The sequence below is a fragment of the Trichomycterus rosablanca genome, chromosome 21, assembly GCF_030014385.1.
Source record: "Trichomycterus rosablanca isolate fTriRos1 chromosome 21, fTriRos1.hap1, whole genome shotgun sequence".
Taxonomy (NCBI): domain Eukaryota; kingdom Metazoa; phylum Chordata; class Actinopteri; order Siluriformes; family Trichomycteridae; genus Trichomycterus; species Trichomycterus rosablanca.
The window spans coordinates 14547203-14691381 of record NC_086008.1 but is presented as its reverse complement, the minus strand read 5'-3'; the positions used below and the strand labels follow the sequence as shown (position 1 = coordinate 14691381).

Genomic DNA, 144179 nt, shown 5'->3' with positions numbered 1-144179 from the left:
ACAGCCCCATATCATGACAGACCCTGTCTTTTGGACTTTTTGGCATCCATTTTTTCCAAACAAGACCTGGAATGCTGATTCATCTGATCACAATACATGTTTCCACTGTGTGATGGTCCATCCTTGATTCCTCCGAGCCCAGAGAAGTCGACGCTGCTTCTGGACATGGTTAACATGCGGCTTCTTTTTGCACAGTGAAGTTTTAAGTGGTATTTGTGCATGTAACTCTGTATTGTAGTGCTTGACAAAGGTAATCCCTCACCCATGTAGTTATATCAACTATTGTTGAGTGTCGGTTTTTGATGCAGTGCCGTCTGAGGGATGGAAGATCACGGGCGTTCAGCTTAAGCTTGTGCCCTTGGCCTTTACGCACTGAAATTCCTCCCGATTCCTTGAATCGTTGAATGATATTATGCACTGTAGAGGGAGAAATATGCAAATCCCTTCCAATCTTTCTTTGAGGTGCATTGTTTTTAACATTTTCAATAATTTTCTCACACATTTGTTGACAAACCGGAGATCCTCTGATTATCTTTGCTTATCAAAAACTCAGCCCTTTTGTACCAAACCATGATTACAATCACCTGTTGGTATCACATAATTATTTAGTTTTTTCACCTCATTACTAGCCCTAAATTGCCCCCAAACAAAGTCACTAAATCTAATAGTCTGGAAAGGATTACAAAGCCCTAAAGGCTTTGGGACTTCAGTGAACCACAGTGAGAGCCATTATCCACAATGAAGAAAACCTGGAACAGTGGTGAACCTTTCGAGGAGTGGCCGGCTTACCAAAATTTGACCAAGCAAGGATGACCATTGGCGACTTATCCAGGGGTCACCAAAGAACCCAGACGAACATCTGAATAACTGCAGGCATCAACTGCCTCAATTAAGGCCAATGTACAGAATTCTACAAGAAGAAAGACACTGGGCAAATGTGGCATCCTTTAGAGAGTTGTAAGGTGCCCATACACCACTCCCCCCAATGCTCACCCTGATGTCGTTACGGTCTAGTCACACAATCATATCAATAAAGCTGGAGGGCATCTGGAACAGCTGGATCACAAATGTCTCAAAGCTTCATCTAGCCCTGTACTTGAGTTACACTTGGCAAACTCTTGTTTGATGGATTCCATTTAGAGATTTTAGGAGGATTTTGGAGCATGGCACCAGCCTTTCAAACACAATTACTATCCCATACCAGACATTTGTGGTTGTTACTCAACTTGACTTGCTGAATTGTGATCATTTTGAAGGAACTTAGTTATCTCTGTTTTGCATGGGACCACACCTGACACAGAGGTTCCCCCCCCCATAGTTGATAAAGACCAGACATCCTCCTCTCCGGGATAAAAGGGCTCATTCCTCAACCTCGACGTTCAGCTCCGTGCGAGAAAAACTTGAGGCGATCACTTTAAGGTGCTGAAATGACACAATGACGAATGCTTTGTTTAGACTAATAGTTAAGGCCGGGTCTGTAAGAGGAGCCGAGTATGAAAATCGAAGCTGGATTTGCTAATGGATTTCTCACCCGTGGTTTTAAGGTTTTAAGATTAAGGAGGCATTTATAAATGAGTTTGTTCCCGTAGAGACCACCGTAAACACGGCGAAAATGATAAAGGAGTTTGGCCATTTTCCTTCCTCCTTTTTAAAGATAGTGATTTTTAATGACGGCCAAGCACAGGAAGTGACTTCTTGAGAAGCGTCTGACATTTTCCTCCTCAATCATTTACTATGAAGATGCCCTGAACGGAGTAACGTCCTCAGTTATGTTTAACCTCTTAAAGTTCACAGACCTGTCACTGGGTCAAAAATCAATAAATAGTTAAATTGAATTTATATATATTTACATTTACATTTTCAGCATTTAGCAGACGCTTTTATCCAAAGCGACTTACACAATGAGCTGAACACAATGAGCAATTGAGGGTTAAGGGCCTTGCTCAGGGACCCAACAGTGGCAACTTGGTGGTGGCGGGGCTTGAACCGGCAACCTTCTGTTTACTAGTCCAGTACCTTAACCACTGAGCTATCACTGCCTATATACCGTATATATGTATATAGATATATATATGTATATACAGTATATGTGTATATACATACAGTATATATATATATACAGTGTATCACAAAAGTGAGTACACCCCTCACATTTCTGCAGATATTTAAGTATATCTTTTCATGGGACAACACTGACAAAATGACACTTTGACACAATGAAAAGTAGTCTGTGTGCAGCTTATATAACAGTGTAAATTTATTCTTCCCTCAAAAAAACTCAATATACAGCCATTAATGTCTAAACCACCGGCAACAAAAGTGAGTACACCCCTAAGAGACTACACCCCTAAATGTCCAAATTGAGGACTGCTTGTCATTTTCCCTCCAAAATGTCATGTGATTTGTTAGTGTTACTAGGTCTCAGGTGTGCATAGGGAGCAGGTGTGTTCAATTTAGTAGTACAGCTCTCACACTCTCTCATACTGGTCACTGAAAGTTCCAACATGGCACCTCATGGCAAAGAACTCTCTGAGGATCTTAAAAGACGAATTGTTGCGCTACATGAAGATGGCCAAGGCTACAAGAAGATTGCCAACACCCTGAAACTGAGCTGCAGCACAGTGGCCAAGATCATCCAGCGTTTTAAAAGAGCAGGGTCCACTCAGAACAGACCTCGCGTTGGTTGTCCAAAGAAGCTGAGTGCACGTGCTCAGCGTCACATCCAACTGCTGTCTTTGAAAGATAGGCGCAGGAGTGCCGTCAGCATTGCTGCAGAGATTGAAAAGGTGGGGGGTCAGCCTGTCAGTGCTCAGACCATACGCCACACACTGCATCAAATTGGTCTGCATGGCTGTCACCCCAGAAGGAAGCCTCTTCTGAAGTCTCTACACAAGAAAGCCTGCAAACAGTTTGCTGAAGACATGTCAACAAAGGACATGGATTACTGGAACCATGTCCTATGGTCTGATGAGACCAAGATGAATTTGTTTGGTTCAGATGGTCTCAAGCATGTGTGGCGGCAATCAGGTGAGGAGTACAAAGATAAGTGTGTCATGCCTACAGTCAAGCATGGTGGTGGGAATGCCATGGTCTGGGGCTGCATGAGTGCAGCAGGTGTTGGGGAGTTACATTTCATTGAGGGACACATGAACTCCAATATGTACTGTGAAATACTGAAGCAGAGCATGATCCCCTCCCTCCGGAAACTAGGTCGCAGGGCAGTGTTCCAGCATGATAATGACCCCAAACACACCTCTAAGATGACCACTGCTTTATTGAAGAGGCTGAGGGTAAAGGTGATGGACTGGCCAAGCATGTCTCCAGACCTAAACCCAATAGAACATCTTTGGGGCATCCTCAAGCGGAAGGTGGAGGAGTGCAAAGTCTCGAATATCCGCCAGCTCCGTGATGTCGTCATGGAGGAGTGGAAAAGCATTCCAGTGGCAACCTGTGAAGCTCTGGTAAACTCCATGCCCAGGAGAGTTAAGGCAGTTCTGGGAAATAATGGTGGCCACACAAAATATTGACACTTCAGGAACTTTCACTAAGGGGTGTACTCACTTTTGTTGCCGGTGGTTTAGACATTAATGGCTGTATATTGAGTTATTTTGAGGGGAGAATAAATTTACACTGTTATATAAGCTGCACACAGACTACTTTTCATTGTGTCAAAGTGTCATTTTGTCAGTGTTGTCCCATGAAAAGATATACTTAAATATCTGCAGAAATGTGAGGGGTGTACTCACTTTTGTGATACACTGTATATATGTATATATATATATGTATATATACAGTATGTGTATATATATATATATATATACAGTATATACGTATATATACAGTATATATATATATATATGTGTATGTGTGTGTGTATATATATATATATATATATATATACAGTGTATCACAAAAGTGAGTACACCCCTCACATTTCTGCAAATATTTCATTATATCTTTTCATGGGACAACACTATAGACATGAAACTTGGATATAACTTAGAGTAGTCAGTGTACAGCTTGTATAGCGGTGTAGATTTACTGTCTTCTGAAAAATAACTCAACACACAGCCATTAATGTCTAAATAGCTGGCAACATAAGTGAGTACACCCCACAGTGAACATGTCCAAATTGTGCCCAAATGTGTCGTTGTCCCTCCCTGGTGTCATGTGTCAAGGTCCCAGGTGTAAATGGGGAGCAGGGCTGTTAAATTTGGTGTTTTGGGTACAATTCTCTCATACTGGCCACTGGATATTCAACATGGCACCTCATGGCAAAGAACTCTCTGAGGATGTGAGAAATAAAATTGTTGCTCTCCACAAAGATGGCCTGGGCTATAAGAAGATTGCTAACACCCTGAAACTGAGCTACAGCATGGTGGCCAAGGTCATACAGCGGTTTTCCAGGACAGGTTCCACTCGGAACAAGCTTCGCCAGGGTCGACCAAAGAAGTTGAGTCCACGTGTTCGGCGTCATATCCAGAGGTTGGCTTTAAAAAATAGACACATGAGTGCTGCCAGCATTGCTGCAGAGGTTGAAGACGTGGGAGGTCAGCCTGTCAGTGCTCAGACCATACGCCGCACACTACATCAACTCGGTCTGCATGGTCGTCATCCCAGAAGGAAGCTGACGCACAAGAAAGCCCGCAAACAGTTTGCTGAAGACAAGCAGTCCAAGCACATGGATTACTGGAATGCCATATGGTCTGACGAGACCAAGATAAACTTGTTTGGCTCAGATGGTGTCCAGCATGTGTGGCGGCGCCCTGGTGAGAAGTACCAAGACAACTGTATCTTGCCTACAGTCAAGCATGGTGGTGGTAGCATCATGGTCTTGGGCTGCATGAGTGTTGCTGGCACTGGGGAGCTGCGGTTCATTGAGGCAAACATGAATTCCAACATGTACTGTGACATTCTGAAACAGAGCATGATCCCCTCCCTTCGAAAACTGGCAGTTTTCCAACAGGATAACGACCCCAAACACAACCTCCAAGATGACAACTGCCTTGCTGAGGAAGCTGAAGGTAAAGGTGATGGACTAAACCCAATTGAGCACCTGTGGCGCATCCTCAAGTGGAAGGTGGAGGAGTTCAAGGTGTTTAACATCCACCAGCTCCGTGATGTCATCATGGAGGAGTGGAAGAGGATTCCAGTAGCTACCTGTGCAGCTCAGGAGGGTTAAGGCAGTGCTGGATAATAATGGTGGTCACACAAAATATTGACACTTTGGGCACAATTTGGACATGTTCACTGTGTGTGTACTCACTTATGTTGCCAGCCATTTAGACATTAATGGCTGTGTTGAGTTATCTTCAGAAGACAGTAAATCTACACTGCTATACAAGTTGTACACTGACTACACTAAGTTATATCCAAGTTTTATTTCTATAGTGTTGTCCCATGAAAAGATATAATAAAATATTTGCAGAAATGTGAGGGGTGTACTCACTTTTGTGATACACTGTATATATATATATATATATATATATATATATATGTGTATATATATATATATATGTATGTGTGTGTGTATATATATATATATATATATACAGTATATATGTATGTATATATATATATATACAGTGTATCACGAAAGTGAGTACACCCCTCACATTTCTGCAAATATTTCATTATATCTTTTCATGGGACAACACTATAGACATGAAACTTGGATATAACTTAGAGTAGTCAGTGTACAGCTTGTATAGCAGTGTAGATTTACTGTCTTCTGAAAATAACTCAACACACAGCCATTAATGTCTAAATAGCTGGCAACATAAGTGAGTACACCCCACAGTGAACATGTCCAAATTGTGCCCAAATGTGTCGTTGTCCCTCCCTGGTGTCATGTGTCAAGGTCCCAGGTGTAAATGGGGAGCAGGGCTGTTAAATTTGGTGTTTTGGGTACAATTCTCTCATACTGGCCACTGGATATTCAACATGGCACCTCATGGCAAAGAACTCTCTGAGGATGTGAGAAATAGAATTGTTGCTCTCCACAAAGATGGCCTGGGCTATAAGAAGATTGCTAACACCCTGAAACTGAGCTACAGCATGGTGGCCAAGGTCATACAGCGGTTTTCCAGGACAGGTTCCACTCGGAACAGGCTTCGCCAGGGTCGACCAAAGAAGTTGAGTCCACGTGTTCGGCGTCATATCCAGAGGTTGGCTTTAAAAAATAGACACATGAGTGCTGCCAGCATTGCTGCAGAGGTTGAAGACGTGGGAGGTCAGCCTGTCAGTGCTCAGACCATACGCCGCACACTGCATCAACTCGGTTTGCATGGTCGTCATTTCAGAAGGAAGCTGACGCACAAGAAAGCCAGCAAACAGTTTGCTGAAGACAAGCAGTCCAAGAACATGGATTACTGGAATGCCCTGTGGTCTGACGAGACCAAGATAAACTTGTTTGGCTCAGATGGTGTCCAGCATGTGTGGCGGCGCCCTGGTGAGAAGTACCAAGACAACTGTATCTTGCCTACAGTCAAGCATGGTGGTGGTAGCATCATGGTCTTGGGCTGCATGAGTGTTGCTGGCACTGGGGAGCTGCGGTTCATTGAGGGAAACATGAATTCCAACATGTACTGTGACATTCTGAAACAGAGCATGATCCCCTCCCTTCGAAAACTGGGCCTCATGGCAGTTTTCCAACAGGATAACGACCCCAAACACAACCTCCAAGATGACAACTGCCTTGCTGAGGAAGCTGAAGGTAAAGGTGATGGACTAAACCCAATTGAGCACCTGTGGCGCATCCTCAAGTGGAAGGTGGAGGAGTTTAAGGTGTCTAACATCCACCAGCTCCGTGATGTCATCACGGAGGAGTGGAAGAGGATTCCAGTAGCAACCTGTGCAGCTCTGGTGAATTCCATGCCCAGGAGGGTTAAGGCAGTGATAATAATGGTGGTCACACAAAATATTGACACTTTAGGCACAATTTGGACATGTTCACTGTGGGGTGTACTCACTTATGTTGCCAGCTATTTAGACATTAATGGCTGTGTGTTGAGTTATTTTCAGAAGACAGTAAATCTACACTGCTATACAAGTTGTACACTGACTACTCTTAGTTATATCCAAGTTTCATGTCTATAGTGTTGTCCCATGAAAAGATATAATGAAATATTTGCAGAAATGTGAGGGGTGTACTCACTTTCGTGATACACTGTATATATATATATATGTATATATACAGTGTATCACAAAAGTGAGTACACCCCTCACATTTCTGCAGATATTTAAGTATATCTTTTCATGGGACAACACTGACAAAATGACACTTTGACAAAATGAAAAGTAGTCTGTGTGCAGCTTATATAACAGTGTAAATTTATTCTTCCCTCAAAATAACTCAATATACAGCCATTAATGTCTAAACCACCGGCAACAAAAGTGAGTACACCCCTTAGTGAAAGTTCCTGAAGTGTCAATATTTTGTGTGGCCACCATTATTTCCCAGAACTGCCTTAACTCTCCTGGGCATGGAGTTTACCAGAGCTTCACAGGTTGCCACTGGAATGCTTTTCCACTCCTCCATGACGACATCACGGAGCTGGCGGATATTCGAGACTTTGCGCTCCTCCACCTTCGGCTTGAGGATGCCCCAAAGATGTTCTATTGGGTTTAGGTCTGGAGACATGCTTGGCCAGTCCATCACCTTTACCCTCAGCCTCTTCAATAAAGCAGTGGTCGTCTTAGAGGTGTGTTTGGGGTCATTATCATGCTGGAACACTGCCCTGCGACCCAGTTTCCGGAGGGAGGGGATCATGCTCTGCTTCAGTATTTCACAGTACATATTGGAGTTCATGTGTCCCTCAATGAAATGTAACTCCCCAACACCTGCTGCACCCATGCAGCCCCAGACCATGGCATTCCCACCACCATGCTTGACTATAGGCATGACACACTTATCTTTGTACTCCTCACCTGATTGCCGCCACACATGCTTGAGACCATCTGAACCAAACAAATTAATCTTGGTCTCATCAGACCATAGGACATGGTTCCAGTAATCCATGTCCTTTGTTGACATGTCTTCAGCAAACTGTTTGCAGGCTTTCTTGTGTAGAGACTTCTGAAGAGGCTTCCTTCTGGGGTGACAGCCATGCAGACCAATTTGATGTAGTGTGCGGCGTATGGTCTGAGCACTGACAGGCTGACCCCCCACCTTTTCAATCTCTGCAGCAATGCTGACAGCACTCCTGCGCCTATCTTTCAAAGACAGCAGTTGGATGTGACGCTGAGCACGTGCACTCAGCTTCTTTGGACGACCAACGCGAGGTCTGTTCTGAGTGGACCCTGCTCTTTTAAAACGCTGGATGATCTTGGCCACTGTGCTGCAGCTCAGTTTCAGGGTGTTGGCAATCTTCTTGTAGCCTCGGCCATCTTCATGTAGCGCAACAATTCGTCTTTTAAGATCCTCAGAGAGTTCTTTGCCATGAGGTGCCATGTTGGAACTTTCAGTGACCAGTATGAGAGAGTGTGAAAGCTGTACTACTAAATTGAACACACCTGCTCCCTATGCACACCCGAGACCTAGTAACACTAGCGAGTCACATGACATTTTGGAGGGAAAATGACAAGCAGTGCTCAATTTGGACATTTAGGGGTGTAGTCTCTTAGGGGTGTACTCACTTTTGTTGCCGGTGGTTTAGACATTAATGGCTGTATATTGAGTTATTTTGAGGGAAGAATAAATTTACACTGTTATATAAGCTGCACACAGACTACTTTTCATTGTGTCAAAGTGTCATTTTGTCAGTGTTGTCCCATGAAAAGATATACTTAAATATCTGCCGAAATGTGAGGGGTGTACTCACTTTTGTGATACACTGTATATATATATATATATATATATATATATATATATATATATATATATATATATATATATATATATATATATATATATATATATATATATATATATATATGTATATGTATATGTATCTCTGCATCAAGAACCGCCACTCAACAATAGCTGATATAACCACATGGGTGAGGGATTACTTTGGCAAACTTTTATTAAGCACTACAATACAGAGTTACATGCACAAATACCACTTAAAACTTTACTGTGCAAAAAAGAAAGCCTTATGTTAACCATGTCCAGAAGCGTCATTGACTTCTCTGAGCTCAGAGGCATCTAGGATGGACAGTGGAAACGTGTATTGTGATCAGAAGAATCAGCATTCCAGGTCTTTTTTGAGAAAGTTGGACGCCGTGTGCTCCGGACCAAGGATGAAAAGGACCATCCAGAACAAGTTCAAAAGTCAGGGTCTGTCATGGTATGGAGGTGTGTCAGTGCCCTTGGGAAAGATCATTTACACTTCTGTGATGCAGCATTAATGCAGAAAAGTACATTGAGATCTTAGAGCAACATGAGCTGCCTTCAAGACATCGTCTTTTCCAGGGACGTCCATGCATTTTTTTAACAAGACGATGCAAAACCACATGCTGCACACATTACAAAGGCATGGCTACGAAGGAAGAGGGTACGGGTACTGGACTGGCCTGCCCGCAGTCCTGACCTGTCCCCAATAGAGAATGTGTGGAGAATTTTAAATGTAAATGTAAGAAACTCTGTTTTATTATTTGCATTTTTCATGCTGTTTGTTCAACTTTTTCTGATTTGGGGTTGTATATTCTCTATAAGCAGCATTTTGTTTAGCGTGAATGTTATATAATCAAATAAAGTGCATCCACATGGGTACAATGCTAAACATAGCAGGTTCCGTAGTCTCTTTTAAGGGTTATTAAACCTTGATCATGAGTAGTAGATATTACCGCTTTCTTCTTGGCCTAGTAGCAGTGTCCTTGCCATTGTTACTATAAATCAGGGGATATAAAAGCCCTCTTGCTGTAGTTACGCAGTGCAGAAAGCTAAAGCTAAGAGTCTAGAGAGTGCAACGTTACATTATTGACTGTCCAATAATTAAAAACACTGTTTTTAATCTGTTCTAGTTCATCCCAAAAGTGTTTAATAGGATTGAGGTCAGAGCCAGTCAAGCTCTTCAATACCAGATTCACCCACCTTATGGAACTTGGGGTCTTCCCCATACTCTTCCCACATACTATCCCTCCTCCACCGAACTTCACAGCTGGCACAATACGGACAGGCAGGTAGTTTTCTGGTATTCGCCAAACCCAGACTCGTCCATCAGACTGCAAGACAGAGGAGAGAATAGAACACGATTCCACATATTTCTCCTTTTCTTTCTACAACACCAAATCAGAAAAATTGGGACAGTGTGTAAAATGCAAATAAAATAATTTGACTTTTATTTGATTGCAGACAGTTTGAACCTGAGATATTTCATGTTTTTTCTGCTCAACTTCATTTCATTTATTAATAAACCTCCATTCCTGCAACACATTCCAAAAAAAGTTGGGACGGGGGCAATTTAGGGCTGGTAATGAGGTAAAAAAAACTAATTAATGATGTGATTACAAACAGGTGATTGTGATCATAATTCGGAACAAAAGCAGCATCCCTTGAAGGCCGAGTCTTTGAGGAGCAAAGATGATCAGAGGATCTCCAGTTTGTCAACAAATGTGTGAGAAAATGATTGAAATGTTTAAAAACAATGCTCCCTAAAGAAGGATTCTCCCTCTACAGTGCATAATATTATGAAAGGATTCAAAGAATCTGGAGGAATTTCAGTGCGTAAAGGGCAAGAGCGCAAGCCTAAGCTGAACACCAGCATAATAGCAACATTATGTGGTAAATGCTTTACCATCCCACTGTTTTTTCGGAATGTATACAAAAGTTGGGGCGGTTTGGGGATACAGTCTCCTGGATTGTTCTCTGATATAAAGTAAAGCCCCATGCTATATCTGGTAAAAGCCACACACGTGCAGCATGGTCAAGCACCTTAAAATACCCAGAGAACAAGGCTAAGTGCCCGACTCTTCCACATGACCAGGTTGCCGCTCGAATGGCTGGTATATTGCTTACCGGTGGGAAAGAAGGTGACTCAGCTGTCCTTTTCTTCAATTAAGAACACAGCCATTTGTGTTCTGGAGGACCTGCTTCCACTGAAAGTACATACTGGAACGTAGCGGTTTTAAAGGATGACCTACTTATTTGCTAACACAAGGCACTTAGTTGCTGGTGGAGTGAAATAGGAAAAAAAAAATCCAGATGGGTTTTTTTAGTGGGGGAAAACTTTGTTGCTGTTACTAATGGTACTGTTTAGTCTATTTTATTTAATACATTATTATATTATTATAACCCATTTTTTACTCACCTTGTCAGCACATCACAAAGCTACCCTGAGTTCTTTTCTTATTTGAAATAATTTGTTGGATATTACATTTAAAATACTCTGCCAGCAATCTTGCTATTCACGTTGCCTGCGTTCAGACCATCGGCAAAGCAACACGGCACAATGACCGGAATCCCCTATGTTCTTGTAGGCGCCCAGCCTGCCGGTAGCAGAGCCGAGTTTCAAACTAGCTCTAGCGGAATTTACCACTGCGCCACCTAAGCGTCCTCTGCACAACCTGAGTGCTCTTGGGAACAAAGCGATTGTGCCATTTACCAATAGGAATTGAGTATTGAGCTGAGCGGTACAAACTTTATCTCTGATTGTGGTTCCTAGATAATAGTTTCTACTAAAAATGGAAGATAAACACATTGTTGTGGGGTCTAAGTTTCGCAAAAAGACAGCAGTGACAAGCGAGAATTTTTAGCAGAAACATCTGATTTGTGGTAAATACTGGGTGGGAAGGAATCTGCTTTGTGATCAAATTAGTTTTTTCCTATTCGCTCTGTTGATACTAGCCAGTAAAGTACACTGTACTGCCATGGCATTAGCTTGGCATCAATGAAACCATGGCAACCGAACACCCACAGGGGATGATGACACATCCGGTGTGAACACAGGGTGATAAGTGATCAGCGATTCGGGAGACAAAAGGTGAAAATCGCTGCCGGTCTATTTATATCTATTTATAACGTTTAATAAATTCTACTATACACCGATCAGCCATAACATTAAAACCACCCCCTTGTTTCTACTTCAGCTCCACTTACCATATAGAAGCACTTTGTTCTACAATTACTGACTGTAGTCTATCTGTTTCTCTACATATTTTTTTTAGCCTGCTTTCACCCTGTTCCTCAATGTTCAGGACCCCCACAGGACCACCACAGAGCAGGTATTATTTGGGTGGTGGATCATTCTCAGCACTGCAGTGACACTGACATGGTGGTGATGTGAGTGGATCAGACACAGCAGCACTGCTAAATACCGTGTCCACTCTATTAGACACTTCTACCTAGTTGGTCCACCTTGTAGATGTAAAGTCAGAGACGATCGCTTATCTATTGCTGCTGTTTGAGTTGTTCATCTTCTAGACCTTCATCAGTGGTCACAGGACGCTGCCCATGGGGCGTTGTTGGCTGGATATTTTTGGTTGGTGGACTGTTCTCAGTCCAGCAGTGACAGTGAGGTGTTTAAAAACTCACACAACACACACTAACACACCACCACCATGTCATTGTCACTGCAGTGCTGAGAATGATCCACCACCCAAATAATACCTGCTCTGTAGTGGTCCTGGGAGAGTCCTGACAGCATGATAAAGGGCTAACAAGGCATGTAGAGAAACAGATGGACTACATTCAGTAATTGTAAAACTACAAAGTGCTTCTATATGGTAAGTGAAACCAATAAAAGGGACAATGTGTGTAGAAACAAGGAGGTGGTTTTAATGTTATGGCTGATCGGTGTATAAACCCAGACTAGTGATTTAGTCATTCATTAATCTCCGGGATAGGCTCCGAGCAACCCTTAAAAAGACTTTAGTGACGGTAAATGATTAAAAAAACAATACAATTGGTTATTATTTGTGCTTTTTTTTTAGCTAGGAATACTAAGCACTGAGGCGTGGTTCTGTATCGGCAGTCGATGCGAACGCAGCACGATGACCCCTAATCTCTGCACAGGTCACCTCTCCGAATCTCCAGCTGAAAGTAACACTTAACTGGCTTGAGGCAAATAAAATCATGCTTTCAAACGGCTCGGACAAAAAAAAAAGGCTGCACAAGGGGAAAAAAATGTTTCCCTTAATTCAAAATCCATTAGCAACCCCGCGGCCCACTACATAATGAATACGCACGTTCACTTTTTTGCCAGGATTGGATGAAAACACCACTTCAGAAACTCTCGGCTTGGTGAAAAGCGGAGCTCCACGCATTTAAAATTATTCTTTAATTAAGAGATATTATATTCACCTCACATTCGGATATTTCCACGAGTGCCGTTCTGGATGGGGTTTGGCCGCACGCTATGACATAGCTGGCCTTGCGTGAGTACTATGCAAACACGGCTAATGGGGGCAGGATTGTAGGTGGCGTAGGAAGGCTTCTTTGAGCCAGCTGGGATTTTTTTGGGTCATAGAAAAAGAGAGTGACTTGTCTGGGTCAGAACTGCTTTGCTGCAATGTGCAATGTTTATATTTCGTACTAAATTCATAGAAAAGGAAAAAAAAAACAAGGCCCTGCGGTGTCAGGGCTGGATGTTCCAGTTTCTATGTGGGTTTCTTTGGTGTACTTTAGTTTCCTCCAACCTCCTAGAATGCTTGTGGATGAATTGATGATCTCTCTGTGTTGCCTCTAGATGTGAGAAGCTGCTTATATTTGTCATACATACATCTTCCATGTATCCCAGCTTGTTTTGGAATATATACACCAATCAACCATAACATTATAACCACCTCCTTGTTTCTACACTCACTGTCCATTTTATCAGCTCCACTTACCATGTAGAAGCACTCTGTAGTTCTACAATTACTGACTGTAGTCCATCTGTTTCTCTACATACTTTTTTAACCTGCTTTCACCCTGTTCTTTAATGGTCAGGACCCCTACAGGACCACTACAGAGCAGGTATTATTTGGGTGGTGAATCATTCTCAGTACTGCAGTGACACTGACATGGTGGTGGTGTGTTAGTGTGTGTTGTGCTGGTATGAGTATGATGGGAGTTTTTAAACACCTCACTATCACTGCTGGACTGAGAATAGTCCACCAACCAAAAATATATCCAGCCAACAGCGCCCCGTGGGCAGCGCCCTGTGACCACTGATGAAGGTCTAGAAGATGACCAACTCAAACAGCAGCAATAGATGAGCGATCGTCTCTGACTTTACATCTACAAGGTGGACCAACTAGGTAGGAGTGTCTAATAGAGTGGACAGTGAGTGGACACGGTAATTAAAAACTCCAGCAGCACTGCTGTGTCTTATCCACTCAAACCAGCACAACACACACTAACACACCACCACCATGTCAGTGTCACTGCAGTGCTGAGAATGATCCACCACCTAAATAATACCTGCTCTGTGGTGGTCCTGTGGGGGTCTTGACCATTGAAGAACAGGGTAAAAGCAGGTTAAAAAAGCATGTAGAGAAACAGATGGACTACAGTCAGTAATTGTAGAACTACAAAGTGCTTCTATATGGTAAGTACACTGGCCAGCCTTCACTCCTCACGTGAATCAATGAGCCTTAGTTGTCCATACCACTGTTCCTTCCTCTGACAACTTTTGATGGATACTGACCACTGCAGACCGGCAACACCACACAAGAGCTGCAGTTTTGGCCCCTGTCAAACTCGCTCAAACTAGGCCGCTCAGGTGGCGCAGCGGTAAAAAGAAACGCGCTGCAACCAGGGCTGGATTCTGAGAAGCGTCGTATCGAATCCAGCCTTGCTTTACCGGTTCGAAGCTGAGTGGCTATATGAGCAACGATTGGCCGGTTGCTCATGTGGGGGGTGGGACAAAGAACCGGATGTGGGTCTCTCTCTGTCAGAATGCGATTGAGTTCTCTGCCGGCTGATTGGAGGCGCTTGCACAGAGATGGGAGGGGGTGCCCTAGCGTTGCATATCCTTCTGTCTCTCCGCATGCAACGCTAGGTGGCGCCAAAACTCGTCAATGTGTGGGTGGCAAAGATGCATCTGGCTGCTGCTCGTGTTTCGGAGGGGATACGGGTTAGCTTCAATCACCTCCGTCAGGGCAGGGTTCGGCATAGACAGAGAGGAAGCACGATGCAAATTGAACAATTGGATGCGCTAAAAGGGGAGAAAAAGGGGTAAAAAAAAAAAAAAAAAAAAAAAAACTCGCTCAAACTTGCTGCCTTATATCCCACCCACTAACAGGTGCCGTGATGAATAGATAATCAGTCTTATTCACTTCCCCTTTCAGTGGTCATAATGTTATGCCTCGTTGGTGTATATGACAGTCATTCTAATTCTGTCTGGTTGAGGTGCCTGAGTGAATGTTGGATCATCCACACAGGGCATGGCGTGATGCTGTATATGCAATATGTCTGTCTGTCTGTCTGTCTGTCTGTCTGTCTGTCTGTCTGTCTGTGGGAATCCACCACTAGAAAGTGAAAAGAACAGCACGTGTTAGAGGGTGATAGTATGTGCCTTTCCTCGGCCAGCTCGGGGGTGGTGTATGCGGCAAAAAAACACCTGACTATAAGTGTGGGGCAGAGGAAATTGTTGCTAGGTGTGAATGATTGAGTCAAGTGAATAGACGGGTGCTAGTTGTTTCCAGGATTAGCTTTGGATCCGACTTGACACTGATCAGAATAAAGCTGTTCCTAAAAATCAATGAATGATTGTGAACAACCGTTCAAATTCATCCAATCCTACATGTACCTGGAGGTAAAGTAATACACCGAATCCCCCAAGGTTCTAATTGAACAAGTGTCTTTCTGCCACAACGGCACCTGGAGACTCGGTGTTTAATGCTCGTGACATGCTCTCGCCCCTAGCTGCCTGCAGTAGCTCTTCTTCAGGGATCTCTGTGAGCAGGAACAAGCGTCGCCTCAGCTTCAACCTGTTCTGCCTGAAAGTTTAATGGCGACAGGGAATAAATGATGTAATCCGGACCTGAACGGGGAATACCTGTGACATTAATCCTAAATCCTGTGTGTGTGGTTAAGTAAAATGCAGGATAATGAGTGGTGATCCACCTTGGTTTTCTAGGTCCTTAAATACCCTTTTTGGGGGTATGTGACACTTATTTTCCCTGAAGTGTCATGACGTCAATGAGTGAGTAAATAAGTGAGTAAATGTGACACTTAATTAATTTTCCCTGAGTCAGTGGGTGAGTCAGTGGGTGAGTCAGTGGGTGAGTCAGTGGGTGAGTCAATGGGTGACTCAGTGAGTCAATTAATTTGCCCTGAGTAAGTGGGTGAGTCAGTGGGTGAGTCAGTGGGTGAGTCAGTAAGGCACCTAATTAATTTGCCCTGAGGAGTTGGTAAGTCAGTGGGTGAGTCAGTAAGTGAGTCAATGAGTCAATTAATTTGCCCCGTCAGTGGTTGAGTCAGTGGTTGAGTCAGTGGGTGAGTCAATGTGACAATTTGCCCTGAGGAGTTGGTGAGTCAGTGGGCGGGTCAGTGGGTGGGTCAATGAGTGAGTCAGTGAGACAATTAATTTGCCGTGAGTCAGAGTGAGTCAAAGAGTGAGTCAAAGACACAATTTGCCCTGAGCAGTAGGTGAGTTAGTGAGTCAGTATTGAGTTAATGAGCGAGTCAATGGGGGAGTCAGTGAGTGAGTCAGTGAGTGAGTCAGTGAGTGAGTCAGTGAGTGAGTCAGTCAGTGAGTGAGTCAGTGAGTCAATTAATTTGCCTTGAGTCAGGGAGTGAGTCAGAGTGAGTCAGTGTGACAATTAATTTTCCCTGAGGAGTCGGTAAGTCAGTGCCTGTGTCAGTGGGTGAGTCAATGAGGGAGTCAGTCGGCGAGTCAGTGAATGAGTCAATGAATGAGTCAATGAGTAAATCAATGAGTGAGTCAATTAGTCATTTAATTTGCCCTGAGCAGTGGGTGAGTCAGTGGGTGAGTCAGTGGGTGAGTCAGTGGGTGAGTCAATGGGTGAGTCAATGGGTGAGTCAGTGGGTGAGTCAGTGGGTGAGTCAATAAGGCACCTAATTAATTTGCCCTGAGGAGTCGGTAAGTCAGTGGGTGAGTAAGTGGGTGAGTCAGTGGGTGAGTCAGTAAGTGAGTCAATGAGTCAATTAATTTGCCCTGTCAGTGGTTGAGTCAGTGGTTGAGTCAGTGGTTAAGTCAGTGGGTGAGTCAGTGGGTGAGTCAATGTGACAATTTGCCCTGAGGAGTTGGTGAGTCAGTGGGCGGGTCAGTGGGTGGGTCAATGAGTGAGTCAGTGAGACAATTAATTTGCCGTGAGTCAGAGTGAGTCAAAGAGACAATTTGCCCTGAGCAGTAGGTGAGTTAGTGAGTCAGTATTGAGTTAATGAGCGAGTCAATGGGGGAGTCAGTGAGTGAGTCAGTGAGTGAGTCAGTGAGTGAGTCAGTGAGTCAATTAATTTGCCTTGAGTCAGGGAGTGAGTCAGAGTGAGTCAGTGTGACAATTAATTTTCCCTGAGTAGTCGGTAAGTCAGTGCCTGTGTCAGTGGGTGAGTCAATGAGGGAGTCAGTCGGCGAGTCAGTGAATGAGTCAATGAATGAGTCAATGAGTGAATCAATGAGTGAGTCAATGAGTCATTTAATTTGCCCTGAGCAGTGGGTGAGTCAGTGGGTGAGTCAATGGGTGAGTCAGTGGGTGAGTCAGTGGGTGAGTTCATGGGTGAGTCAATGAGACAATGATTTTTTTGCCCTGAGGAGTCGGTGAGTCAGTGGGTGAGTCAATTAACTTGCCCTGAGTCAGTGGGTGAGTCAATGTGATAATTAATTTGCCCTAAGGAGTCGGTGAGTGAATGATGAGTCAATAATGAATCAATGTAACAATTAATTTGCCCTGAGCACTGGGTGAGTCAGTGAGTCAGTATTGAGTCAATGAGCGAGTCATTGTGACAATTAATTTGCCCTGAGTCAGTTGGTGAGTCAGTGGGTCAGGCAGTCAGTCAATGAGTGAGTCAATGTGACACCTAATTAATTTGCCCTAAGGAGTCGGGCAGCCGGTGGGTCAGTGAGTGGGTGAGTCAGTGAGTGAGTGAGTCATTTGGTGAGTCACATGCCCCCTGGGATGGATTCAGTACATTCCTGTGACAACTTGTAATTAATTTTACTTTGTTTTAATTATAATTAAATTGAAATAAGACACCTGGCTGAAACCTTAATTTCATTTAGGTTCATCAGGTTCTCATTTACCCATTCACAAACATTTCACACAAACACCTCAAACACAAACCTCACCCTCGTAAAATTTATATTTCACCATCAGGATTAGCATGATTAGGCGTTAGCTCATTTACGCAGTACTTTTTCTCTTTCGGGCCCCGTGCCAAGAGAACGAGCGCTTTCGCTGCCAAGTGCTCCATTGTATTGCCTCTCACCACTGTCAATTGTGCTATGAAAATAGACCAGTAAAAGCCAGGACCTTTGATGTGTTATGCTAATTAGATTAACATACGGCGCGGTTCGGGTTTGCACGCGCTTGGTCGTATCAATCACTCATCATCATTATATTATACTGTGGATTCAGGAAGTATTGAGACACCTTGAGTTCTTGAAGACTTGAAGTATTGTTGTATATTTGATTAATGATTTAATTGTCATGTGATTGTTTTACCCATCAGTCTACACTTTTTTGGGTATTTGTTGACTTTATTCCATCACATCTAGCAGGAGCAGCGTTGTTGGCGCCTCGGGTTGGTAGACAGGTTTCCATCAGAGCCACCTTGGGGTAAAGAAAGTAGCATGAGACTCCGGCACCCCTAATTAAAAACTAAGTAAAAAGTCATGAAGGCTTTCACAGGACATCAGTGCCCACCTCCCCCACCGTCATCAAACCTGAGTAATCGGACAAGAGAGGCAGAACGAGAGCAACCCAACATCCCTGGTCACTACAAGTTTTTATGACCTAGAACCCCCAAGCACTGAGCCTTTGTCTATAGTCAGGGCAGGCAGCGCCAGCAAATCTGACAAACATGAGAGCACCAGACTGCCCAGACTCCCGAACCCCAGGATCGGAGCCACACACACACAAATGTGACACGTTCATTAAACTCTACTAGTCTTGTAGGGTATACAAAGCTGTTGCTTAAGATATTGGACTATGGGAACCACAGTGAGAGCCACTATCCACAAATAAAGAAAACCACCAAGAACGTCCATCCAAGAGGTCGCACAAGAACCCAGATGAACATCTTGAAAGCTGCAGGCCTCACTTGCCTCAGACAGGACACTGGGCACAAATGGCATCCATGGGAGAGTTGCAAGGTCCAAACCCATGCTGACCAAAAAGAACAATGGGTGAGTCAATGGGTGAGTCAATGGGTGAGTCAATGGGGAAGTCAATGGGTGAGTCAATGGGGGAGTCGATGAGGGAGTCAATGTGGCATTTAATTAATTTGCCCTGAGTCGGGTGAGTCGGTGGGTGAGTCGGTGGGTGAGTCAATTAATTTTCCCTGAGGAGTCGGTGGGTCAGTCGGTGGGTGAGTGAGTCAGTGAGTGAGGGAGTCATTTGATGAGTCACATGCCCCCTGTGATGGATTTAGTACAGGGTCCAAACCATTGCTGACCAAAAAGAACAACGAGTGAGTCAGTGAGTGAGTCAGTGAGTGAGTCAGTGAGTGAGTCAGTGAGTGAGTCAGTGAGTGAGTCAGTGTGACAATTAATTTGCCCTGAGGAGTTGGTGAGTCAGTTGGTGAATCAGTTGGTGAGTGGGTCGGTGAGGCAGTCGGTGAGGCAGTGGGTGATGCAGTCAGTGAGTCAGTGAGTAAATCAATGAGAAAAGGCTTGTCTTGCATTTGCCAAAAACTGTCCACACAGTCCTAAGACTTTTGGCATAACATTCTGTGGACTGATAAGTTGGATAAGTAAGCTAACTCTGCAATCCACTATAAGAACATACCAGCAGTGAAACAAGGTGGTGGTAGTATGATGGTCTGGGCTGCTTTCCTTCAGCAGGACCTGGATGACTTGTCTTAGTTGATGGAACCATAACAACCAGAACAATGATTCAAAGCATTGGCACATGTTTGGTTATCAAATGGAAGGTTTTGGGTTCAGATCCTGACCCTTGAGCAACCATGGTCCTTACTCACTTGGCTAACTTCATATTAATGTCCATGGTTTTATAATAAATAAATCCAACAATTTCAGGCGTCCACATACTTCCGGCCATATCATAGAGCCTTTGACAGACATACAGTATGCGAGCGATGCCAAAAGAGCAGGGAGGGGGTCAGGGTCAGAACAGCATGGATGTTAACTTATCAATTTTTAAACACACTTCTCCAGCTGTTCTGTCAGCAGCGATTTCCAGCAAACCACAACATCTGTCACATTTGGTCTTCACAACATCTCTGACCCCAATAACTTCTGATGTGACCACGCCTTTATTAGAATCGTTTTTTGTTATATCCTTCCCCTACTGCTGTAGACCCCACACTTTAACTGCTGTTCCTGCTGTTTTCAGGTCATCCTGCAATTGTTTTAAGTGACTTCTGGTGTATCTTGTGTGGCTAACCTGTCTGTGGACGCTTTGTGGTTCTGTTTACTCATCACTAACGGCATCAATTCTCATCAATTGTTTTTTATATTATATATGTATGTTCCTCATTTTCTCTCAATTCAGTCATATCCAATTCCTGCAGAAAGGTATATCTTTCCCCTAGTGCTGTAGACCCCTACTCTGACCGAAGAATCATGACCCAAGTCATGGGGTGAAGGAACAGGTGCAGTTCATTGGATATTTTCCACACTTTAACTGCTGTTCCTGCTGTTTTCAGGTCATCCTGCAATTGTTTTAAATGACTGCTGGTGTATTTTGTGTGGCTAACCTGTCTGTGGACGATTTGTGGTTCTGTTCATTCGTCACTAACGGCATCAAATTCTTAGAGGAACGCCGTAACCCATCCTTCACCAACCCAAGTCATGGGGTGAAGGAACAGGTGCAGTTCCTTGGCTATTTTCAACACTTTAACTGCTGTTCCTGCTGTTTTCAGGTCATCCTGCAATTGTTTTAAGTGACTTCTGGTGTACCTTGTGTGGCTAACCTGTCTGTGGACGATTTGTGGTTCTGTTTACTTGTCGCTAATCGTTTTTGTATTATAAATTGGTATTTTCCTCATTTTCTCCCAATCTAGTCATATGCAATTCCCCCAGAAAGTTATATCTTTCCTTTACTGCTGTAGACCCCTACTCTGACCGAGGAAGGCCATACCTAACACGTGTAGTGTAGTAGCCAAATTCTACTTTGTAGCTTGCCAGAGATGGAGTCTTACAGAGGGCAGTATTGCGTATAGTCTCACGCACTGCTCTCCATTATTCACCATCTACTGTATGTGCATCTTTGACCGGCCAGCAGAATTGACAGACATACCGCGCCCCCGTGTAGGCGCCCAAACGGTCAACCGCTATGTCACTAGAGCACCGTAACATACAGTAATGGGAACATCAGCAAGAAAAAGGGTTTGCGCCATAGGGTGCACTTGTTTTTGCAAAACTAAATCATATTTATTGGCTGCAATCACATCTATGGACAATTTACAGACTGGCAAATCTTTAAGAAGTGGGAGAAAACCATAATAAGGAACCAGTGCATCATGGAACATGGGGGTTTTGCCTAGGGTGTAGGAAGAGATGCAGTTCATTGGGTATTTTTCACAGTTTAACTGCTGTTCCTGCTGTTTTCCGGTTGTCCTGCGACCGGTTTAAGTGACTGCTGGCTAGTCTGAGAGTACATCGTGAAATCCTGCGTGGCTAACCTGTCTGTGGACGATTTGTGGTTCTGTTAGCTTATCAAACCAATTGTACTGACCAGGCAGTGTGTAAGGTTCCTGGTTTTCATGTTCTGAAGGTCGGGTTTTAGACAGACTTTGGGTTGGTTATTTTTGCTAGACCTGGCAACCCTGCTGACCAAGGATAGCCGTACCTAACGTGCGCCCCCTTTGACTCGTGTAGTAGCCATCCGCTACTTTTCATCTTGCCAGAGACGGAGTCTTACAGAGAGCGGTATCGCGTATAGACTCTCGCACTGCTCTCCGTTATTCATCATCTATGTGCAGGCGCCCTTTTGCTGGACCTGGCAACCCTGCTGACAAGAAATATTGCAAGACTTCAGCCAATCATACAATTACTGCTCCAGAAGAAAGTAGTATATTGTTCACATATAGGGGCACTTGGGTTACCATAGGCTAGCCTACTATGGATGAGATCTTGGGGATCCAGGGCTTGGTCTTAGGGGTGCTATCGGCCAGTGCCTACATGGACTACTTAGCTAATGAATATCCAACATCCTAGCCATTGGGATGAGCACTTGGGATGAGCACTAGGGGTCAGTGGTAGCCTAGTGGGTAGAGCTTTGGGCTATCAACCGGAAGATTGGCGGTTCAAATCCTGGCTCTGCTATGTAGCCACTGTTGGGTCCTTGAGCAAGGCCCTTAACCCTGTCTGCTCCAGGGGCGCCGTAAGTTGGCTGACCCTGCGCTCTGACCCCAGCTTCCAACACCAGCTGGGATATGCGAAGAAAGAATTTCATTGTACTGTACATCTGTATATGTATATATGACAAATAAAGGATATCTTTCTATCTTTCTTTCTTTCACTTGTCAGTGCTCTCTCATTAAAAGCCTGGATGGAAGGGTGCCAAGTCTGGTACTCTGGAATCTCCCTGAATTTCAGCTCTGCTACCAGGCGGCTGGGTGCCCCTTAACGGGCACAACTGGCAGTGCCTGTAGCAGACAGTCTGCTTGGTGGTAAAAGACTGTATACTGGTTAGGTGCCTGTACAGAAGTGGAGGAACGTGGAGATCGGCGCGTGACTCTCCATGCGAGAGACTGGCCTCACTCGTGAATCCACCGAATTATGGGCGAATAAGAAGGGGTCCAAGGGAGTGTGTCGGGCAAATTTACCCACCTTGGCTGCATTTGGGGTCCCCAGCAGTAGAAGATGGAATATAGAGAGTTCCAACTACACGGCTAATGTGGGTAGCTCGAGTCCTCCGGCCTAGCTACTGTAGGGTTCTGTGTTCGGATCTCAGAGGATTCAGTTTGCTAGCTTGTACAGTAACAGGATGTGACATGCAGTCTGTTGTAATCATGATTTGAGCTGGTCGGAACTGTCGCAGCCGGAGAGAGGGCGGCTCGAGAGTCGCCTCCCGGAGGAGCTCCCCCGCCGCACGAACAAACCCAAAAATGATGTCTTATTTAGTCTTGTTTAAAAAGGGTTCAAAAGGAGAAAAGAACTCGATACAGGAAGGGCACAGTGAAGGGAGTGATCATGTAATGTTCAATATCGATTAAATCAACAGTACAAGCAGAAAGAGAGGGAGGAGAGAGCATGGGTGGGGGGTGTCTCTCAGTCAGTCCCTTGTGACCCAAATGGAAGCCACAGGGAGAATGCACGCCCCAGCTACTCCGGCCTAAATGCACTCTCATATTAATATTTTAAGACGCCTTAATGCGCCCGTAAACCCACAGAGGACAGATACGTCAATTTGCGAGAGCCTCCACTTCAGGAAATAGAAACGGTGATAATTTGCCATTAGCAGAAATAGTTTGTGGAAGGCGTCTGGCGGAGACATAAAGCAAGTCCCACTTGCTCACTTGAGCAGCAAATCCACACTTCGGAGTAAATGGAAACACTGCCCGAGAGCTTTAATGTCCCTGGGTTATTAGTACAAAGAGCTTTGTTGTTGTATTAAATCCTGCACTATGTTGCAGTGATCAATCAACATGAAAGTGGCTTTCCACTCGGATAGAGTCACTGTAAATAAATCAATTCAACTGCAAGGCTCGGGCTTCTTTATCGTTTATTTATTTATTATTATTTTTATTTTTAGAATTATTAAAGTTCAAATGCTGCAAATAAAACATCCTTTTTAAGTGTTTTGTCACTATAAATATCACTGGCTATTTTTATACCAAAATGTAAAGAGAGATCTGTTTCATTTCAGCATGAAGATACTTTTTTTTTTTTTTTTCAAATAATAATTACAAGAATTTACATTTCTTCACAGTGTGGATGGAAAAAGATCTAAAAATGGAATGTGGTATATCCTACAAACAAAATAAGTAAATAAATAAATAAAATAAAAACAAGGCTAATAAAAAAACGAATAAAAAGAATGTGGTATATCCTACAAACAAAATAAGTAAATAAATGAATAAATTTAAAATATAAACAAGGGTAATTAAAAATGAACAAAAAGAATGTGGTATATACTACAAACAAAATAATTGAAAAATAAATAAAATAATAAGGTAATAAATAAATTAATTAATTACAAATAAGGCTAGTTTAAAAATTATTTTTAGAAAAATTATAAAAATAAGGCTAGTTTGAAATATTAATAAAAGGAATGGGGTATATCCTACAAAGTAAATAAATAAATAAAAATGAAATATAAACAAGGCTAATTAAAAAAAAATTATAAAAAGAATGTGGTGCATATTGGAAACCGAACAGCTGAAAAAGAAATAAAATTATAGATTTATTAATTAGAAATAAGGCTAGTTTGAAATATTAATGAAAGGAATGTAGAATATCCTACAAGCAAAATAAGTAAATAAATAAATAAACAAAATATAAACAAGGCTTATTGAAAAATAAATTTAAAAGAATGTGGTATATCTTACATACAAAATAAGTAAATTAATAAATAAACAAAAAATATAAACAAGGCTAATAAAAACATAATAACAACATAATAATAAGAATATGGTGTATATACTGCAAACAAAACAAGTGGAAAAATAAATAAATAAATAAATTGAATTATTAATTAAAAATAAGGCTAGTCGAGAAAAATAATAAAATGATTGTGGTATATCCTACAAACAAAATAAGTAAATAAATATACTTAAAATCTAAACAAGGCTAATTAAAAAATGAATACAAATAATGTGGTATATTTTACAAACAAAACAAGTGAAAAATACTACAAACATAAGTTAAAAATAAATAAAATAATTGAATTAAATTATTAATAAAAAAAGGCTAGTTAAAAAAATTAATAAATGTAATATGGTATATCCTACAAACAAAATAAGTAAATAAATAAATAAATAAACATAAAATATAAACAAGGCTAATAAAAAAATAAAAATAAAAAGAATGTGGTATATATTGCAAACATAAGTTAAAAACAAATAACATAATTTAATGAAATTATCAATGAAAAAATAAGACAAAAGAAATAATAAGATAAAAGAAATGTGGTATATTTTACAAACAAAATAATTAAATAAATAAATAAATAAACATAAAATAAAAACAAGGCAAATTACAAGGCTGAATAAAATGAATGTGGTATATACTACAAACAAAATAATTAAATGAATGAATTAATAAATAAACCTAAACTATAAACAAGGCTATTAAAAAATAAATAAAAAGAATGTGGCATATACTGCAAACAAAATAAGTAAATAAATAAACATAAAATATAAACAAGGCTTAATAAAAAATAAATAAAAAGAATGTGGTATATACTGCAGACAAAACAAGTGAAAAAGAAATACTTTAATTAATTAATAAATACATTAATTAATTAAAAAATAATAAAAATAATAATTTCAAAAAATAATAAATATATATAAAATATGTAAATACAAAATGTATGTAAAAATGTATAACGTATTTTTTTTATTTTTTATTTTATATACCTTTATATTTTAAAGTGTGTTATAATTATAACTGCTGTACCTTGGTCAGGGTTATAAATCACTGACTCAATTATGCACACTCACACGCACATTTGTTGTTGCCAATCCAGCTACTGGCATTTTTATTTTGGAATGTAAGAACCTGTGATACTACGTAAAAATTTATTCTAACCCTCATATTTATACTGCACTGCTATATGTCAATACTGTCGTACTCTTTAAAAATTAAAAAGCAGATGCACTAATGTGCCCCTTCGTACCAGCTACTCATAAATAAACTGAATCCACACTTAAAAGCAGTAACACACCGTCCATAAAAATAACAGAATACAGCAATATCCACGCTAATGTTCAGAGTGCTTACATATGTGCCCGGGTCCTTATAAAAAATGTATTGTCCTATCACAGCGATCACAGAATCTCTTCAAGATTTCATCTCGAGCACTTGATCATAATTAATTAGTATTTGTTTTTGGTATTTACCTCCTTCTTCGCCGTTCGTTCGAGCTCATTTGCATCGCCATTGAGCTTAAACATAATAGCCTAATGAGTCGTTAATGAGTTGCATGGTAATTATCATCAATTTCATAATTATATGTAGTGCCGGGGCATGAGGCTGGGTTTAGTGAGTGCCCGATTAACGTCCGTTCATTGACACCGCCGGAGAAATGTAAACAAACGGTCGTACAAGAGGCAAAGCTAAGAGCTCAGTGCTAATGTTAATGTTAGTCTGTAAAGCAGAGTCTGTTTTATTAATTACAAAGTCTGTTTTATGGAACCTGATGAACCTGAGATATTTCATGTTTTGTCTGCTCAACTTCATTTCATTTATTAATAAACATCCATTCCTGCATCTCAGGCCTGCAACACGTTCCAAAGAAAGTTGGGACAGTAAAGCATTTACCACTTTGTCATGTTGCCGTTCCCTTTCACCACACTTAAAAGACGTTTTGGCACCGAGGACACCAAGTGATTTAGTGTCCCATTCTTTCTGCAGGCAGGTCAGTCCAGTACCCATACCCACTTCTTCCGCAGCCATGCCTTTGTAATGTGTGCAGCATGTGGTTTTGCATTGTCTTGTTCCTGGAAAAGACGATGTCTTGAAGGCAGCACATGTTGCTCTAAGATCTCAATGTACTTTTCTGCATTAATGCTGCCATCACAGAAGTGTAAATGACCTTTACCAAGAGGACTGACACACCCCCATACCATGACAGACTCTGGCTTTTGGACTTGTTCCTGATAACAGTCTGGAAGGTCCTTTTCGCTTTTGGTCTGGAGCACAAAGACCAGGAATGCTGATTCATCTGACCACAATACACGTTTCTACTGTGTGATGGTCCATCCTAGATGCCTCAGAGCCCAGAGAAATCGACGCCGCTTCTGTACATGGTTACCATAAGGCTTCTGTTTTGCACAGTAAAGGTTTAAGTGGCATTTGTGCATGTGACTCTGTATTGTAGTGCTTGACAAAGGTTTGCCAAAGTAATCCCTCACCCATGTGGTTATATCAGCTGTTGTTGAGTGGCGGTTCTTGATGCAGTGCCGTCTGAAGGATCGAAGAATTCCTTCCGATTCCTTGAATGGTTTAATGATATTATGCACTGAAGAGGGAGAAATATGCAAATCCCTTCCAATCGTTCTTTGAGGTTCATTGTTTTTAAACATTTCAAAGTATCTGTTTGGAATCACATCATTATTACTAGGCCTAAATTGCCCCCGTCCCAACTTTTTTTGGAACGTGTTGCAGGCCTGAAATGCAGGAATGGATTTAGTTTATTAACAAATGAAATGAAGTTGACCAGACAAAACATGAAATGTAAATGTAAGGAACACTGCATTTTTATTTCATTTGCATATTCCATACTGTTTTGGGGTTGTATTTGTAAAATGTATAAAGTGTAAATTTCTTGTTTCTAATAATTTTTTTTTTTTTAATTCTATTTATTATAAAATTCTAAAAAAAATTTTTTTATATGTTAATATTTTGAATGTCTGTGTATTAAATACGTGTGGCGTAATTATCCGACGGCCCTTCCACGCCATATTGAAATGGCAGGTGCATGCTTACAAATTTGTGACTGTAAACAGCAACATCACCAGACTTTAAAAGTCCAAAATACACATAGCCCTTTCCGGAATACACATAGTCCCTCTGCCCCACCACCTCCCCCTCCTTTCCCCAGACACAATAATGTGGGCAAAGGTAAATAGCTAGATGTACTCTCCGTTCCACCCCCCCCCCCCCCCCCCCCCTCCCCTTTTTTAGCTCTTATTCACTCACCAGATGGTTCCATTGAGGGCAAAAAGAAAAAGAAGGGAAAAAAAATCACTCGCATGACTCGACTGTCCGCTCGCTCTATTTGCCTACTCCTGAGCGCCAGGGTCACGCTGGAGGCTTTAATGGTTATAAAACACCTGCTCGGCAAATCAAACAAACAAAACGCCGAGGGCTGGCTGAAAGCAAAATACCTATGTGATCAGGTTAGCGAGGGGAGGGCAGGCGGCGACGAGCGCTCCCGATGAGCCGGGAAGCGCCGGCAGATGTCTCACCTATAGAGGTAAGAGTATTTGACATCACCATAAAGAGGTGCACAATCAAGCCGAGCGCATAATAGCTAACTGAATATTTGTTTGAATCATGGGGGCTGATGATGATAAAAAAAGATCCTCAAAGAGACCAGATGGAGTGACGTGGGTCCACAAACAGAGTCCGGAGAACACATGGAATGTATTGAGCTATTTATGGAGTCTGTAGTTTGATTTATGGCTTTAGGAGGATCGAAGAACACAGGAATAAAAACAGATAATAATATAATCCTTCATTCAAATACACATATGCATCATACACCGATTAGCTCCACTTACCATAAAGAAGCACTTTGTAGTTCTACAGTTAGTGACTGTAGTCCATCTGTTTTTTACATGCTTTGTTAGCCCCCTTTCATGCTGTTCTTCAATAATCAGGACTCTACCAGGACCACCACAGAGCAGGTATTATTTGGGTGGTGGATCATTCTCAGCACTGCAGTGACACTGACATAGTGGTGGTGTGTTCGTGTGTGTTGTGCTGTGTTTTAAAACACCTCACTGTCACTGCTGGACTGACAATAGTCCACCAACCAAAAATATCAGGCCAACAGTGCCCCGTGGTCAGCGTCCTGTGACCACTGATGAAGGTCTAGAAGATGACCAACTCAAACAGCAGCAATAGATGATCGATCGTCTCTGACTTTACATCTACAAGGTGGACCAACTAGGTAGGAGTGTCTTATAGAGTGGACAGTAAGTGGACACGGTATTTAAAAACTCCAGCAGCGCTTCTGTGTCTGATCCACTCGTACCAGCACAACACACACTAACACACCACCACCATGTCAGTGTCACTGCAGAGCTGAGAATGATCCACCACCTAAATAATACCTGCTTTGTGGTGGTCCTGTGGGGGTCCTGTGGGGGTCCTGACCATTGAAGAACAGGGTAAAAGCAGGTTAAAAAAGTATGTAGAGAAACAGATGGACTACAGTCAGTAATTGTAGAACTACAAAGTGCTCCTATATGATAAGTGGAGCTGATAAAATGGACAGTGAGTGTAGAAACAAGGAGGTGGTTTTAATGTTATGGCTGATCGGTGTATATATAAAGAAGAGAATGCATTTATTTGTCATATATACATATACACGTGTACAGTACAATGCAATTCTTTTTCTGCATATTCCAGCTTGTTTGGAAGCAGGGGTCAGAGCGCAGGGTCAGCCATTGTACGGCACCCCTGGAGCAGACGGGGTTAAGGGCCTTGCTCAAGGGCCCAACAGTGGCTGCAATCTTCCGATTGATAGCCCAAAGCTCTACCCACTAGGCTACCTCTGTCCCCATAGTCAATTGTAACACAATACTATGCAGGCTACTGAGGGTTAGGGTCCCAACAGTGGCAACCTGACTATGGTGGGGCTTGAACTGACAACCATCTGATTACTAGCCCCGTACCTTAATTGCTTAACATGTACTGCACTATTATATCTTTAAAACTACCTGTATACTACTGCATATGATTGGACAGTTGCATGCATCCAGCATTTTTGCCACTGACCGTAAACCATGTGACCCTGAATAGAAAAAAAGCACTTACTAAAGATGAATAAATTACCAAGTTATTATTAAGTTGTAATTTAAGACATTACTCATTATTTATGACATAAACAAAAAAATATACACTAGACATTTATGATGCCATTGATCCATGTTTAGTGTGATTCCTTTACAAATTATAGGGCGTCATTATTATTATTAAAACATATTTTAGCATTATACACGTACCTATGTGGTATCTAAAGGACTGCCGAGCCGACTTGTGATTAAAACTCTCCGAGAGGGCTATGAATACATTAACAGGCCACCGATTTGCATGCAAGAAGTGTTTTCCTCCACCCCCTCCTTCCTTCCCAACTATTTTCCGCCGTTCCTCTCGTCTTCTACGTCTCAATCGTGTCCCGGTTCCCACCCCTTTTGTGTTCTCAGACAGAAAGTGATGGACATCCTTTCAGTGCCTGCGTGACCTCTGGTAATCCCGTTTCACGGCACGGCTCCCCCGCCGGAGCGAGCACAATGCCACTAGCCGTACCTCCTCCCAGTCGATATTCTGACAGACTTGATCGAGCAAATTAGTATGCTTTGGTAAGGGCATGACCAAAGACCTTTTCAACACCCCTGCAAATCAATATAAGGGCCAATGGATGGCGTGTGTAGTGCTTTTTTTGTTGTTTGGTCTAAAAGAAATGGAAACTGTTGCTGGGGTGGGTGGGGAAGACCAAGCGCAAGTAATAATAGGAAAAAAAGCCATGACTTGTAGTGGGAGAATTTTATTTGTCAGACTGGGATAATAAAGACCTGAAAATACACAGTAGGTGTTAAATCACTTATTAGGTGGCTGGCAGGCTTAACTTTGATGCAACAATTAGCACAAATATTCCACAGAATTAGCTGGGCTTTAAACATAACAATATACACTGATCAGCCATAACATTAAAACCACCTCACTGTCCATTTTATCAGCTCCACTTACCATATAGGAGCACTTTGTAGTTCTACAATGACTGACTGTAGTCCATCTGTTTCTCTGCATGCTTTGTTAGCCCCCTTTCATGCTGTTCTTCAATGGTCAGAACTCTCCCAGGACCACCTCAGAGCAGGTATTATTTAGGTGGTCTATCATTCTCAGCACTGCAGTGACACTGACATGGTGGTGATGTGTTAGTGTGTGTTGTGCTGGTATGAGTGGATCAGACATAGCAGCGCTGCTGGAGTTTTTAAACACCTCACTGTCACTGCTGGACTGAGAATCATCCACCAACCAAAAAAATCCAGCCAACAGCGCCCTGTGGGCAGCATCCTGTGACCACTGATGGTCTAGAAGAACTCGAACAGCAGCAACAGACGAGCGATCGTCTCTGACTTTACATCTACAAGGTGGACCAACTAGGTAGGAGTGTCTAATAGAGTGGACAGTGAGTGGACATGGTGTATATATATATATATATATAGAGAGAAAAAACTCCAGCAGCACTGCTGTGTCTGATCCACTCATACCAGAACAACACACTAACACACCACCACCATGTCAGTGTCACTGCAGTGCTCAGAATGATCCACCACCCAAATAATACCTGCTCTGTAGTGGTCCTGTGGGGGTCCTGACCATTGAAGAACAGGGTAAAAGCAGGCTAAAAAAGTATGTAGAGAAACAGTCAGTAATTGTAGAACTACAAAGTGCTCCTATATGGTAAGTGGAGCTGATAAAATGGACAGTGAGTGTAGAAACGAGGTGGTTTTAATGTTATGGCTGATCGGTGTATACTTTAATGCTAGCCTAGTTGATGCTAAAAATAGACTGGCATTAAACCTTATTTATTTGTTTTTGCCTTTTTTTACTTTGCTTTGGCCAAAGATCGTTTTTGAAGGGCTAAAAATAGCATCTTGTTGACTAACAACAGTTAGTTTTTTACAGTTTTTTTCAGTTAGTTAATTGTTTAGTCTAGCAGTTTGATGCCTTAGAAAATATAAAACCAGGTCTAGAAACTTCTCTACTGAACATTTTAACCTTAAATGATGACCTGACATGACTACTTGACTTAAATTAGTGTAGTACATGGTTTCCTTACTATTGAAATGCTATGTATTATGCAAAAAGCCATTTTTTGGTCAGTTTGTAAGTAACATAGCTATAGCTAAAAGCTAACAGAAGACTTAATTAGCCTAGCTTTTGCTTTAGAGTTTAAAAGCATTTACAAACAAATAGCTATTAGAGCTAAACTGCTAATCAAGGAGAAGGCTACATGGAAATACATAGTAGCCAAATCAATATTAGTGACTGGTGACTGTATCAGTTTGTGGGTAACATAGCTATTGCTAAAAGCTAACGGGAGAGTTAATTAGCCTAGCTTTTGCTTTAGAGATTTAGAGCATTTATAAACAAATAGCTATTAGAGCTAAACCGCTAAACAAGTAGGAGGCCACATGGAAATACATAACTATACTAGCCAAACCAATATTAGTGATTGGTGACTGTATTAGTGTATCAGTGATTAGTGACTGTATCAGTTTGTGGGTAACATAGCTTTAGCTAAAAGCTAACAGGAGAGTTAATTAGCCTAGCTTTTGCTTTGAGTTTTAGAGCATTTACAAACAAATAGCTATTAGAGCTAAACTGCTAAACAAGGAGGAGGCCAAATGGAAAAACATAACTATACTAGCCAAACCAATATTAGTAGCTGACATGAGAGGAAAAAACAGTAATTAGGAGCAAGCAAACAAAGTTTTTAATATTAAATTGACAGTAATGTCACTTTGTTGGTAAAATAGCTTTAGCTAAAAGCTAACAGGAAAGTTAATTAGCCTAGCTTTTGCTTTAGCTATATTTGTGCCATGTTTCTGCCAATACGTCCCCCTCCTGCTGCTAAGTAACGTTAATTACATTAGGCAAATGTAACCTAATAATGTAATAATAGCAACCTTGCATGCTAACAGGCTAGTCATTGTAAACTAATAAACAGCTAGAGGTACAAACAACCTATTATATATATTATATTATATTATGTTGTGAGTAATTTATTAGTTGCTAAACTATTAAATGGGGACTGTATCGGGTTGTGGGTAACATAGTTTTAGCTAAAAGCTAACAGGAGAGGTAATTAGCCTAGCTTTTGCTGTAGCTATCAGAGAACTGCTAAACAAAGAAGAGGCCACATGGAAATACATAACTATACTAGCCAAACCAATAAAACCCAGCTTTTAATTTTAAATTGACAGTAATGTCACTTTGTGGGTAACACAGCTTTAGCTAAAAGCTAACAGGAGAGTTAATTAGCCTAGCTTTTGCTGTAGCTATCAGAGAACTGCTAAACAAAGAAAAAGGCTACATGTAAATACATATACTAAAATATACTAGCCAAACCAATATTAGTGATTGGCAGAGAGGAAAAACAGTAATTAGGAGCAAGATCTCCCCCAAACAAAGCTAAAATATGCATTTCTCCCCACAGTAATTGCCTCCCACTTTTTTTCATCCGAAACCAAACACATTTGTGCCACGTTTCTGCCAATACGTCTCCCTCCTGCTACTAAGTAACGTTAATTACATCAGGCAAATGTAACCGACACAACCTTTTCAACATTACTACCAGGCTATAATTGTATATTTTTAAGTGTATTGCATGCATAATTTTACTTTGTGCAGTAAATAGCACTCTATCAATTATGCCACAGCTGCGTCGGCAGGGAGAACATTTCAGCGTTAATTAACCCTCGTATGAAGCACCGCTGCCGTGCTAACAACAGCAAAGTTCCTACTGCAAATCACGAAAATAGTCGCTCACGGTTTCGGCGTTTAATGTTGAGTTAGAACCCTGGTTAGGGCAACAGGAAATAGGAGGCAAAGGGTAAAGTAATACCATTATCTCTGGCATTTATTTCTTCAGACAGATACAAAAAAAATCATACTAGCTACCATGAAAGAACACGAAGATTTTAAAGTGATTTACACATAGAATCTTGAATCTTGGCCCTGATTGTACTTATTATACACTGATCAGCCATAACATTAAAACCACCCCCTTGTTTCTACACACATTGTCCATTTTATTGGCTTCGTTTACCACATAGAAGCAATTTGTAGTTCTACAATTACTGACTGTAGTCCATCTGTTTCTCTGCATGCTTTGTTAGCCCCCTTTCATGCTGTTCTTTAATGCTCAGGACCCCCACAGGACCACTACAGAGAAGTTATTATTTGGGTGGTGGATCATTCTTAGCACTGCAGTGACACTGGCATGGTGGTGGTGTGTTAGTGTGGATAAGACACAGCAATGCTGCTGGAGTTTTGAAACACCTCACTGTCACTGCTGGACTGAGAATAGTCCACCAACCTAAAATATCCAGCCAACAGTGCCTCGTGGGCAGCGTCCTGGGACCACTGATGAAGATCTCAAAGATGACCAACTCAAACAGCATCAATGGATGAGCGACTATCTCTGACTTTACATCTACAAGGTGGACCAACTAGGTAGGAGTGCCTAATAGAGTGGACAGTGAGTGGACACAGCTGTCATAGCAGCACAACACACACTAGCACACCATCACCATGTCAGTGACACTGCAGTGCTGAGAATGATCCACCACCTAAATAATACCTGCTCTGTGGTGGTCCTGACCATTGAAGAACAGGGTGAAAGCAGGCTAAAAAAAGTATGTAGAGAAATAGATGGACTACAGTCAGTAATTGTAGAACTACAAAGTGCTTGTATATGGTAAGTGGAGATGATAAAATGGACAGTGAGTGTAGAAACAAGGAGGTGGTTTTAATGTTATGACTGATTGGTGTATATCCCGGTTCCATAACATGATGCCCTCCCCTTATACTGTGGGTATAGTATAGTAAGTATTTTACTTTCATCTAATCAACTTTAGATCATGTGTCTGGAATTTTCTACAGTGGCTATAGTGGTTTCAGCAAGGATGCTTTAAGGCTGAACTCCCTACACTGAGTCTGAGCACCACTTTGTCACAACAGATAAATGCCACCTTTCTCTCAAGGATGACTGTATAAAGGGGCTCCTGGCTTCTTCTATAAACTCTTCACTGGCTTAATAAAGAATCAATAGCAGCACTCCAAAGCGGTGATGGAGTCTGGCTGGTTTAAAGGTTCCCTGCCCTCACTGAAGTCTCACTGTCTTAAGAGTAATGCTTACAGTGAAGATATACAGTATATATATATATATATATATATATACAGTGTATCACAAAAGTGAGTACACCCCTCACATTTCTGCAGATATTTAAGTATATCTTTTCATGGGACAACACTGACAAAATGACACTTTGACACAATGAAAAGTAGTCTGTGTGCAGCTTGTATAACAGTGTACATTTATTCTTCCCTCAAAATAACTCAATATACAGCCATTAATGTCTAAACCACCGGCAACAAAAGTGAGTACACCCCTAAATGCCCAAATTGAGCAATGCTTGTCATTTTCCCTCCAAAATGTCATGTGACTCGTTAGTGTTACTAGGTCTCAGGTGTGCATAGGGAGCAGGTGTGTTCAATTTAGTAGTACAGCTCTCACACTCTCTCATACTGGTCACTGAAAGTTCCAACATGGCACCTTATGGCAAAGAACTCTCTGAGGATCTTAAAAGACGAATTGTTGCGCTGCATGAAGATGGCCAAGGCTACAAGAAGATTGCCAACACCCTGAAACTGAGCTGCAGCACAGTGGCCAAGATCATCCAGCGTTTTAAAAGAGCAGGGTCCACTCAGAACAGACCTCGCGTTGGTCGTCCAAAGAAGCTGAGTGCACGTGCTCAGCGTCACATCCAACTGCTGTCTTTGAAAGATAGGCGCAGGAGTGCTGTCAGCATTGCTGCAGAGATTGAAAAGGTGGGGGGTCAGCCTGTCAGTGCTCAGACCATACGCCGCACACTACATCAAATTGGTCTGCATGGCTGTCAACCCCAGAAGGAAGCCTCTTCTGAAGTCTCTACACAAGAAAGCCCGCAAACAGTTTGCTGAAGACATGTCAACAAAAGACATGGATTTCTGGAACCATGTCCTATGGTCTGATGAGACCAAGATTAATTTGTTTGGTTCAGATGGTCTCAAGCATGTGTGGCGGCAATCAGGTGAGGAGTACAAAGATAAGTGTGTCATGCCTACAGTCAAGCTTGGTGGTGGGAATGCCATGGTCTGGGGCTGCATGAGTGCAGCAGGTGTTGGGGAGTTACATTTCATTGAGGGACACATGAACTCCAATATGTACTGTGAAATACTGAAGCAGAGCATGATCCCCTCCCTCCGGAAACTGGGTCGCAGGGCAGTGTTCCAGCATGATAATGACCCCAAACACAACTCTAAGACGACCACTGCTTTATTGAAGAGGCTGAGGGTAAAGGTGATGGACTGGCCAAGCATGTCTCCAGACCTAAACCCAATAGAACATCTTTGGGGCATCCTCAAGCGGAAGGTGGAGGAGCGCAAAGTCTCGAATATCCGCCAGCTCCATGATGTCGTCATGGAGGAGTGGAAAAGCATTCCAGTGGCAACCTGTGAAGCTCTGGTAAACTCCATGCCCAGGAGAGTTAAGGCAGTTCTGGGAAATAATGGTGGCCACACAAAATATTGACACTTCAGGAACAATAAGACACATCGGTGCTGATGAAGTTTTTACACCTCACTGTCACTGCTGGACTGAGAATAGTCCACCAAACAAAAATATCCAGCCAACAGCGCCCCGTGGGCAGCGTCCTGTGACCACTGATGAAGATCTCAAAGATGACCAACTCAAACAGCGGCAATAGATGAGCGATCGTCTCTGACCTAACATCTACAAGGTGGACAAACTAGGTAGGAGTGTCTAATAGAGTGGACAGTGAGTGGACACGGTATTTAAAAACTCCAGCAGCGCTGCTGTGTCTGATCCACTCGTACCAGCACAACACACACTAACACACCACCACCATGTCAGTGTCACTGCAGTGCTGAGAATGATCCACCACCTAAATAATACCTGCTCTGTAGTGTTCCTGGGAGAGTCCTGACCATTGAAGAACAGCATGAAAGGGGGCTAACAAAGCATGCAGAGAAACAGATGGACTACAGTCAGTAATTGTAGAACTACAAAGTGCTTCTATATGGTAAGTGGAGCTGATAAAATGGACAGTGAGTGTAGAAACAAGGAGGTGGTTTTATTGTTATGGCTGATCGGTGTATATGTTTAGTCCGGTTCTTTCCCACCCAGAAGACTAGCGACCAATTTTATCTGCAGCAGGGGCACTGCCAATTGCGCCGGCTAGGGGCGCCCAGCCTACCGGTAGCAGAGCTGAAATGTCAGTGGAATTGGTATGCTGAATGCAAACCCAAAATAAAAACTGTCACTGGTGGTCTTGGATGTTTATACCCCACTGTATGTCCATTTTTGACCAAACACCCCCTATAGCAGATGATACATCTTGCAAGTTGTTAAGTTGTTTGTTTTGCTGCTTCTTTTGATTCCCAACATGCCTTGGTTGATTTATGTTGACATTTGTGATGAGTTCAGAACCAAGGTTTCCCTCTGATTGTCCATGCAGATCACGTTTGTTCAAGCAATGCTAGGTCAGGTTCTATCAGTGACTTTCACAGCTTCCCTTAGCTGTTTTTTTTCTTGGCATTGCAGAAGTGGAAATGACAAACTAAAAGTGCTTTTATTTCTCTGACTTCACCTGATCTGTAGGTGTAAATTAGCTTTATTTTTAGATCCTTAGCTGCTTAAAAGAGCACATGGTCACTAAATGCTAGCACAAGGTTTAAAGAGCCTGAGAATGTCTGGAATCTGGAATTCCTACTGGCGATTCTCAAAATGCCTACAATGTTTGATGTATTTTGCATACATCTTGCAAATGTGTTGTTTTATAGATTAATTTATTTAATTACACATAGCCAAAACCAACACTGGTCTTAGAAATGTGCCTCCACATTGTACGTTTTTGGGTCTTTTGCTGAATAATGTGAAAGGCAGTCTGCCACTGATGAGAGGCACTGGAGTTTTATATGTGCTGGTGTCAAGGGTCAAGCATCTATTGTTTACAGAGAGAGTGACAGCATTCACCCGGTACCATCAGACTAAATAGCACTCAGCATTCAACTAGGCAGACATCCATCCATCCATCAATCCATCCTTCAATATCTATCTATTATCCGTTCGTCCATCCGTCCATCCGTCCATCTATCCATCCATTCATCTAGGTACCCACCCATTAATATCCATCTATCAATCCATTTGTCTACCCATCCATCCATCCATCCATATATCTTTATAGCTATCCATCCATCCATCCATTCATCCATATATCTTTATAGCTATCCATCCATCCATCCATCCATCCATTCATCCATATATCTTTATAGCTATCCATCCATCCATCCATCCATATATCTTCATAGCTATCCATCCATCCATCCATCCATTCATCCATATATCTTTATAGCTATCCATCCATCCATCCATCCATCCATCCATATATCTTTATAGCTATCCATCCATCCATCCATCCATCCATCCATCCATTCATCCATATATCTTTATAGCTATCCATCCATCCATCCATCCATATATCTTTATAGCTATCCATCCATCATCCATATATCTTTATAGCTATCCATCCATCCATCCATATATCTTTATAGCTATCCATCCATCCATCCATCCATCCATCCATCCATCCATCGATCCATATATCTTTATAGCTATCCATCCATCCATCCATCTATCCATCCATATATCTTTATAGCTATCCATCCATCCATCCATATATCTTTATAGCTATCCATCCATCCATCCATCCATCCATCCATCCATCCATCCATATATCTTTATAGCTATCCATCCAGCCATCAATCTGTCTGTCCGTCTGTCTGTCCGTCCGTCCGTCCGTCCATCCATCTTACTATCTAGCTACCCGTCCATTCATATTAATCCATACCTGTCTTTCCATCTGTTTGTCTGTCCGTATATCCTATCGGTCTGTGCGTCCATCCATCAACATTTGTCCATCCATCAATATCTGTCCATCCATTCATCTGTCCATTCATCCATATATCTTTATAGCTATCCATCCATCCATCCATCCATCCATCCATATATCTTTATAGCTATCCATCCATCCATCCATCCATCCATCCATCCATTCATCCGTCCATTCATCCATATATCTTTATAGCTATCCATCCATCCATCCATCCATCCATCCATCCATATATCTTTATAGCTATCCATCCATCCATCCATCCATCCATTCATTCATCCATATATCTTTATAGCTATCCATCCATCCATTCATCCATCCATTCATCCATATATCTTTATAGCTATCCATCCATCATCCATATATCTTTATAGCTATCCATCCATCCATCCATCCATCCATATATCTTTATAGCTATCCATCCATCCATCCATCCATCCATCCATCCATCCATCTTTATAGCTATCCATCCATCCATCCATCCATATATCTTTATAGCTATCCATCCATCCATATATCTTTATAGCTATCCATCCATCCATCCATCCATCCATCCATATATCTTTATAGCTATCCATCCATCCATCCATATATCTTTATAGCTATCCATCCAGCCATCAATCTGTCTGTCCGTCTGTCTGTCCGTCCGTCCGTCCATCCATCTTACTATCTAGCTACCCATCCATTCATATTAATCCATACCTGTCTTTCCATCTGTTTGTCTGTCCGTATATCCTATCGGTCTGTGCGTCCATCCATCAACATTTGTCCATCCATCAATATCTGTCCATCCATTCATCTGTCCATCCCTCTAGCTACCCATCCATTCATATTCATCCATATCTGTCTATACAACAGTCTGTCTGTCTGTATATCCATCCATCCATCTGTCTGTATATCCATCTATATCTCTGTCTGTCTTTGTCCACCCATCTATCTCTATCTATCTGTCCATCCATCTATTCATCCAATCATATCCATCCATATCTGTCTTTACATCTGTCTGTCTGTATATCCATCCATCTCTGTCTGCCTGTCTGTCTGTGCGTCCATCCGTCTATCTGTCTGTCTGTTTGTCCGTCCGTCCATCCATCTGTCCATCCATCAATATCCATCTATCAATATCCATCCATTCACCTAGCTACCTACCCAACCTTCATCCATCCATCCATCCATCTATCTATCCATCCATTTATATTCATCCATCTATCTATCTGTCTGTCTGTTTGTCTGTTCGTCTGTCCATACATCCATCTATCCATTCATATATATCAATCTATTCATCTATTAATATCCATCCATCATTCTGTCTGTCCATCCATCCATCCATCAATATCTGTCTATTATCTGTCTGTCCATCCATCCATCCATCCATCCATTCGTCTGTCTGTTTGTCCATCCATCCATCCATCCTTCTCCAATATACGTATATGTACCATCTATTCATATCTATCTATCTATCTATCTATCTATCTATCTATCTATCTATCTATCTATCTATCTATCTATCTATCTATCTGTCTGTCTGTCTGCCCGTCCGTCTGCCCATCAGTTTTAATCTATCTGTCCATTCATCAATATCCATCCCTCCATCCATCTTTCTATCTAGCTACCCATCCATTCATATTGTATCCACCCATATCTGTCTATCCATCGGTCTGTCTGTATATCCCTCCATCCATTAATTTCAATTTCTATCTAGCTACCTATCCATCCACCTCCACCTACATGTCCATCCATCAATATCCATCCATCAATATCCATCCATCCATCCATCCATCCGTCCATCCCTATCTATTTGTCCATCCATCAATATCCATCCTTCATCCATCTAGCTAGCTACCCATTCATTCATCTCTGTTGAGTACTATAAGCTTACATTGCCACACTGAGGTGACTCTTCAGGCTCTGCCGGATATACTGCAGGTACTTTGCTTCCAAATTCTGCTCTTTAAGTTCTTACAAAGCAAGCTATTGTGTGTGGTCATCACCATAATTTGGACCAAGTCAATACTGATCTATAAAATGAGCACTGCCGCCATGGGACACAATTGTCCTTAAATTGTCTCTGAGGGGATCCAACAAAAGACGGCAAATCGTGACCGTTCAGAATACTCAAGATACAAATCGAGGAATATTTTGTGTCTATTATTAGCACATGAGATAACTACTGTATGTTTTGTTTAGTGTTGGCCATCATTCTGCTTTGGCAAATTTGTTTTAGCACTGGAGGGAAATTAGTGTTAGAATGGTTTGATTACTGGTATTTTGTGTGGTCTTGATGCTGAATGTTAGCAAAGCGTCATTTAGCAAAACACACCGTACTACTTTTTGAGACAAGGCTAATTACAAAGGTTCTTGTTTTCCTTCTTATTTTATTTATTTATTTAATTCATGTTTGGCCAGTCACAACAGATCGATACAACATGGCATCCTATCATTGTGAGGACACAGCTTGTCTTACAACCAGTTTGATCAATATCATTTTTTTTGCACTGATTGTCTACTAATGACAAATGACACAGACAAAAATAATAATAATAATTATATATATATATATATATATATATATATATATATATATATATATATATATATAGATCAGCCATAAGATTAAAACCACCTCCTTGTTTCTACACTCACTGTCCATTTTATCAGCTCCACTTACTATATAGAAGCACTTTGTAGTTCTACAATTACTGACTGTAGTCCATCTGTTTCTCTGTATGCTTTGTTAGCCCCCTTTCATGCTGTTCTTCAATGGTCAGGACCCCCACAGGACCACTACAGAGCAGGTATTATTTAGGTGGTGGATCATTCTCAGCACTGCAGTGACACTGACATGGTGGTGGTGTGTTAGTGTGTGTTGTGCTGGTATGATTGGATAAGACACAGCAGCGCTGCTGGAGTTTTTAAACACCTCACTGTCACTGCTGGACTGAGAATAGTCCACCAACCTAAAATATCCAGCCAACAGCGCCCCGTGTGCAGAGTCCTGTGACCACTGATGAAGGTCTAGAAGATGACCAACTCAAACAGCAGCAATAGATGAGCGATCGTCTCTGACTTTACATCTACAAGGTGGACCAACTAGGTAGGAGTGTCTAATAGAGTGGACAGTGAGTGGACACGGCATTTAAAAACTCCAGCAGTGCTGGTGTACAACCTTTTACAGACCAACAGAAGAGCCACTGTGGCTTGAATTGGGGATCTTTTTAATCCTAATGACGGGATCAGTGTGTCCCAACCTAGAGTACGTCAAATCCTTGAGTGAACGGGGCTGTGTGGTCTAACTCCTGTCTACCATTGATAGCTTGACATCAGAGACAGATCCTGTATTTGAGATGGCTTTAGGATGCGCTGTAGAAGGATCCACCTCACAACCTGCTGGTAATGTCCTTGTACCAGATGACACAGTCCTAAAGTCCATGTCTCGGGGGTCAAAGCTGTTTTGACAACATACTATGCGGGTGGTGCTAATGTTTTGGCTCATCGGTGTACATGCTACGTATGTTGTCAAGTGCTTTGTTTATTAGATTCACAAATGTACGTACCTTACAACTGAAAAAAAATCCCCCCTTCCCATAAAAAAGGAAACAGTGGCAACACCAGTACCCCTCCCTCCATAGTCCCGTTCTCAGTATTTGCTTAAAGCCGTGTTAGAAAAAAAGCAAAAGAAAAAATTAAGTGGAGGGGCACTGACCCCAGGTCCACTTTGCCATGCTGCCTGATGGTGAATACAGTTGCCCAGCAGGATTCACAGGCACCTGGCTAGATGACCCATGTTCAAGCCCCCTAAGCCATCTGGGGGTAATTACTACTAGGTAGTTTTTTTTTTAAAGGACCAGATGGGACCACGACACTAGGGTATGGAGGAAAAGGAGGAGGGGGGTGGAGGAGAGATAACTGGTGGGCCGGGTGGAGAGCAGGGGGAAGAGAGATGGGAGAACGGGGCCTTAGAAGAGTCCCTACACCACCCTGTCATTTACAACATAATTCCATTCAATGATACACTTAATCCTCCCACCAGTTAGGGGCCCTTACAGAGTGTCACCGGCGCTGCTCCTTTTATGTAAATTCAGCTGCTCTTGCGGGGATAAAAAAGGAACGTGAAATGTAAAGACAAGAGGGTCCCTAAGGAGGTCGGGAGGAGGAATTATTCACTCTCAAATGGTTTCCGCCGCTGCGAGTGCTGTAACATATTTACCTACTGGTGTCTTTCTCCTCTCGCCTCTTGAAGCAAAGAGGGCTATTTGTTCAGAGCGAGACGGAGACAGGAAGTGAGAGGGGAGAGGGACCCAAGCGGGCGAGGTCAGCCTCACGGGGGTGAAGCTGCATCAGCTGAGGTCGGCCGGGCCACCTGTTAGAGAGATGCACTTGTCTCTTCTTTTTTACGCTCTGCGCTGCTCAGCCGGTCCTCCCTTCAAATTAAATTAACTAGTAAAATGCTAATCTCAGGGGGTTACACAATCAGATTCCCTCGATTCTAATAAGGTTATTTTGGTAACAGGGGAAGGCAGGGTTGGCAGATCGGGGGGAAATGCTTGTATGGCTAATATGTTTTGTTGACAATTCTAAAAGTTTTTATTCTTGGTAAATCAGTTGATCAAAATTGTTGATCATGTGAAGTATGACCCAAATGACCTTGAAAAAATTACCAGCCTCAAATAACCAGCATTTTTAATTATTATATATTTATATGATCAGGAGTTATTTATGCAGTAATAAGATTTCCATCTATCTATCTATCTATACACACATACATACAGTATATAGTACACCGATCAGGCATAACATTATAATCACTGACAGGTGAAGTGAACAACACTGATTATCTCTTCATCACAGCACCTGTTAGTGGGTGGGATATATTACGCAGCAAGTGAACATTTTATCCTCAAAGTTGATGTGTTAAAAGCAGGAAAAATTGACAAGCTTAACTATTTGCGTGAGTTTGACAAGGGCCAAATTGTGATGGCTCCAAAACTGCAGCTCTTGTGGGGTGTTCCCGGTCTGCAGTGGTCAGAATCTATCAAAAGCAAGCAAGGAACAGTGGTAAACCGGCGACAGGGTCATGGGCGGCCAAAGCTCACTGATGCCCGTGTGGTCCGCGGAATCCAACAGACGAGCTACTGTAGCTCAAATTGCTGAAGAAGTTAATGCTGGTTCTGTAGAAAGGTGTCAGAATACACAGTGCATCACAGTTTGTTGTGTATGGGGCTGCATAGCCGCGGACCAGTCAGGGTGCCCATGCTGACCCATGTCTACCGCCGAAAGCGCCAACAATGGGCACATGAGCATCGGAACTGGACCACGGAGCAATGACACAAGGTGGCCTGGTCTGATGAATCACGTTTTCTTTTACATTACATTTTTTCTGGATTGTTTCACCATGGATATGCCACTCATACTACGTTTTACTAAGTTTTACTGCTACCTTGCTTTATAAGTGAAAGTTTGCACATGATTTGTGAGGAAGGATGGATTTTTTTTTTGGAGATTTTCAAAAGCAGTGGTAATATCTTGTGTATAGTTGACCCATGGCCATTGTCTTTAGTCACAGCCACTCCCTAACTTTTGTTACTCAGTCAGCATTTTTGTTGGTTTCACATTATTTGTTCTAACGATACTTAAGGGCTATTTATAAACACTGAATGTTGTTTCTTTCGGAAGCCAGGGTCGACATTATATTATGAGAAAGCCGAATGGCATTTGGGCATTTCAAAGTGCACATTAATAAATGTTACGAATGCTGATGCTTTTATTTTTGTGTATTGATGAGTTTGAAGAATTTGCCAGTCAGCAAACTGGTTTCTGTCAATTGCTACTGGGTGGGAATGTAACACCAGTGTTTTGGTAACTCAGTTTAAATTCTTTGTATGTCGACATTTCTGATAATTAAAGACACACAAATGCCACGTGCTGCTTATTAAAGCCTCGCGATACGAAAACAAACAAACAAACATAAAACATCGGACTAATTTGTGTAGCGATTTATCATCGCGTATGCTCTCGGAGCTTGTAAATTGGCATTATTAAAAGAAAGAATGGCTGGGGGAGGGGGCTCAGAGAAAGCAAGAGAGTCTGAATGACAAAGAGAGAGCGAGACTCACGGCGGCCCACTGCTGACCCCCCGCAGCGGGCTAGCCTGTGCTCTCTACAGATCCTAATTCAATTAGATTCTAACCTTTGCTGTATAATTTAGCGCCCTCTCTCTGTCTGCGCCATTTGTCTTCGGATGATGAATATTTCATTGTTTTTCGAGCTTCCTTCTAAAAAGCCAGCCATAAATGAATATCCACTAACAGCTCTTCTGTTCTCATCTCTCTCTCTCTGTATCTATCTATCTATCTGGCTCGTTCATTCTCTCTCATCGACGAACATAATGCCCCCGTGTAGTGCGGAGTGCCTTAAACAAGACTTTTATATGAAAATCAGGGCAGCATGATGAAAGGCACGAAACGCAACAATGTGGCCCCTAAATTGTCCTTTGTTACCGGGAAATTGTTGCATTAAGCAAATTTATGGAAATGCCTCCGGTTCTGCTCTTCGTGGTGAACTTGTAGGTGCAGGAATAGCTGTCTGACAAGAAATATACAAAATAAATCATGTTTTATCTGCTCAACTTCATTTCATTTATTAATAAACATCCATTCCTGCGTTTCAGGCCTGCAACACATTCCAAAAAAAGTTGGGACGGAGCAGAGATGATCAGAGGATCTCCAGTTTGTCAACGAATGTTTGAGAAAATGATTGAAATGTTTCAAAACAATGTACCTCAAAGAAAGATTGGAAGGGATTTGAAGGGATATTTCTCCCTCTACAGTGCATAATATCATTAAACCATTCAAGAAATCAGGAGGAATTTTAGTGCGTTAAGACCAAGGGCGCAAGCTTATTCTGAACGCTTGTGATCTTCCATCCCTCAGACAGCACTGCATCAAGAACCACCACTCAACAATATCTGACAACCACATGGGCGAGGGATTACTTTCTCAAACCTTTGTCAAGCACTACAATACAGAGTATAAATACCACTTAAAACTTTACTGTGCAAAAAAGAAGCCTTATGTTAACCATGTCCAGAAGCGGCGTTGACTTCTCCGGGCTCGGAGGCATCTAGGATGGACCATCACACAGTGGAAACGTGTATTGTGGTCAGATGAATCAGCATTCCAGGTCTTTTTTTTGAAAAAAATGGATACCGTGTGCTTAGGACCAAAGACGAAAAGGACCATCCAGACTGTTATTAGGAATAAGTCCAAAAGCCAGGGTCTGTCATGGTATGGGGGTGTGTCAGTGCCCTTGGCAAAGGTTATTTACATTTCTGTGATGCAGCATTATTGCAGAAAAGTACATTGAGATCTTAGAGCAACCTGTGTTTCCTTCAGAACGTCATCTGTTCCAGGGTAGACAATGCAAAACCACATGCTGCACACATTACAAAGGTGTAGCTGCGGAAGAAGAGGGTACAGGTACCGGACTGGACTGCCTGCCTGCCTCCAATAGAGAATGTGTGGAGAATTTTGAAATGAAAAATGCAACGACGACCCCGTACTGTTGCACATTTTAAAACGTCTTTTAAGTGTGGTGAAAAGGAATGGCAGCATTACAAAGTGGTCAATGCTTTACTGTACCAACTTTTTTTGGAATGTGGAGCAGGCCTGAAATGCAGGAATGGATGTTTATTAACAAATAAAATTAAGTTGAGCAGACAGAACATAAAATGTCTCAGGTTCATCCTGTCTGCAATCAAATAAAAGTCAAAAGTAAATGTAATGAACACTGCGTTTTTATTTTATTCGCATTTTTCATACTGTTCCAACTTTTTCTGATTTAAGGTTGTATATAAATTCTCAAATGACTCTCAGCGGGGGGTTCTACGTACACAGCCAGCGTGATAAATCAGAACACGCTGAGTTCAGAGCAAGACAAAGCACTCGAGGTTAAGAGCTAACCGGTCCAGATGGCAACAGTTTGAGCTCTGGGAAAGCTGGGGTCACTAACAAGCCTGCTAGCATGTCAGAGCGCTAAGGAGGACAATGAGTGAGGCGCTGGAGGGCCTGGGGCTTCGGGAGGTTTAGGGGGGTTTTGGGACACGACAGAAGTCGTCGACCGGCCCCCTAGAACGTATATCCCAGATTGGGAGGTGGAGAAGGCACTACTGTCATGCCTATAGCCTTAGGGGGTAATAGATTTGTGTAAACACCCGGTACGTTTGTTCGGAGAGGGTAAACAAGTACTCGAGCGCATGTGGTTTTGTTTTTAATTTGCTATGTTTGCCGTGCATATAGCCACTTCAAATGTACACACGTATTGCTTCTTTCAGTACTTCAATTTTGTCAAAAAAAATTGCAGAAGTACAGCCCTAAACAGGACAGACTCTCCACTGTGTTTCACTGAAGGCCGCAAGCACTTATATAAATGTATATATATATACAGTGTATCACAAAAGTGAGTACACCCCTCACATTTCTGCAGATATTTTATTATATCTTTTCATGGGACAACACCATAGAAATAAAACTTGGATATAACTTAGAGTAGTCAGTGTACAACTTGTATAGCAGTGTAGATTTACTGTCTTCTGAAAATAACTCAACACACAGCCATTAATGTCTAAATGGCTGGCAACATAAGTGAGTACACCCCACAGTGAACATGTCCAAATTGTGCCCAAAGTGTCAATATTTTGTGTGACCACCATTATTATCCAGCACTGCCTTAACCCTCCTGGGCATGGAATTCACCAGAGCTGCACAGGTTGCTACTGGAATCCTCTTCCACTCCTCCATGATGACGGAGCTGGTGGATGTTAGACACCTTGATCTCCTCCACCTTCCACTTGAGGATGCGCCACAGGTGCTCAATTGGGTTTAGTCCATCACCTTTACCTTCAGCTTCCTCAGCAAGGCAGTTGTCATCTTGGAGGTTGTGTTTGGGTCGTTATCCTGTTGGAAAACTGCCATGAGGCCCAGTTTTCGAAGGGAGGGGATCATGCTCTGTTTTAGAATGTCACAGTACATGTTGGAATTCATGTTTCCCTCAATGAACTGCAGCTCCCCAGTGCCAGCAACACTCATGCAGCCCAAGACCATGATGCTACCACCACCATGCTTGACTGTAGGCAAGATACATTTGTCTTGGCACTTCTCACCAGGGCGCCGCCACACATGCTGGACACCATCTGAGCCAAACAAGTTCATCTTGGTCTCGTCAGACCACAGGGCATTCCAGTAATCCATGTTCTTGGACTGCTTGTCTTCAGCAAACTGTTTGCTGGCTTTCTTGTGCGTCAGCTTCCTTCTGGGATGACGACCATGCAGACCGAGTTGATGCAGTGTGCGGCGTATGGTCTGAGCACTGACAGGCTAGTGTTAAATGACTATCCAGAGCCAAGACCAGGCAGCAGACTAACAGGCCTAACCGACTGTCTGCGAGTCGCCATCGGACGTCACCCGGAATCCTTAGGTCACAAACCATTGAGACTGTGTCTGTTTACCGTGGCAGGTGTAAGCCAAAACAAAATCAAAAAGTATGTCATAATAACTTAATTAAAATTAATCAAATGAGCATCATGAAAACCATAGTAAAGCTAAACTAAAGTTAGGACTTCTAAACATCAGGTCACTTGCATGCAAAACAGTAATTGTAAATGAAATAATTACAGATAATAGTCTTAGTGCACTTTGTTTAACTGAGACCTGGGCTAGACCTGATGAGTATCTAGGTTTAAATGAAGCATCTCCTCCGGGTTACAGTTATGAACATAAGCCACGTCTTAGTGGTCGTGGTGGAGGAATAGCCGCAATTTATGACAAGGACATAGGTCTCACTGTAAAATCAACTCCCATAACAAACTCGTTTGAAGTTCTTATCTCTGACATAACCAATAATTGTTCATCTGATAAAACTAGTATGTTTAAGCTGGTTACTGTTTATCGACCCCCTGGTCCTTACTCAGAATTTCTTAACGAATTTGCCGATTTTCTTTCTAAATTAGTTTTATCAACTAAGAAAGCTTTAATTGTTGGTGACTTTAATATCCATTATGAGGATAAATGTAATCCACTCAAAACTGCGTTTGATTCTATTTTAGAATCTTTAGGCATCACCCAAAATGTAACAGGACCCACTCACCGCTGTAAACATACCTTAGATTTAATACTTACTTATGGTATAAACATAGACAACCTGGAAATTGTACCACAGAATGACTTAATCTCTGATCACTCTCTACTAATTTATGAAGTGTCCCTGTCCAATAATATACAGCAACCGCATCGTTTTAAATGTAAGCGCACTATTACATCTGCAACTGCAGCAGCGTTCATAAACTGCCTACCAGAATTACCAAATATACCAGCATCAGAACCTAAAGAACTAGATCAGGCAACTCAAAACCTAGAGACTGTATTGCGCACAACCTTAGATAACGTAGCCCCACTCAAAACTAAACTGATTAGGGAGAAAAAACTTGCTCCTTGGTACAATGACCACACATGCGCACTTAAACAAGCAGCACGAAAATTAGAACGCAAGTGGCGTCACACTACACTAGAAGTGTATAAGATTGCTTGGAAAGATGCTCTAACTGAGTATAAACATGCACTTATAAAAGCTAAATCTTTATATTATTCATCCCTAATAGAGAAAAATAAAAACAATCCCAGATTCCTTTTTGAGACAGTGTCCAAATTAACTAAAAACGTTAATGAAACTGAATCTAATATATCGCCTGACTGTACCAGCGATGATTTTGTAAAATTCTTTAATGACAAGATAGAAAAAATATGACTTCAGAGTCAGAGTGTGTCACCTGCCAATGTTAAGTATGGACTCACTCCGAGCAGCATTGGTGATAACAGTGGTGATAATAGTAACGAGTTAATCCAACTAAATTCCTTTAATCCAATCTCCCAAAATGAACTAACTGTGTTGATTAAATCATCGAAGTCATCATCGTGTATACTCGATCCTGTTCCAACTCGTTTACTTAAAGATTTACTCCCAGCTATTGTAGAGCCCCTGCTTACATTAATCAATGCATCCCTTAGCCTTGGATATGTACCTAAATTGTTTAAAAGTGCTGTTATTAAACCACTGATTAAAAAACCTAATCTTGATCCACATGTACTAGCTAATTATAGGCCAATTTCAAACCTTCCTTTTGTCTCTAAGATATTAGAAAAAGTAGTTTCCAAACAGTTATGTTCTTATTTGAATGAAAATTGTATTCATGAAAAATTTCAATCAGGATTTAGACCCAATCATATTACCGAAACCGCATTAATTAGAGTAGTTAACGAGTTGTTAATGTCTTCTGATAATGGATGTGTCTCTTTTCTTGTTCTATTAGATCTTAGCGCAGCGTTTGATACGGTCGATCATAACATTTTACTGGAGAGGCTAGAAAATACAGTAGGTGTTAAAGGACTCGCACTCTCTTGGTTTAAATCATATCTGACTGACCGCTCTCAATTCGTTTATGTAAATAATAAATGCTCGGAAACTACAAAAGTAAAGTATGGTGTTCCACAGGGGTCGGTACTGGGACCGCTATTATTTACACTCTATATGCTTCCACTAGGTGAAATTATTCATAAACATGACATAAACTTTCACTGCTATGCAGATGACACACAGCTGTATATATCAGCCAAACCAAATGATACTGACACAATCAGTAAGATAGAAGATTGTGTAAACGACATAAAAAACTGGATGTCGTGTAATTTTCTTTTACTTAATTCAGATAAAACAGAGGTTTTACTTGTTGGCTCTAAAGCTGCAAGAGACAAGTTGTCTAACCTGGTGCTAAACTTAAACACGTTCTCTGTTACTCCCAGCCCAGATGTAAAAAACGTAGGTGTCACAATAGATTCAGATCTCTCATTTGATACACACGTTAATAATATTACTAGAGTTGCTTTCTATCATTTGCGTAACATTTCTAAAATAAGAAATATACTATCTGTTAATGACGCCGAAAAACTGATCCATGCGTTTATAACTTCTCGGTTAGATTATTGTAATGCTCTTCTAACTGGATGCTCTGGTAGATCCTTAAACAAACTCCAGTTAGTTCAAAATGCAGCAGCTCGAGTGCTAACTAGAACTAAAAAATTTGACCATATTACTCCTGTTCTATCATCTCTACACTGGCTGCCAGTTAAATTTCGCATTGATTACAAAATACTTTTACTAACTTATAAAGCGCTACATGGTCTGGCTCCACAGTATCTGAGTGAACTTATTAATCACTACAACCCATCGCGTCCACTTCGTTCACAAGATGCAGGGTTACTTATAGTTCCTAAAATTAAAAAGATCACGGCTGGTGGAAGAGCGTTTTCCTACAAAGCTCCACAACTCTGGAATAATCTTCCTGCCTCTATTCGGGATTCGGACACAGTCTCAATGTTTAAGTCTAGACTGAAAACATATTTATTTTCTCAGGCTTTTGATTAGTATAGACAAAGGCGCAGAGCTTGGGGGTTCTTGGTCATAGAAACTTGTGGTGATCAGGGATGTTGGGTTGCTGTCGTTCTGCCTCTCTTGTCCGATCACTCAGGTTTGGTGACGGTGGGGAGATGGGCGCTGATGTCCTGTGAAAGCCTTCATGACCTAGTTACCTGCTCGCTCTCCCTTTTAGTTATGCTGTAATAATTAGGGCTGCCGGAGTCTAAAACTCTCTGTAAAACTGTTTGTCAACCAGCATTGTACATTATTGACTACATTCTCTGTTGTTTTACCCCGAGGGCATTCTGATGGAAACCTGTTCACCCGCCGAGGTTAAGGATTGAAGTCGAGACTGCCGGGACAACGATGCTTCTCCTGTCAGATGTGACGGGTCTGGAGTAATTGCAACGACAAGAAATCACTACAGACTTTATTGAAGACTAGAGCGGATAACAACTCTATTATTATTTAATTGTTTATTTATCTATTTATTACCAGTTATGACTTTTAGATCATTTAATTCTGTGTTTGTATGATTTGTGTAAATCGTGTATTTATTTAAAGTATCCTCCAGGCCACCCATGAAGGATGGGCCCTGCTGAGTCTGGTTCCTCTCAAGGTTTCTTCCTGTAATTTTCAGGGAGTTTTTCCTTGCCACAGTCGCCCTCGGCTTGCTCAACAGGGGTTTTTGTATCTGTTGGTCCTGGATTTTGTAAAGTTGCTTTGAGACAATGTCTATTGTAAAAAGCGCTATATAAATAAAGTTGACTTGACTTGACTTGACAGGCTGACCTCCCACGTCTTCAACCTCTGCAGTAATGCTGGCAGCACTCATGTGTCTATTTTTTAAAGCCAACCTCTGGATATGACGCCGAACACGTGGACTCAACTTCTTTGGTCGACCCTGGCGAAGCCTGTTCCGAGTGTAACCTGTCCTGGAAAACCGCTGTATGACCTTGGCCACCATGCTGTAGCTCAGTTTCAGGGTGTTAGCAATCTTCTTATAGCCCAGGCCATCTTTGTGGAGAGCAACAATTCTATTTCTCACATCCTCAGAGAGTTCTTTGCCATGAGATGCCATTTTGAATATCCAGTGGCCAGTATGAGAGAATTGTACCCAAAACACCAAATTTAACAGCCCTGCTCCCCATTTACACCAGGGACCTTGACACATGACACCAGGAAGGGACAACGACACATTTGGGCACAATTTGGACATGTTCACTGTGGGGTGTACTCACTTATGTTGCCAGCTATTTAGACATTAATGGCTGTGTGTTGAGTTATTTTCAGAAGACAGTAAATCTACACTGCTATACAAGCTGTACACTGACTACTCTAAGTTATATCCAAGTTTCATGTCTATAGTGTTGTCCCATGAAAAGATATAATGAAATATTTGCAGAAATGTGAGGGGTGTACTCACTTTTGTGATACACTATATATACAGTATATATATATACAGTGTATCACAAAAGTGAGTACACCCCTCACATTTCTGCAAATATTTCATGCAGTGTAGATTTACTGTCTTCTGAAAATAACTCAACACACAGCCATTAATGTCTAAATAGCTGCAACATAAGTGAGTACACCCCACAGTGAACATGTCCAAATTGTGCCCAAAGTGTCAATATTTTGTGTGACCACCATTATTATCCAGCACTGCCTTAACCCTCCTGGGCATGGAATTCACCAGAGCTGCACAGGTTGCTACTGGAATCCTCTTCCACTCCTCCATGATGACATCACGGAGCTGGTGGATGTTAGACACCTTGAACTCCTCCACCTTCCACTTGAGGATGCGCCACAGGTGCTCAATTGGGTTTAGTCCATCACCTTTACCTTCAGCTTCCTCAGCAAGGCAGTTGTCATCTTGGAGGTTGTGTTTGGGGTCGTTATCCTGTTGGAAAACTGCCATGAGGCCCAGTTTTCGAAGGGAGGGGATCATGCTCTGTTTCAGAATGTTACAGTACATGTTGGAATTCATGTTTCCCTCAATGAACTGCAGCTCCCCAGTGCCAGCAACACTCATGCAGCCCAAGACCATGATGCTACCACCACCATGCTCGACTGTAGGCAAGATACAGTTGACTTGGTACTTCTCACCAGGGCGCCGCCACACATGCTGGACACCATCTGAGCCAAACAAGTTTATCTTGGTCTCGTCAGACCACAGGGCATTCCAGTAATCCATGTTCTTGGACTGCTTGTTTTCAGCAAACTGTTTGCGGGCTTTCTTGTGCGTCAGCTTCCTTCTGGGATGACGACCATGCAGACCGAGTTGATGCAGTGTGCGGCGTATGGTCTGAGCACTGACAGGCTGACCTCCCACGTCTTCAACCTCTGCAGCAATGCTGGCAGCACTCATGTGTCTATTTTTTAAAGCCAACCTCTGGATACGACGCCGAACACGTGGACTCAACTTCTTTGGTCGACCCTGGCGAAGCCTGTTCCGAGTGGAACCTGTCCTGGAAAACCGCTGTATGACCTTGGCCACCATGCTGTAGCTCAGTTTCAGGGTGTTAGCAATCTTCTTATAGCCCAGGCCATCTTTGTGGAGAGCAACAATTCTATTTCTCACATCCTCAGAGAGTTCTTTGCCATGAGGTGCCATGTTGAATATCCAGTGGCCAGTATGAGAGAATTGTACCCAAAACACCAAATTTAACAGCCCTGCTTCCCATTTACACCTGGGACCTTGACACATGACACCAAGGAGGGACAACGACACATTTGGGCACAATTTGGACATGTTCACTGTGGAGTGTACTCACTTATGTTGCCAGCTATTTAGACATTAATGGCTGTGTGTTGAGTTATTTTCAGAAGACAGTAAATCTACACTGCTATACAAGTTGTACACTGACTACTCTAAGTTATATCCAAGTTTCATGTCTATAGTGTTGTCCCATGAAAAGATATAATGAAATATTTGCAGAAATGTGAGGGGTGTACTCACTTTTGTGATACACTGTATATATATATATATATATATATATATATATATGTATGTATGTGTATTTATATACTGATCAGCCATAACATTAAAACCACCTCCTTGTTTCTACACTCACTGTCCATTTTATCAGCTTCACTTACCATATAGAAGCACTTTGTAGTTCTACAATTACCGACTGTAGTCCATCTGTTTCTCTGCATGCTTTGTTAGCCCCCTTTCATGCTGTTCTTTAATGGTCAGGACCCCCACCGGACCACTATAGAGCAGGTATTATTTAGGTGGTGAATCATTCTTAGTACTGCAGTTACACTGACATGGTGGTGGTGTGTTAGTGTGTGTTGTACTGGTATGAGTGGATCAGACACAGCAATGCTGATGGAGTTTTTAAACACCTCACTGTCATTGTTGGACTGAGAATAGTCCACCAACCAAAAATATCCAGCCAACAGCGCCCGGTGGGCAGCGTCCTGTGACCACTGATGAAGGTCTAGAAGATGACCAACTCAAACAGCAGCAATAGGTGAGCGATCGTCTCTGACTTTACATCTACAAGGTGGAGCAACTAGGTAGGAGTGTCTAATAGAGTGGACAGTGAGTGGACACGGTATTTAAAAACTCCAGCAGCGCTGCTGTGTCTTATCCACTCATACCTGCACAACACACACTCACACACCACCACCTAAGCAATATCTGCTCTGTGCTGGTACTGTGGGGGTCCTGACCATTGAAGAACAGGGTGAAAGCAGGCCACCTGGGTGCCTATCTTAGCCTTTTTTTTTTTTAACAAAAATGTAATGGTTTCTGACTCCTAAGGAAACTGGGAAGCTTCTGAGTCAGGTTCTTTCTGGACTGCATAAACAGTTCCTGTATTTTCTAGCTGTTGTCTAATAAAGAATAATGTGTGTGTGTGTGTGTGTGTGTGTGTGTGTGTATATAATGCTTGTTCTGATAGAAAGGTTCTCTTAGTGTTCCTACTTATTGTCTCCCATTATTTTCATATCCTTTAAGCATAGACACTGACCTTTATTGACCTTTAAAGGAGCCTGCAGTTGTTTGGATGATAGTGAATAATGAACAGTTGGTGGTGGGAGTCTCACCTCCCAAAATGATCTTGAAAATGGCTTTACATTGCGCTACAGGTGTCATAATGTTACATTTGCTGCTTAAGGGTGGCGCTAATGATATAAATAGTCAATTACAATAGGGATATAGGTGTTACGGAGAAAGCTGACCTATCCCAAAACAATGATGGTGTACCAACTTGATATGGGGGTTGGAACTATGTTAAAGTAAATAAATACGTAAAATGCTTTTGTTTAATGACAGAAATGATGCGTTTACTAATTGTTCTAATTACCTCAGACGACCGATCACCCCACTCTCGGCGCTCCGTAGTAGTTCTGTAATAACAGAGCCAGGCTTTTCAAAGCCTTGCACACGGGACAACCGGAGCCGCCGCTCTAGAGAGGGTAGCGATGGGATAATGCACTTGGTGAAATATTTATAGTCTTGATTACTTGACACGATTCGGCGAATATTTCACACTCAGCGAACGCCCAGCGTAGTCGTTCGAGGACGTGCTGACCAGAATGTATATAGACGAACCCACGTTCACCTAGTGAATGAATCTCTGTTAGAAGGAGGAAAGTGAAAGTACACAGTCGTGCTTCTGTTCTGTGTTGAAGGGATAAATTGAGGCTTGTGGCTTTTGTCACGGCTTTGTCAGGCGCGCTCGGTGGGCTGCTGGGGTTTTTTTTTTAAGGCGCACTGCTGATAAGGGGTAATTAAATTTGGATTTCTGGTCATTGGTGGCAGGTTTAAGAGTCTGGATAAACATTGGACACAAAGGGACCGTAGTAAATCAAGGGAGACTGTACTGATTATTTACTGTAAAAGTACCATATTTTAATTTCATCATTTAATTTTGCATTGTCCTGTTGAAAAATGCGTGGACGTCTCTGGAAAAGACGACGTCTTGAAGGCAGCAGATGTTGCTTTAAGATCTCAATGTACTTTTCTGCATTAATGCTGCCATCAAAGAATTGTTAATGACCTTTGCCAAGGGCACTGACACACCCCCATACCATGACAGACCCTAGCTTTTGGTCCTTTTTGTTTTGTTTCCAAAAAAGACCTGGAATGCTGACCACAATACACGTTTCCACTGTGTGACGGTCCATCCTAGATGCCTCCGAGCCCGGAGAAGTCGACGCCGCTTCTGGACATGGTTAACATGTGGTTTCTTTTTTGCACTGTAAAGTATTAAGTGGTATTTGTGCATGTAACTCTGTATTGTAGAGCTTGACAAAGGTTTGCCAAAGTAATCCCTCACCCATGTGATTATATCAGCTATTGTTGAGTTGCGGTTCTTGATGCAGTGCCGTCTGAGGGATCAAAGATCACGGGCATTCAGGTTAAGCTTGTGCCCCTGGCCTTGACGCACTGAAATTCCTCCAAATTCCCTAAATTTCTTAATAATATTATGCACTATAGAGGGAGAAATATACAACTCCCTTCCAATCTTTCTTTGAGGTTCATTGTTTTTAAACATTTACATTTTCCATACTGTCCCAACTTTTTCTGTCCTGTTTGCCCTTTACTGTATTGAAAAATCTTGATATTGATTATTGATTTATTTTCATGTTTTACCTCCACTTTATTTTGGTCAGGGTCGCAGTAGGGTCCGGAATCACACACACCCTGAGGCCACCCTCCCCTCTACAGACACAGCCAATGACGTCCAATACATAGACACCCAAGTGGGGCATTGGAATCCAGAACCCAACGGTAGCGGGGTAGCGTAATTTACCACTGCACCTACCAAGCCTATACAACCCCAGATCAGAAAACGTTGGGACAGTATGGAATTGGTGCATATTAGCCAATATAAGTCAATGAGATGTAGGTTTAAATCTCAGTGGTGCTATTGGCTGGCCAGACATCTACATGAACAAAATTGGCAACGTCGGGTATTTTTCGATGGGCGATGCCAGGCAGGGTATTCCAGTGTCTCCCATCGGAACCGAACCTGCAATCTTGATCAGGGTAAAATCCAATCGACATTAAACCAACCACTAATCAGTCTGGGTCTCTAAATACCACCGTGAGAGGCGCACGCCCAAGTCCCTCTATTCCCCCGAGCATAAATGCAGGCTAGGTTGCCACCTCTCTCTCCTCCCGGGGCATGCAGATGCCGGACGCAATGAATAGATCCACACAATGACAAACAAGCGTATGAACAAAAGAGGCAGTGAATTATCGCTGTGTGCCGCCCTGCTAATTAAAATTTTTGCTTGTAACTTATGTCAGCTTTGCAAGAGGCGGGTGATCGACCCCACCCCCCACCACAACACCTCCCCTTTCCCGCAAGTGCACACACACACACACACACACACACACACACACACACACATACATACACACATACACGCCCCTGCTTTTCATCTGAGACGCGTGTACGCATAGCCGGCAAATTGCAGGGACGGATCGAGGGGGCAGCGCTTACGAGGGCAAATTGAATACCGCGCACGCACGCTCTTGCTAACAAGCCTGACACACACACACACACACACACACACACACACAAATACAAATGTATCCCCACCCTCCTGCCTAGGGGATGAGATATTGGGTTTACTCCTCTACCCATTGAGGATCTCTGATTGATCAACACCCAAAAATGGATTTGTCAAAACAAGAGGGGGTCAGGCGCAGCAAGACGTCGATACGCCACATTAGGTGTCGGCTGGCTGCTAAGTTAGGAAGCGCTGGGAGGAATACTCTGTACGCTATGTAGCCAGAAGTATTTGGACGCCTGACCGTGAGCTTGTGGGACAACTGTATTAAAATGACCTCATCTGAGAAGGCTTCTCACTACACTTTGAAGCATGTCTGTGGGAATTTGTGCCCATTCATTCAAGACCGTTTGTATGGCCAGGCACTGATGTTGATGTTCCGGATCATTCCACAGCTTTTGAGTGGGGCTGAGGTCTGGGTTTTGTTTCTTCATGCTTGCTTTGTGCACTGAAACACACACAGTCATGCTGGAACAGGCAAGGACCTTCCCTAAATTGTGCTGCAACATCGGAAGCATAGAATTTCCTTCATATCAGTGATTTATTACACCTGTTAGATTCAGTGGCTAGATTAAAATTGGTGTCCCAGTACTTTTGTCCAGTTCAGAATTTCTTTGGTATGGTTGTAAATGATGCTGATCAAGCCATAACATTAGGACCACCCGTCAAAACTGTCCATGACCAAGTTTATTTAGTACGGTGGTACCTTGAAACTCGACGTCAGTTGGTTCTAGGAGTGGCGTTGAGTTTCAAGGTATTTTTACCCATAAGGATGTATGGGAAACCTGTTAATGCGTTCCATGGTCCCATGGAACTGCATATATTTTAGGCTAATGTCAAATAATGGGGTTGTTTTTGACACTTATACACTGGTACCTTGTAACTCAACGTCCTCTGAACTCAAAATCTTTGAAACTCGATGCCCTTCATCGAGAAATTTGGTACCCTTAAACTCAACGGTTGCTTTGTTTAGCAGTAAGACGTCATCAAAGTGCGAATATGAGACGAATCTGCATTAGTGTGGAATAACCATTAGATCCACTCTGAAAGCTCCATGTGTATCTGTGTTTATCTGGATTTTCCTCACTGTTTCACTTTTAAACTTGTGTTACAGCTCGAGGTGCTGAGAAATTGTAAGAATCAGCTTTTTATTTCAGTGTTTTTATATTATATTTGTGTTATTTTCAGTGTATAAGTGTCAAAAACAACCCCATTATTTTACATTAGCCTAAAATATATGCAGTTCCACAGGACCCTGGTATGCATTTACAGGTTTCCCATACATCCTTATTTAAAAAAAACCCTTAAAACTCGATGCCAGTCCCAGAACCAACTAAAGTTGAGTTTCAAGGTACCACTGTACACTAACAATAACACAAGTATAACATAAAAACACTGAAATACAATTAAAAACAGTTAAAAATCTACTTTATTGTTTCCATATTGCTTCTTACTCGTGGAGATGCTTGATCTTGGAATACCGTATTACTTATGAGCAGTAATAATTTATAGAAGTTTAGTTTTAATATGTCGTCCTTTTAATACAATAAGTCACATCAAGCTTGTTTCTTTAACGAATAAGTGTTTAGACTCTCTCAGAAAAGCTGATTCTCATCATTTATCAGAACCCCGAAAAAGTGAAACAGTGGGAAATCCAGATAAACACAGATACATGTGGCTTTTATTTATTTATACACTGATCAGCCATAACATTAAAACCACCTCCTTGTTTCTACATTCACTGTGCATTTTTTCAGCTCTACTTACCATATAGAAGCACTTTGTAATTATACAATTACTGACTGTAGTCCATCTATTTCTTTACATACCTTTTTAGCCCCCTTTCACCCTGTTCTTCAATGGTCAGGACCCCCACTGGACCACACAGAGCAGGTATTATTTAGGTGGTGGATCATTCTCAGCACTGCAGTGACACTGACATGGTGGTGGTGTGTTAGTGTATGTTGTGCTGGTATGAGTTTTTAAATACCATGTCCACTCACTGTCCACTCTATTAGACACTCCTACCTAGTTGGTCCACCTTGTAGATGTAAAGTCAGAGACGATCGCTCATCTATTGCTGCTGTTTGAGTTGGTCATCTTCTAGATCTTCATCAGTGGTCACAGGACGCTGCCCATGGGGCGCTGTTGGCTGGATATTATTGGTTGGTGGACTATTCTCAGTCCAGCAGTGACAGTGAGGTGTTTAAAAACTCCATCAGCATAACATACCAGCACAACACACACTAACACACCACCACCATGTATGTCAGTGTCACTGCAGTGCTGAGAATGATCCACCTCCCAAATAATACCTGCTCAATAGTGGTCCTGGGAGAGCCTGACCATTGAAGAACAGGGTGAAAGGGGGCTAACAAAGCATGCAGAGAAACAAATGGACTACAGTCAGTAATTGTAGAACTATAAAGTGCTTCTAAATGGTAAGTGGAGCTGATAAAATGTACAGTGAGTGTAGAAACAAGGAGGTGGTTTTAATGTTGGCTGCACGGTTGTAGCTTGTAAACATGGGTTGTGGGGACCTGGGTTTAAATCTGGGTGGCTATTAAGCTTATTAATAATCAAATCAATCAAACCAATGCTAATTAACTACAGTAACCCATATTCAAGAGTCTATGTTATGATTCCAAATATAAACCACCAATGAAACAGCGGCGCATGTTGATCGCCTGACTGCCGTGCTGTCTGAAAGCAGAGAGAGAGAGAAGAAGTGACATTGAAAAATGGCGATTGAAAGGAGAACAGGGCGGAGTAGTATGGGCTGACCTCTGCTCCAGAGGCTGAATCAGCAGGCTCAGCTGGGGAAGCTTTTAGCTACTCGCTGGACAGATGCACCGCCCTGAGCCATAATCTGTATCTCACTTCCAATGACAAATCGCAGGCACCAGTACAGGAATATTGCATTATATATTAGGTCCCGCCCCAGTCAGAACGTTATATGGCTGCACCCCGGGTGAGCGCCGTTCCAAAGGCCGCCTGCTGTCGGCATTAACACTGGGATGAGAATTCAGAGTTTCTTACATTTACTTTGACTTGTATTTCATTGCAGACAGGATAAACCTGAGATATTTCATGTTTTGTCTGCTCAACTTCATTTAATTTATTAATAAACATCCATTCCTGCATTTCAGGCCTGCAACACACAAAAAAAAAAAAAAAGTTGGGACAGTAAAACACTTTCATCACACTTAAAAGACGTTTTGGCACCGAGGACACCAAGTGATTTAGTGTTTCAGGTTTTATTTTGTCCCATTTTTCCTGCAAACACGTCTTAAGATGTGCAACAGTACGCGGTCGTCGTTTAAAAATTCTCCACACATTCTCTATTGGGGACAGGTCAGGACTGCAGGCGGGCCAGTCCAGTACCCGTACCCTCTTCTTCCGCAGCCATGCCTTTGTAATGTGTGCAGCATGTGGTTTTGCATCGTCTACCCTGGAAAAGATGACGTCTTGAAGGCAGCACATGCTGCATCACAGAAGTGTAAAGGACCTTCACCAAGGGCACTGACACAGCCCCATACCATGACAGACCCTGGCTTTTGGACATGTTTCCACTGTGATGGTCCATCCTAGATGCCTCCGAGCCCAGAGAAGCCGACGCTGCTTCTGGACATGGTTAACATGAGGCTTCTTTTTTGCACAGTAAAGTTTTAAGTGGCATTTGTGCATGTAACTCTGTATTGTAGTGCTTGACAAAGGTTTGAGAAAGTAATCCCTCACCCATGTGGTTATATCAGCTATTGTTGAGTGGCGGTTCTTGATGCAGTGCCGTCTGAGGGATAGAAGATCACGGGCGTTTAGGTTAAGCTTGCACCCTTGGCCTTTACACAATGAAATTCCTCCAGATTCCTTGAATGGTTTAATGATATTATGCACTGTAGAGGGAGAAATATGCAAATCCCTTCCAATCTCTTTTTGAGGTACATTGTTTTTTAACTGCAGATCTTTGTGTCTCTTACATGGATATACTCACTTTAGCAGCAGTTCTAAAGGCACTAAATAATTAAAACCCTCCTCCCCCGGCAGTCATCTGCATAAAGCCAACTAGATAGGGAGGGTAATAAGGATAAAAAAAATTAGGGTTAGGGAGGGCAGGAGACTAGAGCTTGGGCTGTCTCTCCAGCTGGCGAAAAAAGGACAGATGCGGGGATAGAGATGAACCCACGACCATGCAGCCTTTTGACAGCCAACCATATGGGCGAATGCTGGGAAGATCTAAATTTGAGTTCCCATGGGTTATACACAATTATTTTAGAACAACTAACAGACCTCTGTAGGCTTGTACATTTTATATGCTTCCGACAGTTTAGGGAAGGTCCTTAACAAGGAGGTGGTTTTAATGTTATGGCTGATCAGTATATATGTAGAATCCTCAATCCTTCACTCTGCTCACTGTATGGAGTTTCAAAGTTCGGAGTTTACATGATGCATTGACGCAGTAGGTAGTTGGTCTTGCACAGCTTCAGGGATCTGTGTTCAATTCTCCTCATTGCCAGTTCCTAGACCTCTGACAAGGTGAAGCTTGGTACTTTTTTGTATCTAAGGGGTTTCCTTTAGGTTCTCTGGTTTAACCCTCATCGTAATGTGAAGTGTTGTGTGTTGCCCTGTGGTTGACTGGGATATCTAATGGTTAAAGACCTGGACTGTCAATCAAAAGGTTGTGGGTTTAAATTCAGGCTCTGCCATGCAGCCACTGTTGGGCCCTTGAGCAAAGCCCTTAAACCTTTAAACCTCTCAGCTACAGAGGAGGTGTACAATGGCTGACCCTGCGTTCTGACTCTCAAAAGGAGTTATACAGAGAATTTATATATAGTATATGTGTATATATATATATATATACAGTATATATATATATATATATATATATATACAGTGTATCACAAAAGTGAGTACACCCCTCACATTTCTGCAAATATTTCATTATATCTTTTCATGGGACAACACTATAGACATGAAACTTGGATATAACTTAGAGTAGTCAGTGTACAGCTTATATAGCAGTGTAGATTTACTGTCTTCTGAAAATAACTCAACACACAGCCATTAATGTCTAAATAGCTGGCAACATAAGTGAGTACACCCCACAGTGAACATGTCCAAATTGTGCCCAAATGTGTCGTTGTCCCTCCCTGGTGTCATGTGTCAAGGTCCCAGGTGTAAATGGGGAGCAGGGCTGTTAAATTTGGTGTTTTGGGTACAATTCTCTCATACTGGCCACTGGATATTCAACATGGCACCTCATGGCAAAGAACTCTCTGAGGATGTGAGAAATAGAATTGTTGCTCTCCACAAAGATGGCCTGGGCTATAAGAAGATTGCTAACACCCTGAAACTGAGCTACAGCTTGGTGGCCAAGGTCATACAGCGGTTTTCCAGGACAGGTTCCACTCGGAACAGGCTTCGCCAGGGTCGACCAAAGAAGTTGAGTCCACGTGTTCGGCGTCATATCCAGAGGTTGGCTTTAAAAAATAGACACATGAGTGCTGCCAGCATTGCTGCAGAGGTTGAAGACGTGGGAGGTCAGCCTGTCAGTGCTCAGACCATACGCCGCACACTGCATCGACTCGGTCTGCATGGTCGTCATCCCAGAAGGAAGCTGACGCACAAGAAAGCCAGCAAACAGTTTGCTGAAGACAAGCAGTCCAAGAACATGGATTACTGGAATGCCCTGTGGTCTGACGAGACCAAGATAAACTTGTTTGGCTCAGATGGTGTCCAGCATGTGTGGCGGCGCCCTGGTGAGAAGTACCAAGACAACTGTATCTTGCCTACAGTCAAGCATGGTGGTGGTAGCATCATGGTCTTGGGCTGCATGAGTGTTGCTGGCACTGGGGAGCTGCAGTTCATTGAGGGAAACATGAATTTCAACATGTACTGTGACATTCTGAAACAGAGCATGATCCCCTCCCTTCGAAAACTGGCAGTTTTCCAACAGGATAACGACCCCAAACACAACCTCCAAGATGACAACTGCCTTGCTGAGGAAGCTGAATGTAAAGGTGATGGACTAAACCCAATTGAGCACCTGTGGCGCATCCTCAAGTGGAAGGTGTAGGAGTTCAAGGTGTCTAACATCCACCAGCTCCGTGATGTCATCATGGAGGAGTGGAAGAGGATTCCAGTAGCAACCTGTGCAGCTCTGGTGAATTCCATGCCCAGGAGGGTTAAGGCAGTGCTGGATAATAATGGTGGTCACACAAAATATTGACACTTTGGGCACAATTTGGACATGTTCACTGTGGGGTGTACTCACTTATGTTGCCAGCCATTTAGACATTAATGGCTGTGTGTTGAGTTATTTTCAGAAGACAGTAAATCTACACTGCTATACAAGTTGTACACTGACTACTCTAAGTTATATCCAAGTTTCATGTCTATAGTGTTGTCCCATGAAAAGATATAATGAAATATTTACAGAAATGTGAGGGGTGTACTCACTTTTGTGATACACTGTATATATATATATATTTATTTATTATCTGTATTTTATATTTATAAAAATATACAATATTATTATTTTATATTATATAATAAAAAAAATATGAAATAAAAAGTATATTTATTATCTATTTTATATTTATAAAAATATAAAATATTATTTTATAATATTGTATAATAAAAATAATTTTATGATTTTATTTTTGATAAATTAATGATAATGATTATATTTGATGAATAAATTTTTTATAGTATTATATAATTAAAAAATATAAAATTAAAATTATATTATAATTTTATATAGAATATACAGTGTATCACAAAAGTGAGTACACCCCTCACATTTCTGCAGATATTTAAGTATATCTTTTCATGGGACAACACTGACAAAATGACACTTTGACACAATGAAAAGTAGTCTGTGTGCAGCTTATATAACAGTGTAAATTTATTCTTCCCTCAAAATAACTCAATATACAGCCATTAATGTCTAAACCACCGGCAACAAAAGTGAGTACACCCCTTAGTGAAAGTTCCTGAAGTGTCAATATTTTGTGTGGCCATCATTATTTCCCAGAACTGCCTTAACTCTCCTGGGCATGGAGTTTACCAGAGCTTCACAGGTTGCCACTGGAATGCTTTTCCACTCCTCCATGACGACATCACGGAGCTGGCGGATATTCGAGACTTTGCGCTCCTCCACCTTCCGCTTGAGGATGCCCCAAAGATTTTCTATTGGGTTTAGGTCTGGAGACATGCTTGGCCAGTCCATCACCTTTACCCTCAGCCTCTTCAATAAAGCAGTGGTCGTCTTAGAGGTGTGTTTGGGGTCATTATCATGCTGGAACACTGCCCTGCGACCCAGTTTCCGGAGGGAGGGGATCATGCTCTGCTTCAGTATTTCACAGTACATATTGGAGTTCATGTGTCCCTCAATGAAATGTAACTCCCCAACACCTGCTGCACTCATGCAGCCCCAGACCATGGCATTCCCACCACCATGCTTGACTGTAGGCATGACACACTTATCTTTGTACCCCTCACCTGATTGCCGCCACACATGCTTGAGACCATCTGAACCAAACAAATTAATCTTGGTCTCATCAGACCATAGGACATGGTTCCAGTAATCCATGTCCTTTGTTGACATGTCTTCAGCAAACTGTTTGCAGGCTTTCTTGTGTAGAGACTTCAGAAGAGGCTTCCTTCTGAGGTGACAGCCATGCAGACCAATTTGATGTAGTGTGCGGCGTATGGTCTGAGCACTGACAGGCTGACCCCCCACCTTTTCAATCTCTGCAGCAATGCTGACAGCACTCCTGTGCCTATCTTTCAAAGACAGCAGTTGGATGTGACGCTGAGCACGTGCACTCAGCTTCTTTGGACGACCAACGCGAGGTCTGTTCTGAGTGGACCCTGCTCTTTTAAAACGCTGGATGATCTTGGCCACTGTGCTGCAGCCCAGTTTCAGGGTGTTGGCAATCTTCTTGTAGCCTTGGCCATCTTCATGTAGCGCAACAATTCGTCTTTTAGGATCCTCAGAGAGTTCTTTGCCATGAGGTGCCATGTTGGAACTTTCAGTGACCAGTATGAGAGAGTGTGAGAGCTGTACTACTAAATTGAACACACCTGCTCCCTATGCACACCTGAGACCTAGTAACACTAACAAATCACATGACATTTTGGAGGGAAAATGACAAGCAGTGCTCAATTTGGACATTTAGGGGTGTAGTCTCTTAGGGGTGTACTCACTTTTGTTGCCGGTGGTTTAGACATTAATGGCTGTATATTGAGTTATTTTGAGGGAAGAATAAATTTACACTGTTATATAAGCTGCACACAGACTACTTTTCATTGTGTCAAAGTGTCATTTTGTCAGTGTTGTCCCATGAAAAGATATACTTAAATATCTGCAGAAATGTCAGGGGTGTACTCACTTTTGTGATACACTGTATATGTAATATGTATAGGAAAAGACCAATGTAAGTTGATTACATATATACAGTATATATATATATATATATATATATATATATATATATATATATATATATATATATTATAAAAAGATAAGCTTTTAAATCTGTGAGAAAAAACATTTGTTTATATTTATTTTAATATTTTTTTATTTAATTTCAGACTTATTAAAGAAAATTATCTGTTATTTAAATACGTATCTTGTGCAAAAGAAAGCATGCACTTAGAAACATAATCATATATAATTTTAGATAATTATGTAAAAAAAAGAAATACTAATATAAAATAAATTTTAATTTTAATTAATAATTAATTTTTTATTGCATTTTTCTTCCAATTTTGCTAAGAGCTGGTATTCAAAATCGTGAGTTTGAGATGCTTCGCCAGCCAAGTGCCCAACAGTCAAATTTATTTTAATACAAATGTGTTTTCTCCGAATATTTTTTACCCACCCCCCACCTGTGCAGGTACCCGTTCCATTTTAAAGCCACCAAAATTTTTTGCCCACCATACGTACGTGTCTTCTTTTTACAGCCAGCCTGTTAACAAAATGTACGAATTGCTAATATTTGTTTAGCTTAAAAGGGAATCCCTCTGCCTGAGTGCACAGGGCCTCACAGCTTGACAGGCAAACCTAATGACCGGCGTGATTAATTGGAGCCCTAAGGACAGTTTTTTTGTAAGGGGGCTGTATCTGTAACCTGCTGATTCTCTTATGTCTTATTTTTAGCTGGAAGCTACTAGTCTGGGAAGTGTGATTGTTTATGGGACGTGGCATTTTTATGTCTGAATATGTTTGACCCATGACGAGCCAGACGTGGTAATGTATATGAGGTCGCCTCTGTGGGTACAATTTAACCCTTTGCCACCTTAAATGGCATCAGCAGATATTAAAGCTAATTAATCTTACATTTAAACCCCATTTGAACTTAATCAGTTCATGTTTTGGACACCAGACCATGAATGATATTAAAATAGACTGAACTACAAGAACAACAGCCACTCGTCTGTGGGAATTTGTGCCTGTTTAGTCAAAAGAGCACTTGTATGGCTGGGCATTGATGTTGGGTCAAGAAATCCACTGGCCGCTGGAGTTTCTTCATGTCTTTAGAAAGACATGCTGGAACAGGAGAGGGCCTTCCCTAAACTGCTGCTGAGTCCAAGAGAGGCATTATTGTCATTTCAGCTCTATACAAGTACATACTTAATTGAAACAACGTTCCTCCAAGACCAGGGTGCAATACGTAAGGTTCTATGACTATACGTGTTTAAATAGTACAACCCCAAATCAGAAGAAGTGGGGACAGTATGGAAAATGCAAATAAAATAAAAATGCAGTGTTCCTTACATTTACTTTGACTTTTATTTGATTGCATACAGGATGAACCTGAGATACTTCATGTTTTGTCTGCTCAACTTCATTTCATTTGTTAATAAACATCCATTCCTGCATTTCAGGCCTGCAAAACGTTCCAAAAAAAGTTGGGACGGGGGCAATTTAGGGCTAGTAATAAGGTGAAAAAACTAAATAATTTGATTTGATTCCAAACAGGTGATTGTAATCATGGTTTGGCACAAAAGCAGCATCCAGGGACTTTTTGGATTGGATTTCTTCCTCTACAGTGCATAATATCATTAAACGATTCAATGAACTGGGAGAAATTTCAGTGCGTAAAGGCCAAGAGCGCAAGCTTAAGCTGAACACCTGTGATCTTCCATCTCTCAGACGGCACTGCATCAAGAACCGCCACTCAACAATAGCTGATATAACCACATGGGTGAGGGATTACTTTGGCAAACCTTTGTCAAGCACTATAATACAGAGTTACATGCACAAATGCCACTTAAAACTTTACTGTGTAAAAAAGAAGCCTTATGTTAACCATGTCCAGAAGCGGCATCGACTTCTCTGGGCTCGGAGGCGTCTAGGATGGACCATCACACAGTGGAAACATGTATTGTGGTCAGATGAATCAGCATTTCAGTGAAGTTTGCTCCGGACCAAAGACGAAAAGGACCATCCAGACTGTTATCAGGAAGAAGTCCAAAAGCCAGGGTGTGTCATGGTATGGGGGTGTGTCAGTGCCCTGGGTAAAGGTCATTTAAATTTCTGTGATGGCAGCATTAATGCAGAGATCTTATGGGTAGATCATTGAGGGTACGGGTACTGGACTGGCCTGCCTGCAAGTGGTTTGGTATCCTCGGTGCCGAAAAGTGTGGTGTCCCAACTTTTTTTGGAATGTGTTGCAGGCCTGAAATGCTGATTTGGGGTTGTAGAAAGCTTGCAATTACAGCTCTAGTACTGTATGTGTGGATGTTAAAGCGCCAAAATGTACTGAAATGTAAATCCCCCCCCCCCCCACACTTACGTGACTATATGACCCAGAGATCATTTATATATCCAGAGACAGTTTAAAAACCACTGTGTAGTCCAAATGACGAATGATACCCCTCCTATATCGTCTCGTTTGAAACACGTCCACGTAAATCAAACACCAGACGATGCATGGCTGGGTCAGACATGTTTACATACACAAACACTCCTAAGTGTAAATCCTCCGGCGAAATGGACGCTGCTTAACTTGCCGCTCTGTGTGCCGAAGCTCAAGCAACGCTCTAAAAAAGTTTCAAGCGCAGACGGCGTTCATCCAACCTATCACCTAGTTTCAGAGATTATCAAAATGTTTACACGTTCATTAATCCCGGGTTTCCGCTAATGTATCGCAGACGATTAAATAACATTCCTGCAGCCCTGCTAACGAAACCCTCCCAGCTTTGGGCCATTGGGTCGGGAGTAAATACACATAAATGCTTGAGAAATCTAAGTTTCTTACATTTACTTTGACTTTTCTTTGATTGCAGACAGGATGAACCTGAGATATTTCATGTTCTACACACATTCCAAAAAAAGTTGGGACAGTAAAGCATTTACCACTTTGTAATGTTGCCATTCCTTTTGGCACCGAGGATACCAATCAATCTGAGTGTTTCAGCTTTTACTTCCTGCAAACATGTCTTAAGATGTGCAACAGTACTGGGTCGTCGTTTCAAAATTCTCCACACTATTGGGGACAGATCAGGACTGCGTGCAGGCCAGTCCAGTACCCGTACCCTCTTCTTCCTCAGCCATGCCTTTGTCACGTGTGCAGCATGTGGTTTTGCATCGTCTACCCTGGAAAAGACGACGTCTTAAAGAGGCAGCACATGTTGCTCTAAGATCTGAATGTACTTTTCTGCATTAATGCTGCCATCACAGCACTGACACCACCCCATACCATGACAGACCCTGGCTTTTGGACTTAAGTCATCCATTTTTTTTCAAAAAAGACCTGGAATGCTGATTCATCTGACCACAATACACGTTTCCAGTGTGTGATGGTCCATCCTAGATGCCTCCCAGCCCAGAGAAGTCGACGCCGCTTCTGTACATGGTTAACATAAGGCTTCTTTTTTGCACAGTAAAGTTTTAAGTGGCATTTGTGTATGTAACTCTGTATTGTAGTGCTTGACAAAGGTTTACCAGAGTAATCCCTCACCCATGTGGTTATATCAGCTATTGTTGAATGTTGGTTCTTGATGCAGTGCGGGATGGAAGATCACGAGGGATGGAAGATGCAGTGAGGGATGGAAGATCACGGGTGTTCAGGTTAAGCTTGCGCCCTTGGCCTTTACACACTGAAATTCCTCCTGATCCTTGAATTGTTTAATGATATTATGCACTGTAGAGGGAGGATTGGATGCTGCTTTTGTACCAAATCACATCTTTATTTATTTTTTTCACCTCATTACTAGCCCTAAATTGCCCCCATCCCAACTTTTTTTGGAATGTGTTGCAGGCCTGAAATCTCAGGTTCATCCTATCTGCAATCTATCTATCTATCTATCTATCTATCTATCTATCTATCTATCTATCTATCTATCTATCTATCTATCTATCTATCTATCTATCTATCTATCTATCTATATTTACTGTCTTGCTGTACACAATGAAAGACAGAGAGGGAGAAAAAAACTCGTAGGTAGGCCACCGCTAAATGGACACCATCTGATGCTTGAGAGAAATAAAAGAACCCGGTTGAAGTACCCACACCTGTCAAGCCGTATTGAGCGAGCGTAATTTAGTGCTGAGCTACATTGTGGGATGACTTTATATATGACCGAGAGGCTGTGATTGGAATCATTCATCGGCCCCGTGTTCCAGTAGGTATAGACAAAAGGCTTCGACTCTACTCGAGATGTACGACGCTCTCCGGTGCCCTCGGCGGCTGGCAGAGGCGGCCGCGTTCGAGACGGGCATCTGTGTTTTAGATGCCTAAGTGGTCCTACAGAGAGAGGAAAACAAGGGTTCGACTGTAAGGTGACAGGAGGATTAATGAAGGGTATGAAATTTAACATTAAAACCACCTCCTTGTTTCTACACTCACTGTCCATTTTATCAACTCCATTTACCATATAGGAGCACTTTGTAGTTCTACAATTATTGACTGTAGTCCATCTGTTTCTCTGCATGCTTTTTTAGCCTACTTGCACCCTGTTTTCAATGGTCATGACCCCCACAGGACCACCACAGAGCAGGTATTATTTAGGTGGTGGATCATTCTCAGCATTGCAGTGACACTGACTGTGTGTTGGGTCTGTTGTGCTGGTATGAGTGGATCAGACACAGCAGCACTGATGGAGTTTTTAAATACCGTGTCCACTCACTGTCCACTATATTAGACACTCCTACCTAGTTGGTCCACCTTGTAGATGTAAAGTCAGAGACGATCGCTCATCGATTGCTGCTGTTTGAGTCAATCATCTTCTAGACCTTCATCAGTGGTCACAGGACACTGCCCACGGGGCGCTGTTGGCTGGATATTTTTGGTTGGTGGACTATTCTCAGTCCAGCAGTAACAGTGACAGTGTCTGATCCACTCATACCAGCACAACACACACTAACACACCACCACCATGTCAGTGTCACTGCAGTGCTGAGAATGATCCACCACCCAAATAATACCTGCTCTGTAGTGGTCCTGGGAGAGTCCTGACCATTGACGAACAGCATGATTGGGGGCTAACAAAGCATGCAGAGAAACAGATGGACTACAGTCAGTAATTGTAGAAGTACAAAGTGCTTCTATATGGTAAGTAGAGCTGATGAAATGGACAGTGAGTGTAGAAACAAGGAGGTGGTTTTAATGTTATGGCTGATTTATTTTTTAATTCAATTGAAAGCCAACATAAAAAAGGGCGTATGAAGGGCATCGAATAGAAACTCTGGAATATAATAGACCACCTGTGTCTAAAACAAATGCAAGCCCTTTAGCACACAATGCCTTATTATGTGCTTAAAAAGGTCCAAACAAACGAGTGCATCATGTGTTACCATTATTTTCTCCACTACTATTACAGCATCCGTAAATACTGTTTGGCTTCTTCTACTATTACAGCTTAAGTACAAACAGAATTCATTTGGCTCCTAATAGTAGAGCAGTAGAGCGGCCTGAACGTACGTCCACGAGAAATCCCAGCCTTTTTTGTTTCCACTCCGCACCTAGCTAATAGCCGTATTACCTTCATCCCCAGACGGAGAGGAGCGATCCAGTGAAAACTGTAATTAAAATGTCTAATTGGCATATTTCATAGAATGAAGTAAATTACCAGAGCCTCAGCAAATAATTGAAAAACAAAGCAATTACTTTCCCCGGGTGCTATTCACCGTGATAATTGCTGGAGGGTATGAATCCGGCATATGAAAACAGGATCAATCATTCCACCTCCTCACTGAGCTCTGAGATGCGCAGATCCACCTCCGCAATTTTCTTGACTTAGTAGGTTCATTTTTGACACGGTCTTAAGCCTCTGTAACATGCTTATTAATTACTTATTAATTATTTGGCTTCAAGTCCTTTTCTGTTCTGGCCGTCTTGTACACTCGCTCATCGGTTATCATCTTTCTCATGAGATGTCCCTGGGGGATCCCTGATTGCAGACGAGGTGGGTATATTTAGCGGAACCCTTTTTTTTACCTATGCGTTCTGCACAGGCGCCTCTCTATCTGCCAATCAGGGTCCTTACACAGCGTTTGAATACCCCACCCACATAGTTCGATCATCCCACCTTAGCAGAGACGTGTCTGCTGCAGGCACTGCCAATTATGCCCGCTAGATGGCACCCAGCTGACCGGTGGCAACGCCGAGTTCCGAACCGAGGAGTTCAGAATCTCGGCGCTGGTGTGCTAGCGGAATATCCCGCTGCACCTCTCTATCTGCCAATCAGGGTCCTTACACAGCGTTTGAATACCCCACCCACATAGTCCGATCATCCCGCCTTAGCAGAGACGTGTCTGCTTCAGGCACTGCCAATTATGCCAGCTAGATGGCACCCAGCCGACCGGTGGCAATGCCGACTTCCGAACCGAGGAGTTCAGAATCTCGGCGCTGGTGTGCTAGCGGAGTGATTGGCTGCCCTGACAGCAACATGCTGATGGCTACACAGAATTTTCTGTGTGTGGAAATTTGTGCCCAATTAGTCCAAAGAACATTTGTCCACATACTGTCCACATACTTCTGGCTATATAGTGTATACATTTTCTTTTTTTATCAACTGGTAGACTCTCATTTGTAGCAATATACAATTCATACCCTGTACCCTATTTATTCATTAAAAGGGATTCCTATAAGACAGTCCCTGACCAGATGATGTTTGGGTGGCACCATGCAGCACCACTGCTGTGATACTATCAGTAAACAAACAGACTGATCACAAGATGCTGTTGACTTTATATTGTTGGTTGACGCACTAATCCCCTCCCAGCATTGACAGTCCTTCCACAAGTCCTCACACTTCCTTCAATGCTGTCCTTCAAAGTAACGTAATGTCTAGGACTAGTTTGATTGGACCTGTTACAAAGTACATGGAACAGTGGTCTCTCTTAAGGTCTCTTTTAACAAACAAATCCCAAGCTGCTTGGTGACATTGTCCACAGTCAAGAGAGCGTTTTATTGGTCTGCCATGTAAGTAGAAAGGCCCTTGTTCAAAATCAGCACCTTGAAGTTGCCACTGTTGGGTCCCTGAGCAAGGCCCTTAACCCTCAATTGCTCATCGTGTTCTGCTCATTGTGTAAGTCGCTTTGGATAAAAGCGTCTGCTAAATGCTGAAAATGAAAATGAAAATGTAAATGTAGATGCATTATAGTGTCATGACCAGATGTGTGGGTGATGGACCATTCACAAGACTGCTATGTCACTAACTCTGTAATATCATGGTTGAGTGTGTGGTTCTGTTTAAGCGTATTAGGTGCATCAGTGTTGTTGGGATTCTTGTTGGAAGTCTTGTTTTAGGACACACTAATCCCCTCTAAGCATTGACAGTCCTTCCACAAGTCCTAACACTTCCTTCAATTAAGTCCTTCAAAGTAACGTAATGTCTAGGACTAGTTTGACTGGACCTGTTACAAAGTACATGGAACAGTGGTCTCTCTTAAGGTCTCTTTTAACAAACAAATCCCAAGCTGCTTGGTGACATTGTCCACAGTCAAGAGAGCGTTTTATTGGTCTGCCATGTAAGTAGAAAGGCCCTTGTTTAAAATCAGCACCTTGAAGCTAAGTAGTGGGACACAGTAGCAGAAAATAAAAAAGTACTAATATTATTTTCCAGGTTTTTATGAGACAGTCCATAAAAGATGCACTATAGTGTCTGGAGAAAGACAAAATATCAGACAAGGTCTACCGTGATTTATAAACAACATACCTTTATGGCTGGAGTGTTACTCTCTCCTGCTCTCTCCGGTGCTCGATCATTGTCTCATCTGTCATTTATATAAAGGTAAACCATTTCCAGTGGTGGAAAACTGTCTCTCATCTCCTGATGCTGTCATCGCCAGCACGGATATATCTTCATTTGGGATCTACTCTACGGCGAGGGAGGTTATGGCAGTAGCATCATGGAAACTTTAGCCCGATAGAGGTAATTGGGCATCGCAGGGGTGAGTTCACTCAAGGATTGTCTGTCGAGGGGGTCGCTCTCATTGGTTGTAATGGGCTGATGTTATGCTGGTGTAGTCTCCAATCCATTTAGGAAGTGTGAGGACAGGAGTGGAATGCCAGTTATGCCTTTTTTGTGGTATGCCGGGGGCTCGCTGACGCCAGTGAGAGAGCCCGATCATAACTATTGGGTTACAGAGCCATTCTGTGTCTATTTAGTGTGAAACATGAGAATTGTTCTTGACCTGTTAACTTAACATGATTATGACCCACAACAGGTAAACACAGGTTCACATAAACCTCCATTCCTGCATTTCAGGCCTACAACACATTCCAAAAAAAGTTGGGACGGGGGCAATTTAGGGCTAAAAACTAAATAATGATGTAATTCCAAACAGGTGATTGTGGTACCAGGGTTTGGTACAAAAGCAGCATCCAGGAAAGGCTGAGTCTTTGAGGATCAAAGGTGGACAAAGGATCTGGTGAGATTTGCATATTTCTCCCTCTACAGTGCATAATATCATTAAACGATTCAAGGAATCAGGAGGAATTTCAGTGCGTAAAGGCCAAGGGCGCATACTTAAGCTGAACGCCCGTGATCTTCCATCCCTCAGACGGCACTGCATCAAGAACCACCACTCAACAATAGCTGATATAACCACATGGGTGAGGGATTACGTTGGCAAACCTTTGTCAAGCACTACAATACAGAGTTACATGCACAAATGCCACTTAAAACTTTACTGTGCAAAAAAGAAGCGGCGTCGACTTCTCTGGGCTCGGAGGCATCTAGGATGGACCATCACACAGTGGAAACGTGTATTGTGGTCAGATGAATCAGCATTCCAGGTCTTTTTTGAAAGAACCATCCAGACTGTTATCAGCGACAAGTCCAAAATCCAGGGTTTGTCATGGTATGGGGCTGTGTCAGTGCCCTTGGCAAAGCTAATTTACATTCTGTGATGGCAGCATTAAGGAAGATAGAAGGTAGAATGGGACATAATAACACCTGAAACACTAAATCACTTGGTATCCGTGGTGCCAAATCCTTGGTGTCTAAGCACTGTGAGAATTGGTAAATGCTTTACCAGCCCAACTTTGCAGGAATGAATGATAATAACAAATTAAATGATGTTAACCAGCCTATCCCAACTTTTTCTGAGGTTGATTTGGGGACAAGATAGCTGCTTCGCTAGGAAAGTAAAAAGGTGTCGGTTTCACCAGAAGTACATGGAGCGTGAAGGCGGTTTGTTGTTCCCTGCAAAGGAAAGCTGGGGGGTGAATTTGCCCTTTAACCATTTTCCCCATTCTTTCCACAGCTTCTCCTTCCCAGCCTTTCACTGGAGCCCTGGTCGGAGAACGGCTTCTCGGTGACACCCTGACATGAGATGGCTTGTTGTGTCAGCTTTTTGCTCCGGGCTGTCACATACCTAAACCTTTCGGCTTCGCTGCTCCTACCTCTCTACCCTTACCTTTGCTTTACCGCATGAAGACCGCGTTTTTTACAGCTACAGGCTCCGCGGTAGGTAAGGAGGTGAACGTTAAATCTACCGAAATTTACCTAGGGCTTCTCAGGAATAGCGTTCACGCTTCAGGAGGAAAAAAAAAGCTTTTGTACAATAGGGAATTGCAGAGTAATTTCTCTATCTGTGGAGAAGTGTGTAAAAGTGGCACTGCAAATGCCACTTTTACTGCTGTTTGTTCTGGTTCCACCGAGGAGTCGGCGTGGAGAAAAAGAGGCAATAATCTTCTTGGAAGAAGCAAGTTTGTAGCCCTTTTAATTCCCACATACTGCAAAAAAAAACAAAAAAAACAATAAAATAAATAAATAAATACAATAAAATAAAAATATATTTAAATATAATAAAAATAAATGAAATAAAATATATTAAAATATTAATATAATAAAAATCAATAAAATAAAAATCAATAAAATAAAAATAATAAAAAATATAATAAAATTTGAATATAATAAAAATAAATAAAATAAAATACATAAAAAGTTATTAAAATTTAAATGTAATAAAAATAAATAAAATAAAAAAATAACATATATTAAAATATAAATATAACAAAAATAAATGAAATATAAATATATTAAAATATAAATATAATAATAAAAATATATATATAAAAATTTTAATATAATAAAAATAAATAAAATAAAAATAAAAATAATAAAAATATATTAAAATATAAATATAATAGAAAATAAAATAAAAATAATAAAAATATATTAAAATATAAATATAATAGGCCAGCAATCCATATTTATATTTTACACAGTGCTACACATTCCTAATAAAAGTTACAACGGTAGCAAATTTACCACTTTGTAACGTTGCTATTCCTTTTCACCACACTTAAAAGACATTTTGGCACTGAGGATACCAAGTGATTTAGTGTTTCAGCTTTTATTTTGTCCCGTTCTTCCTGCAAACACGTCTTTAGATGTGCAACAGTACGGGGTCGTCATTGTCGCAATTTCTCTTTCAAAATTCTCCACACGTTCTCTATTGGGGACAGGTCAGGACTGCAGGCAGGCCAGTCCAGTCCAGTACTTGTAGCCTCTTCTTCCACAGCCAAGCCTTTGTAATGTGTGCAGCATGTGGTTTTGCATCGTCTTGTTGAAAAATGCATGGACGTCCCCGGAAAAGACGACGTCTTGAAGGCAGCACATGTTGCTCTAAGATCTCAATGTACTTTTCTGCATTGATGCTGCCATGTAAATGACCTTTGCCAAGGGCACTGACACACCCCCATACCATGACAGACCCTGGATTTTGGACTTGTTGCTGATAACAGTCTGGATGGTCCTTTTCATCTTTGGTCCAGAGCACACGGCGTCTATTTTTTCCTAAAAAGACTTGGAATGCTGACACGTTTCCATGGTGAGATGGTTCATCCTAGATGCCTCCGAGCCCAGAGAAGTTGATGGTATAAGATGATGTAACTCTGTATTGTAGTGCTTGACAAAGGTTTGCCAAAGTAATCCCTCACCCATGTGGTTATATCAGCTATTGTTGAGTGGCGGTTCTTGACGCAGTGCCGTCTGAGGTATGGAAGATCACGGGCATTCAGGTTAAGCTTGCACCCTTGGGCTTTATGCACTGAAATTCCTTCCGATCCTTGAATCGTTTAATGATATTATGCACTGTAGGGGGAGAAATATGCAAATCCCTTCCAATCTTTCTTTTCAGAGCCGGAAGCAATGCATACTGTGACAAATGATAGTTCATATTCATCACTCGCTCAGATAGCTATCTTCATTGTCTTACAAATGACACACTGTGTTCACCTTGCTAGAGGAATTAGCACGACTATCCCCCCCCCCCCCCACCTCCTTTTTTTTTTTTTTTTGCCTAGACAGACACTCAAACCCAGAAAGCCCTTGGCGCCAGAAGACAAACATAGCAGTCCCTCGGCTTGATACATCAGCCGGCTGAGCTTTCACTGCTTCACCCTGTCTGTCAGAGGACAGCATGCACCCCCCCCCCACACCCCCTCCCACCAACCACCCCTTTTTACTGTCTCCCTGCTAATCTGATGAAGAAAGCAGATTCACTTTCCATTTCATGCGGCCTATCGGTTCGATTTGCCGTCGCGTGCTCAGTTTCAGACAGCTCCGTGGAGAAGCAGGACAAACGCCGCTTGTCATTTATTTAAATGCGAAAGTGATGGGAAAACGCTGATAGACAAGCCAGTAGTCAGGATGATTGCTGAATATTCGGAGTTAATTAACCAACAGTATGCAAATGAGTTATCAGACTGTAAGATTTAGACTGTAAGATTTGCTCAGGTTGAAGGTTTAATTTTGATGAATACTGCAAAGCCTACTGAAGGAGGTATGAACTATCTGGATTGTTCTGACAAAGGACAAGCTACAAACTGCCGACAGGTTGCTGGGCAGCCAAGACTCACTGATGCCAGAGGACATGAAAGCTATGACGTCTGGTTTGACACAACACATAAGCAACTGCGGCTTAAATGACTGATTATTTTAATCCTGGTGATGAGGTCAACGCATCTCAAGACACGGTGCATCATCAAAAGAACCCACAATGGGAATGTAGGCATCAGGGCTGGACGTTTGCGCTATGGAAGAAGGTGGACTGATCCGAAGTGTCAATGCATCTTAGGACACGGTGCATCATCAAAAGAACCCACAATGGGAATGTAGGCATCAGGGCTGGACGTTGGCGCTATGGAAGAAGGTGGACTGATCCGAAGTGTCAATGCATCTTAGGACATGGTGCATCATCAAAAGAACCCACAATGGGAATGTAGGCATCAGGGCTGGACGTTGGCGCTATGGAAGAATGTGGACTGTTCAAAGCATCAACACATCTTAAAATGCAGTGCATGATCAAAAGAACCCCCAATGGGAATGTAAGCATCAGGGCTGGACGTCGGCGGTATGGAAGAAGGTGGACTGGTCTGAAGGGTCAACGCATCTGAAGACATGATGCATTATCAAAAAAACCTACAATAGACATGAAGGCGCTGGAGCTGGACATCGGCGCTGTGGAAGAAAAGGGTGCCATTTTTTGTCTCCCAGGGTCATTTTTAACATTGCATTCTTTGGTGCATCCTTGGTACTCAAATCTACTCAAAACACAAATCTACTAAAACCCTGTAAAAACCAAAGTACCCATCACAATGGCTTTCAATTGTGTTTATAACTGTAAGCCTAACATATTGCTGTGACCAAATTTAGAAAGGTGGACTCTGGGTAAAGATGGGTGCACAGTCCAACGCCAGCATTGTGTTTTGATTAAAGATGTAATAAATAGATATAGACAGAAATACACTATAAAGCAATGAGTCACTAACCAAAGGTACTTTCGCTGGTGTAGTGAAAGCTCGCTCTCTTACCCCCCCCCCGGTGATTTTCTTTTTGATATGTGAAGTGTGTATTTTAAGCACTGTTCTCCTTTTCATGCCAAGCTGTAATCATCACAAGGCATTGTTACAGGAACAAAACTGGCAGGCAGAATTCTGGAACACGTAGGAACTCACACAAACACACTCACACACCCCTACACACATATGCATCATGCATTTCCATGTTCTTCTGTATTACTTACTCATAGATCATTCTCTGCCTACACTCGGGTCTAACGTTAAAAATCAGATTTATTCCACACAAAACTGAGACAAGACCAAGATCTGTACCGAACATGAAAAGACAAGACCAAGATTTATGCCAATCAAAACTAAGACAAGACCAAGATCCATACCAAACAAGAAAAAGCAAGATCAAGATTTATGCCAACGAAACCAAGCTAAGACCAAGAATTATGCCAACCGAGACAGCACCAAGATTCATACCAAACATGTAAAGCTAAGACCAAGACCCTTACCAAACAAGAAAAGCAAAGATCAAGATTTATGCCAACTAAAGCCAAGTTAAGATCAAGATATATGCCAACAAAAAGCTAACCAAGACAATATTTGTACCAAACAAGAAATGGCAAGACCAAGATTTATGCCAATCAGAGGCAAGACAAGACCAGGATCCATGAAATACAAGCAAAGTCAAGACCAAGATTTATGTCAACCCAAACTAAGACAAGACCAAGATCTGTATCAAACAAGAAAAGGCAAGACCAAGACTTATGCCAACAAAACCAAGCTAAGACCAAGTTTTATGCCAACCGAGACAAGACCAAGATTCACACCAAACAGGAAAAGGACAAGACCAAGATTTATGCCAACCAAAAGCTAGCATACAAAACATGAAAAGCTAGGACCAAGATCCTTACCAAACAAGAAAAGCAAAGATCAACGTTTATGCCAACTAAAGCCAAGTTAAGACCAAGATATATGCCAACCAAGACAAGACCAAGATCTGTACCGAACATGAAAAGACAAGACCAAGATTTATGCCAATCAAAACTAAGACAAGACCAAGATCCATACCAAACAAGAAAAAGCAAGATCAAGATTTATGCCTACGAAACCAAGCTAAGACCAAGATTTATGCCAACCAGAGTCAAGGCAATACCAAGATCTATACCAAACAAGAAAAAGCAAGACAAGGTTTATGCCAACGAAACCAAGCTAAGACCAAGAATTATGCCAACCGAGACAGCACCAAGATTCATACCAAACATGTAAAGCTAAGACCAAGACCCTTACCAAACAAGAAAAGCAAAGATCAAGATTTATGCCAACTAAAGCCAAGTTAAGATCAAGATATATGCCAACCAAGACAAGACCAAGATTTATGCCAACAAAAAGCTAAACAAGACAATATTTGTACCAAACAAGAAATGGCAAGACCAAGATTTATGCCAATCAGAGGCAAGACAAGACCAGGATCCATGAAATACAACAAAGTCAAGACCAAGATTTATGTCAACCCAAACTAAGACAAGACCAAGATCTGTATCAAACAAGAAAAGGCAAGACCAAGACTTATGCCAACAAAACCAAGCTAAGACCAAGTTTTATGCCAACCGAGACAAGACCAAGATTCACACCAAACAGGAAAAGGCCAAGACCAAGATTTATGCCAACCAAAAGCTAGCATACAAAACATGAAAAGCTAGGACCAAGATCCTTACCAAACAAGAAAAGCAAAGATTAACGTTTATGCCAACTAAAGCCAAGTTAAGACCAAGATATATGCCAACCAAGACAAGACCAAGATTTGTACCAAACAGGAAAAGCAAAGACCAAGATTTATGCCAACCAAACCAAGCTAAGACCAAGATTTATGCTAACCAAGACAACACCAGAATCTGTGCCAAACAAAACAGGCAAGAACAAGATTTATGCCAACCAAAAGCTAGACAAGATCAAGATCCATACCAGTCAAGAAAAGGCAAAGCCAAGATTTATGCCTACCAAGACAATACCGAGCATACAAAACATTCATACAAATGTTCATACAAAAAAAGCAAAGATAAGACTTAGATTCTTACCAAACATAAAAAGGCAAGACCAAGATTTCTGCTAATCAACCCAAAGAAAAGACCAAGATGTATGCCAACCAAGACGAGACCAGGATTCATACAAAACAAGCAAAGTTAAGACCAAAATGTATGCCAACCAGAAGCTAGACAAGACCAAGATCCATACCAAACAAGATACGTTATATTGTTTGGTATGTATCCTGGTCTTGTCTAGCCAAGATTCTTACCAAACATGAAAAGGCAAAACCAAGATTTATGCCAACCAGAAGCTTAGACATGACCAAGATTCATACTAATCAAAGGCTCTGAAGTTGAGTGGTACAGAATGGGCTTTTTTAAGGTAGATTGGAACTGATCCATTTTTGTTTTGAGCTGAATGCGAGCAGCTACAGGAAGCCACTGAAGAGATCGCAGCAGTGGGGCGATGTGGCAACGTTAGGGTTGGTTGAAAAGCAGACGGGTGGCTGCATTTTGAATCAGTTGCGGTGGTTTGATAGTGGACATGGGAGCACCTGCCAGGAGGGAGTTGCAGTAGTCCAGCTTTAAGATGACAAGTGATTGGACAAGCATCTGAGTGGCTTCCATGGAGAGAAATGATTGAATCCTTCTGGTGTTGTAGAAGTGGAACCGACATGATCTTGTCATGGTAGCTACATGAAATGAGAAGGATTGCTATCCAGGACAGGTCCAGGAATGCTCTAATCATTCTAATGATTCCTTTTTAATTCATTCAGCAATTGGTAATATTCAGAGAATAGAATCATTATCAGCTTCAACGTCCCACTTTAGCCTTAACATCAGTACCCAAAGGTTCTTTTTTTATGGTCTTTTTGGACCCGCGAAATTCAAAGTGTCAAAATGATCATGGATTCTGATAACAGGGGACATTTGGTCCCTACCAAGTGCTAAATGCATGTCTACGGCTGCATGGTGCAAACAGTCTGGACTGAAAGAGGAGCATTAGGATTGAAGAAATGACAGGACGGCACATACACAGCCTGGAAAAGTCTCAAATACTGCTTGTGCCACTCGACTAAAAGGACCCCCGCTGAGCTGTGAAAACCACTACTGCAAATCAAATAAAAATGCAGTGTTCCTTACATTTACTTTCACTTTTATTTGCTTGCAGACAGGATGAACCTGAGATATTTTATGTTTTGATTGCTCAGATCTGCAAAAAAAAGTTGGGACAGGGGAATTTAGGGCTAGCAATGAGGTGAAAAAACTAAATAATGTGATTGTAATCATGGTTTGGTACAAAAGCAGCATCCAGGAAGGGCTGAGCAGAGATGATCAGAGGATCTCCAGTTTGTCCACAAATGTGTGAGAACAGAAAGATTGGAAGGGATTTGCATATTTCTCCCTCTACAGTGTTTAATATAATGAAACCATATAAGGAATCGGGAGAAATTTCAGTGCAAAGGCTAAGGGCGCAAGCTTAAGCTGAACGCCTGTGATCTTTGATCCCTCGGACGGCACTGCATCAAGAACCGCCACTCAACAATAGCTGATAAAACCACATGGGTGAGGGATTACATTGGCAAACCTTTGTCAAGCTCTACAATACAGAGTTACATGCACAAATGCCACTTAAAACTTACTTTACTGTGCAAAAAATAGCCTTATGTTACCCATTTCCAGAAGCGGCATCGACTTCTCTGGGCTCGGAGGCATCTAGGATGGACCGTCACACAGTGGAAATGTGTATTGTGGTCAGATGAATCAGCATTCCGTGTGCTCCGGACCCAAGACGAAAAGGACCATCTATTGTCCACTATTATCAGGAACAAGTCCAAAAGCCAGGGTGTGTCATGGTATGGGGTTGTGTCAGTGCCCTTGGTAAAGGTCATTTACACTACCGTGATGGCAGCATTAATGCAGAAAAGTACATTGAGATCTTAGAGCAACATGTGCTGCCTTCAAGACGTCGTCTTTTACACATTACAAAGGCATGGCTGCGGAGGAGTAGGGTACGCGTACTGGACTGGCCTGCCTGCAGTCCTGACCTGTCGCCGATAGAGAACGTGTGGAGAATTTTGAAAGGAAAAATGTGACAACGACGACACCGTACTGTTGCACGTACATACATGTAAAATAATGATACTTCTTGGATGACATTTAACAACTCTAAATGAATTTAAAGGATTTAATTCAACCTGGTGGTAATTCAACAGTCTTTTGTTGGAGCGTGTATTCAAGGTCTTTTCTATGTTTTCATGACCGGGTGCTATTCAACCCTGTACATGTTGCTCATTTTATGAGGTGCGTTGATATTACAATGAAAACGACAAGGACACTAGTAGAGTGGTGGTGTCTATACTCTGTTATAGAGCTTGGAGGCCAAAGATCCTCATTAGAACCTTCAAAACATACTTATTATGATCATGATCTTTAATGATTGTATTAACAGTTCTTATTTCTTATTGATACAGAGCATTTAACAAGCACAACCAGAGCCATGAGAGGAACTGAGGAGGTTAATAAGAGGCCTGCTACACATTACAGGTAATACTACACATTCTAGTTCTAGTCCATGTGACCACAGGGTTAAACCTGTAGTCTACTTATCTCTCTACTCTTCAGTCTGGCTCCTCCTTCGATTGTTTTCCGCTGATTACCATATAGTGGGGATTGCTAGTACAGTGCGTGTAAAGCTAAGTACACTTTTTAGAGCCTTAATCCAAATAACAAGGGGTTTGGCGTTTACTTTGACAATGCTCATTGACTTGTGCACAGGAACTGGGTTTGAATGGATTCTTAATACAACACATAGCAAATAACTGCAGTGAACCTGAACAATTAAAAAGACAGTATAATAATAATATAAATAATAATATAAATAAATAATAATAAATATTTATATATTAATACAACAGTAATAATAATATTACTACTAATAATAAAAACAATAATAAATAATAAATAATACAAATATTAATAATAATGATATATGTACAACAACAATAATAAATAATATTAATAATACAACAATAATATTACTATTAATAATAAAATAATAACAATAATAATAATATTATTCATAACAGTAATAATATAAACATCAACTATAATAATAATAAATTACTATTATTAATATTGTTTATTTTTTAGTTTATTTATTTATTTGTTTAGTTTATATACAGTATAATAATACAAATAATAATAATAATAATAATAATAATAATAATAACACACAAGAACAACAACAATAATAGGAATAATAAAAATAATATGTTTGGTTTTATATTATTGTTTATTTTTCTTCCTTTATTGATATTATTATTTTTATTATTATTTTATTATTACTTATAATAATATTATAATAATATAATATATTTTTTGTTATTATTGCTGTAGTTTTGTTGTTTATATTATCATTATTGTTATTATTAACGAAATTGTTATTATGTTTGTTATCTTATTATTTTTTTATATTATAATTATTTTTAAAACATTATTTATTTTAGGTTTAGTTGTAGTATTATTACAAATGAAGTAGTGAAATCTAAATTTCATTAAAAATGCTTTAGACCATTAGTATATTATCACATGTATTTTTTTTGTTTATCTGGTTTACACTGTTCCTAAATCCTTTTTAGATAAGTGCTTTTCCCAGATATTTCAGCTGACTGAACAGTTCTGTATAAAACCAGTATAATACTGAATTACTCAGTATACGATGCACTTTTTATAAATCTCTTTGCCGTATGTCTGCACTACATGTCACATGCAGAGTTCACTTATAGAATATGCATGCATTTGCAAGCATGAAATATGTTCCCTCAAGGCTGAGGGGTGAATAATTTATACCGGCAATGTACTGAAGCAGAAACCCATCATAAACAATTTCTCTTAACTCTAGACAGGATGGCACAAAAAGAGCTGGAGGTTTAACTGGAGCAGGGAACTGGGTTTATGAGCAACCTGGTGGTTCTCTGGATGAGACTAGAAGGAAGACGTACACGTGTGGTCAACATTATCGGCACCCTCGATTGTGGTAGTAGTGGGTAGCACTCTCACCTTTCTGTGTGGAGTCTGCATATTCTCCTCATGTCTGCATGGGTTTCCTCCTGTGCTCCGGTTTCCTCCCACAATCCAAAGACGTGCAAGTGAGGTGAATTGGAGATACTAAATTAACTGTGTTTGATATAACCTTGAACTGATGTGTGACGAGTAACTACCGTTTCTGTCATGAATGTAACCAAAGAGTATAAAACGTAACATTAAAATTCTAATGAATAAAAATAAAATATTTTTTTAAATGATTACTGTCAAAATTATTAGTTTTATTATCTTTATTGCTGTAGTTTTGTTTATTATTATTATTATTATTGTTAGTATTAAAATTAAATTAAATTTTCTCCATTTATTGTTATTTTTATTATTTAAATTTTTTATTATTATTTTTTATTATTATTTTTTTTTATTATTATTATTTATTTATTTATTTATTTTAATGTTCTCCCTTTTGTTAAAATTTTTTATTATGTCTGTTTTTGTTATTATTAATAATATTATTATTTATTTAAATTCTTCTTATTATTATTATTACTATTATTATTATTATTATTTTTTATTATGACTTTTTATTACTATTGTTATTATTGTTGTTATTTATTTATTTTAATTTTCTCCCTTTTGTTATTTTTATTACCTTTGTTTTTTATTGACTGTTTTTATTATTATTATTATTATTATTATTGTTTATTTATTTATTTTAATTCTTTTTCAACTTATTATTACTCTTATTATTTTTGTTTTTTATTATGACTTATTATTATTATTATTTATTTTAATTGTTTTTTATCTTCTTATTGTTACTATTATAATTTTTTAAGAATATTATTTATTCATTTATTTTAATTCTTCTTATAATAATAATCATTATTATAATTTTTTTTATTATTATTTATTTTAATGTTTCTTCATCTTCTTATTATTACTATTATTTTTTTGAGAATATTATTTATTTTGTGTTTATCTGTTTCCACTGCAGTTCAGCTCTTTCCAAAGACTTTCATTCAGGACTCATTACTGACCAGAACATTTTTCCTTCTTAACCACTCTTGTGTACTTTTGGATTTGTGTTTTGGGTCGTTATCCTGCTGTAGGACCCATTTTACTCTAAAATGCTCTGATAATCCTCTTATTTCAATGTTCCTGTAACACGTTCAGCAAAGCAGCCTCAAAACATCATGGATCCTTCAGCATGCTCACTGTAAGTAGGGTTTATTTTGCTGTTTATGAACATAAAGCTGGGATGCTTCGAAGTCCTATTTTGCTCAAGGTGGATATATCTATAAATCAAACATAAATAAATAAAATAAAAGAAAGAAATAAAAAATGTAATATATACTGTATATAATATGGTGCAATATTAGGTGGGTTTAAAAATACGCTACATGATAAGGTTTGTTTCTGCAATTTCAGGCTAAATGCGTTAAATCAGGCAATTTTTTTTCCAGTTCAGAGTAAACGTCTGATAGTGTCACCAACTTACCCTTGTCTGGTCACATACACTAGCAAAAATATGTGTTTTATTAATTTAACACACCCATGTGTCCAGTTAATAGTAATGTACAAACGTTTGGTCCAGTCCACTGTTCACATCCAGTACCTTTTAATTCTGTCAGTGCAGGATTACTGTTTATTTACTGAATGTAATATTACAATATGGTTCTAAATATTACATAAAATGTGGCATATTTAAAAAAAAAAGACTATTTAATATTTTATGTTTTATTTACGTTAACTTCAGCAATAAGTGGGCAAGATATTGGATAGTACTGAATTATCATCGATGTGTAATTTGTTTAAATGTGTACAGGTGTATTTATTTGCTAGTTTGGGCTTGTCAGTGACAGTTTAACCGTTTTCAGTACTCGGTGGAAGATGTTATTTGACATGCTAGCGTGTTGTGCCACCTCATCCCATTGGTTTGAATTGCATGATGCTAACTGTGTTAGCTTAGTAAGTGAAACCCGATGTTATCGCTGTCTGAGTAGTGCGTTCGAATAACCGTACTTATAAGTCCATAACACACCGATATATACAGTGTATCACAAAAGTGAGTACACCCCTCACATTTCTGCAAATATTTCATTATATCTTTTCATGGGACAACACTATAGACATGAAACTTGGATATAACTTAGAGTAGTCAGTGTACAACTTGTATAGCAGTGTAGATTTACTGTCTTCTGAAAATAACTCAACACACAGCCATTAATGTCTAAATAGCTGGCAACATAAGTGAGTACACCCCACAGTGAACATGTCCAAATTGTGCCCAAATGTGTCGTTGTCCCTCCCTGGTGTCATGTGTCAAGGTCCCAGGTGTAAATGGGGAACAGGGCTGTTAAATTTGGTGTTTTGGGTACAATTCTCTCATACTGGCCACTGGATATTCAACATGGCACCTCATGGCAAAGAACTCTCTGAGGATGTGAGAAATAGAATTGTTGCTCTCCACAAAGATGGCCTGGGCTATAAGAAGATTGCTAACACCCTGAAACTGAGCTACAGCATGGTGGCCAAGGTCATACAGCGGTTTTCCAGGACAGGTTCCACTCGGAACAGGCTTCGCCAGGGTCGACCAAAGAAGTTGAGTCCACGTGTTCGGCGTCATATCCAGAGGTTGGCTTTAAAAAATAGACACATGAGTGCTGCCAGCATTGCTGCAGAGGTTGAAGACGTGGGAGGTCAGCCTGTCAGTGCTCAGACCATACGCCGCACACTGCATCAACTCGGTCTGCATGGTCGTCATCCCAGAAGGAAGCTGACGCACAAGAAAGCCCGCAAACAGTTTGCTGAAGACAAGCAGTCCAAGAACATGGATTACTGGAATGCCCTGTGGTCTGACGAGACCAAGATAAACTTGTTTGGCTCAGATGGTGTCCAGCATGTGTGGCGGCGCCCTGGTGAGAAGTACCAAGACAACTGTATCTTGCCTACAGTCAAGCATGGTGGTGGTAGCATCATGGTCTTGGGCTGCATGAGTGTTGCTGGCACTGGGGAGCTGCAGTTCATTGAGGGAAACATGAATTCCAACATGTACTGTGACATTCTGAAACAGAGCATGATCCCCTCCCTTCGACAACTGGGCCTCATGGCAGTTTTCCAACAGGATAACGACCCCAAACACAACCTCCAAGATGACAACTGCCTTGCTGAGGAAGCTGAAGGTAAAGGTGATGGACTAAACCCAATTGAGCACCTGTGGCGCATCCTCAAGTGGAAGGTGGAGGAGTTCAAGGTGTCTAACATCCACCAGCTCCGTAATGTCATCATGGAGAAGTGGAAGAGGATTCCAGTAGCAACCTGTGCAGCTCTGGTGAATTCCATGCCCAGGAGGGTTAAGGCAGTGCTGGATAATAATGGTGGTCACACAAAATATTGACACTTTGGGCACAATTTGGACATGTTCACTGTGGGGTGTACTCACTTATGTTGCCAGCTATTTAGACATTAATGGCTGTGTGTTGAGTTATTTTCAGAAGACAGTAAATCTACACTACTATACAAGTTGTACACTGACTACTCTAAGTTATATCCAAGTTTTATGTCTATAGTGTTGTCCCATGAAAAGATATAATGAAATATTTGCAGAAATGTGAGGGGTGTACTCATTTTTGTGATACACTGTACATACCGATCAGCCATAACATTAAACCTTCTTGTTTCTACACTCACTGTCCATTTACCATATAGAAGCACTTTGAAGTTCTACAATTACTGACTGTAGTCCATCTATTTCTCAACATACCTTTTTAGCCTGCTTTCACCCTGTTCTTCAATGGTCAGGACCCCACAGGACCACTACAGAGTAGGTATTATTTAGGTGGTGGGTCATTCCCAGCACTGCAGTGACACTGACATGATGGTGGTGTGTTAGTGTGTGTTGTGCTGGTATGAGTGGATCAGACACAACAATGCTGATGGAGTTTTTAAACACCTCACTGTCACTGCTGGACTGACAATAGTCCACCAACCAAAAACATCCAGCCAACAGTGCCCCATGAGCAGCGTCCTGTGACCACTGATGAAGATCTCAAAGATGACCAACTCAAACAGCAGCAATAGATGAGCGATCGTCTCTGACTTTATATCTACAAGGTGGACCAACTAGGTAGGAGTGTCTAATAGAGGTGACAGTTGTGGACAGTTGTGTCTAATAGAGTCGACACACACTAACACACCACCATCATGTCAGTGGCACTACAGTGCTGAGAATCATCCACCACCTAAATAACACTCTGTGGTGGTCCTGATAATTATGGAACAGTGTGAAAGCAGGCTAAAAAGGTATGTAGAGAAACAGATGGACTACAGTCAGTAATTGTAGAACTACGAAGTGCTTCTATATGGTAAGTGGAGCTGATAAAATGGACAGTGAGGTGGTTTTAATGTTATGGCTGATCAGTGTATAACACTTTTATTGTTATTGTTGTATTGTTATGTACTGACTTGCTTTTAATCCACCCCTACTCATTCATTTGTCAAGGTAAGAGGATTAACACTGTTCCCCTCAATATAATGTATCAAACAGTGTGTTTTACACACACATTTAACACATTTTACCACGATATTTAACACAATAAAAGCTTTGCTGTTCGTCACGTTGTTCTGGACAGTAAATCGTCAACACAAGAGGGCGTTTGTGCTTCTGTATTCCAGCAGTCGCAGCTCAGTCGAGACATCATCGCGTCCTTCTGTCCAGCCTGTGCATCCATAAGAAATAGATAAATTAAGACATTAATGCAGGTAACGATGAGAGAGGGCTTGGTACACATGTAAAAATAAATTACATAGTTATTGATCTAATATTATAATAAACTCATTAAAAGGATTTGATCTTGTTCTACACATTTGCTCATTGCACATACTGTACATACTCATCATACTCTGAACATCTGTACTGGATATACACACACACACACACCGATCAGCCATAACATTAAAACCACCTCCTAGTTTCTACACACACTGTCCATTTTATCAGCTCCACTTACCACATAGAAGCACTTTGTAGTTCTACAATTACTGACTGTAGTCTATCTGTTACTGGAGTTTTTAAATACCATGTCCACTCACTGTCCACTCTATTAGACACTCCTACCTAGTTGCTCCACCTTGTAGATGTAAAGTCAGAGACGATCGCTCATCTATTGCTGCTGTTTGAGTTGGTCATCTTCTAGACCTTCATCAGTGGTCACAGGACGCTGCCCACGGGGCGCTGTTCGCTGGATATTTTTGGTTGGTGGACTATTGTCAGTCCAGCAGTGACAGTGAGGTGTTTAAAAACTCCATCAGTGCTGCTGTGTCTGATCCACTCATACCAGCACAACACACACTAACACACCACCACCATGTCAGTGTCACTGCAGTGCTGAGAATGATCCACCACCTAAATAATACCTGCTCTGTGGTGGTCCTGACCATTGAAGAACAGAGTGAAAGCAGGTTAACAAAGTATGTAGAGAAACAGATGGACTAAATATTAATTTAGAAGGTGCTCTAGTCCATTTGGTCCATTGTTAAATATGAAAGGTGTCAAGACTTAAAAAAGAGTCTAGAATTTTAACCCCACCAAGCTGTTTTATTAGATTCTCGGTTGTCTTTATCCTTCTTTTTTCTTTTTGCTCTCTATCATCCATCGTTCAGTCAGTCCTGGTCCTCCACCGACGTTCTGTAACCACGTGGTTCCCACCGTTCCAGCGCTCATTATCCTCAATTATGCGCCGTAATTGCGTTTCTGGTTTAACCAGCTATAAGCGTGCCATCGATTTTAGCCATAACAGGGGTGCGTGGTGTCTAAATACACCCCTGATAAACACCTTGAACTTTAGAAAAAATAGAAATGAAAATCATGAATTAGGTTATGCGCACTATTGCGTCACAATGTGTCTTATTATATGCGGCGTATACATTGCTTTTGTAAGAAATATTGTCACTATTGCGTCACAATGTGTCATATTTATATGCAGCTTATACATTGCTTGAGTGTTTAATACCGAATTCACCTGGGTACAATGTGTCATATTTATATGTAGATTTGTAGCTATGTAGATTATTGCGTCACAATGTGTCATTATATTTATATAATGCAGCTTATGCATTGCTTGCGTGCTTAATGGTGAATTTATCTGGATTTATTGTTAGGAATATTGTCACTTGCGTTACAATGTCATATTTATATGTAGCTTATTGCGTCACAATGTGTCGTATTATATTTATATGCAGCTTATACATTGCTTGCGTGCTTAATAGTGAATTTATCTGGATTTATTGTTAGGAATATTGTCACTATTGCGTCACAATGTGTCATATTTATATGTAAATATGTAGATTGTTGCGTCACAATGTGTCGTATTATATTTATATGCAGCTTATACATTGCTTGAGTGTTTAATAGTGAATTCACCTGGATATTTTGTTAGGAATATTGTCACTATTGCGTCACATGTCATATTATATTTATATGCAGCTTATACATTGTTTGAGTGCTTAATACTGAGTTTATTTGGATTTGTGTTGTTAGGAATATTGTCACTATTGCGTCACAATGTGTCGTATTTATGCGGTTTATACATTGCTTGAGTGTTTAACACTAAATTCATTTAGATTTTTGTTGTAAGGAATATTCACAATGTGTCGTCATATATTTATAAACAGCTTATATATTGCTTGAATATTTTGTTAGGAATATTGTCACTTGCGTCACAATGTGTCATTATATTTATATGCAGCTTATACATTGCTTGAGGGCTTAATAGTGAATTTATCTGGATTTTTTGTGAGAAATATTGTCACTATTGCGTCACAATGTGTCATATTTACAGTATATGCAGCTTATATATTGCTTGAGTGCTTAATAGTGAATTCACTTGTTTTTTGTTAGGAATATTGTCACTATTGCGTCACAGTGTGTCATTATATTTATAAGCAGCTTATGCATTGCTTGGATTTTTTGTTAGGAATATTGTCACTATTGCGTCACAATGTGTTGTATTTATATGCGGTTTATGCATTGCTTGAGTGTTTAATACTAAATTCATCTAGATTTTTGTTGTAAGGAATATTGTCACTATTGCGTCACAATGTGTCATTATATTTATATGTAGCTTATACATTGCTTGAGTGTTTAATCGTGGATTCATTTGGATTTTTGTTGTAAGGAATATTGTCACTATTGCGTCACAATGTGTCATGTTATATTTATAAGCAGCTTATGCATTGCTTGAGTGTTTAATACTGAATTCACCTGTATTCTTTGTTAGGAATATTGTCACTATTGCGTCACAATGTGTCATATTTAAAGTATACGCAGCTTATGCATTGCTTGAGTGTTTAATCGTGAATTCACCTGGATTTTTTTTCAGGAATATTGTCGGTATTGCGTCATATAATATATATATATATATATATATATATATATATATGTATATATTGTTTATATCTTAGACAATTTAGTATACATATTTAGTATAAACCGATCATCCTCATCATCATCATTAGATTTGATAGCGTAATTCCGAGTTGTCGTGATTGGATCGAGACAATCTAAAAAGCCAAAAAGCGATATAAATATATAATTTACTATGTTTGTGATGATAGATACAATGCTAAATGGCACGTGCTTACCAACCGTAAATAGGGTAATTATTATAATGACACCACATGAATCGGGATATGTTCGAAATGTAGGTTGATCAATGGTGCATATATATATTCGGAAAATGGTATTTTAAATTAAAATATTCATCTTAAAATATATCCGAGATGTTTGTTTAATTTAATAAAGAATAAGTAACTTATTGCTGGAATATAATAATAATAATAATAATAATAATAATAATTATTATTATTATTATTAATAATAATAATAATATTGTTATTTCAATTAATTCATGATAATACAATAAAATAATAATAATAATAAAAATGAAATAAAAAACGCTCGCTCGCGGACACGGAGCTCGCACTTGCGCTGCGCTAACGAGCTCGAGCCGCTCGCTCTCCCTCACAACCAATCAGCTGCGCATGAGCGTGACGTGTCCCTGTCCTACGTCAGTCCAATGGCTCGAGAGAGAGAGCTCGAGAGAGTGAATGCGAGCGGCTGGAGTTTGAGAGAGCAGGACAGATAGTCCAGAAGATAGAGTAAGAGACAGACAGCAGGACCGTCCATGCGCTGGAGCTCACATTCGCATCCGCATCCACACCCTCCCACCCACACCCACTCTCACACTGCTCCAACTTCCATCTCCATTCCCCCAAATCTCACACCCGTCTTCACTCGCACCACGGCCGCTACGGGCCCACACTACGCTTTTAAAGTGGACCTAACACCGCCTTACTTTCTGGACATGGGAGACATGGGGGACCCACCGAAAAGTAAGTTGTCTAGCTTTCTTAATTAATTCTTTAACTTTATTTTACACCCATAATGGGGGTTGCTTAGAATGCACTTGATTTTAATTATATTTACAATATTTATGTTTTAATTTGTTGAAAAATCATGTTTTATTTATGTGAAAATTATAAATTATATAAATATTCGAATTAAATACATTAAAAACAAGGATTTAAGGTGGTATAATAATAGAAGCCTATTTTATTTATTTAATTATTTATTTATTTATTTATTTATTTAGTATTTTTTATTTTTTTTTTTATAAATTTTTACATTATTAAACCTACACACAGTCACCACTACACAGTATTTACATATACAATATCCAAAAAGTCCTCCACATTGTATTCAATATTTGCTTTTACATAAATTTATGCAGCTTTAAATTAATATATAAATAAAATAAACAAGACCCGAACTTACTTAAGTCTTTGTAATTCAAACTTGGCCGCATCTATAATGTCCCAGTATGATAATTCGTAGCCTTAAAAGTTCTGTATAAGTCTGTAGTTTGAAATTGGAAAGTTTCTTCTTCTTATTATAATATTATTATTTGTTGTTTTTGTTGTTTTTGTAGTTATATAACCCGAACCATGATTGCTTCCTTATAGAAGTTTTAGATTTCCATCACTTTGTAAGTTTTGGGACCAAACGTTGCTCTTAAATCACCCAACCAAACCTATCAAACTTCTTGGTACTTCTTGGTATTTATGCATAATTGCTGTTATCAATGACATTTTAAAAACGGACCCAATTTAACAAACCGGGCTTGTTTATGGTGTGTGTTTTGGTGTCGGTGTGCAGAAAAGCGGCTCGTTTCGCTGTGCGTGGGCTGTGGGAATCAGATCCACGACCAGTACATCCTGCGCGTGGCTCCAGACCTCGAGTGGCACGCGGCGTGTCTGAAATGCGCCGAGTGTAACCAGTATCTGGACGAGTCGTGCACGTGCTTTGTCCGGGATGGCAAGACCTACTGTAAACGTGACTATATTAGGTAAGAAACGCTGGGACACGATAAATTGTATACATGTATACACCCCAAAAAAACCCTCCAAAATAGTTTAGGGACGATTTGCTGGTACGTGAACTAATGATGTCATTGTGCTGTGTTTTACACCCCTGCACCTATATGCTAATTTAATGAACTGTAATCAGGCTTTAGTGTAATTATGCGTTAGTGTGAAGTGCATCCTTAAGGGGGGAAAACAAAATAAAACACACAAAAAAGAAGTCATGTCATTATTTCTAAAGAATTAAAGCTGGGTGGTAATTTAATTAATCTAGTTTAAATATAATGTAATTCTTAAATAATTTTACATGACAAATTAAAGACGTTTCAATAAAAATTGTTGAATGATTGTTTAGTAAACAAATTAGCTGTTTGTGATGTGTAGATTAGTAGTTTAGATATGGCAATTACAGTACTGAAATGTAATGATTATAATAATAATAATAATAATATAATTATAATATAATCATTTAAAATAGGCCATCTAATTAGTATGATGCGAAATATACCAATATTAATTTTGTATTAAAAAATACAAAATAATAATAATAATAATAACAATAATAACAACAACAATAATAATAACAACAACAACAACAACAACAACAACAACAACAACAACAACAACAATAATAATAGGGCGACACTGTGGCAGTGCAGCAAGAAAGTCCTGGGTTCGATTCCCAGGTGGAGCGGTCCGTTCTGCGTGGGTTCCCTGCGTGAGCTCCGGTTTCCTCCAACAAGCCCAAAGACATGCAGTCAGGTTAATTGGAGCTACTAAATTTGCCCAGTGTGTGTGTACATGTGTGTGCCCTGTGATGGACTGGCGACCTGTCCGGGGTGTTTCCTACCTTACGCCGAGTGACTCGGACCCGCCGCGGCCTTGAATATGATAAAGCGGTAATAAAACAATAAATAATAATAATTATAGGGCGACACTGTGGCTCGTAGCCACTGTCGCATTACAGCAAAAAGGTCCTGGGTTCGATTCCCAGGTGGAGCGGTCCGGGTTCTTTCTGTATTGGGTTTACATGTTCTGCGTGGGTTCCCTGCGTGAGCTCCGGTTTCCCAAAGACATGCAGTCAGGTTAATTGGAGCTACTAAATTTGCCCTGTGTGTGTGTGTGTGTGTGTTTGCCCTGTGATGGACTGGCGACCTGTCCGGGGTGTTTCCTACTTTACGCCCAGTGAACCGGACCCGCCGCGGCCCTGAATAGGATAAAGAGGTAATAAAATAATGAATGATAATAATAGAAATATTAGTATTAATATCGGCAATATTGATGATGGTGATAATAATAATAATAATAATAATAATAATATTAATAATAATAATATAATTAGAAATATTAGTATTAATATAAATGATAATATTGATGATGATGATGGTGATAATAATAATATTAATATTAAAATATTACCATTAATATCAATATAATAATAATAATAATATAAAAAATATTACCATTAATATCAAAATAATAATAATAATAAAAACAATAATAATAGTAATAATGATAATAATACTAATACTAATACTAATACTAATACTAATACTAATACTAATAATAAAAACAATAATAATAGTAAAAATAATAATAATAATAAGTAAAACATGTGAACGGAATTATATATAGTGAACATTAAATGACGGGTTTGTTGCGTTTTTGTTTGCGACTTTCCAGACTTTACGGAATCAAATGCGCCAAATGCAACATCGGCTTCAGCAAGAACGACTTCGTGATGCGCGCGCGCTCCAAGGTCTATCACGTGGAGTGTTTCCGGTGCGTGGCGTGCAGCCGGCAGCTGATCCCGGGTGACGAGTTCGCGCTGAGGGAGGACGGGCTGTTCTGCCGCGCCGATCACGACGTGGTGGAGCGAGCCAGCATGGCACCTGGAGAGCCGCTCAGCCCCCTGCACCCGGCCCGACCTCTACAGATGGCAGGTAAAGAAGCGTTCGTTTTACTGCATCGTGTCGGGGCTTGACTGGTGCTGTTTTCTGGCTGGAGATTCGTCAAGCTGAATTTTAGGGATGTCTAGCTCACAAAAATACACAATTTTAAAATGTTTATATTATTATTTTTAACTTAAAAGCACTGCAATTTACTTGTGTTGCGTTGCATATTAAATACCTTATTAAAATATAATAAAATAAGAACAACTTTATTTTAAAGTCATTAAGAAACGCTATTTTGTGAACAATTTATATAAATTCGGTCTTCTTATTTATTAGGCTATAATAATAATAATAATAATAATAATACAAAAAACATCCTCCACGGCACCATGGAGAACAGTTTGGTTGAATTGTCAAGAATTTTTAAAAGTTTAGGAATTGACACTTAAGAATTTACGCTATTTTGTCGTATTATTATTATTATTATTATTATTATTATTATATACTTTGCAACCAGCTGCTTGCTTAATTGTCACTGGGGCGGTTCCTTACTTCCCTAAGGTTCCTCACTGGGGTGGTTCCTTAAGGTTTTTTGTACATTTTATGGGCGCAAGCAAACTTACTTCATTTCATGCACAATAATGGTAAAAAATAATAAAATAAAAACAACTTTGGTTGACCAAGTCATTCGGCTTATTTATTAGGCTATAATAATAATAATAATAATAATAATAATAATAATAATAATAATAATTCAAAAACCATCCTCCACGGCACAATGGAGAACTGTGTGTTTGGTTGAGTTATCAAGAAATACCACATGATTTAAGGATATTTAAAAGTTTAGGAATTGGCACCTTGGAATTTACGCTATTTTGTTAGGTATTATTTGTTTATTTATTTATTTTTATATACTTTGCAACCAGCTGCTTGCATAATTGTCACTGGGGTGGTTCCTTAAGGTTTTTTGTACATTTTATGTGGGTCAAAGTAAATGTCTCACTTCATTTGATGCACAATAGTGGTAAAAAATATAATAAAATAAAAACAACTTTGGTTGGCCAAGTTATTAAGAAACGCTATTTTATGTAAATTCGGTCTTCTTATTTATTAGGCTATAATACAAAAAGCATAATCCACGGCACCATGGAGAACAGTGTGTTTTGTTGAATTGTCGAGAAATACCACATGATTTAAGATTTTTTTAAATTTCGGTAATTGTCACGAATTCAAGCTATTTTGTGAACAATTTATATAAATTCGGTATTCTTATTTATTAGGCTATAATAATAATAATAATAATAATAATAATAATACAAAAAAAAAAATCCTCCAGGGCACCATGGAGAACAGTGTGTTTGGTTGAGTTGTCAAGAAATACGATATGATTTAAGTTCGGGAATTGTCACTTACGAATTCACGCTATTTTGTCTTTTATTATTGTTATTATTGTTATTATTATTATTATTATTATTATTATTATTATTATTATATACTTTGCAACCAGCTACTTGCTTAATTGTCACTGGGGTGGTTCCTTAAGGTTCCTTCCTGAGGTGGTCACTTAAAGTTCCTCACTGAAGTGGTTCCTTAAGGTTTTTTGTACATTTTATGGGTGGGGAGGGGGGCAAACATCTTACTTCAATTGTTGCACAATAGTGGTAAAAATATAATAAAATAAGAACAACTTTGGTTGGCCAAGTCATTAAGAAACGCTATTTTGTGAACATTTTATGTAAATTCGGTCTTCTTATTTTTAAGGCTATAATAATAATAATAATACGAAAAACATCCTCCACGGCACCATGGTGAACAGTGTGATTGGTTGAATTGTCAAGAAATAGCACATGATTTAAGAATTTTTAAAAATGTAGGAATTGGCACTTAGGAATTTGCGCTATTTTGTTCTATTATTATTATTATTATTATTATTATTATTATTATTATTATTATTATTACATATTTATTTATTTAATGTTATATACTTTGCAACCAGCTGCTTGCATAATTGTCACTGGGGTGGTTCCTTAAGGTTTTTTGTACATTTGATGGAGGAAAGCAAACATCTTACTTCATTTGATGCACAATAGTGGTAAAAAATATAATAAAATAAGAACAACTTTGGTTGGCCAAATCATTAAGAAACGCTATTTTGTGAACAATTTATGTAAATTCGGTCTTCTTATTTATATATAAATAATATAATAATAATAATAATAATAATAATAATAATAATAATACAAAAAACATCCTCCACGGCACCATGGAGAACAGTGTGTTTGGTTGAATTGTCAAGAAATACCACATGATTTAAGTTCGGGAATTGTCACTTACGAAGTCACGCTATTTTGACTTATTATTATTGTTATATACTTTGCAACCAGCTGCTTGTCACTGGGGTGGTTCCCTTTGGTTTTTTCTACCATAAGTATGTGATTTTACAGGGGAAAAGTAAATCTCTCACTTCATTTGATGCACAATAGTGGTACTTAAGGTTCAAACGTACTCTTGGAGGTACCACCCCACTAACACGCAAGTACTTTTAGTACATCACCAGCGCATTGAGATTTTGGATTTGGGTTTTAGCCCTGACATGATGCCTAATTTTTTGCTGCATTTCCAAATACTGGCAGCTTGTGCAATTTAGTTCAATGATAAGTTCAGACTCAGGTTGGAATAAATATTGTGGTTATTGATTATTACAGACTTGTGATTAATATTACTGTATACGCCTAATACTTACCATTTAAAAAATGACTAAGCTAACCGGTTGCTGTCAGTAGTTTGTGGACATTTCAAGTTTTATTTTTCATCCAGTTTGTCTGTTATTGAATTTGGCTATTCATGCATGAAAGTGATATTCTTCCTCTGGTTCAGAGCCAACCATGCGGTGAAAATGCAGGCTGGTGGAAAAAGGGGTGATTGTCTTTAATTGTCAATTATATGATGAACATATTGTTGTCATATATATATATATATATAAATATAAATTTATAATTATATATATATGGTGCATGTCAGGTTGATAGTTTGCATTCGCAGTATATATATAATTTTAACTAGTATCCTAAATCCTAAAGTTATATATAGTCATTCCCAAAATTTTACGGATTCGACCCCCCCTTCCCCCATCAAACAGCCCCAGTAAAGTTTAGATGTTCCAACCCATTTCTTCTTATCGCGTCAACTAAACGCTGAACAAAATGCAACAAATTGACGCAACAATCTTAATTAATAAGAGCAATAATGGTATAAATAGCTTTATAGTAAAAATTAGCTATCAAAAGCAATGAAAGAAACAAACCACGAACTTTAAGGAAATTCATGAAAAACAATCTATTCATTAATATTGATTCTATACCTAAATGTAATTATACCACATGCATTTTTGGCATATTATCTGCCTGTGTAAATAAAATGTAGATACTTACTATACTTATTATATTATCTGCCTTAATTCTAAGCACAGTGTCTGAATATTTATTACATAATATTGCAAAAATGATTTCAGCTCGGATTAATGTGTAGCCTATAAAAAGCAAGGACCGTTGTACACTTTAATGCAAGATGATCTGCTTTAATGCTATGATCTGAATGCTATGATTCTGGGTCCTGGGTAGAGCAATTTGCTAATGCACCCTATTTGAAGGTTCTTTGGATCTCCAATAGGCTTCGAGACTATTTCTATGGAGCCTTTTTTGTTGCGTACCAATGTTGATATGACGCATCTTGGATTGGGGTGAAATTAACTGACCCAAACCAAACCACTTTTAACAACTAACATAGTGACATAGTGGTCCAGAATGCGACGTAGATATGACGTTAAAATGCGACTTTGTTGCAAATGCGAATTTGTTTTGTATTGGCTGTGTTGGGATTTTTTAATGGTGTTTGTGTGATTGGGATAATGTGGATGCATCCTATCATCCCTCCCCTGCTTCTTCTGTTTGTTCCATATATAGATATATAATGCACCCTATTTGAAGGTTCTTTGGATCTTCAATAGGCTTCGAGACTATTTCTACTTGGAGCATTTTTGTCGGGTACCAATGACGGCTCTTGGATTGGGGTGAAATTTACCGACCCAAACCAAACCACTTTTAACACCAAACAACTAACATTTACATTTACATTTTCTGCATTGTGGTCATAACATAGTGGTCCAGAATGCGATGTATAGATATGAGGTTAAAATGCGACTTTGTTTTGTATTGGCTGTGTTGTGATTTTTATTAGTGTTTGTGTGCAAGTCTGATTTGGATCATTTGGATGCGTCCATATACATAGGGTGCATGTCAGGTTGACAGGTATATTTTGCAGTCGCAGTGCAGGCGTGCTTTAATTGGATGACATGGGGAACTAAGCTACTTCTTGTCCTGTGTATATTACCAATTTTGTTACAAATGGCACGAATTCATTCATTTATTATACAGTATATATATATATATATATATATATATATATATATATATATATATATATATATATATATATATATATACAGTATATATATATATATATATCAATGAATTTGTGCGTCCTTGCATCCCTCCCTTGCTTTTTCTGTTTGTTCCATATATATGATGTTATATACAAAACATTTTGTTAGACATTTTGTGTTATATATAAATTGTTACATAGTTAATATACATGTTCAAATAATTTTTATTCCCGACTTTGCAACTTTATGACTTTTCTGCCGCATTATATTTGCAAAAAATTAAGGAATTATACATGCAAATTTACATAATTAAATCGAACTATATTTTTCTCTCTGTTGTTTGTTTATTTTGCAGCAGAGCCAATCTCCGCGCGACAACCGGCGCTGCGACCGCACGTGCACAAGCAGCCCGAGAAGACGACGCGCGTGCGCACGGTGCTAAACGAGAAGCAGCTGCACACCCTGCGCACGTGCTACAACGCGAACCCGCGGCCGGACGCGCTCATGAAGGAGCAGTTGGTGGAGATGACCAGTCTCAGTCCCCGGGTCATCCGCGTCTGGTTTCAGAACAAGCGCTGCAAGGATAAGAAGCGCAGCCTGCTGATAAAGCACCTACAGCAACAGCAGCCCAACGACAAGACGGTACATAGGACCTATTTTGCGTCATTTTGGATACTGCGCAAAAATGAACGCATTGCATTTAATGCACAGAACTAGAAATTTTGGTGAAAATTTTTTTTGGCCTATGTGTGCAGAACATCCAAGGCATGACGGGGACTCCGATGGTGGCCACCAGTCCTGAGAGACACGACGGCGGGTTGCAGGCAAACCCGGTGGAGGTGCAAACTTATCAGCCACCATGGAAAGTCCTGAGCGATTTTGCACTCCAGAGCGATATTGACCAACCAGCCTTTCAGCAACTGGTGAGAGCGAGCTTCTTCCTAAACCTGAATAATTAATAATAACAGCACGGTGGGTGGTGGGTAGCACTCTCGCCTCACAGCAAAGTAGAGGGGTTAGGGTACTTTTTTTAATTGTGGGTTTCCTCTGGGTTTTCTCCCACATTCCAAAGTGCAGTCAGGTTATTGGGACATACTTAATTCCCCCTAGGTATGTGTGTGTGTGTGTGTGTGTGTGTGGACTGGCGACCAGTCCAGGCTGTTTCCTTCCATTCACCCAGGTGAATCGGACCCATTGCCACCCTTAATAATAATTATATAATTCTTTATTTACGGGACAGTGGTAGCCTAGTGGGTAGAGTTTTGGGCTATCAACTGAAAAGTTGGGAGTTCAAATCCCAGCTCTGCCATGCAGCCACTGTTGGGCCCTTGAGCAAGGCCCTTAACCCTCTCTGCTCCAGGGGTGCCGAACAATGGCTGACCCTGCACTCTGACCCCAGCTTCCAAACAAGCTTGGATATGCAAAGAAAGAATTTCATTGTACTGTACACCTGTATATGTACATATGACAAATGGCATTCTATTCTATTCTAGGTGAGCTTTTCAGAAGGAGGACCAGGCTCGAATTCAACAGGGAGTGAAGTGGCATCAATGTCCTCGCAACTGCCAGACACACCCAACAGCATGGTGGCCAGTCCCATCGAGGCCTAGACGATTCGGATTAAAGTTCTGGAAGGAGACAAGTCTGGTTCTCGCCAAGGTTCTCGAGTACCCCGTTTCTGACTGAGGTTACGCTCCAAAATAAAAGAGACAGACCTGCAGTTTGGCGAGGCATCTTCATCCAAACGAGCCCTTGGTCACGTTTATACACTGTGATGACAATCGTGGGAACGAAAGAGTGAACGCTCGAGTGAACGGACAGTCAAGGAGAACATGAGCTCGGCCGGGGGGGTCACCAACACAGGAACCGGACCTAGAACCGGCCCAAAATACTGTGCGGTATTACTGTGGAACCGGTGAGCTACACGTTTGCCAAAACAGCCCGATACCTGTTTCGAGACTTTTGGGACGTATGAATCAATACAGCTCACCATGGACGGTCCAACCGAATCACTGATTTGGTATCGGTTCTCCCAAACTGCGATTCATTTCTGAGTGAGGACGCGTGCAGACGGATGTACCCGCTTTTATTAGACCTACACCCCATTTTTTTGTTACATGGTCTTTTCTGAAGCCCAAGTAGGCTACTAAAGCATTGCAACAAGGTATACCTCTATCCGACCACAAGCTGAGTGGGAACTTTACGTGTATGTGTCAGTCCGAGATTATTATTATTATTATTATTATTATTATTATTATTATTTTCTTTCCAAAGATGTGTATAGTTTTAAGTTAAAGTCAAGCAGAGATTGTTTTTTTCGTTTATTCATGTATTACAAAAAATTATTTATTATTTATTGTCCAACAACATGCCACTTTTGTGTATCTTTTAATTGCTGAAGTAAAATGAGTTTAAAAAAAATCAGTCGACTCTGAATGAATCTGTTCAAATATACGGTGGTACCTCGTTACTCCCCTAAACTCAAAATCTTTAAAACTGCATGCCCTTAAAGCCGCGTAAAACGTTATCAAAGTGCGAACATGAGACAAATCTGCATTTGTGTCGAATAGCCCATTAAATCCAGTCTGAAAGCTCCACATGCATCTGTGTTTATCAGATTTGGATTTTCCTACTGTTTCACTTTTAAACTTGTTACAGCTCAGGGTGCTGAGAAATTGTAAGAATCAGCTTATTTTCGACGGAGTCTAAAACACTTATCATTAAAAAGCAGCGCAAAAGCTAATGTGCCGCTTCTCATGTGAATGCGCATTTACTGAAGGGAATACGGTATTCAAGCCGTCAGATCGAGCATCTCCACGATTAAGAAGGAAACAATAAAGAAGTAAAGGTAAAGTGCAAGTTTATTGTATTTTAGTTTCGTTATATTATATTTGTGTTATTTTCAGTGTATAAGTGTCAAAAAGCTGTAGCCTAGTGGTTAAGGCACAGGACTAGTAATACAAAGGCTGCTGGTTCAAGCCCCACCACTGCTGTTGGGCCCTTGAGCAAGGCCCTTAACCCTCAGTTGCTCAGACTGTATACTGTAACTGTAATGTAAGTTGCTTTGGATAAAGGTGTCTGCTAAATGCTGAAAATGTAAATGTAAAAACAACCCCATTATTTTACATTAGCCTAAAGTATATGCAGTTCCACGGGACCTGGAACGCATTAACAGGTTTACCTTACATCCTTATGGGAAAAAATAGCTTAAAACTTAACGGTTTTTGAACTTAACGCCATCACAGAACCAATTGACGTTGAGTTTCAAGGTACCACTGTAGAACTACAGCATAAATCCCAACAATAGATCTTTTACAGCAAGGAAACAAATGGAATACAGCGGTACCTTGAAAATCAACGTCAGTTGGTTCTGAGACTGGCGTTGAGTTTCAAGGTATTTTTTACCATATAGATGTATGGAAAACCTGTTAATGCGTTCCATGGTCCCGTTGAACTGCATATATTTTAGGCTACTGTAAAATAATGGAATTGTTTTTGACCCTATACACTGAAAATAACACATATAATATAACAACACTGAAATAAAAAGCTGATTCTTACAATTGCTCAGCACCTCGAGCTCTAACACAAGTTTAAAAGTGAAACAGGAGAACATGTATCTAGCTAAACACAGATACATGTGGAGCTTTCAGAGTGAATCTGATGGTTATTCACACAAATGCAGTTTCGTCTCATATGTTAAATATATATACAGTATATTTAACAATTCACTGTCATTAATTGCATCATAAGATCCTTTATAGCACAAAGTCAACTTTCCAAATATTCCACTTACTGTATTTGACCACATAATGCATCATGCATAATAGATAAAAAATTATCTGTATTATTAGAAAAAACAAAGACAAGCTGGAATAATTTTCTGCTTTTTATTTATTTATTTTTTTTACTAAAGAAACTGCAAGTTACAATAAGATGGTAGAATAACATTAACGATCAGACATAACATTATGACCACTGACAGGTGAAGTAAATAACACTGATTATCTCTTCATTATGGCACCTGTTAGTGGGTGGGATTTATTAGGCAGCAAGTGAACATTTTATCCTCAGAGTTGATGTTAGAAGCAGGAAAAATGGGTGAGTGTAAGGATTTGAGCGATTTTAAGCAAGAGCCAGATTATGGTGGTTAGACGACCGGGTCAGAGCTTCTCCAAAACTGCAGCTCTTGTGGGGTGTTCCCGGTTCCCGGTTAAATTACATTTCTTGTATTATGCTAAAGACTATTGTTGATATATACATTTACAACAAAGTGAGCTCAAAATTGTGCTGGAGCCTATCCCAGCTTTTCAATGGGCGCAAGGCACACAGTAACACCCTGGACGGGGGCGCCAGTCCATCGCAGGGCAGACACACATACACACACATACATGTACACACTCATTCACCTATAGGGCAATTCAGTGCCTCCAATTAACCTGACTGCATGTTTTTGGACTGTGGGAGGAAACCCACGCAGACACGGGGAGAACATGCAAACTCCGCACTGATCGGACCCGGACCACCCCACCTGAGGATCGAACCCAGGACCTTCTTACTGTGAGGTGACAGTGCACTGTGTATACTGACATCTTTCTACAAGTGGCTCGTCTGTTGGATCGGACCACACGGGGCCAGCCTTCGCTCCCCACGTGAATTAATGAGCCGTGCCGCCCATGACCCTGTCGCCGGTTTACCACTGTTCCTTCCTTGTACCACTTTTGATCTGCAGTTTTGGAGATGCTCTGACCTAGTCGTCTAGCCATCTACGCTCGCCCATTTTTCCTGCTTCTAACATTAACTTTGAGGATAAAATGTTCACTTGCTGCCTAATATATCCCCCCCACTAACAGGTGCCGTGATGAAGAGATAATAAGTGTTATTCACTTCACCTGTCAGTGGTCATAATGTTATGCCTGTCCGGTGTAAATTAAGTAAGATTCAAGTCCTGCCTTTCTGCTTTGGATTCTGTGCTGCGATGCTTTTAAAAATTGATGCCAATTTCACCATGACAGCTCCGACTGAATAAATATTTAACAATTTTCATGCTGCATTTTAACCAGCATGTTCTTTATAACTAAAGACTAAATATAAATGGATAAAAAACAGAAATTATATTTAAAAGTTAATCATTGACTTCAAAATATCAATTAATATTAATTCTGCTAATTAATTAATTAGTAATTGTTCAGTAACTGATCCGTTGCTGTTATATGGGAGTGTTGTTTTGCCTTTATGATGAATATACAGACCGATCAGCCATAACATTAAAACCACCTTTTTGTTTCTACACTCACTGTCCATTTTATCAGCTCCACTTACCGTATAGAAGCACTTTGTAGTTCTACAATTACTGAGTGTAGTCCATCTGTTTCTCTGCATGCTTTGTTAGCCTGCTTTCATGCTGTTCTTCAATGGTCAGGACTCTCCCAGGACCACCACAGAGTAGGTATTATTTAGGTGGTGGATCATTCTCAGCACTGCACTAGCACTGACATGGTGGTGGTGTGTTAGTGTGTGTTGTGCTGGTATAAGTGGATGGAGTTTTTAAACACCTCACTGTCACTGCTGGACTGAGAATAGTCCACCAACCAAAAATATCCAGCCAACAGCGCCCCGTGGGCAGCGTCCTGTGACCACTGATGAAGGTCTACAGCATGACCAACTCAAACAGCAGCAATAGACGAGTGATCGTCTCTGACTTTACATCTACAAGGTGGACCAACTAGGTAGGAGTGTCTAATAGAGTGGACAGTGAGTGGACACAGTATTTAAAAACTCCAGCAGCGCTGCTGTGTCTGATCCACTCATACCAGCACAACACACGCTAACACACCACCACCATGTCAGTGTCACTGCAGTGCTGAGAATCATCCACCACCCAGACAATACCTGCCCTGTAGTGGTCCTGTGGGGGTCCTGACCATTGAGGAACAGAGTGAAAGCAGGCTAAAATAGCATGCAGATTAACAGATGGACTACAGTCAGTAATTGTAGAACTACAAAGTGCTTCTATATGGTAAGTGGAGCTGATAAAAGTAACGAAAAACAAACAAGTGGTACTGTAGGTAGTGTGGCTGGCCTTTAGGGTACCGGTGACCTGGATTCGAACTTTGCTTTCAGTCACTTTCAGATTCTCTGGTTTGGTAACACTTGGTGGATTAGTTACTCTGAATTGCTTCTGGTCAGGGTTGCGGTGGGTCTGATTCATTAAGCGAAAGGCAGGAAACACCCCGGCCAGGTCGCCAGTCTATCACAGGGCAGACACACTTAAATTTAGGGCAACTTTAGTAGCTCCAACTGGCCTGGCTGGATGTCTTTAGACTTGTTGCAGGAAACCTGAACACATGGAGAAAACTCACATTGCTGCCAAGCTGGGGAATTGAACCCAGACCCTTCTTGCTGTGAAGTGACAGCGCTACCCACTGTGCCACTGTGCCGACCCTGTCGCTCACAGGTGAAGTAAGTGCTAACAGTTGAGGGAAGGCCCATTCCTCTTCCAGTATGTGCCTCTCCAACTCCATTGGCCTGCGTGGAGCCTTGACCTAAACCTATTAAACACTTGTTGGATGAATTGGTATGTTAATTACCCTCCATCAAGGGATGGATGGGATGGATGGGATTTTTCCATAAAACAATGTGACACGTCACACGGCTACAAATGTGCCACACTGGTTGAAAGAGCATGACCATGACCTCCAAGTACTACCCTGCCCCCTCTAATTCCCCAGACTTGAGCCCAACTGAGCATCTGTGGGACCACCTTGATGGTCGTGTTGGCTCTATGGATCCTCCCCCACACACCTTCTAGCAGCTGTGGGATGCACTGCGGTCAGCATGGTTCCAGGTACCTGTGACCTTCCAGGACCTTATGGACTCACTCCCAGCCAGTCATTGTCAAGGTCTGCGAGGAGGTTTTCTTGTGTCCATCATCCTGGCTACACTAATTTGCTCAAAGTGGGAGTAAGTGTGTGTGTGTGTGTGTTGCCCTACAATGTATCATTGGCATTATGGCCAGAAACACGACCAGGAGTGTTCATAAAGCTGAGGAGAAGATTGAGTACCCAGATGGAACCCCTGTAGAAACCACAGACAGTGACTGGAGGAGTGGTTCCAAGGACCCTTGATGATGTGCCAGAGTGATGCCCATTATTCCTGCTTCTTAAAATTATATGACGTCTATTGTATAATGTAGCTCAGTTTATAGCTCTAGTTGGTGGAGCATTAGAAGGGCTCCTGGGTAGCACAAAGCCGCCCGATAGAATGGCTCTGGTCTGTCCGGCCTCCCGGACTGTATTCAGCAGGCTGGCTCGACCAGAACAAAAGCCCCACTGTACCTGGAGGAGGCTCTGCGCAACAATCGCGCTCCCCTGGATGAGACCCGATTACATTGTGAGCCGGGCAAGCAATCCGTCCCCAAGGTCCGGCGCCTGACCACAGAGTCACAACATGAGCTCAGCCCGCAACTGTTAAACAGTCCGTGTTAATAGCAGATGGTTTACAGGGAATTATGGTATAGTCAGGATCGTTTACACAATATTAGGGCTTAATGGGAGGTTTATGGGTGGGATTTGATGGCGTCATGTTTGGTGCGTTAGGAGGACAAAGAAGGAGGACACGTCTCTTGTCTCACGTCTGGGTAGTTTGTATTGTATGAAGCTGAATGGTAGACAGTCGTCTAAGTCTGTTGTTTACTTCAGGTTCAATATATTACATATTATGTATATTATGTATATACTGTATATACAGTATATACCGATCAGCCATAACATTAAAACCACCTCCTTGTTTCTACACTCACTGTCCATTTTATCAGCTCCACTTACCATATAGAAGCACTTCGTAGTTCTACAATTGCTGAGTGTAGTCCATCTGTTTCTCTACATGCTTTGTTACCCCCCTTTCATGCTGTTCTTTAATGGTCAGGACCCCCACAGGACCACTACAGAGCAGGTATTATTTAGGTGGTGGATCATTCTCAGCACTGCAGTGAGATGAGTGGATCACACACAGCAGCGCTGCTGGAGTTTTTAACACCTCAGTGTCACTGCTGGACTGAGAATAGTCCACCAACACAAAATATCCAGCCAACAGCGCCCCGTGGGCAGCGTCCTGTGACCACTGATAAAGGTCTACAAGATGACCAACTCAAACAGCAGCAATAGATAAGCGATCGTCTCTGACCTTACGTCTACAAGGTGGACCAACTAACTCTTAATGCTGTTCATTTGTGAGAATCCACATATTTTTAGCTGTAATGTGCTAAGCTAGCAGGCTCTGGTGTTAGCTTCCTCTGTTCACAGTTAGCTAGCTAGCTTATCTTGGTTTTACCCACTTTCTCTGACTTAGCTCTGTTTGAATTCATTCTACTTGGCTTGATTTGGCCAGTTTTGTTAGCAGATGGTAGAACTTTAATGTAGTTCCTCCTTATTAACTTCTGATTTTGGCTACGTCACACAGGAAACTGAGGTAAATTTCTTTACTTTTCCTTTATTTTAGCTCCCAATGCTGTTTGTTTAGTTTTGCCTGAGAATCCACATAGTTTTAGCTGTAATGTGCTAAGCTAGCAGGCTCTGGTGTTAGCTTCCTCTGTTGACAGTTAGCTAGCTAGCTTATCTTGGTTTTACCCACTCTCTCTGACTTAGACGTGTTTGAATTCATTCTACTTGGCGTGATTTAGCTGTTTATTGAATTCTGCCTGCTCGGTTTAGCTTGGGTAAATAATTTGCTCACTTTGCTTATTTGTGATTTTGTTCGCTTGACTTAAATGTTAAATTTAGCTTGCACAGCCTGTGCTAGCTGCTAATTTGCTTGTTTGCTATGTTCTTTTAAGTGTTTTAGCAGTGTGTGTTCTTTTTTTAGGTCTTTTCTATGTAAATATCACTGTAGCTAAACATAATTAAGCTAACTAAGGGACATATTTACATAACTTGACACTGTTAGCAAATGGTAGAACTTTAATGTAGTTCCTCCTCATTAACTTGTGATTTTGGCTACGTCACACGGTAAAAACTGGGGTAAATTTCTTTACTTTTCCTTTATTTTAGCTCTTAATGCTGTTTGTTTTAGCTTTGCTTAGCTTTGAGAATCTACACAATTATAGCTGCAATGTGCTAAGGTAGCAGGCTCTGGTGCTAGCTGTGGATTTGATTGTGTATATTCATTTTATTTAGCTTTCTTTCTCTGTTTCACTCGCTTGTCTTGTCTCAGATGTTTAATTCTGCTTGGGTAGCTTGTGCTAGCTGCTAATTTGCTTGTTTGCTAATTTCTTTCACAGCTAACTAGCTTAGCTTGGTTTTACCTACTTTGCCTGACTTAGCTGTGTTTGAATTCATTTTGCTTGGCTTCATTCAGCTGTTTGTCAAATTTTGTTTGCTTGTCTTGTCTTAGATGTTTAATTCTGCTTGTGTAGCATGAGCTAGCTGCTAATTAGCTCGTTTGCTAATTTCTTTTGATTGTTTTAGCAGTGTGTGTTCTTTATTAGGTCTGTTCTCTGTAAATATCACAATAGCTAAAGATAATTAAGCTAACTAAAGCGCATATGCAAACTGTTTGAGATATGTTGGCTAGTTTTGTTGGCGAATGGTAGAGCTTGAACACAGCGTATAGTGCACTGTTTGTAGCATCATTATTTAATGTTCTTTAGTTTGAAAGTAGGGTTGTTTTTCTTGGGATTAACAGCTAAGCTAACTCGGCTACCCTGCTCTAACTGACATCACACAGGTTTCGTTGCTTGGCTTGTCTTAGATGTTTAATTCTGCTTGTGTAGCTTATGCTAGCTGCTAATTTGCTTGTTTGCTAATTTCTCTTGATTGTTTTAGCAGTGTGATTTCTGTAAATATCACTATAAATACACATTTTCTGTTTTTTTGGTTTAGCTAAATGGCATTTGTTAATCTCTGTATTGACCATAAGGACGTCTATGACCTGTGAAGTCCTAAATGGTTTAGCTCTATCATGCCTTGCTGATCTTCTTTAGCCATATAGCCCATTCTTATTTAGCCCATTCTTATTTAGCCCATTAAACTCCCATTAAACCACCTCCTTGTTTCTACACTCACTGTCCATGTTATCAGCTCCACTTACCATATAGAAGCACTTTGTTGTTCTACAATTGCTGACTGTAGTCCATCTGTTTCTCTACATACTTTTTTAACCTGCTTTCAGGCTGTTCTTCAATGGTCAGGATCCCCACAGGACCACCACAGAGCAGGTATTATTTAGGTGGTGGATCATTCTCAGCACTGCAGTGACACTGACATGGTGGTGGTATGTTAGTGTGTGTTGTGCTGGTATGAGTGGATCAGACACAGCAGCGCTGCTGGAGTTTTTAAACACCGTGTCCACTCACTGTCCACTCTATTAGACACTCCTACCTAGTTGCTCCACCTTGTAGATGTAAAGTCAGAGACGATCGCTCATCTATTGCTGCTGTTTGAGTTGGTCATCCTGTAGACGTTCATCAGTGGTCACAGGACGCTGCCCACGGGGTGCTGTTGGCTGGATATTTTTGGTTGGTGGACTATTCTCAGTCAGCAGTGACAGTTAGTGGACATGGTATTTAAAAACTCCAGCAGCGCTGGACACCAGCACAACACACATTAACACACCACCACCATGCATGTCAGTATCACTGCACTGCTGAGAATGATCCACCACCTAAATAATAGCTGCTCTGTGGTGGTCCTGTGGGGGTCCTGACCATTGAAGAACAGCATGAAAAAGGACTAACGAAGCATGCAGAGAAACAGAAGGACTACAGTCAGTAATTGTAGAACTACAAATTGCTTTTATATGGTACGTGGAGCTGATAAAATGGACACTTAAATAAAAATAAAAAACTGGATCAGATGTGTTGGCATGGCCACACTACTTGGAAAAGCAGGCCCTTCTGGAAATTTCTGTCGTCCGTCAGCAGCCGTGGCGCTAGAGAAGGATTGGTTAAGCACCGTAGCCTCTTCGGAATGTGTCAAGTAAGAGGACGCTCCAAGTGTTACTTGTCAGCACTGGTGAGAAAAAAAATAGTCCATGCTAATCTTGGGGGAATGAAGCTTGGTGCTGAAAAGAGCACACTCCAGCTTTTCAGAGGCTTACAAGGTCCCAGAAGAGCCTGGACTCTTCACGGTAAGCTCTTTGCCCCCACCCCCATCTTGGGTTAATAGCTAAACCCGTCAAAACACCCTCACTGGGGGAAGAGTGCTGATAATGTTGCTGGTGCGTGGCGCCAAAGATTGGCCTGGTTAGGCTAGCGAAGTTACATTTAAGAAGGAAGATTTTGAACAGGCGTCGCTCCCTACTCCCTACGCTCCTACAGAATTGGCACTAATCATTGAAAGAGCACTTTCTGAACCTTCTCACACCTTCTGATTTTAATTGTTAGTAAGAAATGCTGGTATTTGCATTTATTCAGTTTGCGTCACACAGATGACATGTCAATGAAACGCTTGATCGGCTTTCTAGCGAGTTCGTGTTTTACTTCACAACCGGGAAAAATTTGGAGGTTTTTAATTATAAGCACATTTACAAAATAACGGATTATATTCCTAATGGGACACACGGTTATGAATTTAATAGCATCTGGAAGAACATAAGCTAAGGTAAGCAGTGGTTATGTTTTTTTTTTGCTGTGTTTTAGAATTTGGCCGCTGTATCAGTTTAAGCTTTTAACTGGTCCCTAGGAAAGTAAAGGCACCAAGTAAAACGGCAAAATACAGTCGCTAATCTGTTGTTGTTTTTTTGATCTGAACTTACATATTATTTATTTCTACGCTACATTTCCAATATATGTTTTGTGTATATTATATTAACTCGTGACTTGACTCGGGCTCTAGCCTAAAGACTCGTGACTTGACTCGGACTCGTTACTTGGACTCTACTTGTGACTTGACTTAGACTCTAGCCTAAAGACTCGTGACTTGACTTGGACTCTAGCCTAAAGACTCGTGACTGGACTCGGACTCTAGCCTAAAGACTCGTGACTTGACTCGGGCTCTAGCCTAAAGATTCGTGACTTGACTCGGACTCTAGCCTAAAGACTCGTGACTTGACTCGGACTCTACTTGTGACTTGACTTAGACTCTAGCCTAAAGACTCGTGACTTGACTCGGACTCTAGCTTAAAGACTCGTGACCTGACTCGGACTCTAGCCTAAAGACTCGTGACTTGACTCGGACTCTAGCCTAAAGACTCGTGACTTGACTCGGACTCTAGCCTAAAGACTCGTGACTTGACTCGGACTCTAGCCTAAAGACTCGTGACTTGACTCGGACTCTAGCCTAAAGACTCGTGACTTGACTCGGACTCTAGCCTAAAGACTCGTGACTTGACTCGGGCTCTAGCCTAAAGACTCGTTACTTGACTCAGACTCGTTACTTGGACTCTACTTGTGACTTGACTTAGACTCTAGCCTAAAGACTCGTGACTTGACTCGGACTCTAGCCTAAAGACTCGTGACTTGACTCGGACTCTAGCATAACATTATGACCACCTCCTTGTTTCCACACTCTTTGTCCATTTTATCAGCTCCACTTATCATATAGAAGCACTTTAGTTCTACAATTACTGACTGTAGTCCATCTGTTTCTCTGCATACCTTTTTAGCCTGCTTTCACCCTGTTCTTCAATGGTCAGGACCCCCACAGGGCCACCACAGAGCAGGTATTATTTAGGTGGTGGATCATTCTCAGCACTGCAGTGACACTGACATGGTGGTGGTGGTGTGTTAGTGTGTGTTGTGCTGGTATGAGTGGATCAGATACAGCAGCGCTGCTGGAGTTTTTAAATACCGTGTCCACTCACTGTCCACTCTATTACACACTCCTATCTAGTTGGTCCATCTTGTAGATGTAAATTCAGAGACGATCGCTCATCTATTACTGCTGTTTGAGTTGGTCCTCTTCTAGACTTTTATCAGTGGTCACAGGACGCTGCCCACATGGCACTGTTGGCTGGATATTTTTGGTTGGTGTACTATTCTCAGTCCAGCAGGGACAGTGATGTGTTTTAAAAACTCCATCAGCGCTGCTGTGTCTGATCCACTCATACCAGCACAACACACACTAACACACCACCACCATGTCAGTGTCACTGCAGTGCTAAGAATGATTCACCACCTAAATAATACCTGCTCTGTTGGGGTCCTGACCATTGAAGAACAGCATGAAAGGGGGCTAACAAAGCATGCACAGAAACAGATGGACTACAGTCAGTAATTGTAGAACTACAAAGTGCTTCTATATGGTAAGTGGAGCTGATAAAACTGGACAGTAAGTGTAGAAACAAGGAGGTGGTTTTAATGTTATGGCTGATCGGTGTATTTTTCATTGTTGATGACGTAAAATAAATCCGGTTCTTCTAGTTTCTAGTAGTTTGGGCACTGCTTGGTGTAATCAATCACAGGGTTTGTCAGCACCCTGTAGGCTCTCAGTGCGCACTTGCGGCCCAAGTGCAACACGACAAAGCCCACGATAAGCTCACAGTGTAGGTAGCAAGTGTGTCTGACATGTTGATGGCCTAAAACGATGGCTTAAAAGTATTCCTTGAAGAACATTTGACTTCTACTTCACCAGCCACTCACTGCAATCAGCATAGCTTCGCCGCTAATCTCGTTTCATACGCTTTAAATAAACGACGGTCTGTTAAACAGTCGGAAATGTTCTAGTCCCATTAGTGGTGGTATGAATATGTGCCGTCTCTAAGAAGGAATCTAAAAAGACAAGCTGTGATAAGAGTGGTCCAGCAACTAGGTTCTTGAGATCCGTTTCACGGCCTTCCTCTGTCCGTCTGAATGATCAGATGTAATCCAAGAACCAGGACATTGGTGTCGCTGTCCATAGTCGAGCAAGCTTTCTATCGCCATGGGTTCCAAGGCTGTGTGCAAAAATAAACATCATTTTTAGAATGGACCCCTTAAAGCCTGACTAGCTTCTTATGCACGACCTCCAAGCCCATGATACTGAAAACTGACACTTGAAGTAGAGCTAGCAACATTTATATGGACACAGAGAGGTCACCAGCTGTAGTTAATCATAATGACCATCAAGGAAGTAGGAGCCTAGTCCACAAAGTTTATTATATTAAATTCGGTTTTAAAAACAAACAAAAAAATCACAAATTTTATTCCTAATTTTAGTGTTTATATTTTGTAAAAAAAAAAAAGCACAAATCTTTTACTATATTTTTATATTTTACTTTATTTATTTTCTATTTTATTTTATTTATTTTATTTTATTTATTGTATTTATTTTTTTTTTGTTTTAATCATTGTATAATTTTTTTATGATTTATAATTTTTTTTTTTTATTTGTGATTTTTTTTTTTTGCCGAAACCATTGAAATGTTTAACTATATTCCTTACAATTACATAAAAAAATGAAACTTAAACTGAACATAACATAATTTAATGCCAAAAAATACAAATTGGTACAAAATCTACACATTTAATTTGGAAAAATACACAAAGCATTCAAACACTAAATGTTTGGTCTATATATAATCATTAATAGAATATTTGTAATTTAGTGTTTATTTTATTAGAAAATTTACATTATTAAATGTTTTCCTATCTATAATGTTTATGATTTGTATAAAATGTACATTTTTTTTAATTTTTTTTATTTAGATTTATTTATTATTTAGATTTATTTATTTTATTTGTGATTTTGTTTTTGCCAAAACCATTTAAATGTTTTACCATATCGTTATTTAAACATTTTAATAATGGAGCTTCATCACATAAGGTACTTGGCTAATGATTGGAATATTGAGGGTTCAAACCCCACTACTGCCAAGCTTCCACTGCTGTCACCTTGGGCAAGACCTCCAGCTCTAAGATGCTGGATTGAAATGTATGCTCATACTCTCATAAGTGCTTGTACTTGTACTGAGAACAACACGCCCCCATCCCCAATATTTAGAAATGCTTAAATATATACAATATACTGATGTAAAAATGTTAAATAAACATGATCTACTCACTAGCTTTGTATAATTGTATAATGTTAGGACCTATCAGTTGTTGATGGCAGTAAGTTTAAGAATGGCAATTAGAACCCCAATCCCCCAAACCCAGGTAGATTTGGTCCCCACCAATGTTAAGCTTATGGCTACAGCTTTGATTGAGCACAAAGCCACAGTGTGGATTTAATTTCAATGCTCAAGTATTACTCTTATATTTCTTATTAAAACTACACTTGCGTTGGGTTACAGTTCATCATGCGGTAATGTATTTTGGAAACGCAGGCCGCTGTGATACCATCTTTGGAACCACGGCAACACAAATCCTCTGCTAAAGCCCTGAAAACCCATAACAACTAACCCTAGTAACCCTAGACTAAAATGTAGGTAGATGTTCCAGAGGTGTAACAAAATGCTCGACTGTAACTAAGTAAACCAGCTGCAGCGTTTAAGTGGGCATGTTTCACAATAATGCCTTATTACAAGGTCATAGCCATGAACTAAACATGGGGGGCGGGGGCTGATGGCACAGGGGGTTCCTGCCATTCTAAAACATTCATGCCAAATCATCAACTGACTACTGCCTGACATAATGCGAAGCTAGTAACTAGGGGCGGGTGTCCCTGACCCTGACTCTGACCCTGACCCTTCTAATAAATACTTGGACCCCGAAAAACTAGGTAGACAGCAGTTCATTAGTTAGCTAATATAATATAGAACCAAATGTATTAAATTCAGCTGGGGGTGGGGGGGGCATACTTTTTACCACACAGCGTGCATCTTTTCATGTGGAACGTATTTGGAACAATGGACTCTGGCATTGTTGACAGGGAAGGGCAGTGGTAGCTTAGTTAAGGTACTGGCTGTGGGTTCAAGCCCAGACCCCCCCAAATTGGTGAAATTTTGGTTACGTCTCACTGTGTTTCGCAAGAGTAGCAGAGCCTTTGCACACAAGCATTTAGATGCATCAAAACGTATTTGGAATAATGAACTTGGGCATCGTTGACTGGGAAGGGCAGTGGTAGCTCAGGAGTTAATGTAATGGTTGCCGGTTCAAGCCCAGGCGCCTTCAAATTGGTGAAATTTTGGTTACGTTTTCTCCATTTGTGGACAACGGCTCTCACTGTGGTTCGCTAGAGTACCAGAGCCTTAGCAATGGCTTTGTAACTCTTTTCAGATTGGTAGATACCAATGATGGTTCTCATCAGATTTTGAGACCGTGTACCCCCCAAATTGGTGAAATTTTGGTTACGTTATCTCCATCTGTGGACAACGGCTCTCACTGTGGTTCGCTAGAGTACCAGAGCCTTTGCACACAAGCATTTAAGATGCATCAAAACATATTTGAAATAATGAACTTGGGCATCATTGCCTGGGAAGGGCAGTGGTAGCTCAGGAGTTGATGTACTGGTTGCCGTTTCAATCCCTGACGTCAGCAAGTTGCCACCGTTGGGCCCCTGAGCAAGGCCCTTAACCCTTGATTGCTCAAATTGCATACAGTAATAACTGTAAGTTGCTTTGCCTACTAAGTCTGGAAATTGTAGCACTGACATTTATTCACTTGAACTTATCCTGGAAACATTGGGTACAAGGTGGGCACCGGGACGTCGTTCCTGACAAGATGCCAGTCAATCATAGGCCGTTCTCTTATTCTCGCCTGCAGGGGTAATTTCAACAGCCAATTTACTACTGGCATATTTTTGGACAGCGGGATAAAATTGAGGCATCTAAGGGAGACCATGCGGGTCTGTTAGTATGAGCGTCTGCTCATTTCGGATAAGTGAATGGACTGGTTGGCGTTAGGATTCTTGAATACCTTGTTTATATCTCGAATGAATTTCACAATGTGCCAGGGAAACCAGGGAAACGTACACTGACTAGGCATAACATTATGACCACTGATGGGTGAAGTGAATAACACTGATTATCTCTACATCATGGTACCTGTTAGTGGGTGTGATATGTTAAGGCAGCAAGTGAACATTTTATCCTCGTCTAGTGGAGTCCATGCCTCGACGGGTAAGGGCTGTTTTGACACACATTGAATAGCAACAATAGTTTTCTTTTGCAAATCTGACATCTGGACTCCCAATTTTGCGAAATCTTGATAAGCAGCACTGGGGCGCTTCTAGGCCTTAACAGGTGGCTGTACAAAACCCTTCACGTTCGGGGAAAGATCTCAGATAAAAGCTATAATGACAGGAGTCACGTTGCTTTAGTGTCTCTTTATCACCATTTAGAGAGAGAAAACGCGGTGTTTTGTGTTTGTTTAATATAATTAAAAGTAAAAAAGTCATACGTCTAAGTGGAGTCTTAATATATTTAATGCTATGTTTTTAAAACAGGCCGACCCAATTTAGCTTCGACCTTTTTGGCTGATCGCCCGCACAGATAATGCTTATTAAAAATTAAACAAGCGTACACCCTAATCATTTGTCCGTGGAACCAGCCAACTGGGCCAGCCATGCACTAATGCTTCACTTCAGGACTCAATAGTTCCATTTTTCAGAGCTAATTTGGATCTGTAAATGATGCTTATGAAGTACTGTGGAGCGGGAAAGGCGGGTGGGGGGAGGGGGAAGAATCAGGAAAGAGTCTTATCTGTGGCCACACTGCGTATGGGCTTCTTACCGGCTTCTAACCATCATGCTACTGGGATTAAATAAAGCCACCTGGGCTTGGGAGTACTTCGCAAAACCGCTGTCCATTAACACAATCCGTTGCTGCATTTCCTGAAACTGTATTATGCCAAGAGAAAGCCATGCACAAGTTCTCTGGGCCCAAGGTCATCTCAAATGGACCCCTCTTACAGAGCCAATTTGGGTATGTAACTGATGCTTAAGTACTATGCTGCAGTAAGGGAGGGGGGGGGGGGGGGGGGGGGTTCTGGTGACGTTATTTATTTGCTTGCATAGATGGCGCTTTACCGTGACGTAGACCTTGATGTTAGACATCAACAGCTTTGCAGTTCCTTGGTAGAGGGCAAAAAATAAGTAGACGATAATTAAGGTAATTAAATAAGGGACAATTATGGAAATTTGTTAGTTAAACAGGCAAATTAAGTCTAGATTGATTTTTTTTTTATCTTAATTAACTAACAAACCCCAATTCCAGAGAGAGTTAAACTATTTTGTAAATTGAAATAAAAACAATAATCTGTAATTTGTTAATTCTCTTGAAACTTTATTGAACTGGCAACAGTAAAAAAAAATGGCCGTTAATGTTTTGGCTGACCGACTAAATATAAAATTTTATAAATGTAAACACTCAGAAATAAACAGATTATAAAATATTTAAATTAATATATTGAAATAAATCCATATTAATATACAAAGTTGCATCATTTTAAACATTTCATAATAGGCAGGTAAATTTGGTACAGGTATATTAATAATAAAAATAATATAGAATTAATATAATAAATAATTATAATTATAATAAATAATACAAATTATTAAAATAATTAATATAATAAATAATTATAATTATAATAAATAATAAAAATAATAAATAATGAATTGTTAATTATTAGAAATAATTTTGGTCTTTCTCCATCTTCTATACATAATATTGTGAAAAGATTCAGGACCAGACTAGAAACCACTGTTAACTGCGCGTGACCTCTGAGCTCTCAGACGGCATGGCATTTGAAACAGTCATGCTGTTGTACTTTGGAAAACCGCCGCCGCTTAACACAATCCGCCGCTTAACACAATCCGCCGCTGCATCAAGAAATGTAACCTGAAACTCTATTATGCAAAAGAAAAAGTGTACATTAGTTCTATACATAAATGCTACCAAGGTCTCTAGGCCCGAGCTCGTCTCAGATGGACCATAAGATAGACTGTGGAAATGTGTGTTTTGATCAGACGACTCCAGACTGTCATCCATTCAGGCTGCTCATGATGTAAAGTAGTCATGATAGATCTACTTAATAGCTCTTTAACATCTGTAAGTCGTTGGAATGACCTGAAATGCTGATTCATCTGATCACAATGCATGTTTCCACTGTGTGATGGTCCATCCTAGATGCCTCAGAGCCCAGAGAATTCAACGCTGCTTCTGGTCTTCCAAAGTAACCCCTTTGCCCATGTGGATTCCTGGCTAATAAGTAAATGGTGTACAATGTGCTTTTAAATATTTGCCCCCCATATACAGTAGATGCTAATGAACCCAACATTATAGATAATAAGACCTAGTCTATTCCTGCTGGTTTAAATTATTTGCAACTGTCTGGGGCATTAAAAAAAGCACTCGTACATCATTCCACCCACACGTCCGCCCTCCGTTTTACGTCCGACTATCATAGCAACTTTCATACGCGGCAAAATAAAAACACACTTGGCCCCGTCTCTCTTCAGCCCATAGAAATTCTGAGAGCGGCAACCTTAGCGATACGCAATCCGACAGCCTCTTTCGGTCGGGGTCGGCGTCACAACAGCCGAAGCGGGCGCAAAAACAAAAACAAGCTTGACTGAAAGCCATTGAATAAGCACTTCAGCGATTATGCATATTGCACCGGGAAATTGATTCCTTCCTGCTTCAGTCTGCGTGATAGACGGAGGGCGGTCAGCGCTGTGAAAAGCATGGTCGAGCCTCGTGGCAAATAGACCACTTATCACGTACGTAATAAAAAAACGGCGAATTTTAGTTCGGCTCCTGGCGTATCTGCCATATCGTCAACCTGTATGATATACAGTATATCGTGTATATTGTATATAGGTTTAAAATAATAACTGTACTAATAACACACAACCACAAAAATGACACTATAAACCTGACTTCATTTCATTTCTTAATAAACATCCATTCCAGCAACACATTTTAAAAAAAGTTGGGACGGTAAAGCATTTACCACTTTGTTGCAGTTCCTTCACACAACCCTTAAAAGACGCTTCGGCACCGGGGATACCACGCGATTTTATCTCATTCTTACTGCAAACTTGTCTTAAAATGTACCAATTCTCCACACATTCTCTATTGTGGACAGGTCAGGACTGCAGGCAGGCCAGTCTAGTACCCGTACTCTTCGTCTTGAAGGCAGAACATGTTGCTCCAAAGTCTCAATGTACTTTTCTGCATTAATGCTGCCATCACAGAAGTGTAAATGACCTTTACCAAGGGCACTGACACAGCCCCATACCATGACAGACCCTGGCTTTTGGACCACACGCCCACGGTGTCCATTTTTTCCTTCAAAAAAGACCAGGAATGCCGATTCATCTGACCACAATACACGTCTCCACTGTGTGATGGTCCATCCTAGATGCCTACGAGCCCAGAGAAGTTGACGCCGCTTCTGGTTTTCCAAAGTAACCCCTTGCTCATGTGGTTATATCAGCTGTTGATGAATGGCAGGTGTCCTTTATGCACTGATATTCCACTGGATTCCTTTAACCTTTTAATAATATTATGCACTGTAGAGGGGGAACTATGCAAATGCCTTCCAATCTTTCTATAGTGAGGTAATGGTTTCACATTGTGGTCTTTAGATTTACAATAATCATTATATATGTGGTGGTGGGGGGGGTGTCCTTCAGCAGTTAAATATGCTCAAACCCCCCCCCCCCCAAAATATAGTAATGTAAAAATTACCAATAGTCCGGATGCTCTTCCTGACACGACTCTCCTATTGATCCGGGCTTGGGACCGGCACTACGGGTGTACTAGTGTGTCCCCTCCATTGGCTTGCACCTTTGTGAGACCAGTCTGGGATTTAAAACCCCCAAAACACCCCCCCCCTCCCACACACACACACTTAATATACTGATGTAAAACTTACCAATAGTCTGGATGCCATACTTGACACAACTCTCTTATTGGTCTGGGCTTGGGACCGGTACTAAGGGTGTACTGATGTGTGTCCTGTCCAATGGCTTGCACCTTTGTGAGCTCAGTCAGGGATTTAAAACCCCAAACCCCCTTCCCCCCACACACACACTTAATATGCTGATGTAAAGTTAGCAATAGTCTGGATGCCTTTCCTGACACGACTCTCTTATTGATCCGGGCTTGGGATCAGCACTATGGATCAGCCGGGGATTTTAAACCCCAAAACACCCCCCCCACTATACTGATGTAAAAATGACCAATAAACATATTTGACTCACTACCTTTGAGCAATGTAAGGATATGTTAGTGTTCCCATTAGTTCCTGATATGTCTCCCCCCGCCACGAACAAATAATGGCCACGTCATTTCCCATCACGATCTGATTAACAAAGACGCTTACTGATTAGGTTAGGCTTCACAAAGGCCCTGATCCTATCGAACCGATCCAGGCATAACAAAAAGCACCACACGCTTTCGGAATAAACATCGTCCGGTCATCTAAACATCTTTTTCTCATCCATGCATCTACACCCCCTTCGCTCTCTCTCTCCCAACCTCTTGCTCCCTCACTCTCTCCTGGGTTGCTCGCCGTGCCGAGTGCTAGGTGCTTGTTTGTCAAGGGGGCTGAGAGCCTTGTCCATTTTGACATTCACATTCTAGCAGTAATGATCCTAAAAGCTGCAATTAAGCTGACTGTCACATCCCAGGGAGCACGCGGGCAGACGCGCCAGGCCTCGGCGCCCATTACACCCGCCCAGGATTATTCCCACAAGACCACATCATTTCCCCCCCCCCAACAATTTTTTTCCACTTCGTCTCTTTCTCTCGTCTGTTTTCGGTCCCCCTTGTTCCTTTTTTATTTTTATGCCGTTGTTAGGATTCTGTAGGTGTAACTCGAGTTATTAAAGCCTTTATATGATCGAAATTAATATCGGCATTACGCCATTATGCTATCCTGAGAAGTAGGCATTCTTAGATACCTTAAAATACTGCCTACTGAGGTGCCTTAATCTGTTGATTATGCAGATCTGGCAACACACAAAATTGTAGTACGGTGGCACTAGGGATTTCCCGATCATTAATTTTGGTCCCGATCCGATACCGAGTCTCAAACCGATACTTGTATTTTCTAGATATTGTCTGGATAAGAACTAGATAATACTGTTCACACAGTGCACACTTCAAGTACATTACAGTTATTCAAATGAATCCAATGTATATGTTTCAGAACTGAATAGCTCTGCAGTGCTGTAGGAAAAAACTTGCCTGCATCCAAGCTATTGCTTAATGTTCTTTTATTTTTACAAAATAAAGGTAAACAAACTTAGTGCAGCATTGTAGTAGTAAAACTAGAACACTCAAAATGACGTGAAGGTTCTTTTTGAGGAAAATCAGCATCTCTGCCGTGTTAGCGGACAGCCGGTTCCTCTTCTCATCATATAATAATAAACTCGCTGTATTCGGCTGAGTGTTTATTTTTTAGGTGCCATATCAAATTGGTAGTAATTGTAGATTGTTTGGTTAAATGATATCTGGTTTGTTTCTTATGAGCCACCGTACTTGTATGCGTGTTGTAACTGTAACAAACTTTTCTGTGGTTGTATTGTGACAATGGTTTGATGGACGTTTCTACGCGAAGTGAGTGTGTTTTGACCCTTTGGGGCTTCCATAGTGCATGGACTAGCGTGCTTGGCTAACGCGAAGACTAGCTGTCCGCTATTCGGTACCGTAACAGAAGAAGTTAATAAAGTGTTATGCGCCCGACAATTTGTGAATATACCGTGTATTTATTTCTTTATTAAGCAAGTGCATCACTACGATGCTAGGAGTGATCCTTGACTCACACACCATATAAATAGTAAAATTCTACAGTAATGAACGCAGCTCTGCTCCTACCGCCTCGTGAAACGCTCACATTGCAGACATTACACTTCACTGTTGGACTTGTTTCACTTTCCAATTTAAAGTATTTCCACACAGCGAACATGCTGACGTAAAACAAAGGATCGGGCTTAGGATCGGCCTTAGTAAAGCCGATACCGATCAGTTAAAAAATGCCCTGATCGGCCTCGATTCCGATCTTTGAGATCGGATCGGGACATCCCTAGGTGGCACAGCTGGCAGACCTTCACGTCTGTGTGGGTTCTCTTTGGGCACTTCACTTCTTGTACCTACAAAAAAAAAAAAAAAGGAACCGCTAGATATGAATAAGATTTGTACCTAGTGTTTCTGGGGCTCTGTCTGAAAGACTAGTATGCTGCCTTGCTGCCTAAGTAGAGAGGAATCTAATGTAATCAAACTCATAAGGCAGGTTATTTAGACGCACTACTATTATTTAGACAGCTTACTAAGCTAACACAGTTAGCCTCAGGTCATTCAAACCAATGGGCTGGGGCGGCACAGCCCGCTAGCATGCCAGCTAACGTCTCCCTCCGTGTACCGAAAACGGGTAAACTGTCGCAGACAAGCCCGAATTTGCAACTTAATGACACTTGTACATCTGTGCTGCACTGAATTCTGGGATTGCCTTCACCGCTAAGGAAGCATCGCACACTCCCTTGTCATTCAGTCAGATTATTGCTTAGAATTAAGGCACCTCAGTAGGCAGCATTTTAAGGCATCTAAGAATTTAGACAGCCTTCCTATTGGGAGTGCATCAAATGATGTAAAATGCGTCTATGTAGAGAAAGAGATCACTAGGTTTCCAGACAGACCCTGGGTGTGCTGGACCCACTGCATCCCTGATCAAGATTGAGTGCCCACCTTAAGACAGGTTTTAAGGGAGAATGGGATAAACTGACACCTGTGTCAACAATATCAATATCAACAAATAAAATGAAGCTGACCAGACAAAACAAGCCTGGTCATGTTTTGTCTGGAATAAAGATCAAAGAGAAAGATCAAAGCATTTTTTTAATTTGAATTTTTTTATACAGTTCCAACTTTCTTACATTTACTTTGACTTTTATTTGATTGCAGACAGGATGAACCTGAGATATTTCATGTTTTATCTGCTCAACTTCATTTCATTTATTAATAAACGTCCATTCCTGCATTTCAGGCCTGCAACACATTCCAAAAAAAGTTGGGACAGTAAAGCATTTACCACTTTGTAACACTGCTATTCTTTTTCACCACGTCTTAAGATGTGCATCAGTACGGGGTCGTCGTTGTCGCATTTTTCGTTTCAAAATTCTCCACACATTCTCCACACATTCTCTATTGGGGACAGATCAGGACTGCAGGCAGGCCAGTCAGGTACCCGCACCCTCTTCTTCCTCAGCCATGCCTCTGTAATGTGTGCAGCATGTGGTTTTGCATTGTCTACCCTGGAGAATATGATGTCTCGAAGGTGGCAAATGTTGCTCTAAGATCTCAATGTACTTTTCTGCATTAATGCCGCCATCACAGAAGTGTAAATGACCTTTACCATCCTAGATGTCTCACAGCCCAGAGAAGTCGACGGCGCTTCTGGACATGGTTAACGTAAGGCTTCTTTTTTGCACAGTAATGGTTTAAGTGTCATTTGTGCATGTAACTCTGTATTGTAGTGCTTGACAAAGGTTTGCCAAAGTAATCTCTTACCCATGTGGTTATATCAGATATTGTTGAGTGGCGGTTCTTGATGCAGTGCCGAGGGATGTAAGATTACGGGCGTTCCTCCTGATTCCTTAAATGGTTTAATGATATTATGCATTGTAGAGAGAGAGATGCAAATCCCTGACAATCTTTCCCTGAGGTAGACTCAGCCTTTCCTGGATGCTGCTTTTTCACCTCATTGCTAATCCTAAATTGCCACCGTCCCAACTTTTTTTGGATTTTTTTTTCTATTGGTGAAGCTATACAGGTCAGGGGAATACAAACAAACCCTGTGTCATAAAATCATGAAAAGGAGATGGACAGCACCAGGTGGGCAAAACTATCAAACCGTATACGTGTACACACACACACACACACACCCACACACACCACACAACACACACACACAACACACACACACAACACACACACACACACAAAAAGGGGGGAAAATCATTTTAATTAGCTGAGTGAATGTGATTTGCTGAATGCGAGCAGCTACGCTCAGCGAACATTAAAATTGGTCTAATTTTCAGCGGAAAAAAGTCCCACACGAGCGGCCCCGGCCACAGTCAATCAAGCTAAAAGCTACGGGTGCTTAATTTGATTTACCAATATAAAATGCAAATGAGGTGATTAAGTGAAGTGGGAAGGCAGCGCAGGAGCCTCTTTTAAACCATCAAGTAAAATGCGAGCAGACGCCGGACCGGCGGCACCGACGATGTTTTAGCATGTTCGTTTGATTTAAGCTAGGGAAAAATTTAATTAGTGCACCTAATTATTTGACAAATTGCTCTACATGGCTAAAAGAAAAAATACTCTCTTCTGCCCGGACTGTGCCATCTACCCATCCCCCCCCGGGCGGATTTTCGGTCCAAATGGTCCCTGCCAATATGTGAAAAGCATAATTAAATAAATGGAAGATGGCACAACAGTGTCTTACAAAAGCAAATGAGATAATGCCTGTAATTAGGCGGCGTATGGGTCTGCGTCCGTATGCCGCGCTCCTCGTCTGGCTCTCTCGGGTACTTCGCCGGCTCGTATCTAATAACTCCGGCCTCCTTGACTGCATCAGGATGCGCCCGGATGGGAAGAGCAGATTACAGGTGTGACTAAAACACAAGAAGGAAACACTCATTGCACTAGAAGAGTAATAACCACAGCTGATTCTGCTCAGCATTATGGTAGTCAGGGTCGCGGAGGGTCCGATTCGTTGACCGGACAGGTTGCCAGTCCACCACAGGGCATACACTCATACAGTACCTTAAAATGCTGCCTACTAAGGTGCCTTAATTCTAAGCGATAATCTGACTGAATAATGAGGGAGCGACTTAAAGTATTGTGACAGTATAATGTCTAAGCGATTTAGGTTTAAGGGCCTTGCTCAAGGGCCCAACAGTGGCAACCTGGCAGTGGTGGGGCTTGAACCAGCTAGTCCAGTAACTTGGCTACAACTGCCCTTACAACTGTGTTCGCTTAGTAAGTCTAAGTAGTGCGTCTAAATAACCTGCCTTATAAGTGACCCACCGCGACCCTGAGCAGGATAAAGTGGTGGTAATACAGTCAAAAAATGAACGTCATATGAAATAGTAGGAAACAATATGAAGATATAACACTGTAACAATGTTTCCCCTCTATAGATTTACAACCCCAAATCAGAAAAAGTTGGGACTGCATGGAAAATGCAAATACTAAAAACATAGGATGAACCTGAGATATTTCATATTTTGTCTGGTCAACTTCATTTCATTTATTTATAAACATCCATTCCTGCATTTCAGGCCTGCAACACATTCCAAAAAAAGTTGGGACAGTAAAGCATTTACCACTTTGTAACATTGCCATTCCTTTTCACCACACCGCACCGAGGACACCAAGCGGTTTAGTGTTTCAGCTTTTATGTTGTTCCGTTTTTCCTGCAAACACATCTTAAGATGTGCAACAGTACCACACATTCTCTATTGGGGACAGATCAGGACTGCAGGCAGACCAGTCCAGTACCTGTACCCTCTTCTTCTACAGTCATGCCTCTGTAATGTGTGCAGCATGTGGTTTTGCATCGTCTTGTTGAAAAATGCACGGACAATCCTGGAAACGATGACGTCTTGAAGGCAGCACATGTTGCTCTAAGATCTCAATGTACTTTTCTGCAATAATGCTGCATCACAGAAGTGTAAATGACCTTTGCCAAGGGCACTGACACACCCCATACCATGACACACCCTGACTTTTGGACTTTTAGCTGATAACAGTCCTTTTTTCCCGAAAAAGACCTGGAATGCTGATTCATCTGACCACAATACACGTTTCCACTGTGTGATGGTCCATCCTAGAGGACTCTGAGCCCAGAGAAGTCAACGCCGCTTCTGGACATGGTTAACATAAGGCTTCTTTTTTGCACAGTAAGTTTTAAGTTGTATTTGTGCATGTAACTCTGTATTGTAGTGCTTGACAAAGGTTTGCCAAAGTAATCCCTCACCCATGTGGTTATATCAGCTATTGTTGAGTGGCGGTTCTTGATGCAGTGCCGTCTGAGGGATGGAAGATCACGAGCGTTTAGCTTAAGCTTGCACCCTTGGCCTTTACGCACTAAAATTTCTTTCGATTCCTTGAATTGTTTGATGATATTATGCACTGTAGAGAGAGAGAAATAGGCAAATCCTTTACAATCTTTATTTGAGGTACATTTTTTTATTTTATTTGCACTTTCCATACTGTCCTAACTTTTCCTGATTTGGGGTTGTAGAATTATTCTAATACAACATTCTTTTAGTAATCAGTTAAGCTAAAACACCTGAATTAGAAGGAGCATCAATCTGGGGATCAAGGGTTTGAATCTCTGTGGCGCTATCGGCCAAAACGGCTCAGCCACTGGGGCGCAGGCTTGTGAGTGCGCTCTCGATGCTGGTCCCAAGCCTGGATAGCAGTGTTGCCAACTCCTCAGTAAGGAAAGTAGCTATTGGCTGTCCTAAAAGTCGCTAAATGACGTCATCGCCTAATTTGCATAAGCAATCAATGCGACCCATGACGTCATATGTGGGCGTGTCACAGTGTAGAGGCTGTGAAACCACTTTTGCGCTGTTCTTTCATATTGTCAATGTTCATCTGATTAAATTTTGATATTTTCAAAGCGATGAACTGTGTGATATGAGGTGATAAAAGTGCTCTAGACAGTACGAACAGCGCTTAACGTGAAATATAAAGCTTAACGTGACTTATTGTACTAAAACAATGACCAATGAATTTGGGCAGTACAGAGCACTTATAACCATTAATAACGGATAGAAATTTAGTGTCCCTGTGTGGTACTTTTAGTACTCCAAGTTACGCTTTTTTTACGTAAAGCTTTTTCGATTCTCCCGAGAAGCCGATTTTTAAAACCCCGAGCTGCAGAACCAGCACACAAGAAGTTAATCCCGCTAAACACAGATGTATGTGAAGCTTTTGGACTGGATTTAATGGTTATTTCACACTAATGGATGTTCGTGTCGTGGAACTTTTGTGATGTTTTATCGCTCAAGCGGAGAGCTGAGCAAATCGGCTATTTGAGCCGAGGGTCGCGGTGAGAGCGAAGCGCAAAACGATTCTCACATGATGCACTAAAGAAAACAATAACTACGACAAAATGAACATCTGTAACAACAGCACAAATGCTCACACATAATCTACACGCTCCACCATCACATCACTTCTCTTTACTTTCTTTAAGTAACGCCCACCGTTGATGACGCGCGCTTCCCAAAAAAACTGGTGGAAACGCGGGTTGTAAGACTGACCGCCTGTGAGTGCTTTGGGACGGGGGAGTGGCTCACGGCAGCACCCGCTGCTTGTTGAGGACAGTAACTGCAGAACGATATGTGCTTTTATGTCCGAGTCCCCGAAAGTCTCCGATAACACCAAAAAAAGTCGCTAGATTTGTCGCTAGTCGCTTTTTTGAAAAAAAGTCGCTAGAGGGGTCTGAAAACTCGCTAAGTACAGCGACAAAGTCGCTACGTTGGCAACACTGCTGGATAGAAATAAAAAGGGTGCATCAGGGAGGGCATCTGGGGTTTAAACTGTACCAAGTCTGGTCTTATGGACCTTATGCACGTCAGTAACGAGAGTAATTTCTAAATAATGTAATTATTCTGTATTTGTGATATTAATAACGTTCATATTTCGTATTATTTGTCGGGTTCTTCAATAATAATAATAATTGTCACCATGCACATACAAAAACTGTTTGATTGAGTCTTCGCTGTGGCTGTATTGTCATGTTTAAAGAACCTTTGACTCGTACTCAGTCTAAATTGCATGCAAAAATGGTAATGACCCTATATAATGCATTTCACACTTGTTTTAATTTGGCTTACTGACTGCGCCGCTAAGTGCCATTCAGTCCCTCACCTTTCAAAAAAAAGCTACTTCTATGAATAGCTCAAAAAGGGTCCGCGGCCTTTCGGATTTGCATTTTTAAGTAGTCTGTAAACCGTGTAATTACTTCGCAGAGAAGGGTTTAGGTTATCCTTTTTATGCGGAGCGCGGCCCGGATTGTTCAGCCAATTCAGACTCGCCCTCTCATGACCTCTACATGAGATAAAGACGGCATGACAGGCGAAACCAGCGCGGCTCCGTAAACAAAGGTGAACCGGGTCGGCGGTTTAACGTTTATTTATCCAAACAAACGCTCCGAGATGTGAAAAGTTATGGGCTTTGACGTGAAAGTAAGTGGTCCAGTGCGTCAATTAGACTTGATTTCAGCCGAAACCTCTATTTTCTGCTTTGAGGTAATTATGATGTTTAGAAGACGCCAGCAAAACAGGATCAACCAAATTAGTGTACATAGATAATTTATTCTGTCAGGTATAATAACACTATTTGGTCAACAGTATGTGGATACTTGACCATTAACATTCCAAAAAAAGTTGGGACGGGGGCAATATAAGGCTGGTAATGAGGTGAAAAAATTAAATAATAATGTGATTCCAAACAGGTGATTGTAATCATGGTTTGGTACAAAAGTCTTTGATGAGCAAAGATGACCAGAGGATCTCCAGTTTGTCAACAAATGTGTGAGAAAATGATTGAAATAAAGATTGGAAGAGATTTGCATATTTCTCCCTCTACAGTGCATAATATCATTAAATGATTCAAGAAATTGGGAGGAATTTCAGTGCGTAAAGGCCAAGGGTGCAAGCTTAAGCTGAATGCTCTGTGATCTTCCATCTCTCAGACGGCACTGCATCAAGAACCTGTCCTGAACCTAACCAACAATATCTGATATAATCACATGGGTGAGGGATTACTTCGGCAACCCTTTGTCAAGCACTACAATACAGAGTTACATGCACAAATGCCACTTAAAACTTTACTGTGCAAAAAAAGAAGCCTTATGTTAACCATGTCCACAAGCGGCGTCGACTTCTCTGGCTCGGAGGCATCTAGGATGGACCATCACACAGTGTAAACGTGTATTGTGGTCAGATGAATCAGCTTTTGACGCTGTGTGCTCTGGACCAAAGACAAAAAGAACCATCCAGACTGTTATCAGCAAGTCAAACAAGTCCAAAAGCCAGGGTCTGTCATGGTATTGCTCTGTGTCGGTGCCCTTGGGAAAGATCATTTACACTTCTGTGATGGCAGCATTCATGCAGAACAGTACATTGAGATCTTAGAGCAACATGCCTTCAAGACGTCGCCTGTTCCAGGGTAGACGATGCAAAATCAAATGCTGCACACATTACAATGGCATGGCTGTGGAGGAAGAGGGTACGGGTACTGGACTGGCCTGCCTGCAGTCCTGACCTGTCCCCAATAGAGAATAAACTAAATCACTTGGTGCCAAAACGTCTTTTAAGTGTGGTGAAAAGGAATGGCAACATTACAAAGTGGTAAATGCTTTACTGTCCCAACTTTTTTTTGGAACGTGTTGCAGGCCTGAAATGCAGGAATGGATGTTAATAAATGAAATGAAGTTGAGCAGACAAAACATGAAATATCTCAGGTTCATCCTGTCTGCAATCAAATAAACGTCAAAGTAAATGTAAGGAACTCAGATGATTGCAAAGAGGACTCACAGGCAAGGAAAATGCCCTGTCATTTGCTTTTATGCCTCTAAAGCACTACTACCAATACTGTCTGTAGTTCTCTTGGTGAACTTTTGGCTCACCGAGTGATTAACATGCACATTTTCAAACCCAACTCTCAATCTAAACATATTGCCAGTAGACCTTATTGTTGATTTTCCCAATACCTGGTGAATAACCTGTTCCGCTGCGACGGTTTTATACAGGAAAGGAGGGTCAGCCTGAATAGACGTCTGGGTACAATAGTAGTGTCTTTCAATACTGTCTAGTCATTTACAAAAATCGAGTGAAAAGAGCTTCGGTCTGGCGGGACGGGTCGGACCCGAGAGTATAGATAAGCCATCTCTGTTAGAAAAGCAAGAGCCTTTTCATGTATCGTTATTGTATAGCGTTATATAATGATGGAGAATATGAACACGCTAGTGCTGTTTGAAATTTATCAAAAGAATCATTTACAGCAATTGTAAAACCTTTATACACCGATCAACCATAACATTAAAACCTCCTTTTTGTTTCTACACTCACTGTCCATTTTATCAGCTCCACTAGTTCTACAATTACTGACTGTAGTCCATCTGTTTCTCTGCATGCTTTGTTAGCCCCCTTTCATGCTGTTCTTCAATGGTCAGGACCCCCTCAGGACCACTACAGAGCAGGTATTACTTGGGTGGTGGATCATTCTCAGCACTGCAGTGACACTGACATGGTGGTGGTGTGTTAGTGTGTGTTGTGCTGGTATGAGTGGATCAGACACAGCAGCACTGCTGGAGTTTTTAAATACCGTGTCCACTCACTGTCCACTCTATTAGACACTCCTACCTAGTTGGTCCACCTTGTAGATGTAAAGTCAGAGACGATCGCTCATCTGTTGCTGCTGTTTGAGTTGGTCATCTTCTAGATCTTCATCAGTGGTCACAGGACGCTGTCCACGGGGCGCTGTTGGGTGGATATTTTTGGTTGGTGGACTATTCTCAGTCCAGCAGTGACAGTGAGGTGTTTAAAAACTCCACCAGCGCTGTTGTGTCTTATCCACTCATACCAGCACAACACACTAAGTACTGTGAATGATCCACCACCTAAATAATACCTGCTCTGTGGGGGTCCTGACCATTTAAAGAACAGGGTGAAAGCAGGCTAACAAGGTATGTAGAGAAACAGATGGACTACAGTCAGTAATTGTAGAACTACAAAGTGCTTCTATATTGTAAGGAGCTGATAAAATGGACAGTGAATGTAGAAACAAGAAGTTGGTTTTAATGTTATGGTTGATCGGTGTATTACCCTTGTTCTGAAAGCCAAATCTACTTGTAATTTATCTTTGCTACACCATATCAAACAAAACTTTCTATACAAGCTAGTAGCTTGAGTTTGCATTATAACAGGTCTTTTCAGTGACCGGGTCTGGCCAGCATTGCCGGCCCCTTGGCAAAACACACTTTTCATGGTCCGCTCGCTCAGGGAGGAAACACTATATTATCCACGTAATCCACAAAAGGTTTAAACTGGACAGTTAAATGACACAAAGAGACACAGGGGGTCGAATTCGAATGCGAGTTTGTAATACGGTATATCCGAGAAAAGGATGCTCTGTGTGTTTACTTGTTTTAATGCTGTTGGTGTTATCTCGGCGCTATCACCTCAGTCCTGTTTCCCATAGTGTCCAGCTGACCCACGGAGATCTGCTCAGTGTCTGTCTGTGCTGATCACCTGCCACTCACTGCTTATCCTTAAATATTTAGCTCGGTTTGACTGATAAGGCTTACTACTGCCCAACCCCTAATCATTTCATTTGTTAATATACCTCCATTCCTGCATTTCAGGCCTGCAACACATTCCAAAAAAAGTTGGGACGGGGGCAATTTAGGGCTAGTCATGAGGTGAAAAAACTACATAATGATGTGATTCCAAACAGGTTATTGTAGTCATGGTTTGGTACAAAAGCAGCATTCAGGAACGGCAGAGTCTCTGATGAGTGAAATGTTTAAAACAATGAACCTCAAAGAAAGATTAGAAAGGATTTGCATATTTCTCCCTCTACAGTGCATAATATCATTAAGCAATTCAAGGAATCTGGAGGAATTTCAGTGCGTAAAGGCCAAGGGTGCAAGTTTAAGCTGAACGCCCATGTGATCTTTGATCCCTCAGACGGCACTGCATCAAGAACCGCCACTCAACAATAGCTGATATAACCACATGGGTGAGGGATTACTCTGGTAAACCTTTGTCAAGCACTACAATACAGAGTTACATGCACAAATACCACTTAAAACTTTACTGTGCAAAAAAGAAGACACGTTAACCATGTCCAGAAGTGGCGTCGACTTCTCTGGGCTCGGAGGCATCTAGGATGGACCATCACACAGTGGAAACGTGTATTGTGGTCAGGTGAATCAGCATTCCAGCATGCCGTGTGCTCTGGACCGAAGACGAAAAAGGACCATACAGACTGTTATCAGGAACAAGTCCGAATACCAGGATGTGTCATGGTACGGGGCTGTGTCAGTGCCCTTGGTAAAGGTCATTTACACTTCTGTGATGGCAGCATTAAAAAGCTGAAACACTAAATCACTTGGTCTCCTCGGTGCCAAAACGTCTTTTAAGTGTGGTGAAGAGGAATGGTAACATTACAAAGTGGTAAATGCTTTACTGTCCAAACTTTTTTTTGGAACGTGTTGCAGGCCTGAAATGCAGGAATGGATGTTTATTAATAAATGACAAAACGTGAAATATCTCAGGTTCATCCTGTCTGCAATGAAATAAATAATTAGCTATAGAGGCAAGGTTCAGAGGTCACTCATCACTCCGGGGATTGTTATGAGTACTGCATCTTTTAACGAGTACTTGCTTTGGTTTTTCTTTGACCAAATGACTGGAACGTAGACGAATACGTCCAAACTATTTTAAAATCTGCTGGGTCAAAATATACAGGCGTTATGACTTACAGCTGGTGACTTTAATGTGCCCAAATAATTAGGGCTGGTTTAACTGGACTCACTAGAAAGAGGTACTTGCTATCTTTGTTCAGGAAAGACTCTTTCCTGGATGCTGCTTTTGTATCAAACCATGATTACAATCACCTGCTTTTAATCACATCATTATTTAGTTTTTTCACCTCATTACTAGCCCTAAATTGCTCCCGTCCCAACTTTTTTTGAAATGGTATTTTTTTTTTTTTTTTTTTTTTTTTTTTTCAAAACAAGAAATATCTCAGGTTCAAACTGTCTGCAATCAAATAGGTCAAAGTAAATGTCAGGAACACTGTTTTTATTTTATTTGCATTTTCTATACTGTCCCAACTTTATTATTTTTACTGGTTTTCCAAAATTTTGGTTGAACAACATGAATAACATCTAAAACAAAACTGAAAATAATAATAATATTTTATTATTAATATATAAAAGAAGACAGACAGACAGTCTGTCTGTCTATCTATCCTATCTATTTATCCTATGTCTATCTGTCTATCTATCTTTCTCTATCTATCCTGTCTGTACGTGTGTCTGTCTATTTATTTATCTGTCTGTCTGTCTCTGTTTGTCTCTATCTATCTATCTATCTATCTATCTATCTATCTATCTATCTATCTATCTATCTATCTATCTATCTATCTATCTATCTATCTATCTATCTATCTATCTATCCTGTCTGTCTCTCTGTTTGTCTTTCCGTGTGTGTCTATCTGTCTCTATCTGTCTATCTATCCTGTCTGTCTGTCTGTCTCTGTCTATCTGTCTCTGTGTGTCTATCTATCTGTCCGTCTGTCTGTGTATATCTATCTTTCTGTCTGTCTGTCTGTCTTGTCTGTCTGTCTGTCTGTCTGTGTTTATCTATCCTGTCTGTCTATCTGTCTATCTATTTGTCTGTAATATCTGTCTGTCTGTCTGTCTATATAAAAAAATAATAATTAAATATAAAGCTATATTAAATACTGTAAAAACTAAATATCTATATATTTTTAAGGTTGTTGCCCCTCTAAAAACCAAACGGGTAACTAAAATGCACCTGTAACCTCAACTATTTGCTGCGTCTGACTTAACCGCACCACTTGAGCCAGAGAGGTAAATCAGTTTGGCTTACCTTTAACAACAAACACACGTACGGTTTTGTTAACCCGCGTCGGCCTGCGAAACACAAGTCTTACGCCCACGAGGTGCGAAAAGCGAACCCTAGAAGAGCGGCGACAATGCGCCCGTGCGAAATCACTGCGGCTGGAGCGGCACCTTCATCCTTATCAAAGAATCTTTCATAAACGCCGGCACAATGGCCCTCACGCACCTGTTTGATGTTTCTCCTCCTCCTTGACTATTTCCCCCCACACAGCTCAGCACTGACAATGTAAAAAGGTGCACCCCTCAGGTGTACCGGCCCCACAGATTTTTTTTGGAATGAGAGGCCACCCCATTCGCTCGCTCAACTCTGTGTGGACTCGGACTGGGTTTTCTGGTCTGCAGAGGGGGTCGGGGTAACTGAGACGAGGGGCGACAGAAAGTGGCTTTAGAATCTGTGTTTGAAAGAGGACAGCTTTAGTCTGAATGCGAGTCTGTGGGCTTTGTTGTTTAAATGAGCGCTGTCTTGTTTGCTGTTTCCACACTGCCGGGCTGGGAGACGGGTGAATTAAGTAGGTTGCCTCTTTAGCGTCAATGGACGGTCCTCATGAGAAGATTGACTTACCTTGTGTGAAGAGAATGCAACAGTCGGTGCCTTACAGTCATAAATACTGAATGGGCCGTTTGTCTTTTTTCTTTCTCTTTTTTACGTCAATAACAGTAACACCACATTCTCATATAATCTTAATATTCTGTAAGTGAATATACGCAATAAAAGCACAAATAAACCCTTACTAATCATACACAACATAAAGTAAAAGCAATTTTATTATAACATGTTATGTAGCCACTGTTAGAGGAGGAAACACTGATTGGATGCCCCGTCTGTCTGTCTGTCTTTCTAGCCTATCTGTCTGTCTGTGTCTATCTATCTATTTCTCTATTGTATCTATCTATCTATCCTATCTGTCTGTCTATCTACACTGTCTGTCTGTCTATCTATATAGCTATCTATCTGTCTGTCCATCTATCCATCCATTCCTATCTGTCTGTCTGTCTATCTACACTCTGCCTATCTATCTATATAGCTATCTATCTGTCTGTCCATCTATCCATCCATTCCTATCTGTCTGTCTGTCTATCCATCCTATCTGTCCGTCTATCTGTCTTTCTGTCTATCTCTATCTATCTATACTGTCCGTCCGTCCGTCCGTCCGTCCGTCCGTCCGTCCATCTATTGTATCTGTCTATCTATCCTGTCTGTCTACCTATCTATTCTGTGTGTGTGTCTGTCTGTCTGTCTGTCTATCTATCTGTCTATCCATCCATCCTTCCCTATCTGTCTGTCTATCCTATATATCTGTCTATCCATCTGTTGTATCTGTCTATCTGTCTGTCTGTCTGTCTATCCTACCTGTCTGTCTGTTTGTCTATCTATCTGTCTGTCTGTCTGTCTGTCTGTCTGTCTCTGTCCATTCATCCATCCATCATTTCTATCCATCTATCCATCCCTACCTATTTGTCTGTTTGTCTGTCTATCTATGTATCTGTGTCTGTCTATCATCTATCCTTTCTGTCTATCTGTCTATCCTATTTATCTATTCAACCACCCACCCATTCATTTTTATCTGACTCTCTGACTGTCTGTGTGTCTGTCTATCCATCCATCTAAACCAACCAAACAACCACAAGTACAGCTAGGATTTGCCCTGTCTTCCATAACCAAGGGGTCTGTCTGAAAACCTAGTAAGCTGCCTTGCTGCCTACTGCCTACCTGGGCAGCTACCTAAGTAGAGAGGATTCTAATAAGACATCGAACTCATACGGCAGATTATTTAGACAGTGGTTACGGCAATTACGTCACAGCAGTTTTCGCTTACTAAGCTAACACAGTTCAAACCAATGGGCTGAGGCGGCACAACCCGCTAGCATGCCAGCCAACATCTCCCTTTGTGTACCGAAAACGGTACATTACAATTGTAAACCTTTATACATATTAAAAATCAATAAGAATTTTTTTACATTTGAAACAAACTCCGTTTGTTGCTCCACATTCGCCCACCATATTTGTAAATGAGATTTGTGCATGTTCTTTACACAAAAGCAACACATACTGTATGTAGGGGAATTTGCCTTGCACCCTATTGTACACCTCACACGGGGCACCAATATTGTAGTAATATCAGTGCTGTAGTTTTTCCATGTAGTGTATTTACACTGGCTCTGTAATTACGTAGGGAGTTTTTATTACTTGAAAAGACTGCACTAATTACATAGTACTACAAACGTACAGAGTTATCATCAAAACACAATTACCATGATGTATTTAATATTAATTTAAGTAATTGCAGGGTTTAAAGCCTTACTCTGACACAGTACCAACAAAACACTTGTTTACGCATTGTTTTCTTCACAGTGGAAGGTTTTCCCAGCTGTCCCTGCTGACCTTGCTTTCTTCTAAACGCAGTCGAACTGTTCGAGCTGCTAACATAATAAGTTAGCATTGATAAGAGAGCGCTGAAGAACAGGTTGATGGTGTTACTCAGTAATAGTTCTCTGTTGCCATTCCTTTCTAGGACCCGCTAAAAGACAGCGCGGACATGTTCTGTCAAGGGCGACCACGGTGAGCGTGTTGATTGGTGCTATCAGGTTTCAGGTGAAATTGGGTTGATAGGGGGGGGAGGGGGGGCATCCAGTCATTTTTATTTTTGGTATTTAATGTACCCGTATTAATACAATGTGTTGGGTCATCGGACTGTGTTGAGTTCTGGTCTTGTTTCTACACACACTGTCCATTTTATCAGCTCCACTTTCCATATAAAGGCACTTTGTAGTTCTATAATTACTGACTGTAGTCCATCTGTTTCTCTACACACTTTGTTAACCTGCTTTCACCCTGTTCTTCAATGGTCAGGACCCCCACAGGACCACTACAGAGCAGGTATTACTTAGGTGGTGGATCATTCTCAGCACTGCAGTGACACTGACATGGTGGTGGTATGTTAGTGTGTGTTATGCTGGTATGAGTGGATCAGACACAGCAGCGCTCCTGGAGTTTTTAAATACCTTGTCCACTCACTGTCCACTCTATTAGACACTCCTATCTAGTTGGTCCACCTTGTAGATGTAAAGTCAGAGATGATCGCTCATCTATTGCTGCTGTTTGAGTTGGTCATCTTCTAGACCTTCATCAGTGGTCACTGGACGCTGCTCACGGGGCGCTGTTGGCTGGATATTTTTGGTTGGTGGACTATTCTCAGTCCAGCAGTGACAGTGAGGTGTTTAAAAACTCCAGCAGCATTGCTGTGTCTTATCTGCTCATACCAGCACAACACACACTAACACACCACCACCATGTTAGTGTCACTGCAGTGCTGAGAATGATCCACCACCTTAATAATACCTGCTCTGTGGTGGTCCTGGGAGAGTCCTGACCATTGAAGAACAGCATGAAAGGGGGCTAACAAAGCATGCAGAGAAACAGATGGATTACAGTCAGTAATTGTAGAACTACAAAGTGCTTCTATATGGTAAGTGGAGCTGATAAAATGGACAGTGAGTGTAGAAACAAGGAGGTGATTTTAATGTTATGGCTGATCGGTGTATATCCCACCCACTAACAGGTGCCGTGATAAAGAGATAATCAGTGTTATTCACTTTACCTGTCAGTGGTCATAATGTTATGCCTAGTCTCCTGCACCAAGAGAAATTCCTTGTATATCTGGTACTTGGCAAAAATAAAGATTCTGATTCTGATTGTAGTGATCAGCTTTGGTCTTTGGTACAAAGAACGCTACATCTGGGTTAGGGTAAGGGTTATGGGTCTTTGGTACAAAGAATGCTACATCTGGGTTAGGGTTAGGGTCTTTGGTACAAAGAATGCTACATCTGGGTTAGGGTAAGGGTTATGGGTCTTTGGTACAAAAAATTCTACATCTGGGTTAGGGTTAGGGTCTTTGGTACAAAGAACGCTACTTCTGGGTTAGGGTTAGGGTAAGGGTTAGGGTCTTTGGTACAAAGAATGCTACATCTGGGTTAGGGTAAGGGTTAGGGTTCTTGTCCCAAGATCACTTAGCAGTTGGCTTGCTTTAAGCCTGCTGATCTCTAGCATTTCTACAGATGATCACTCTCTCCGTGGCCCTCTGTGCTAGAGGCTGACACGGACATCACTCCACACTTTATTTTCTATCATCACATTGACTAAACCTCCACAGTGGGAGACCTTGGACTTTTGTCACCACTGGGTTATTGTGTTTCTAATTAAGTGGACCGAATGTCCTGGGCTTTCTTCTGTTTGCTAAGTGATATCGGCTGCACTGCGCAGCGCTGCGGCTTGGCGGTATTTATTACGTGTCGTATATACAACCCCAAATCTGAAAAAGTTGGGACAGTATGGAAAATGCAGATAAAATAAAATCACAGTGTTCCTTACATTTACTTTGACTTTTATTTATTTGCGGACAGGATGAACCTGAGATATTTCATGTTTTGTCTGCTAAACTTCATTTTATTTGTTAATAACCATCCATTCCTGCATTTCAGGCCTGCAACGCATTCCAAAAAAAGTTAGGACGGGGGCAATTTAGGACTCGTAATGAGGTGAAAAAACTAAATAATGATGTGATTCCAGGCAGGTGATTGAAGTCATGGCCTTATGTTAACCATGTCCAAAAGCGGCGTCGACTTCTCTGGGCTCTGAGGCATCTAAGATGGACCATCGCAGATAAATCAACATTCTAGGTCTTTTTTTAAATAAATGGACGCCGTGTGCTACGAACCAAAGACGAAAAGGACCATCCATCGTCCACTATTATCAGAAACAAGTCCAAAATCCTGGTATGGTATGGTCATGGTATGGGGTTGTGTCAGTGCCCTCAACAAAGGTCATTAACACTTCTGTGATGGCAGCATTAATGCAGAAAAGTACACTGAGATCTTAGAGCAACATGTGCTGCCTTCAAGACGTCGTCTTTTCCAAGGACGTCCAGCATTTTTCAACACTGCCTGCCTGCAGTCCTGACCTGTCCCTAATAGAGAATTTGTGGAGAAAGTGGTAAATGCTTTACTGTCCCAACTTTTTTTGGAATGTGTTTTAGGCCTGAACTGCAGCAATGGCTGTTTATTAATAAATGAAATGAAGTTGACCAGACAAAACATTAAATATCTCAGGTTCATCCTGTCTGCAATAAAATACATTTTCCATGCTGTCCCAACTTTTTCTGATTTGGGGTTGTAAATCCAAGCAGCTCATAACTGACTAGACTGTTACTAATACAGTTCTTAGCCTTGAATTCTCTTTCTCTTGCTTGAAAGGTGCAGTCTGGCTCTAAGGGACTTGTGTTCACTTCACCGGTTCTTTGAGACTTGTGTCCTCGTCCCGATCGGGTTTCAGAGCGGGATTAAAAAAAAAGCAGCGACACTTTTGTCAGAGGCCTGAAAGAACTGCATCTCTCTTCGGTTCATTATCCAGCGGAGGCCGGTGGTACTCCTGACCTATTTAAATGATGCAACAATCGTCCAAATGTTTGCTGCTGAATGTAGCTGGGCGCCAGGGGCCTACGTAGGGACAGAGTCTTTTGAGACTTTGTTATCGAGAGGTTGGTGTTCGCCAGCGCTTGTGTGTAGAGTAACCTCGATATCATCTTTCCTCTAGACATCCCGTTCCCAAACTATGAGCACTGATAAAGAAGATAGCCCTGCTTTTTTGCTATACTGGCAAAGGTTTCCTCTAGATTTAGGAGTGACTTTGGGGGCTTTTGTCAGGTCTGGCACTCACAATCATTATTGCAATCAATTCCAAAAGTGTACACCAGGGTAGAGCTCAGGGCTCTGTACAGAACTCTAGAGTTCTGCCACACCGACCCTGCCAGACCGTGTCTTTATGGTACCTGTTTTTTACACAGGGGCACAATCAAGCCTCAAAAAGTTACCCATTCTTCACCCACACTACCAGCTGTTCTGGTAATTTTGCAAACTCTTTGCATATGTTCTTAATAATCCAGCTGTGGCATTGTGGAACGACTGGTAGTGTGGGTGCCGCAAGGCTTGATTTTTGCCTACTCTTAATTAGTTCCTGCCAATAAAAGTTGTCTAGATGTTGAGTCATCCATGCCAAGGGCACTGATGCACCATCATACCATGATAGATGTTGGATTTTGCAGCTTTTACTAATAACAGTCTGGATGGTCCTTTGGCTTTGGTACACAGAATGCTACATCTAGGTTAGGGTTAGGGTCTTTGGTACAAAGAATGCTACATCTGGGTTAGGGTTAGGGTCTTTGGTACACAGAACGCTACATCTAGGTTAGGGTTAGGGTCTTTGGTACAAAGAACGCTATATCTGGGTTAGGGTTAGGGTCTTTGGTACAAAGAACACTACATATGGGTTAGGGTAAGGGTCTTTGGTACAAAGAACACTACATATGGGTTAGGGTAAGGGTCTTTGGTACAAAGAACACTACATATGGGTTAGGGTTAGGGTCTTTGGTACAAAGAATGCTACATCAGGGTTAGGGTTAGGGTCTTTGGTACAAAGAATGTGACATCTGGGTTAGGGTCTTTGGTACAAAACGCTACATCTAGGTTAGGGTAAGGGTTAGGGTCTTTGGAACAAAACACTACATCTAAGTTAGGGTAAGGGTTAGGGTCTTTGGTACAAAGAACGCTACATCTAGGTTAGGGTTAGGGTCTTTGGTACAAAGAACGCTAATTCTGGATTTCCCAAATGAACAGTGGTAGCCTAGTGGGTAGAGCTTTGGGCTATCAATCGGAAAACTGTCGGTTTAAATCCAGGCTCTGCTATACAGCCACTTTTGGGCCCTTGAACAAGGCTCTTAACCCTGTATGCTCCAGGGACGGCATACAATAGCCACAGCACACGTTCACACTGGTTCTTTTGGTCCATCTGAGATGACCCTGGCAACAGTTTTCTGTTTCTTTTATAGCAACAGAGTTTAAGGTCGTATTTCATAACGCAGCGGCGGACTATGTTGACAGTGACAACAGTTTTCTGAAGTACTCTCAAGCCCATGGGGCTATATTATCACAATAGTATGATGCTACGCTGACTTAGAGCATTTTCCTGCATAGTCTGAGTATTTAATACATGTTGATTCATTGGACTGTGTTAAGTTTTGGTCCATCCTAAATGCCTCAGAGCCCAGAGAAGTCGACGCCACTTCTGGACATGGTTAACATAAGGCTTCTTTTTTTGCACAGTAAAGTTTTAAGTGGTATTTGTGCATGTAACTCTGTATTGTAGTGCTTGACAAAGGTTTGCCAGAGTAATCCCTCACCCATGTGGTTATATCAGCTATTGTTGAGTGGCGGTTCTTGATGCAGTGCCGTCTGAGGGATGGAAGATCACGGGCGTTCGGGTTAAGCTTGCACTCTTGGCCTTTACAGACTGAAAGTCCTCCCGATTCCTTGAATTGTTTAATGATATTATGCACTGTAGAGGGAGAAATATGCAAATCCCTTCCAAACAAAGACTCAGCCTTTCCTGGATGCTGCTTTTGTACAATCACCTGTTTGGAATCACATCATTATTTAGTTTTTTCGCCTCATTACCCACCCTAAATTGCCCCCGTCCCACCTAAAAAAGTCAAAGTAAATGTAAGGAACACTGTGTTTTTACACAGCGGGGCATTAAAGATGATCAGTTTTGCTTAGTGCCTGAATGCAATCTTTAAATTAGTGACCGTGCCAAGCTGCAAATCATGACTCCCCCAATTATAGACGCCTTATCTGTCAACAAATGCACTTCAGATTCTACTCATGGTCTTCAACAGCCCCCCGTCCTGCCCCGCCCCCTTTTATGTCCTTTTAATCCCGAGACAAGTAGCTTTCATTCCACATAATCCCTGGAATGAAGTTGTCTGTTTCTGAAAGGACCCTTTTCTAATCATCCTAATGGAGTCTGTAATGTACTGTTGATCTGTGCAGATCAGATTAGATACACTATATCGCCAAAAGTATTTGCTTGTCTGCCTTCACACGCATATGAACTTGAGTGACGTCCCCTCCACCAACAGACAAGTACCGTTCTCCTGGCAACCGCCAAACCCAGACTCGTCCGTCGGATTGCCAGACGGAGAAGTGTGATTCGTCACTCCAGAGAACATGTCTCCACTGCTCTAGAGTCCAGTGGCGGCGTGCTTTACACCACTGCATCCGACGCTTTGCATTGCGCTTGGCTGCTCGGCCATGGAAACCCATTCCGTGAAGGCTCTCTACACACTGTTCTTGAGCTAATCTGAAGGCCACATGAAGTTTGGAGGTCTGTAGCGATTGACTCTGGAGAAAGTCGGCAACCTCTGTGCACTATGCGCCTCAGCATCCGCTGACTCTGCTCTGTCGTTTAACGTGGCTACCACTTCATAGCTGAGTTGCTGTCATTCCCAATCGCTTACACTTTGTTATAATACCACTGACAGTTGAAGACTGTGGAATATTTAGTAGCGAGGAAATTTCACGACTGGACTTGTTGCACAGGTGGCATCTTGTCACGGTACCACGCTGGAATTCACTGAGCTCCTGAGAGTGACCCATTCTTTCACTAATGTTTGTAGAAGCAGTCTGCATGCCTAGGTGCTTGGTTTTATACACCTGTGGCCATGGAAGTGATCGGAACACCTGAATTCAATGATTTGGATGGGTGAGTGAATACTTTTGGCAATATAGTGTAAATTAAAATTTAAATGCAGGTAAAACCCCATTCAGTCTTTCCTATTGTCAAGTTATGCAGTTTTCATTATTTTCTTCACGCCTGTTCCATTACTCTCTTAACCCTCTCAGCTAAAGTATGACCTCCGTATGACTTGATTCTTGACCCGTGAAGTGGATTCCTCTTTCATCCCCCCTTTGCGTGGGTTCGCGCCCGATTTGAATCTGCTTTGGCAAATCGGATGACATCCAGCTCGACGCCAGAAGAAACAGACACATAATGACAATTCACTTATCCCTCTGTGAGAATC

The 144179-nt window shown here is 41.0% G+C and overlaps 1 protein-coding gene and 1 long non-coding RNA gene across 2 annotated transcripts; both read left to right on the top strand.

Moving 5' to 3' along the window:
- The first annotated feature begins 28061 nt into the window (after nucleotides 1–28061).
- Nucleotides 28062–85184, top strand: LOC134335512 (uncharacterized). The gene is made up of 3 exons (XR_010015608.1): nucleotides 28062–28152; nucleotides 83402–83474; nucleotides 84832–85184. It is a non-coding gene; the product is annotated as an uncharacterized LOC134335512 (long non-coding RNA).
- Nucleotides 85185–93304: 8120 nt separating this feature from the next.
- isl1a (ISL LIM homeobox 1a) lies at nucleotides 93305–103122 on the top strand. Its single transcript, XM_063017910.1, has 6 exons — nucleotides 93305–93362; nucleotides 94186–94375; nucleotides 96075–96334; nucleotides 101083–101369; nucleotides 101483–101650; nucleotides 102221–103122. Exons 1-6 carry the CDS (start codon nucleotides 93335–93337, stop codon nucleotides 102335–102337), a joined length of 1050 nt encoding a protein of 349 aa, XP_062873980.1. The 5' UTR covers nucleotides 93305–93334; the 3' UTR covers nucleotides 102338–103122.
- The last annotated feature ends 41057 nt before the right edge of the window (nucleotides 103123–144179 follow it).

Coding starts and splice junctions, on each gene's coding strand:
- isl1a (XM_063017910.1), top strand. CDS start 93,335: ATGGGAGACATGGGGGACCCACCGAAAA. Junction 96,335..101,082: donor CCGACCTCTACAGATGGCAG/GTAAAGAAGCGT, acceptor TTTATTTTGCAG/CAGAGCCAATCTCCGCGCGA. Junction 101,651..102,220: donor AACCAGCCTTTCAGCAACTG/GTGAGAGCGAGC, acceptor ATTCTATTCTAG/GTGAGCTTTTCAGAAGGAGG.